Below are 141,893 nucleotides of genomic sequence, written 5' to 3' on the forward strand. Positions count from 1 at the left end.
TCCAGATGATTTCAACATTGCGAGGCTCGAGGCAAAGACAACTTTCAACAGCCCAAATCTGCAAGAGAAGTTTGTAAAAAAAAATGCGCCAGGAAAGAAGGAAATTTAAAAAAAGCAGGAATAAAGATGGGTTTTTCACTCTGCGGCTCCTGAGCTCGTAGGAGGTCACTTTTCCCGGCGATTCTCTGCGAGTGCGAGTGTCAGAAATTGGCTTTATTTAAAGAAAATGCAAGTTCAAGTAATGACAGGGCTCCAGGAGCCAAGACTCTAAGAAAAACACGGAGTATTCCGAGAGCTGGCGGCGCTGCCTGTGGAAAAGGAGTGAGTCACGGTGTCCTTTTGGACTCGAGCGCGGGGGAAGCAGCCCAGCGTGGCTCGTGTGGCTCAGAGCCCACTGGCCACCTCCCCAGCGGGGCTGGGACACATCCAGGGATGCTGGGAGCAGGGATGCAGAGCCCAGCGTGCCCTCAGCCACCTGCCTGGGGGGCTGGAGGAGAGATGAGAGAGGGGAATCCCTGCATTTAGAGGCACGGTGGAGCTGTGAGCCTCGCAGGGGAGTAAAATCCCCTTTTTTCTGGGAAAACACTCTGAAATAACGTCCTTCTCATTCCTTTTCCATTTCCTTTTTCTGCCCAGTGCCAGCAGGAAAGGGAAGAGGGAGGATCAAGCCCTCATGGCCCAGGGGGAGCAGAGACATGTTCAGCACGGCTGGAAGAATCCAATCAATATCCCAGCAGCTGCTTTGTTGTTTTGCTTGTACCTGATGTCCTTCCAGGCTGCCACCTCCTCCCTGCCAGCTTTGTCCTGCCTGTGTCCCTGGGCTCAGAGCACCTGAGTTAAATTGAGTTTTCCAAGGGAGTCCTTGAGAGTCAGAGAAACTCCTCTGGAAGTCAGAGAAATGTTGGAAGCAGCAGGAGGAAGACCATCCCTGGAGGAAGGAGCAGCACCTGTCTGATCACAATATCTGTCCCAGCTGGCATCAGGAAGCTCTGGAGGTGCTGGTTGGGTGGCAGCATTGGAGAGGGAAAAATCCTGTCCATAGATTTCCCTCTGCCCTCCTTCCCAGCACAGGGAGTTTGGGAGATGCTGCTGCCTTGATCCAACCTGTTGTGCCCAGAACGGGGCTGCTGCCAGATGAAGTTCGCATTAAATATATATTTAAAAAATTAAAATGTTGTTTTCAGGTGTGCTGCAGCTCCCAAGGAGCTGTCCCTGGCCCCATGGCAAAGGAATAATTCCCTTTTTCAGGGAACAGGAGGTCAGCTCTGCCTCACCTCTGGTTCACACTGCGCTGATCAGTGCTGCCTCGAATGCACAATTAATTAATTGCAGCAAATATTGCACTCCGTGGTGTAGACCAGGGCAGGATGAGCCTGGAGAATCCCAGCACTCTCTCTGTGCTGTTTTTGTGCTCAGCCTGGCTGTGAGGAGGTTGGGATCAGGAGGTTGGGATCAGGAGCTCAGGGCTGGGGACACGGTGACAGCAGCAGTGACAAGGCTGTGGCTCCCCTGGGACAGCAGAGAGCAGATTCCAGCAGCTCCCTGTGGATGGGGAGGATCCTCCCAGCACATCAGGGTCTGAGGAATGAGCTGTCCAGCCAGATTTTGGGTGATTTCACTCGGATCCTATGAAGGCCACCCTCAAAGTCCCATAACTCAGTCACTTTTTCACCCAGACTAAACTCATTTTCTCCCTCACTGCTCTTTAATTGGCTCCAGAGGATGAAGAACTCCTGTTCTGCCTCACAGCAATGAAGACACCAGTAATTCCACCTAATTCCAGCCATCCCAGCTATGGGAATGGCAGATCCTCTGGCATGATTTCTGTCACCTGCTTTGCTCCACACCAGGCTCCAGCCAGCTCCACTTGCTTTTTTCAGCCAAGCACATTTCATTTTTCACTCCCCACTGTCATCCCCTTCCCTCTCTCATTCAGGAACTTCACCCACTCTTTCTATCACAGCCTGTGTCTCTCTGCTGCCCTGCACCATAAATCAGCATTAATTATGCTGCTAAAACCCTCTAAAAAATCCTCCCCTGTCCTCATTATTATTATTTATCTCAGCCTGAAGGTGACACATCCAAACTCGAGCTCCTCCTCAATCCTAGAAAGGATTTTAATGGGTTTGTGGGCTTGGCAGCCCAACTGCACCACCTGAGGCAGAGTTTCCTAACGGGGCTGCAATTCCTGATTCTGCATCATGGAATCCTGGAGTGGCTGGGGCTGGAAGGGACCTGAAAGGTCACCTCAAACACACCTTCCACTACACCATTGCTCCAAGCCCTGTCCAGCCTGGCTTAGGACACTTTCAGAGATGGGACATCCCTTAGTTTGGGTTTGTTGGTCCCCTGGGGATGATTCCCAGCCTGGTCCCACTGTCCCTTCATGGCTGGGGTCAGGATGAAGGGCTTGGAGCCACATTTCCCTTGCCTTGGGATCGCTGTTCCCAAGGCTGTGTGTTGGAATCTCCTGATTAATCCTCACAGACAAATCTGCTCTGGGATTTTCAGGCTGGTTAAGGTGCCAAAGTGTTCATAATTTTTCCACTCTGGGTTATCCCATAAACTGAAGGAGTTGCAGCTCAGTAATTCTGGGCAGTGCAGCAAAACCTGTGTGTGTGAATAAAAAAACCAATCCAGCCTCTGCCTCCCTGAACAGGAAAAACAAATAGAAGAACTGAATTGAAGGTAAAAACGTTGGAAGACTGCTCTCCTTCCTGAACAAACCCAGCAGGGCAGCCAAGGTGGCAGCTCCTGCTTTGGAGAGAGTCCCCAAAGTGCCACCATGCTGCAATGCCAGCTCTCCCTTCCCTGGTGCCAGCTCTCTCCCCTCACACCTCCTGCATTTTCCAGCCCACCTCCTCCAGGCAGAAAAGGCAGAACGAGCTGATCTCCATCCCCTGGGATCAATAATGCACAGGAATATCGATCCCACACTTGTCACTCTGCACGGATGTGGCACTGCTGGATCCTGGATCCCTAACCTTGAGCTGTGCCTGGTGTCTGGGAAATCCCACCCAGTCCTGGCAACAGCCTGGAGAGAGAGAGAACAGCCTGAGAGCAGCCAGGTCCTGGAAAACACACCAGGTGCCACTGTCCCCACGGGAATGCTGAGTGCCACTGTCCCCACAGGAATGCTGCTGGTTGATGACAGTGCTCAGGCATGCCTTCCCTGCTTCCCTGTCTTTTTCCTGCTTCCTCATCTCCTTCCCTGTCTCCTTCCCTGCTTCTCTGCCTGCTTTCCTGCTTGATTCCCTGCTTCCCTGTCACTTCACTGTCTCCTTCCCTGCTTCCCTCCTTCTTCCCTGCTTCTCTGTCTCCTTCCCTGCCTCCCTGTCTCTTCCCTGTCTCCTTCCCTGCCTGTTCCCTGCTTCCCTGCCACTTCTCTGCCTCTTCCCTGCTTGATTCCCTGTTTCCCTGTCTCCTTCCTGGCCTCTTCCCTGCTTTCCTGCTTGATTCCCTGTTTCCCAGCCTCTTCCCTGCTTCCCTGTCTCCTTCCCTACTCTATTCCCTGCTTCATCTCTACTTGATTCTCTGCTTCCTTGACTACTTTGCATCTTCCCTGCTTCCCTGCCTTCTTCTGTGCCTCTTCCCTGCTTCCTTCTTCCCTGCCTGCTCCATCCCCCAAGTTGCCAGCAGCTCCTGCACTCAGCAAAAAGAGGAGGGAAAAGTAGCCACCGTCCCCTTGCTGGGTTCAAATCCCACTTTCCCTAAAAACCAAAGGCGATGGAGCTGTTCAGGGTGGGATGCATGGGAAGAGAAGGATTTTAGACTCATTTCAAAGTGTGCAGAGAGCAAGGGACTGATTGTCTCCTCTTCTGCATGGAGTATTATTTGGAAGCATTGACATTTGGATTTGAGATCAGGAATGATTTTGTTGTTTGTTTTAGGGGAAAATCAGGCAAAGGGAGATAGGTAAGAAATTCCAAGTGCTTTAGGAGGTACCCAAAAACCTCAGGACAACTCGATATAATCCTAGAACAGGAATAACTTTGGAAATCCATGGCTCCATCTCAGTCAACTCAGGCAGAAAAAGCCCCAAAAGCATTAGGAACAGGCTCAGTTTGAGGGCTGAAGGCAGCTGGATAGAGGGGGAACATGGAATTCCCAAATTCCTGGGAGCAGGAGCTCAGCCAGGCTGGAAAAGGCACAAGGGACAGAGCTCTCCCAAAGGCCCCAAATTCAGGAAATGTTTGAATCAGAGCTCACCCTTTATCTGGCACCTGCTCATCCAGCCATGGAGCCACAGGAAACCAAGCTCTGATCCTCTTTGATCAACTTTAAATAAAAAAAAATTAAAAAGCAAGGAAAAGCCTTTCATAAAGCAGAGACTTCTGGAGTTTTCCTGATGTCAAGAGGATTGGGATTGCGAGGAAATGTAAACTCTGTTGCTAAAACAGAGACACTAAAAGACAACAAAGAGGATTTCCATCCTAGAGAGGGGTGTGGGTGCCAAAATACACCTCAACAACACTGGAGAGAGAAAAATTTTGAATAACTCCACCTACTTAAAGACAGTTCAGTTTTAGTATCTATTCTTGCCCAGATTTGGGGTTATTCTGGTTTTATCCCATTCCTGTGGAAGTTCTCACAAGACCAATAGCAAGACTTTGTTACAAAACCTTGAATTCCCATCAAACCCCATTGCTCTGACTGGAGAAGATCCCCTTTGCTCCTGTGCAGCTACAAACCAGTAGCAAACAAGTTTGATTAATTGGACCTGGATTAGTGCTAAAGGAATTTTTTTTGGCCACAGTTCTGTTTTGAAGCCAAATAAGTACAACTCCAATCAGAGCAAACACATTTCTTAAGCACAAATAATTTGGCAAAGCACAGCAAGGGAGGAAACTCCAACACTTTGCTTGATTATTTTAAAGCAAAGCTTTTAATTCCAGACCCCTTCCAGCTAAAAATGTCTGTTTATTTCCAAATGACTCTCGAGCTTTCTTGAAAACAAAATGTTGTTCATTTCAAATTGAATAGAAGAGGGGTTTTGACATGACAATATTGCTGCTTGTTATCTAATATATCAAAATAAAATGTCACTGTTCATTCTCCTGCTAACTAAACTGACACCATTTCTTTCTGTGCATTAAAGAACTCAAAACCACAGGCTAAAATAAAGTATTTTTTGGGGGGGAGAAGGGCTGGATGTTCAATCTTAAATACTATTTTCCCTCTGGATTTCAGGCACGTCTGTAAATATTTTTTGACTGAGGCTTGGGGGAGGAAATTTCAATGGGTTAAATTTCCCTTTAACCATCACCAACTTGAGGAGATCCAGTCCTGAGCTATCCCCTCCTCTTTCCCAAACCCCAGCCTTCACCAGCCAGGAATTCCCTCTGATTTCCTCCTCCAACCACTTGATTCCCCCTGTTTCCTTTATTATCCCCTTTCCCCATCCCTGACATGCTCTTGGCAGCCTCCTGGCAGATAATCGGGTTGTAACGCTCCAGCCCAGCCGAGCCGCGACAAAGCAAAAAGCAGTGATAAAAACCAGTGATGGATTTGCAGATCAGAGGCAGAGCAGGCAGGGCTGGGGGACTTTTGATCAGCACAGAGCACACGTTCCTCGCTGGTGCTGTAATTCAGCAGCCACTGGATTTGTCTGGCTCGATTGTCAGCCTGGGCTTGGGGTTGGAGCCTGGAGTTCTGGCTGCAAAAATCAGCTCCTTCCCCCTGGGGATTGGACGTGGCTCCTATTTTCTGCTCTCCCAGATATTTCTCAGCACAAATCCTGCCAAAGGCTGGATGTGTCCTAAAAGGCCTCGATTCTCTGGCAGCCACCCTTTGAATCTTGGGTTAAACCTGAAAAACTTACGAGGGAACGGGAAACTTTGATGGAAGTAGGGATAAAAAAAAAAAAAAATTAAAAAGCCAGCAATAACAACAACCCACAAAAAATAAAGCCAAGCCACCCAGCTGATGGCCCTGCAAAGTTCTCCTGTCCTACATTATTGATTTGGTGACACCTCTGCTGCCTGACCCATTAAACACGGCTCACCGGCAAGGTGTCAGACATTCCAGTGGCACTTTGTGACATCCTCAGCCTCTCCTGGAGGTGTCTGGAGGTGTTGGACATCTCCTCAGCTTTTCAATTCCCTTGCTTTAGCAGCAAATTCCCATCAATCCTCAAGTGAGAGGGATTTGTTCATACCCCAGTTTGTAGGAACTCCTCCCAGTCTGTGTCATGACTCCCCTGGGGTGATACTGGTTTGGGGTCATTTACCCAAATTAGCATCCAAGGTCCCATTTGGGATATGGGAGGGGACTGACACCTCAAAAGCTCTTTCTTTCCCCCTAAAAACAGCAGCTGGTTGGGAAAATGGTCTCTTGGGCTGCTCATCACCTTCCATAGGCTTCCATGGATGGAGTCTGGACAACTGGAGAAATGGTTTGGAGATGTGAAATTATTTGAGGAGAATCCCACAGTGCTGGGCTCCAGACACACTCCCAAAATTTACTGGGACACATAACAGGGTTGTGGATCACACAGACTCACAGGAAGGTCCTTTCCAGGCAAAAGCAGGGTTGGATTTGCCCAGGTGTTTTTTCAGAGCTGTTCCCTTTCCTTACCCAGGGATGTTGGTGTTCCTTTTTGTTTTTTTCAGGATATTGGGTAAGAAGGTTGTTGGCAAAACGGGGGAGAAACAAAAGGAAGGTTCTGGGGAAAAACCCAGTGAGAGGTGAACCCACTGGGCTGGATTAGGGTAAAAACAGCAAAAATGCTGCAGATCAGCAGGGAGAGACTGAGGTGGCAGAAAAGCCTGACTGGCACAGGCCTGGCCTAAGTTAAACCCTGCCTTTGCACCTGGATTAAAACAAAACCAAATATCATTCCTGACTGGCCAATTCCAGTGTTCTGGATGCTCCAAAGGCAGGAAATCAGAGCCAATCAGTGCTGTGGGGAAAATTTCACCAGGAAAACTCCTCCACGTTGGGAAGCACTTCAGAAACAGCCACTCCAAACCCCCAGATCTTCCAGTGGGAGAAATGGTCTGAATTTCCCAATTTTCTTCCCAATCTCTCTATTTCCAATGCCTTTTCCTGGAAGAGGACTCAGGCATTGGTTTTCCACTAAGTTATAGTGGATAATATATAAATAATAAAATATAATTTTATAATTTATAAAAATATATCAATTATAGTGGATAATGTAGCCTCGTGGTTCAAGGCACAGATATTTATCTTGGTTCTGAGTTCCCATCAGCTCTGATTATCCATCATGGATGTACTGAGATTTCAGTTTAATCCCAGCTTTTACCCAGAGGAAATTGTAGCCTCTGGTGAAAATCCAGAGTGGATTTATCCTGTGGGAATGTCCTTTTAGGTGCTGAAAAACAGCAGAATTTGGCCTATTGCTTCTGGTTGAAAATACAACCAATAAAACCCAAAATTCTACTAATTTCAAAGACAAATTTCAGGACACCTTGAAAAATGAGGACACAAAGAAAAATAAGGACACCTTGAGAGCTGAAATCCTCCAGTAATCCATGAGCATCTCCCAGGCAATTCCTGCAGAGGAATAACAAGAGTGGTGGATTTGACTCCTCAGGCAGCAGAGGATAAACAGCACATTATGGAAATTTCTTATCACAGCTCCAAATCAGATCCGGCAAGAAAAGTTTTTCCAGGCAGATCTTCTATATTTCCTTGTATTTCCTAGATATTCCCTTGATATTTCCCTGATATTTCCTTGAGCTTCCATTGCAGGTCTTGCAATATTTCCTTGATATTTCCTTGATATTTCCTTGATAATTTCCTTGATATTTCCTTGATAATTTCCTCGAGCTTCCACTGCAGGTCTCACCCAAACCCACGGAGCAGCAAAAGCTTTGGATCCAAAGCTCTGCTGAGATTTTGGGTGCCATCCCCGAACCCCCTTGAAGTGGGGACACCTGCTGGAATCCCCTCTGGAAAAACACAGAGGAGGAATTCTTGGGCTGCATTTCCCTCAGCCCACAATGTATTCCATATGCTCCCACCGTGGAGGAGAAGGGAGCTGGGGACGCCAAGTTACCTCTGGAAAATCCATCATTCCCAGCTGGGGGGACAGGCAGGGCTTATCAGGGTTATCCCAGAGTTTCCAGCTGGAAGGAATTTACAGCCCCAGGCAGGCTGGTGGAGCAAAGGAGGGACAAAGGCTCCCCAGCAGTGCTGCCAAGCCCCGGTGGTTATCAGGGATCAGAAATCTTTGCAGCCCCTTTTTTGCTGCCCACCAAGGGCTCCTGGTGGATCTGCTCCCTGTGGATTCCATCCGATGGGTTTTCCTTGTTCCCTTGGAAAGCACCTGGACAAAATTTGGGTTATGTGGAGCTCTGCATCTTTCTGGAGATGCTGGCAGAGGTTTTGTCTTCTCTCTCCAAGCTCCATGCTGGGGAATCCCAAAAGCAAATCCCTCTTTCCTGCGCTCCACACCCATTTTCTGCCGGAGAACATTCTGGAGTCTCCTCCAGCTGCAGAAGGTGGGGTGGGTTGTTCCTTGCACATCCTAAAAGCTAAATGTGCCTGGAACCCAAATGCCTGCTTGATATGTGACTTTTTTGGGATCTCACCTGGAACAAGGGGAATTTTACATCCCAAATCCACCTGCTTTTGGCAAACTGGCAGCAATCAAGTACCCAGTACAATTTTAAGACTTAAAATGCTGATAAGCATTTCAAATTTTTTTTTAAGTGCAATTTTATAGGGTTTTTAATTACCTTTCAGCAGCTTTCCCTGATATCCAGGTTTCAAACCATTGCTGAGCTCTCCCAGTCCCACATCCTCCCATGGAAAGGGTGAACTTGGCAGAGGAGAGAGCTCTGCTCAGCTCAGTGAGTTGGGAAATAGGAGGACATAAAGATAATTAATTGTTATCTAAACAATCGACTTGTTTACAATCACCTTTTATAATTAGCCTAATTGTACTAATTAACATTGATTGTTTCTATTTAGGTGGTCATTATCTAAATTGTCATCTAAACTACAGGCGGATTAGGCAGTGCTTAAAATATCCTTGTCTTTGCAGCTGATTTCTGCTTTTAAATATAGGACTACTTATAAAACTTCAATAAACTGGAGGAAAAAAAATTAAATATTTCAAAAATGCTGGTTTGCCTTCAGAACAAATTTTTCTGCCTCGGATTTTTTTCCAGCTAAGTAAAAATGTCTTTTTTTGGCTTGCCTCTGGAACGACACACCCTGTATCAACCTGTGCACATGGCCTACCATTCCCAAAAAACCCCCAAAATATCCAGTTTATCATTAACCCAGGGCTTGCAAAGTGAAAGCCAAACACGAAAACAGTGTTCATCATGAAAGGCAAAAAAATCCATGAGGACACAGATGGAAAATCAGGCTTGCAATCCACTCCAGCGAATAACCAACAAAAGAATAATAACTTGAAAAACGCTGGGCTGAGCTCCACCCTGGCACAATTCCCCCCAAACCCGTGGATGTTTCCTGGATCTGAAGCCAAGCCACCCCTCTTCCCACCTCAATTCCCTGTCGCTGATCCATGGGTGTCCCAAAGATGCTGAGAGGAGGAATCTGACGCTTGCAGAGTCGGAGTTTCGCTGGGTGAAAGCAGAAAGGCTGGGAATGGCCAAGGGATTTCTTCAAGGGCTGCCAAAAAAAAAAAAAAAGGAGATAAAAGAAAAAAAAAATACAAGCTAGAGGCTGTGCTTTCTGAGGCCACTGCCAACTTTTTAAAAGGATAATCCCAGTAGATACAGCATGAGATGACAAAAGTCCCATGCTGGAAATGCTGCCAGGTTTTTAAACATCGGCATTTAATCTCTTGGCAATAACACTGATCCAACCACGGTTTTATCTCTGCTTTTTTTATAGTCACCAACAACATATTTGCATAAATTATAGCAGCAGCATATGGTCTGAAGAAGGTTCATTTGCTCTGCAGTTAATGGGGGCATGAAAATCTGCAACCAAAGGACAGAAATCCATGGATGTTAGAGCTGGAATATGGACAGGGATTGGATATTTGCCAAGCACCTGACTCTGTTTCAACCTGATTTTCTTTCCAGAGCAGCAGGTGAAGGCAGCAACAGGTTAAATCCAGCTCTGCTCGGGCAAAACTCCTCCTGGCTTTTTTACAGCTGAAATTTTCCAGGATTTACTAAGAGGTTTTGAGGAGCTGGGACCCAAAAAGGCCTTAGGGCAGGGCTTTCCCAGGGAGCAGAGCAGGAAGCCAAGATCCTCATGGCACCCAGGTATGAGAGCAAGGATGAGTGGGAAGAATGGCTGTGGAACCACTGAGCTCTGAGCAAACCCTTGGAATTACTAATTTAATGCAAAACATTCCAATTTTGGCAGTATGGAGAGAGACACAACATTATTGCAGCGCCATGACAACACAGAGGGTGACTTTGCACTGATGTAGATGTTTTTATCTGCATTTTATATCCAAAAGATATTAAACCAAGCCTAGTTTTAGCTCAGCTCAGGTGGCACTGCTGCCCCTCTGCTCCCTCCCACTCTTCCCAAGACACAAACTGCCTGTTCATCCCCGAATCCCAAAGCCCAGGCAGGCAGGAGCTGTCGGGTGACACTGCTCTCCTGTCACTTGATTTTGCTGCCTGTCCTTTCAGGAGCAGCAGGGATGAATTCCCAGAGCTGAGCCCCCTGTGGAGGGCAGGAGGGATCAAATCCTTCCCTCCATGCAGCAAAAAGCAGCAGGAGCAGGAGAACAGGAGGGCACTGAGTTTTGGAGAGGAAGAGAATGTCTGCCTCACCCAGCTGTGGCATTTCCTGTGTTTTTATCAACGTGTGCTCAAGCAGGATTATTGATCTTTCACAAATCAATCCATGGCTGGGTCATTGATCACCTTGGAAAGGTGTGGAGCTGCTCCTGGCTTGTTCCATTGCCCTGGAGATGGGGATTTTCCACCTTGGGAAAGGGAAGTGAGTTGGGTTGGATGATTTGTGTGGCTAGCACAGACCTTTCCTGTGAGAATTCTTCTCTCTCTTCTTCCTGTGTTTTATAAACAAAGATAAAGTTTGGATGTTATTAAAAACAGTTTCTGGGATGTGGACAGTTCAGGCCTGGCCAGTCAGGCCCAGGGGGAGGCTTTGAACTGACCAATCTGGGTGACCTTTGAAAAATCTATATAAGATGGAATTAAATAATAAAATCTTCTTCTTGATGCCACACTTTGAGCCTGGATCTTCTCTACTCTGCTAGTGGCTCAACAGCAACAGATTTGTACTCACAGGTGAGGCAAGTGGTGCCCAAGGATGCCCAAAATGGCAAAATCCAATAGGATTTTGAAGAAGAGGAGGAAAGGCTCCTTCAGAGCCAGGCAGACCCTGGAAAAGAACCCTGTGCCTTTCTTGAACTTTGTGACAGCGAATTTTTTTGCTTTTCCTCAAGATCCAGCTCCTGGAGTGGTGAAATTACAGCCCAGCTCAGATTTAAATAAAAAAGAAATAGAAGAAATGGGAAATGGTTCCCACAGTATTGTCTGGGGAGGCTGGAACAACATGAGGCTAAAAAACATCAGCAAAAAACCCAAATATTTCAAACACTTTTGAAATTTTTCGAAAAATTTCTGGTTTGCCTTCAGAACAAATTTTTCTGCCTTGGATTTTTTTTTTCCCAGCTGAGTAAAAATATCTTTAGTTGGCTTGCCTCTGGAATGACACACCCTGTATCAACCTGTGCACATGGCCTTCCCAAAAAATCCCCCAAAATACCCAGTTTTTCATTAACCCAGGGCTTGCAAAGTGAAATCCAAACATGAAAACAAAGTGTTCATCACAGAAGGAAAAAAAAAATCCATGAGGAAAAAATCCATGAGGAAAATTTCCATGGGTTTTGCCACTCTCGCCCTCCCAAAAATCAGTCTTGGGAAGAAAAAGTAAAAATATGGTGAAGAAGATCAGATGGAGCTCTCAGAGATGTCTTCAGGACATATTTCAATACCAAATGGAGTTGGAGATTTTGAGCAGATTTTCTGTTGTATTGCACTGACAGATGGGAAAACCAAGCAGTTGCAAGCTCTCCTTCCCTTCCAGTCAAGATCGACCCAGGAATTCATTTCCCAGCACATCCAGACTTTCCTGCATGGCCAGCAGTCATAATCCCAAAATTCTTCCAAGGAAACTCTTCCAGGCTGAGCAGAGCCTGGCAAGGCCCAGGCCATGAGTCAGCTGAAGAGTTTTCCTGAATCACCAGGATTTCCAAGTCTTCCTGAATCACCAGGATCAGAGTTTTCCTGGATCAGCAGGATTTCCAAGTTTTCCTGAATCACCAGGATTTCCAAGTCTTCCTGAATCACCAGGATCAGAGTTTTCCTGGATCAGCAGGATTTCCAAGTTTTCCTGAATCACCAGTATTTCCAAGTAAGTTTTCCTGAATCACCACGATCAGAGTTTTCCTGAATCACCAGGATCTCCAAGATGCTGCCATAAACTCCTCATACATCTTCCCCCCACTTTGAGATTTCCCTGCCACTGCTGTGGATGAAATACATGAATGGAATTAAGGAACTTTATCCATGCTGGAAATCTCAAATCTTCCAAATGGAAGGCTTTTATGATAATTGAAGGCTACTCTGATTTATGGTGTTGTTTCTAAACAGGAATTAATTCAGTGGTAGGACTCATTGTCAGAGGAGGCTGTGGAAGCCAAGAGCATAAATGGGTTTAAAAAGCAATTAAAAACATGGAAAGATCCATCCTGGGCAATTCTACAGAAGGATATGGATTAGATCCAGGAGCTGGAAGGACCACAGGAGGTATCACGAGGGAATTCCATGGTTTTGCCCTCAACCTTTGCTGCTGGCACCGCAGGAGACAGGATTTTGGGAGAGATGCGTCTTTGATCTGAGCCTTTCCAAAGGCTCCAAAACATGACCTTTAACAGAGTTCCTCCTTCCAAAAGATTGTGGTTTGGGGCTGCAAGATGCAGACCTGTCTTAAAAGCTGTGTCTTCTCCATTGGGGAGATTGAGCCACAACCTCAGGTCAGGGGGTTGGGATGTTTGCCAAGCTTCAGCCTCAAGAAGGTCCTTCAAAAGCGAGTTTTCACGAAAGGAATTTTCTATGGTAGGAAACCTTGATAAACAGATGTTGCAATGTTTGGGAGAGTTTTTTGATTGCTTAAGTTGGCCATGCTTTATAAAAAAAAATAATAAATATTCAAGGAGAATATGGACATCATCCCCTGCAGATGGATTTTCGTGCTGGCTCCTTGGAATGGCACAAACCCAGTGCTGAACGTTCACCTGGAGAGCAAAACACCTGGAATTTCCCAGAATTTCCTGGAATTTCCCAGACCTCAGCTCAGGTCCTTCTCCAGATCCTCTCTTGTGTAAATAAAGATGGGCTGAAGAGAAGCAAATTGGGTTTATTATTTATGTTTATGCATCCAGCTTTGAGGTCTTTGTCAGAATCTGTCCATCCACACAGAGGCTCCGTGGGAAAATGGGATGTGAAGCTGAGCAAATTTACAGGAATTTTTCCGAGCTGTAAATGAGGGCAAAAAATAAAAAAACACAAAGGAAAATCTGGCCCTATAATTCATGCATAGACCTTTTAGTGGGAGGGTGTTTTGCAAGGACAGAGAAATGTCATAATCAAAGCTTTCTCTTGTTTTTAAATGGAAATCAAAGGGACAATCATCTGAGAAGTCTCTCAACATATTTTAATCTCCGAAAATTTTCCACCCACTGAATTTTTGGCCAGCCCAGGCCTAGAGAGGACCTCCCTACAATGTCTGGGGCTGGCTCAAGAAAGCCTCAGCAAATAATAAATGCCAGGCTTGAGGGCACAGCGGGGTGGGATTGCACAGCACCATGAGCCCGGCAGAGTGAACAGCACAGAGGGGAGGTGACAGTCCTGGAAAAGCCACAGGAGGTGACAGGAGAGGCTGACAACAGCCAAAGTGCTGCTCCTTGCCAGTGCTCAGGTGCCTCTTTCCTGTCTGATTGCTCTCCAGCAAACAAATCCCCCTCATTTCTAAATCCAGGTGTAACCTCGATGTCCCCAGGCACCACAACAGCGACCCAGCTGCCCTGGAACCACTCGCCAAATACAGGAAATTCTTATTTCCCTTTTCCAGGGGAATTCTGAGCGTCCAGTTTTGCCAGCAGCTGCAAGGCAGAAGCACAGAGCAGAAAATAAACCTTCTGGCAAGTGACTAACGTGGCACACAGCTGGGAAAGAAGGGATTCTAGTAAAACAAGTATTTTAGGCTCCCGAGAAGGAAGGATTGCTTTCAACTTTCCAGGCAGATTATAGTGGCCAATTCATGGAGCATTTAGCACCTTGCCCAGCAATTTACAGGGTTTGCTCTTTTTGTTGCTGTTTTTAGCCCAAGAAAACCCTCTTGGCTCGGGAGAAGCCATGAGCTGGCACAGGTGGCACTGCTGAAGTCCTGAGGCAGCAGGACAACCTCAATAAAGCACATTTGCTCAGGCAGATGAGTCAGTTAAAGTTTCTCATGGAAAGGAACCTCAGTGCTCCTACAGTCCCAGCTTCACAGCAGCTCCTGGATTTAAAAAATTCCTGTTTGGAGAAGAAACAGGGGAGGGGGTTTTGTTTGTATGGTTGATTTCCTCCTCTGTTCCTGATTTAACACGGGACTGTGCTCATTCTGGAGGAGCTGACTTGTCCAACAACCCAAAGGCTTTCCCGAAGGCACAGCCTCCTCTCCAGGCAGCCAAGCTGAGGATTTGCCCTCTCCTCTCCCGAAATCCACGGGCCAGGCAGATCCCTTCAGCCAGGAATGCAGCCCTGTCAAATCTCAGGCTTCAAGCAGGAGATGCCCGATCTGCCCTGACCCTCTGCTCCCTCCCAGCCCTGCCGGGCTCTCGCTGATCCCTGACCCCGGGGGCCAGGCAGTGCCACTGCTGAGCCCCCATTCCTGCTGCATCCCATTTCCAGGAATCTCCATCCCACTCTAGAGGATGCCCAAATGCTCCTCTGGCCATATCCATCAGTTTTTCCCTGATGCTTTTCCCTCCTTGCTGCATGACCAAGGACAGGATTGTCTTCCATGTCAATGCTGGAGAAATCTGAAAACACTCCAGCTCTGAGCACTGCCATCCTGGCTTGCACAGAGTGCCCCAGAAGAATGCAGCTGTCTCAGCCCAGGATCATTTTTGTAAAGCAGGAGAGAGGACAGACTCTTTTCCTGATTTATTTATTCATTGCCTAGAACGGCTTGTCCACAAACATCCCAGCTTGGTTAAATCTCTGACATGTAAAACATTCCCAGAAATTCTTGCTGCCATCCGACATGACAAATGGGGAAGACTTGGCTTTATTTTTTTTTTAAAGACTCCTCACTTTTCTTCTGTTTTCTCCTTCCCAATGTGACTTTGTCTCTGGCTTTCCCAAAGCAAGGCACTCATTTATCAGGCTTGCAAGTTCTTAGGGATTGGCAGACTCCGCGGCTTTTCCGCTTGGCTCGGCCCTTCCAGCCGCCATATGGAACGAGTTGCACATTTTCGCTCCTTATCGGAGTTCAAGATGGAAATATTCCCTCGCTTCTTCTCGGGGCATTTCTGCCATTGCACACATGCTGGGAGTGTTTAACCCTGACACTGCTGATGAGCAGCTGTTCCTGTTGAAATGCCATCTGGGATTGAACTGGGAATGTTTCACGGGGAGCAGCGCCAGCAGTTTGATTCTGTTCCTGGTTACAAATGGTTCCTTTAATTGCTTTGGAGTTCCGTGGGTAGAACAGAGGAGAAGCTGGATATTTGTCTGTCTGCTCCTCTCTCTGCAGAGACAACTTTCTCCCTGCTCCCTGAGCCAGCTTTGCTGCAGTGCTGTTGCAGCAGTGATGCTCTAGGAAGGTAAGGAAAGCTTTTCCCTCTCCATCCTGCCTTTATTGAAGTGGATGACAGCTGAAGACAGACAATTTTTCAGGCACAGATCTTCCATGCATGAATTTCCCACCGCTGAGGGATTTTCCCTCTGTTCCCTGTAAAGTTATGCATCACACCAGGGGTTGTCCCAGTCCTTCTTTCTTCATTAGACATCCAAGCCTAGAAATTCTTGGGTATTATCAGTGGTGATGGATGTGTGCACTTCTTTGTCACAGGTTCAGCTGTACACCAATTTACACAACTAAGATGATCTGAAAATTAGGGATAAAGTCCCTAAATCGACATTCAGAGAAGGACCATAGCAGAACTCCAACATTAAATACAATGCAAGATTTTAAACCTCAGTGTCTCTTCCTCAGGGTCTCCTTCATGGAGGTGAGGAACTCCCACAGCTTCCCACAACAAAGACCTGGAGCTGGATCTGTTCAGTCCTTGTTGCGTTTGACAACTCAAACACATCCCTGGACTCTGTAAAACCAGATTTTTACACTTGTCAGTTCTGCTTTTCTCATCCTATGTGGTTCCTGGCCATGTCCAGCCTGGTTCCCTATTATCCCACAGTGCTGGAATACACAGGCCTCCATGGGAAGGGAATTGAACACCACTTTGAGGCTCAGGAATGCTGCCAGGAGGTTGTAAAGCAATATTATAAACGGAAAGCAGGCTCTGGTGGCCCTAGATCTGAGATTGGTTATTCTTGGGCAAATTTCTTCCATATCATTATTATTATTAAATTACCCAATTTGCTTGTCTGGCCTGAGAATATTTCACTGTGAGCTCCATGTTTTTCCATTGGGCTCAACATTAGTCCCATGCTGATTTCCATGTTCGATCCAGTGGTTTCACTGCAGCTGCCAGAACTTCACCTTCAGTGAACATACATCACCATCAGTCTCCAGAGTTGTTAAAAACCCCAGGTTTCCATGGAAATCGTTGCTGATACTTGTCTAGATGTCTGGTTTTCCTGTTTCTGTGCCCACAGTTAATGGAGTAGAAAAAAAAACTATGTGAATCCCTGTTTTGGTTTTTTTTTAATTTCTCTCTTTGCAGTGGAAAAACAACGATGTCTAAAGAATGGAGAAGAGAGAGAGAGTCTGATTTGCACACCCAGAGCCCACAGCAGCTGCTTTTCAGGAGCTGAAGCCCCACTGATGCTGTGAGCAGAGAGGTTCCTGCACCTCCTGCCTTGCCTTGCGTGTGATGGGACAGGAAGCACAGTTTTCCTTTATCCATCTCTATTTGCCAAAGAATTCCCTTCCTTTTGCCCCTAACTCCTGAACCTGTGCAATCCCAGATCTCCTCGGACACTTGGGCAAAATCACCAGAACAAAAGCCACCAAACGTTTGCCAGCTTTCACCTCCATCAGAGGAAAGCCAAATATTTTAAGAGCCTCACTCAACTTCCCCTGTGCTGCCTCCTCTCACACAGAGGCAGCTGACCCAGGGGAGAGTTTGGGTTGAGTTCCTTGCAGGCAAATGACATTTCCCCACCTCTGGAAGCCTGGAAAGGCACTGGCAGCCCTGTCCAAGGCAATTTTTTCCTCATGTTCAAAGGATTCCTTTTCTAAATCACTTTCCAGCCCTTTCAGCGAACAGGAGGCTCTGCAAACACACTCTGAAACCCTTCTCTTCATCTTGGTGCATCTGTTCTGTTTCTCCTCCATCTGGACAGAGCACAGGTACTCAGCCCAGAGCCTGGCCTTTGGCCGACATGGTCTTTCCAAGGAATTTTTGGACGCTCCGTGAAAAATCCATCCAAAGCTCGCTCTGCAAAGGGCTTTTATTTCCATCTGAGTCCACTTCAAGGGGCTGCAGCCGGCTTAGTGATGTTATTTTTGTTCCCCTTTCCAAAAGAATTGCTGAGCGATCCAAAGTTTGGATTTGGGGAATTATTGGGATGAAAAGGCAAATAGCAGGAGCTGCTTCTCTTCCCTCGCATCTCGGGCGCTGAGTCTTGACCGCTAATTGTGCACCGGATTAAATCCTCGCTGTCATTCCCTAATTCCGGATCAGACTCCTGGCCTGACTTCAGACAGCTGGATGAGGCAGGAAGGAGAGCTGCCAGGTGATGCAGGAAGAGCAGAGCTCTGGGATTGCCATTGGCTGGAAGCTGCTGGAAGCAAGGTGGGAATGCTGGGTGGGCAATGGCACAAGCTGGCACATCCCACATGTCACCTGCTGCCACCTCTGCGGGGAAAACACAGCAAGGGGAGAGATGCAAGGAGAGAAAGGGAAGGAGGAAAAAGGAGAATTCCTAAAGTAGCATCCCAGGTGCTTCAGGAGAGGCAGAAGGAATCCTATCTACCTGCAGCTGGAAAACAAAATAATAATTCCAGTCCAGGAAGAGCATCTCTGCCAACTTTCCTCAAGGATCTGAGTTCACAGAGCAGGTGTTTCAGCTTCCCAAAAAGCACTTTGGGAACTCAGGGAAAGAGTGGATGAAGTGCAGGAAGCTGAAGAAGCCAAGGTTTTCCAGCAGGGAAGCTCCACAATGAGGTTGGGAAGAGGAAAGAAGCCTCCAGCTTCACCCTGCTGTGTTAGGAGCTTTGTGGGACAGAGGACAGAGTGCCACTGTGCCCCAGGGCTGGGGACAGGGCCACCAGGAGGGCTGGGAGCAAAGGCAGAGAAGAGGAGGGGTCTGGAGGAGCAGAGGTAGAAGGCGAAGCACATCCATGTGAAACTCAGAGCTGGCTTTTCCAAAATAAACACTTGACCTTCCGAGGTTGACATCCTGCCTCCCAACCAGCCAGGACAGGATTCCTCCCGTGGAACCAGCCACCTTTCCATGCACAAAAATATTCCTCTTTTTTCTTCCTCTCCAGGGCCGGAGGAAAGGAAGTCTTCAGTTCTAGATTCAAAACTGCCAATGGCTTTTCCAGGCCCGGGAGATTCTCTCATCTCCCCACACTGAACACACAGCCACAACCTGGAATTAGGCAAGAATTTCCTCTTTAAAGACTCTTCCAACCACTTCCTTTTATTTTCTTTGCGTGTCTTTGATCCGGGGAGGGGTGCAAGAGGAAGAACAAGGCTCAGATTTTAGCCGAGATTTGGGAAGCTCAGCTCCAGGCTGAAGTAATTCTAATCAAACAGCAGCTGCCTCTTTGCTGCCCCATCCAACAGGGAATTTTACCTACAGAACTCCTTCCATGTCCCCCAGTTTTATGTTTTGCAGAGGGGCTGATGGTGCCTGACTGCTGGTGACATCCAGGTTGTGAACCAGCAGCTCATCCAAGCACAGCAGGATCAGAGCCAGCTCCTAGAAAGCTTTTTTGTGGTTTCTACAGCAGCCATTCCCTTTTCCCTCATGAATTGCCTTTCCTGTTCATCTCTGAACACAAGAAAAACCAAAACCATTTCAGTTTTGACACTGAAGCAATGTTTTCTTTCTCTCAACTCACTTGGGCCAGCGAGAAAGTTTCCACAGATTTTCCCAGGTCTCTTCTTCGAAAACAGAGCAAAACAATTCATGGAAAGCAGCACTCGTGGTGTCTGCTGCTGTTTGCTTTGGAGGGCAGGAGCACTCGAGGGAGCAGGGTGGAAAAAGGGGATTAGATCTCCTCCTGGAGCTACTGAGCTCCTGGATCCACCTCTGGAAAACAGCTGAGCAGGTGCAGAGCTGAATTCACTGCTGGGAAATGAAAAAGCACAGCGAGCATGAGCTACACAGGAGCAGTTCTGGGGAAGATATCTCAGAACAATGAGGTGAATTTGATGCTCAGCCTGTTCCCAGCAGCAGAGATAGTTTGAAAATTGCAGACAAACACCACAATCTCATCCTATCTCATGGCCAAGGTCTGGGTGATCCCCTGAGGTCAAAACAAATGTTTGATGTTCAGTATTATGGGGTTTTTGCTGATTTGTGGGCAAAGTTTATGGCTTCACAGAAGCCTTTTCCATCTCCTCAGTACCAGGAAAGCAGAGGGTTTGGAAAGCCACATCTGCTGGAAAAGTTCCCTGCTCCATCATCCAGCTGGCTTGCCTGTTCCTCCAGGTGCTGGTTTGGAAGGGACTGGGGAAACAAACAGCAAGGAAAAGCAACAGAGCCCAAGAGGAGCCACATGTGATGACCCAAAAGCTACCCAAAGCTCCTGCTCTCCAAACAGGATGAAGAGTTGGTCTTTATCATCACACCTGGATGATGCACAGAACTTTTTGCTACAAAAATCCAAAAAATGATTTGGGTTGGGAAGGACCTTAAGACCACTCAGTTCCACCCCCTGCCATGGGCAAGGACACTTTCCACTATCCCAGGCTGCTCCAAGCCCTGTCCAGCCCGGCCTTGGACACTTCCAGGGATCCAGGGGCAGCCACAGCTTCTCTGGGCACCCTGTGCCAGGGCCTGCCCGCCCTCACAGGGAGGATTTCCTCTGTATATAATCCATCATTTTTCTAACACTGGCAAACCTAGACCTTGCTTACCCCTAAAATGAAAGCTCTGGACCCAAAGGCTCAGTCCTGGCTGTGCCAATTGTCCCAGAGCTGTTCCCCTCCCCAGCCCACAGTGAGTTTGGTGAAAGCAGAGCTGTCCCGGTTTTGAGGAGCAGATCCACCTTCTGCCCATCACCGAACACAGAATTTGCTCCCACTTTGCTCCAAAGGGTGCTGAACCCCCCTGGCAGGCCTGAGGGAAGCCTGAGGCCACTCGGGCTCCTTTTGCAGAGCTCTATCTCCCTTTCTATTTCCAGTGCCCTCTCAAGTGCAGCAGCTCGTGTCCCCTTATCGCTGCGGCCCAGAGCAGGCAGCACAGCCATGCCAGAGCAGCATTCAGCCAGCAGGCCCAGCGGACACGCTTTTTATTGTCACTCTGGTGATTATTGCCTTGTTGTTGACTCGCTCTCCGCTTTGAAGGAATGCAACCACCCCCCAGAGCAAATATCAGAGGAGGAGCTGTGCTTGTGGCCATGCAGCCACTGTTTCCCATTGCTGTTTATCTTGCTGTCTCGGCTCAGAGCAGAGAGCTGAGGCTGTGCCAGCTGCCTGTCCTCACCCAGAGCCAGAGCATCCCTGCAGCACCACGGGCTGCCTCTGGGTTGCTGCTGACCTGTGTGCCTCCAGCAGCTAAAGGACATGTGCTTGGTAAAAATAAAAATAAAGCCCGGATGAGCGGCTTAAATTTGAGGCCTAAATTTTAAATAGCTGAAATTAGGATTCTCACAGGCCTGAGTGCAAGAATACCAGATTTCCCAGAGGCAGAGTTTTCTCCTTGCACTGGTTTTGACTGGGATAGAGTTAATTTCCAACAAATAATTTCCAATTTTCCCCATCTGTGGGGATGAGGTCACTGCAGCCATCGCATTGTGCCCATGGGGTCACACTGCAAATCATGGGACATGGAAGGGAAATCCTCCCAGGTCTATTTTGAGGGTTTAGAGTCCTTTTCTGCTGACTGTGGTACCTCCAGCAGCTAAAGAACATGTGCTTGTTAAAAATAAAAAAAGCCCGGATGAGCGGCTTAAATTTGAGGCCTAATTTTAAACAGCTGAAATTAGGATTCTCACAGGTCTGAGTGCAAGAATACCAGATTTTCCAGAGGCAGAGTTTTCTCCTTGCACTGGTTTTGACTGGGATAGAGTTAATTTCCAAGCAAAGCATCTGTTGGGATATATATCCCAAGTATTTTTTGGGAGTTTAGAGTCTTTTTCTGCTGACCTGTGTGCCTCCAGCAGCTAAAGGACATGTGCTTGTTAAAAAACAAAAAAGCCCGGATGAGCAGCTTAAATCTGAGGCCTAAATGTAAATATCTGAAACTGAGATTCACACAGACCTGAGTGCAAGAATACCAGATTTCCCAGAGTTTTCTCCCTGCATTGTTTTGACTGGGGTAGAGTTAATTTCCAACAAATAATTTCCAATTTTCCCCATCTGTGGGGATGAGGTCACTGCAGCCATCCCATTGTGCCCATGGGGTCACACTGCAAATCATGGGACATGGAAGGGAAATCCTCCCAGGTCTATTTTGAGGGTTTAGAGTCCTTTTCTGCTGACTGTGGTACCTCCAGCAGCTAAAGGACATGTGCTTGTTAAAAATAAAAAAAGCCCAGATGAGCGGCTTAAATTTGAGGCCTAATTTTACATAGCTGAAATTGGGATTCTCACAGGTCTGAGTGCAAGAATACCAGATTTCTCTGAGGCAGAGTTTTCTCCTTGCACTGCTTTTGACTGGGATAGAGTTAATTTCCAGGGAAAGCATCTGTGGGGATATATATCCCAAGTATATTTTGAGGGTTTAGAGTCTTTTTTTGCTGACTGTGGTGCCTCCAGGAGCTAAAGGACACAAGTTTATTTTTTAAAAAAGCCTGGATGAGCAGCTTAAACTTGAGGCCTAAATTTTAAATAGTTGAAATTAGGGTTCCCACAGGCCTGAGTGCAAGAACACCAGATTTCTCTAAGGCAGAGTTTTCTCCCTGCACTTCTAATTTGACTCATTAAATAGGATTAACTTCCAAGGAAAGCATCTGTGGGGATGGGGTCACACTGCAAATCCTGGGACACACAAGGGAAATCCTTCCAGGTGTATTCTGAGGGTTTAGGGTCTTTTTTTTTTTGCAGGTTAATTCTCATGGGGTTTGTAGGAAAATGCATGAGCAGGATTCAAGCACAGAATGGAGCTCCCAGGGACATTCCCCTAAAAAAGCTTATGGCCCTGTTCCTTTTGGGAATTGATTCAAGGCAGCTTCATATGATCCAAACCAGAGTGGGGATTTGCTGGAAAAGTCCCTTTCAGGATGGAATTAAGAAGGTCAGGACACAGATCACAGAGGACAGTCCTCAAAAAGAGTTGGGAGCCCCAAAACACATCCCTGTTCCCACTTATTGCATCTCATTCCCCTGTGAGATTCCCACACAAAGTTCTTTTACTATAAAAACATCTCTAACTGGGTCTAAAAAGCACATGAAGCCTTTGTGACCTTCTTGGCAACTGCCTCCATCATCTTATTGTGCTCTCAGGGAAGAGTTTTGTCTGGAATTCCCTTTTTTGCTAAGGCTGCCACTGACTTTGGACCTTCCCAATACAAGCATGGGGCATTGACCATGTAGAGTCTCTTCCTAAATTGAAAAATCTCAATTTCAGGGTTTAGGTATCCCCTCAAAGGGAAGATTTTGGAAGTGGATTTACCCCAATTGCCCCAGCTCACAGGGCAGTGATTTCCCCCTCACAACCCCAAAGCAAGGCAGGCATTTTTGGCATCCCAAGGTGATGCCATAACTGTATCTGGCCTGAATTCCCAGCTGATTCCTTGCTCCAGGGAAGCAGTGTCCCATATTCTTTTCCAGCTGTGGTTTTTAATCCCATTGTAGCTTTAGAGCTGAAGGCATCAGAAGATTTCTGGGATTTATGAGAAAGCTTCAGGCCTTCCTCTTTCTCTTTTGTCCTAACAGCCTGGCTCTTCAATACCACCTAAAAACCCTTCTGGATGGTCTTAGAAATACCCATTTTTGTGCCAAAAAGAGCTATTATTGATCAGGAATGAAAGAGATCTTGTTGTTGAGGCTCTGGAGAGCAAAGCAGGAAGAAGCAGCTCAGTGCCCTGTGTGGAGTAAGAGCAGAAGAGCTCAAAAGCTGCCTCACTCCCTTCTGGTCACATCCCTCAAACCTCCACCTCCAAAAGAGAAATTCCAAAAGATACGACCTTATCAAAGGCCAGGGAACGCAGCCCAGGCGTTCTGATTCCTGAGAGAATTTCAAATGGCATGGAAACAAGTAAAGCCAGAGATTCCATTGCAGAAAACCCCAGTGATCCATCTGAAAGGCAGTGGATACAGCGCTGCACATTCCAGACTTTCAAGCTCCAGGGATGCTCAAAATCCTTCATTTTGCCAATGTTCACAAGGCAGATCTCGAGGCCATTGATCACTCCCAAAAGCCAAAGTTATCAGCTTCCCTTATCTGCTCCCTGTCTTTATCCAGTAGGGAAAGGCTGTGTACTCATTTAACCAACTTTCAGGCATGGCCTGGTTATCCATCACATTTGAAAAAAGGGGGAATTCAGTGCTTTGGCCACAGTGCAAGCACTCAGAAGAGCAGGGATGGATCTCTGCAGCTCCAAACACCACCCTCTGATCCCAGCTCCACCACCCAACACACAGGGCAGCAAAAAAACCAACCCAAAACTCAAGTTCAAAGGGGCATCCTGGGAGTGAATCCCTAAAATAATCTCCTTTCTGCTGAAGCAGGCAGGATTCAAGCACAGAATTTCTCTCTGCTGCCAGCAAGGAGGAGCAGGAGTTGCTGTTTGAGGCAAATAATTAGATGGATATATAAATATAAATTTATATTATTTTTACACACATCTACACATTGAGCTGGACGCACAGAGAGAATTCTCCGAGCAGCTTTCTGCCCCGCAGCTTCTTCCACCTCTTCCTCTGATTTCCCCCTCTCTAAGTGAATAATCTCACTGGTGGAACCTTATCAAGTGATGTCTGACAGTCTGGGATCTCTATTGCATCCAGGAGTTTTCTGCCCTGCACCACAGCAGCAATATCTCCCCAAAACTCCTACTCAAGCCAGGCCCACTCCTCATCAATCACAGGCACACATTGGCTGTCTCTTCATCCATCTTCCCCAGGTGTTCCCTCGCTCAGCCTCACCACCAGCATCTTGAGGCTTGCCCTGGAAATTCTATTATTTTTTTTTTTTCCCCCTAAAGCAACTGCCTGGCCATGCTCAGGGCTTTGGGATTTTCTCTCTTCTCTCCCTGCTATCGATTTGTCTTTTTTTGCAGAAGTCTCAGTAGTGCACAGAAATCTTCTTTAAACATCTAAAGAGGTAGAAACTCCCCCAAAAATGTTGTGTTGGTGTCTTTGCCTCTGTTTTTGGTTGCCCACCAATCAAGCAGATTGAAAAATATTTTATAGACACCTTAAAATACTTTATATAAATATATAAGGTCAGCTCACTTCACTTCTTTTCCCTATGTCCACAACATCTCTGAGAACACCTCCCTGATACCCAGAGAATGCTTTTCTTCTTGAAACATTTTTTTTTCCCAAGGAAAAAAAGTGATTTTTCAGCAGAATGATAACATTTTAACTTAAATTACCTGGGCTATTTGAAGACAGTTGATAAATCATTGAAGAAGTAAAGCATTGCTCTGCATTGAATCATCTTGCAATGAAAAAGATTAATTTTTCCATGATTAATTTTGTTATAGCTTCAGTTTTGGACAATTTATTTTTTTGTTTTTGGCTTTTAAGTCTCTCATGAGAAACATGCTGTTTGTAAAAAAAAAAATCATTAAAAAAAAAAAAAAATCGATGAATGCATTTTTAATTTCTATTTTTGGGAAGAGCCCAGGCTGGGCAGCAGCCTGACAAAGCCATGCAAGGCTGGCTGATGTCCAGCCAGCTGAGGGTACGGACATAGAAGGTCATGGGTGCTTGGAAAACACCCCATGGACATCCCCCAAAATTCCCTGAGCTTCTCTGCCTAAATGCACAAGGTGATATTAAAAAAAAAAAAAAAAAAATTCTGAGAGAGCTTTGAGCTTCTTTCACAAAAAGAAGTCAAGATATAACCCAAGGATGCTCCTTGTCCATCCTCCCTGGCTTCTCCCTGTCTCCCCAGGCCCCTGGAGAAGCCTCAGGGTGCTGAGATGTGCTGGGACATCCCTGGGGCAACACTGAGGCCACTTCCCAGTGCCATCTGGGGATCTTGGACACAGCCAGGGATCTTCTCCAGGGCAGAGCCAGCAGCTTCCCAAACCCCTGTGCCCAGCTGGGAGCAGCCATGTTCCTCCCCAGCTGTGGAAAACACTGTGAGCTTCACAAATCGAGGGGAAAAATCCCTTTTCCATGTTGTACCTACTGAAGGCCAAATGTTTGGGTCAGAAGTTGGGAAAATGGCATTTCTCAACTCGATTATGTTGTTTTCCAGCTGATAACAAAACCCTGCTGAGCACAAATCCCATCCCACTCCCCTTCTCTCTTCTCCCCCTGCTCTGAACCATCACTGGAGCTGCCTGAAACCCCAACAATCTGAGCCTGTTGGGGATGTTTGAACAAAGAGGATTTCCTAGAGGAAAAAAAAAAAAACCCTATAAATCCTGTTTCTAAGCAGCTTTAATAGAGAGCCAAGGGAGCCCAGCTCCTCTGCAATTGTGGCTGAAGTATCAGGCACTTGAGATAGCCCAGGGAAGTCGTGGTCCCTGCCCTTTTTATATCTATTGCCTAGTTCTGGAAAGCATCCTGAGAGGAGCCACTTGGACTTTAATAGGATGAATCATTGTTAAAACCAGCATGTGCTTCGAAATGTTTACATCAGGGGGCCTGAAATGGAGATACCACGAGGAGGGAAAAAAAATAAATGAAGCTGAGAGCTGCAGCCAGAGCTGAGAGACACTTGTGGGGAAGGTTTTAGATCTGCTGGGCCCTCGTTGAAGTCAAAGTGGCACCTCGGGTAGAGAATTAAAATCTGGTTTTGGTTGCCCGTCAATCAAGCAGATTAAAGATATTTTATAGATGCCTTAAAATACTTTCTATAAATATATATAAAGTCAGCTCACTTCACTTCTTTTCCCTGTGTCCACAACATCTCTGGGAACTCTTCTCTGATACTCAGTTTAGAGAACTAAATCCAGCATTTGGGGCATCTCCAGAAATTCTTTCCTCTGCTAATCAATGATCCCAGTGCCTAATGATCCCAATTAAGGAGCAGCAGTGGCTGATGCAGGGGAAATAATTCCAAAGAATCAACACCTCCTGGCACTGGGAGCCCCAGGATTATTCACCTGTTGAGAATGGCTCATGGAAAGGTCTAAATCTGCAATGTGAAGCCCACAGAAATCACTGAAAAGCAGCAAAGAGTAAAAAATCATCCTGACAGTGCCACTCCATTGAAGAGCATCCAAAGCACACCTGTAACACAAATTTCACCCCAGGGAGTGATGTTTCCCTCTGCCACCCATCTTTAGGAGAAATTGCCATCATCCCCAGTCATTAATCTCTGTCCTTTTTGCTTTCTCTCCTATTCAAGGCATCTCCCTGGGTGTCTGAGATCAATTCCAGCCTCAGGCCACATTTTAGGGAGCATTTTGAGGCTGTTCCTTGCAACCATCCGCGTTATTTTTAACCACCACGTGCACCCATGGTGCTGCCAGCCAGGCTGGGCATGTTTGAGGGTAAAAAAAAGCTCCTGAGGGGTTGTGGGGAAGATTCCCACCAACTCCAGCAGCTTTCAGATCAAACCCTCCAGGAGATAAACCTTAGGCCCCTCGCAGGCTGCTCTGGGATCTGGGAGCTTTGCCCTTGGCTTTGAGACTTTGAACCGAGGCCAAGCGATTGCAGCTCCTGGTTTCGGGGAAAAAGGAAACAGAAAGGAACTACAGGCTTAAAGGATTAGAAGGAAGAGCTAAAAATAAAGTCCCAGCAATGCCAGACCCCCGAATTTACTGCTTTCCTGCGCAGAGGATGGGTTTTCCTGTTGTTTCAGTGAGGGGAATCAGCTTTCTGCGTGACTTGGAAGAGCAGGACACCGATGGAGAGCTGAGTGTTGTTTCTCTCCAGGAGCACAGTTGTTCCTGGTGTTCTTCCTCCTTCCTGGAACTCATCCTCTGGCTAAACATGAAGAGCAAATGGTGCTCATCGAGCATTTCTCAGCTACTTCAGCTGATCCCAGTGAGGGATTGCAGCCCCTCGGTGCCAAAAGATGACACAATTCAAGATATTGGGCATTTCTGCTTGTGCAGCCAATGATGAGAGGTCTGAAGCCAGGGGAATATCCCTGCCTTGATATTTCTTGAGCTCTACATTGTCCTTTCAGTCCAGTTGATCCTGGATGACCTTTTTTGGGTCCTTGAGGTCCTATCTCCCACTTTGCAGTGATCCCATCTCAAGGAGAACAGCAGCAGGTGCCTCAAGAAAGGGACTTGAGGCTCAAGCAGGGATTTTCCTGGGAATGAAAGGAAAAGTTGGAGCGTGGCTCTGTGCTGCTCTGAGCAGTTTGCTCCTGAGAGGAAGCCCAACACTCAGCCCTACAAAACTATACACACACAGATATGTTACATATTTATCCGAGGCAGAAATTGGCCAGGAAATGGCCATAAAACACACATTTTGAATAAAAGGAGGGAGATTTATGGCTCTTTTGTGAATCTGAGTCATATCTTTCTGCATCCCCCAGGCAGGAATACCCTAATCACTAACATACCCCAAACATGGACGCACAGTGGGCTGGGAATTGCTTCCTTCTGGCCACAGCTCCGGCTAAAGACGTGATAGGGATTGAGCTACTTTATCTGACAGTTGGTAAATGAATTGCCAATTCATTCTGAGCTCGGAGGGGGAGTTTTTTCCCCTTGAAAAAAAATAGGGCTCCTTTTATATATGTCTTTGATCAGGCAGGGAACTTGACAAATTATTTTCCAAGGAATTTCTTGAGCCCTAATGCCACGAGAAGGAGAAGGCGGGGTGGGGGGTGGAAAGAAAAAAAAAATATTTTCTCTCAAAGAGAAGCTTTTATGTCTCAAAGATTCCCAACGATGTAAGGGATTTTGTGCCATTTCCCCTCATCCCCTAGGCTTCAGGGAATGGATGCAGGTAGCCTGAGGATTTTTCCATCCCGTGGAAAGCCGGGAGGCGGATGGGGAGGAACAGTGCCAGATCTCCCAGGCTGATCCCTCCGCAGGGAGGGGGAGCTGGGTGAACTCGGGCACAGGCTGAACATAAAGGTCAGCGCCATCAGTGACACTGAGAAAGAGTCCCCTCAGCACCAGCACGAGCCAGGGGAGCAGGGGACAGCTCAGGGTCGTGGCACCAAGGAGCTGCTCCTTGCCACGAGGGGTTTCGAAAGGTTGAGATTCGAGGGAAGCATCTCCCTGCCGGGGTCACTCCGGAGTGTGAGGAGAGAGCAGAGATTGCTTGTCTTTTGCTCCACTCTGGGGGGTTCTCCTGGCTTGGCTGTTTTATTCCTTCTTTCCCTGCAGTTTAATCCCTGTCCTCCAGGCAAGGATCACGTCCTTGATGGAATTCCAAGTGCCATTTTAGTCCTTTCTTTCCTCCCATTTAATCCCTGTCCTCCAGGCAAGGATGATGTCCTTGATGGAATCCCAAATGGGGCAGGCAGTGAGTTGCACAAGCCAGGTCTGGACAATGGCTGTGCTTTCTGTTATCCTGAATGTACAAATAACTTATTCCTCTGTTATCCCACTCCTCTGTCCTGAAGGAGAACAGATCCCAACAGGATTCAATTAATATGTTTCTGCTACGCTGATTTTCATCAGGATGGATTAAGCAAGAAAATAAATTTAAGAACTCCATACAAGTCTTCTTTTCTCCAACCTAACTCTGCCTGAGCCCATCTATAAGCTGCCTAAAAGAATATTCCTACTGGAATTCTCAGTAGAAGCCCCTCCATGGACCAGACTGATGGATAAAACCTGGTTAAGGGATAGTTGGTCCAGGGAGTTAGGAGTATCTTAATTTCCTAAAGAAATGAGCTTTTGGGACCTTCATGAGCAAAATTCAACCATCTTCAACCAAAAAAAAAAAAAAAAAGAAAAAAGCCCAACAAAAAAACAAACCCACCAAAAAACAAATGAACAAAACAAAACCAAAACACCCTGGTATTGCATCAGGAGTGCCTCATTGTTTTTTCACGAGAATGTTCCCCTGGAAACCCCAGGGAAAGGAAGCAAATTCCTGATTCCAGGTCTGAGTAAAAGCTGAAGTGAAATACCGATGACTTTGGGGTCCCTGGAGTTGGTGACAAGGACATCCCAATAGCACAGAGCACCCCAGGGACACAGACACACACACTGGAAAAGGCATTCTCCATGTGCTCCCACAAAACAGAGCACCAGCAGCAGGTTATTACAACAACAACAATAATAAACTGGTTTGACCTTACACAGCAAAACCACATTTATGGATTAGGCAATCCCAGTCCCTTGCTGTTTCAGGGGTCACCATGCACTGCTGCAGGTGTTTGCCTCTTCCCCCCCCAGTTTAGGGCTTTCTGTTCATAACTCAAGCAACATCTTTTACCCTGAGGCAGATTACAGCTCACTCCTTCAGCCTCAAGTAGAACCAAACTCCTGACTTGGGGTGTGTTCTCCACCCCTGAGTGAGAGCAGTGCACAGAAATCATCCACAGTGACCCATTCCCACATTCTCATCGCATCCCATCCCATTTTTTTTTCACTTACTTGTCCCAAAATCTGCTCCCAACAGGATGCAGAGTTGATGCAGAATCTCCACAAAGTCCAAGCCTCCTCTGCCTTCAATCCCTGAGGTTGGAAGGCTCATCCAGGTGCAAATGGGAAACCTTGGGATTGTCTCCAGCCTAACTCAGAGCACCTGCAGGGCCCTAGGGAGGCTGATGGGCAGCAGTGAGCTTTCCCCAGGTGTTGCCAGGAGCCAGGGTGCTCAACCAGCCCTTCTGTTTGATTGTAGAACTTCTGTTTCTCACCTTTATTTGTCACTTTTATTTGTCTCCATGAATATTTTTAAATCCGCTTTTCCCTAGCTGAGTCCTCACAGGTGCAGGGCAGAACCTCCAAACCCCACAGTCAGAACTAGGCATTGAGTCTGAAGGATTTGTTTCAGCCAAAAAAAAGGGAATTGGGAGATATTGGAGCCACTGGGTGTGGTGGGTTCCAAGTGAAACACATCCCTCTGAAATGACTTCAGCTTGAAAAATTTCCTTTGAAAGTCAGAAGGAGTAAAATCTAAATGTGCACAAAGTATTGCCCCTCTTTGGGGGTGGGAATTTATTCAAGCCACTCTCTGAACATTTGCCATTCACTCCAAACTTTGGCATTTTTATTACTCGAAAAAAAAGGCATTGACTTTCTCTGAGAAAAATAAAAAGCTAAGCAAATAAACAAATTTAAAAAATCCCAAACAAAATATTTTTTGTCCTGTGATGAGTTCTAGTCCCACCTCCACAAGCCAGCTGGTTTTTTCTCCCTCACTTTTCTCTCCAGTAAAATTTCCAGCTTTACAGAATATTTTAAAATCAAACAAAAAAAAAAAAAAAGAAATCAAAACCAGGGCACTGGGGAAAAGACTCCGAATCCTTTGAGAGCCTCATATATTCACTGGTCTCCAGGAACTGGAAATTTTGAGAGAAAAAACTAAACCACACTTTTGCAAATCGCATGAGACCCATCATAAAATTGTCAGAGTTGGCAGCACTGTAAAATCTATGATATTGTGGGCTGGATTTATGGACAAGAATCCTGAGGCTTTGGGATATTTTTTTTTTCCCCAGCCCTCGAGGCACAACAGCAAATTTTGGGAGGTTGGCTGTGCCCTGGGAACAGCCTGAGCAGCAGAGGGGTGATTTTGCCCCTTACAGCATCTCTATCTGTAGGAAAAACTTCAGCAGTGCAGGTTTGGGGGGTGATGGTGGAGAAAAGTCACTCCCAAATTCACCCAGCATCATGGCTGGTGAGATTTGAGATGTGGAGTGAGTGACAGGGGCAGACAAAGAGCTCTCTGAGCCTCTCATGGTATCAAAAGTTATGGAAATTATGGAAAACAACCAGAGGATTTGTTTGGGATGGTCTTCCTCAAGTTTCAAGGCCTCTTATTAAAGAATCATGGAATGGTTTGGGTTGAAGGGACCTTAAATCCCATCCAGTGCCACCCCTGCCATGGGAGGGACACCTTCCACTGTCCCAGGTTGCTCCAAGTCCTGTCCAGCCTGGCCTTGGACACTTCCAGGGATCCAGGGGCAGCCACAGCTTCTCTGGGAATTCCATCCCAGCCCCTCCCCACCCTCCCAGGGAAGAACTGCCAGCTTAGCTCTGAATAGAGCGAATTTTGTAACTTCTTTTGTCCGATTCTTCCACTGACAGATGTAATTTCCCCCCTAATTTTGCTGTTTATTGTTATCGTCAGCATTATTATTCTTGGCTAAGAAATCAATCCATAAGGAAAGAAATCAAAGAAATCACATCAGGCTCTTCAAAACAGAAAATCACAATCAGAAGGAGAGGACAGCTTTCTTCCTGGCAGCTCCTGGTGTTGTTTTGGACCACCTGGGGAAAAGCAGGAGCTGTTTCTCAGGGCTCAAGGTAGAACAGGCACATTCACATCCAGGCTGGGAGTCACCTTTTCCTTTCACATCCTACCTGAATCCTCCCAGTTGCTCCCATTCAAATGGAAAACCCATATGGAAATGCCATATTGACAAACTCCTGAAAAAGGGGAGGAAAAGGCTGTATTGGATCCTCCCACCCCCTTTTCCTTTGCCTTCATGCTGGATTTTGCTGGTGTGGCAGGTCCATCCTTCTGCCCCTGACAGCCTCCCTGCTCCCCATGCTGATGTGACTCCACAAGGCTGTATCCTCAGGGATCTCCCTGGTCTTCCAGCTCCCAAACCCATCTCAGACCCCAGCAGAGAGTCTCAGCATAACCCCAAAGAGCCAGAACCCAAACCTGAGGAGCTCTGAGGAAATGAGCAGAGCTGGAAGCTTGAGGCTTTCTAAGAAGTCATTTTCCATGGGAGTTTAGCTTGCCTTAACCCTCTTCAAGATGCCTGGCACACATTTCTGGGGAGAAACGAGTCACTTGCAGAGTAACCATCTAACTCCATGGGAATCAGCAGCTGGGGATTTGGTGATTCCAGGATCAGCAGTGGGATAACCAAGTCGATAATTCCAGGATCAGCAGTGGGATAACAATACCGTAAAGCACAACGTAACTGACAGCTAAATCCAGAGTAATTGTTGTGCTCCTTAACTCAAAATGCAATTTACTCCTCAATCTTGGACCCCTGCATGTTGTGGAGGCACCCTGTGGGATTTAATGCAACCCTTGGGGGATTCCCTGGGGGTGACTCCATGCAGACAGAAAGCTTTGGAATAATTGATGTCCCAGCCATGTCCCACATGTGGTGCCTTCATCTCCTCGTGCCCACAAATGATGTTGACCCCCAGAGTGAGCCCCACAGCTTGGCTGTGTCCAACCCAACCATCAGGAGATGTTTTCCAAGCATAAAACAGGAAAATCTGTTGGGTTCTTCAATTGCAAAATCTTCATTGCTCTGGATTTTCCCACCTGGTTTGCAGTTCCCAAAGCGTCTCCCCTCCTCTGCCGAGGCTGGGACACAACCCCACCCCTCCTCTGCCGAGGCTGGGACACAACCCCACCCCTCTCCTGGGCCAAACACCTCCCACCAGCTCCATTCCATGGGAACAGCTCCTCCTCCAGCAGGGCTTCCCAATGCCACCCCAGCACCCACCAAGGGCACCTTTAAATTTGCCTTGATGGGAAAGCCAGGCAGTTCTGGAGTAGAGAAAATCACAACCTCAAGCTCAACTCCAGCCCAGCCCATCCCCATCTTTGCCTCTGCGATGTTGCATCTCCTCTGCTACACCACAAATGAATAAAAATAAAATTATAGACATCAGGTAGAAAAAAAAAAATCAAGTAAAACCATCCCCAAACAAAAAATACATTAAAAATAGGTGGGCACTCCCTTACCATTGAGAGTGCGTGGGATTTATTAGCCGTAGATTGGCACAAAAATGGGATATAGTAGCTAGGTAGGGATTATTTATTTTCCTTAGCTCCATGATTTGGATACCTGTCTGTATTCCCTCCCACATCAGCATTCCCACACATTCCCACCCCCATTCCCAGTGGCTGACACACAGGTATACCTCTTTCGTTCATTAGAATTACTTTTAATTAAAAATATATGTAAATTATATAGAGTGTGCACAGCTTGGAGAGAAAAAAAAAAAAAAAGAAGAAAAGAAAGCAAACTTCCATTTCAATAAAACTTTGAACCTCTCGGAATCAGCTGCTTGTGTGACATCCTCGGAGTTATTGGAACTCCCACGTATAAATAAATAGGACCAGGAAATTTTACACCTGAAAAGTTCTGCAGTAGACGTTTTTCCTTGCACGTATTTGTTCTTCCTTCTCTTTTTGCCTCCACCACTCCCAGCCTCTCGTGATCATTTTCTGCCCCTTTTAAACACATTTATTGAACAGCTCACTTCACATACCCAGACTGATATCCCCTTTTTTTTTTTTTTTTTTCTCTTTTTCTTTTGGAGAGGAGAAAATGAAAGTTCAGGATTGCAAACAAACCTCATCATCATTTTTATGAGCAAACTTTTTCCTCTCGGTGTCTGCATCATCTCCCCCCTCTCCAGCTGGCTCAGAGCCTGGCTTTCCACACACTGCTAAAAATCCAGCAGGAGTCAATCCATGGATATTTGCAGGTTTGGAAATAACCCCATTCTTCCATCAGAGACAGCTGAGGGACCAGGAAAGAGCAGGAGATGGGAAGGGAAGAGGAGCGAGAGCATGACAAGTGGGAAAGGAGATGAGGGAATTGGTTCCTGGAGAGAATTTTGGGGGATTTGTAAGGAAACATAGCTCCCTGTGGAAGCAATGTCACTCTTGGTACAATGCCTGGGCGAGGTAGGTACTGGATTGATTTATTTGGGGATTCTCAGTACCTCTTTCTGTTGAAAAGTAACAAAGATAATGCTAATTTTAAAAAAATTAAAAAAAAAAAAAGAAACGCCACTCCAAAATTCACCCTTGGTAAAAAGGGCTGGTGTCTTTTTCTTTTTTTTTTTCTTTCTTTCTTTCTGAGAAAATGGAAAGAAAAAAATATATATATTATTATTTATTATATAACATTGTCAACATCAACACCACAAAAAAAAAAAAAAAAAAGTAACATCCTAATTGTTCTCGTTCAAGCATTCTGACCGTGGTGAGAAAGGCAGCAGGAGTTTGGTGTCCCTTGGAGAACAAAAAGAGCAGGAGGGCAGGGGGGGAATGAGGGTGGTGGCAGCAACACAAACTGGGGAGGGACCGTGGAGGGGGAGAAATGTGCTGGGCTGTCGGCTTTTCTCTTGAAACCCAAAAAACCAAAACGGGGGTCGGGGCGAGTCCCACCGAGGCCGTGCTTTCAGTCTGTCCGTCCCTCTCGAGTGCTATGGGTGAACATTCACTTCCAAGAGTCTCGCCAAACGCTTCGCTATCACCAGGGGGGTTCTTTTCCTTTTCCTCCTCCCGTTTCGCGGGATTCTCCCGTGGCTCTGGCTCTTCCCCCCTGCCCGGTTAGCTGTTCTCGCTCCACTCTGGCACCATGCCCACGCCGTGCACCGAGTGGTACTGGTGTGGCGACAGGGTTCGGGGCACGCCGTGCGAGTACAGGAACTCCGCCGGCTGCAGGCCGCCGGGAGGGGACTGGATGCCCGTCTGAGGTCCGCACTGCCGCACGATGGGCTGGTGGGAGCTTTGGTGCTGGAACATGCCGTGGGTGTCGCCGATTTGGGGCGACGTGTGGTTGGCCACGCTGCCCAGGCGGGGCACCAGCGGGCCCGAGGTGAAGTGGGCAGAGAAATGCTGGTAGGGTAACCTGTCCATGGGCTGCATGGCAGACACTGTGCAACTGCTGTAGGAGGGCACGCTGGGCCACGTGTTACAGCTGATGTCCTCCAGGCTGGGCACGGGCTCCGTGGGCGGCGCCGAGCTGGCGTACATGCAGGCCTGGCGCTGCGCCGACTCAGTCCGGTACGCCGTGGGCAGGCCCTGCTGCTGGGGGTAGCTGGGCCGGTAGAAAGGGTCCTCATCTGCTGGAGAGGTTTCCATGTAGGGCTTCTTGTAGGGATGCTCGGTGGTGGAACATTCCTCGTCTGTTGGGAGAGAAAAGGCCTGGTAGTGTGGTGTGGGTAAGAGGTGATGCCTTAAGGATTTCTAGTTTTTATTCTTCACGTAGCTTTGGTGTAGTTTTGAGCTTCATATAAAACACTAAAGCCTCTGTTCCCAGCACCTTTAGCCAACACAATTCCTCTGAATGGAAATCCAAGGACAGACTTGTTGTCCTAGAGCCCAAAACTATGTAAACAGCAGTGAATTGGGGGGAGCAGGCCTGGGGTGGTTAACATCATCACCTAAGGGTGATTGCAGAATTAAGGACCAATATGCTAACACAACAGAATTTACAAAATGTGAGGAGCTTGTGACCTGGTGTCCCTTTTGGGTGTAGCCTCACAAGGGGCCTTTGTTTGCCCTGGATGTACCTAAAGGCCTTTAATAAATTTGTCCACTTTTTACTCTCCTAGCTATCCTGGCCTCTGTTTCAGGTAGGCTGTTTTAGGCATCAGAACAACCTCACCAAATGAGGGCCTTTTACCCTTGTAAAATCCTTGTTCACTTCTGTTACTTCAGCTAACTAGAAAAGCATTCTGGGAATGGCTCAGTGAAACTAGAGGTGAAAAACAAGTTATTTAATTAGAAAACAATCAATAGAACCAATGAGTGCTCACACTGTGGTGTTGGTGGTTGGTTACACCTAATGCATGTTCCTATCATGCTTTATGGTGTTTGGTTAGAAATGTTTGTTGTGCCTCACAAGAACGTAAATTTAGAACACACTGACTGTTTAAGAACCCTGGATTTTTGCAAAAAAGCGCTTTGGCCATACAACTGCTAAGGGGAATTCTTGTTGATCATCTGTTACCATAGTGATGCCTGATGATTTTTGTCTTTTCTTGTTTATATACTCTTTTATACACTTTTTATACCTTTCTTATATATCCTCTCTATCCTCTATACCCTTAACTTAAATACTTGTAATTTTTGTAGTCTCCTGTTCTAGCTCAGTTTTGGGGTTTCTGCAAGGCAGAAACACCAAATATTTGCAGCAGGAGGCCAGAGAGTTCTATGCTATCAAAAAACTCGAGGTTTCAACCTTGTCTCTGGAACATATTTTGTAAATTGGCTCTAGCCTCATTTGGAGGAGGTTTCTTTAGAATAAAGGGACATTACTTCATTTATTAAGTTTCTTATTGGGGGATCCTAGACAGATATGCTAATTTGCAAGGTCCATAAATATTGTTTCTGCGTTATACGGTGTGAGTGCATCTTGGCGTGTTCCACCTTGAAGAGCTGTGAACCTAAAATCCTATTAAAATACTGAGATAAATCCTTTTACCCCTCAGCTGAACCTCCCTCTCTGCACAGACACTTCTCTCGGTTATCTCGATGCAAATCCCCATAATTTCCTTGGAATTGATCTCAATTTATCCTGTGGGAAATGAGTCTTGCACTTGGCCCTTTCTGCTGGAATGGGGCAGGGATTAGCCAGGAGCTCTGGGAGGAAAATCAAGAGGCTGGAGGATCCTGAGGTTCATCCTGCTTGGTGATACCCCCCAAAAACTCTTCTGGCTTTTCCCCCATCCCCTTCCTGCTGCCACTTTTACCTGAGGAATTAAATCTACCTGTGCCCTCTGCACCTAGCAGGGTCCCCACTCCCCCACAGCAGGCTGCTGCTGTCAACTCCAATCCTTTACAAAGACACATTTCCACCATCAAAAGAGACAAAAATGGAGATCACAATAAAAAATCCTCCCAGGAGAGCACCAGCCATGGCACGGTTGGGACAGTCAGATCTGGAGTGTGACAGTGCCAGCCTTCAGCTGTGCCAGGGCAGCTGGGCACATAAATCCACCCAGGGCTGTGGGCACATAAATCCATCCAGGGCCGTGTGCTGCAGCCAAGGGGAACAAAGGAGGAAAGTAAATTTCACAGCTAGAAACAACAAGGCACATCTTGCAGAGCCCTTTGTTTCCTGCAGCATCCCAAGGCCAGCAGAGGGAAGGAGATAAACAATTTAGGTGAAATCCCCGGGGTGAAGGCAAATGAATAAATGAATGTGCACTTATTTCTTCATTTGCAGGGTCATCAAATGAAATCCAGCTCTGCTGGAATGGATGGCAAAATTCCCGGGGATGAGCACTTCACCAAGAGATTTTAAGGACAGTGTGGCAAGGGAAGGGGAGCCTGTTGTGACACGGATTAACTTTGCTGTTGCTTCAAAAACAAGATTTCTGGTGCAGACAGGAAAACATCCCACTTGGTTAAAACCCTCCTGGCTGCACCCTTTTAGCAGAGGTCAAATTTGAAAGAAATTTGAAACTAGTTACCCTTTACCATTTTTCTCAGCCAACATGTTTTGAGCTGAAGTTTTTTTCACCCCCAAAATACAAAAGAGATTTAAAAAAAAAATTCACAGAGATTTTTTCTCAATCACAGGATTGAAAGCAGCTGTCCCACCAGAGGCACAGGTGCTGCTGCCAGGCTGTCCAAGGGGAATGCTCACATCCCTCCTTCAGGAGGTGAAGGTGATCAAGGTGATCAAGGAAGGCAGGCACCTTTTGTTTCTTCTAAACTCACACATGCACCTCATTGCTCTAAACAGCCAGGAGGCTCCTCCTGGAAGCTGCACATTCTCTGCATGTAAAAATAACCCATTTTTCCCTTCCAAGTCCAGCTGGAAGTGCTGCTGTTCCTCTTGGCCCAGCAATCCCACAAGGAGCAGGTACTGAGGGACACAGCTTGGGGACATTCCCCACAGCAGCCTTTGGCTTTGGAAAAGCATCAATTCAGCTGAAAAGGCACAATCCCATTCCAGTCTTTCTTCCTGACAGCATCAAAGCCTGGCTCCTTCACCTCAGCAATGCAGAGCCCTGATAATCAACTCATCCTCCTCCTCTGCCTTCCCTCTAAACTGGGATAAACAGGATGGGATAAACAAGCAATTCCAGCCCATGTTTAAAACCAGCTGGAGCAAGAAGCAGGGAGATGCAGGAATGTGTCACCCTCCTTAACCCTGCTCAGGTCCAGCTTCTGCAGGAGCAGGGAGAGGAGGGAATCCCCTAAAAGCCAAAATCTGGGAGCACAGGTCCAACCTCTCCCCTGCTCCCAGCTCCATGACAGGAGGTACATCTGGAAGAACAGCCCGAGCTGGAGCTTTTATGGACAGTGTAAAAATTTGGGATTCCTAACCCACCGCTGAGTAATAAGAACACTGGGGTGGAAAAACAATGTCTTGTAAAATGCAGCATTGTTCTGCTAATAAAGTTTTCAGCATTAAACCGCATCACTCTGCTGGCACCAGAAATCATTGGCTTGGGGTTTGACTGTTTATTTTATTTTGATTTTTTTAAATCTGCAACACAAACCAGTCGAGCTCTGTTTTTCCGTTGTGTAAAGCTGCCTGACTTACAACCTGAGCTTGCTGATTTTTCCATTTAGCCCAGACATTTCTCTGACTGCCACAGCCTGGCTGGGCAGAGCTGTGGTGTCACAGAACTGCTTCCAGAATCCACCACAGGTCAAGAGGGAAAAACAAAGCCAAGCAGGATTTCAGTGCAAACCCCACAGGTGCTCTCTGTCCTTCTGTAAGCTCTCTCAGAGCCACAATCTTGTCCCTGAAGGTCCTGTCCCCTCCTTAACATCAATGCAAGCAGGACAGGGGAGATATTTAACTGCCTGCTCAGGGTTTGCTTCTTGAGTTTGATTCCCTGATAGCAACTCCTTGTCCTTTTCCAGGTGCCACTGAGCCCTTGGAGGAGTTGTTTGCCATCCTGGGAGATATCCTGCCTATCATCCACTAGTTTTGCTATTCTAGGAAGCCAAGGGTGATCATCCCTAGGGAGCAGCCCCTCCATCCTGCACAACCCTCCAAAAGCAGGAGGTGCTGCCAAGCAGGGGAAGCTGCCAGCGCCGGGGAGAAGCTGCTCCGAAGTGAATCCAAGGAAAACGGAGCCTGAGGAATGGGGTGGAAACTGGCTCCCCCACAAGGAATTTGATGAGCTATCTAATGAAGGAGCGAGAGCGTGAGCGCTTCCAAGATTTCCGGTATTTACTACTTCCAGCTGGGCTGTAAATGCCGCACAAATGGCTTTTTAAATGGAATTTTCCCAATTCCAAGATTAGAGCCATGGAGGATGAAATGCAAGCATGGAAAGGCTCTGGAATTCAGGGTGCACTGGGCCCTCCTCTCCCCGCAGTGTAAATCAGGAGAGCTCCTTTCCCATTCCTGACGCTCAGCTCCCTGGGATGAAAGACAATGAAGAATGGGACACGAGTGGTTTGGTTTCCAGAGCTCACCCACAATTCCAGGGCATTACAGGAGGTTCATCCCGACTTTGTGAGGGAGACACAATGGGTGATTATCACTAACTCTGTTGTTTTATCCAGTCTGGATTCCAGCATGGATCTGGCATGAGCCTAAAGAGCCAATACCAGGGTGCTAGAGTGACAAAGGTTGCCCAAGAATTAAAAAACAAGACAGATTCTATCAAAATGAACCTCTCCAAAGGGCAAATAAGTCCTAAATCCTCAGATTGAGACACACCAGTCAATCCAGCTATCACACTGTTTGTGATATGGCTGTGTTGTAGGGGAACATGACATAAAGGGCTGTGGGGCAGGGACAATCCAACCCAAAAAGCTGGAATCTTTTCCAGAGGAAGCAAGTTGCCAGCAGCACCTGCAGAGGCACAGGGACACCTCTGATGGCAGAATGGGATCATGGAATGGGTCAGACTGGAAGGGACCACAGTGGGAAATCTGGTCCAACCTCCCTGCTCCAGCAGGGTCATCCCAGAGCACCCAGCACAGCACTGTGTCCAGAACATTCTGGAATATCTCCACTGAGGAGACTCCCCAGCCTCTCTGGGCAGCCTGACCAGTGCACGGGGAAGTTCTTCCTCATGTTCAGGTGGAACTTCCTGGGAATCCATTCCTGCCCCTTCTCCCACTGCTGGGCCAAGGGAGCAGAGCCTGGCACACCCTCTGGCACCCCCCTGGCACTGACAGGCAGGGATGGGGTTCCCTCTCAGCCAGGACTGAACAGGCCCAGCTCCCTCAGCCTTTCCTCATTAGGGACACAAAGCTGCTGACACCACAGAGCCACAACACCCTGGCAAAAGCTGGGTGCCCCCAGCCCCCCCAACATCTCCTCACCACCCAGGGAGTCCCTTCCTCACCCTGAGTGTCCCACAGCCACCACTGCAAACACCCTGAACCTTGGCCAACTCACTGCATCTCCAAACATCAGCAGGATGAGCAGCATGTGCTCTGGGGAGACATCCCATGCCTGAATTTTGTCCTACAGATCCTTTGGGTGGAAAAACAAAGCTGGATGGGACGTGGGAGGAGTTGATTCAGTCAACACAGAGATGCCTGTTCTTGAGGAGAAGGTGGGAAGGCATCCCTGTACCTGCACTGACCTCGGCAGGGCAGGAAGGAGGTGGAAGATCAATCCTTCCCCGGGGTTATGGCCAGGTTAGAGGGCTGAAGGACACAGTCCTTGCTGGTTGGAGCCAGTGGATTCTGCCACGTCCCTCTTCTCCCTCGGAGTGCCAACGTGACAACTTTTATAACCTCCCCAGGGAGAGGCTGTTCCAGTTGCCTCCTGCTCAGCATCGCAAGCATCCCAGAAATCTGCCAAGTGGTTGGGATTGTGTAAGGCTGGGAGGGAGCAGAGGTTTAGCAGGATGACTCTCTAGTCCGCAGGATATCTGAGAGAGAGGATAATACAAGGGAAAACAAGCCCCAGTATCCTAACTGGGATGTGGGGCTGAATGAAAGACACAAACCCAGCTGCCTGCTGGTGAGACCTTTTGGGCTTCTCCAAGCACAACAATGGGACAGGGAGAGGTGGAGAACAACCAGAAAAAAAGACAAAGCTCTAACTGCTCTTTGTTTCAGCCTAAAAATCCCCATCAAGAACTGAGACCACTCCTTGGTAAAATACAGGATTGGAGCTAATCCATCCTCAGTAAGATACAGGATTGGAGCTAATCCATCCTCAGTAAGGTACAGGATTGGAGCTAATCCATCCTCAGTAAGATACAGGATTGGAGCTAATCCATCCTCTCAAGACCAGTGACTGTCAGATGCCATCAGCAATCCCAGTGTGGAGCTGAGATCCCAGGCAGGATGATCTTTGCCATTCCCCATGCCTGGAGCAGTGACCCCATTGCAGCACAGCGGGGTCATTCCCAATGCTGTGACCCTGCCCTCCCACCTGCACACCAGCAACGGCCAGACTGGCAGCTCTGGGATGTGTCCTTCCTTCCTTCCTCAGCCAGGAGAGCATCACCTCCCTGGAGCAGAGAAGCCTTCAGAGATAACCTCTCCTGGCAGCCCTGCTGCTCTCCCCTAATGTGATTCCATATCAGATCTCCACAGGGAATCCATCTTGCCTTGACAGCTAAGAACAACACTGGAACCACGGAGAATAATCCTTGTCCTAGGTCACCAGGAAAGCAGAAGTTGGATAAGGCTGCTCTGGGTTGTGTGAACACAGACCTGCTCCTAACTGAGCCTAAACCAAGGCTTGACCCTGATTAAAAAGGAGGCAGAGAAACATCAGGAGATGTCAAAGCTGGAAGGAGAAGCTGGAAAACTGGTGGAATTCAGGCCAGGAGATGCAGACAGCAGCTGGTCTCAAACCCAACTGACCTGCCCTCTGCCCCTGAGAGCACTTATCCCTAACCACGGCCTTGGGAAAGGAAATAACCCGCTTGGGATAAATCCTGAAGTGCCTCGGGAGGAGTCAGTGCTTGGGAAGTGGATAATCCAACACAATCAATGGGATTTCCAGTCCAGAGAATGGACAGAGGGGCAATAGGAGCAAACATGCTCTTGCTTTTGGGTTTTCTGAGGTGGTGAGACTTGATAAGTCATGTAGAAATGTAGGAAAGTGAGAGAGCTGTGAGGGAGAACTCAGTCATGAGGCTGGAACAGCAAAAAAAGAGGAATATTACACATAGGATGATTTCCCATGTCCAACAAAGATCCTTGCTGGTGCTGGAAGGAAGTGCTGTACTCAGCAACACGAAACCTTGGATTGCGCTCTGATTTATCCAAACCGAGCTGCTCATCTCTAGCGACTCTTTTTTTTCCCCCTTTTAATTAATTTCACTTCGCAAAGAGCCGCTTGGCAGCTCAGGCTGGCTCTCTGGTTCCCATTAACTTTGTGTTTCTTTCCCTCTAAGCCCTGCTGGCTGTTTCCCATTTACCCAAGGCACGGGGAGGGGAGAGAAAAAGGCGCAGGGAGCAAAGCAGAGTTTCGGGACGGCCGAACTCACGGAAGAAGTCTCCGGTATCGGGCAGGACGCTGCTCCTCTTTGATTAAAGCGTTTGGCGGCTTTGATAAAAGGCCCTTAACTGCTTGTGCCACTCAAGCCATCGCAGAGATAAGGAGGGGCCATCAGCCCTGCAGACAAAGCCTCCCTTGCCTTGTCCCCTGCGCTGTCGCAAGGGCCACGCGGGCCAAGAGGGGCCGGGGAGAGCTTTATTCCAGGGCAGATAGTCGCGTCTTTTGTGACAATAAGAGGAAGTGAGATAATTGGGGGATTGAGGGAAACCACCCAAGGAGACGGCACTTAGCGGGAATCCCAAAACTGGAAGGAAACCTCTGCTGATTCCTTATCGCGTTGCAGTTTGGAGGAGAATGATGAATTGCCCCGCGGGGCAGGGACAGGCAGCAGGCAGGGGTTGTCTGAGGGGTTGTTGCCTTTAGGGACAGCTCGGCTTGGTTGGGTTTGGCAAAGGGGGGAGAGGAGAGGTGAGAGGTCCTTTCTGAGCTCCCAGGACAGAGGAGATGGGAAAGGATTGCCAGGAGCTGCAGCTCCCGGCACGGAGGAGGTTAGGGATGCCAAGGGGGAGTGGGAGCTTCCAGCACCACCCCAGCACCCTAACCCCCAGCAGTGCCAGTAAAACAGCCCCCACACCCAGCCCTGACCTGGGTGACACTTGGGGAGGTCACTGCTCTCCTTATTCCCAGCTCAAATCCACAATCCCCATTTCCAATCCCAGCTCTGACACTTTCCATGTGAGAACAAGGAACACCTGGTCAGCTGGAGGGGGCAAAAAAAGCCCAAAAAATTGCTATGGTAAACTGCTGTCCACTGTTCACCTCAATCCCAGGAAAATATTAGGATTTGTCAGCTTTTTTTTACTTTGCACACAGACCTGTACACAGCACATGCACTCCTACAACATTCAGGGGATCCACCAAGGACATGGGAGAGATTTCCAGAGCCCTCCTGCCTCCTCTGCCAACACTTCCCAGCGTTCCCTACCTTAGACTGTGTGTCTGCACATCCCAGTGCTCCAGGGGTTATGTTGCTAAAAATAATGCCATGTCTGACTGATAGGGCCGTGCAGGGATCTGCTGTGGGGAGAAATTCCTGCTGCACTCAGTGCCATGAGCAGCTCCTGGGAGCTTTTTCATAGAGTGAATCCTGAGAGAGGGGATGCGATTGGCACAAACCAACTCCTGCCCACCCCTGGTTGCATCCAGCCCTGGAAATCCCCTTTTTTTCCCCCAAATGTTTGGTGTAAAACTGATCTAAAGCTTTTGCTATCTTAGTGGTGCTAAGCATTCCCATTGCTCTGGGAGAGGAAAGGAGAAACCACAAACCACTCACTGCTGCCCCAAAAAATTCTCCTATCGCTACTGGGGGCTCTTCATGCCAGGATGAGTGGAGCAGTTGGTGGAAAGTCGTCACAATTTGATCCCAAAACTCTGTCAAAGCAGCTCAGGGGCAGCAGAAGGGAAGGAACATGAATATAATGGGTTTCAATCCCAGGCACCCTTCGTTAGCCTGAAGAAAACTGTCTCCCAACCGTGAGACAGGCCTGAGCTGAAAACTGGGCAAAATACAAACTGTCAAGGTGTCTCCACAGGGAGATTAAGCCTGTCTGAGGGGCTGCAGATAAGTCATCTTTATCTCCAGCACCAGCTATCTGTCCAAATGTGGATTCCCCGTGGGTGAAAGGCACTGCCAGCGCTCCAAAGAGCTCCCAGCTCAGCAGAGATGGGATTTTGGAGTTGCCCACAACCTCATCCCTCACTTATTGCTTGTTGGGTGCTAATTTTGCCCAAAAATCAACTATTGGAGGAGGGAGATGAAGGAAAGTATTTTCTCACTAGATATCTAAAATATTCTCCTTCCTTCACACTGATGTTTTTCCATCCACAAAGGCAGTTATCCCTGGGGCTGCGGGCATGGGGAAATCCCAGGAAACAACGCTGCCAGGAGCAGGAAAAAAGCAGGGAACGGCGATCAGCCGAGCTCTGACCTTTTCTCTTGGTGCAGTGGTAGATCTGGCCGTGCTCCTGGGAGATGGGGTAGGGGTTGGCAGGAGGCAGCAGGTCCTGGGAGGTGCTGGACACGCCGTTTTCACACTGGTACTGCGAGCCCAGGTTGGAGGAGGCAGGCAGGACTCTGCTCTCGCCGCTGAAGGGGCTGTGGTTGGAGGACACTTTTTGTCTCACTGTGCTCCTGGGAACAACTGGGTACTCTTTGCTGCGAGCAGACAAACAAAACAAAGCCGAACAAAGAGAGCAAGTCAGCGAAGCAATCAATTAATAAATAAATCAGAGGATTAATAAGTGAAGGCAGCACATTAGCGTCGTGGAGTTTGTTTAGGCTTGCAGGGAAATGGAGACATCCCTCCCAGGAGGCTGCAGCCCAGTCACACTTCATCCATGCAGCACTAGTTATTCCCTCTCCTTTTAATTCCCTTTAAATTCGTGCCTTTCCCACCACCACTGTTTTATACCTACACATAAAATAGATAAATGCAGTTTTAGCAAAATAAACGAGATTCCTATTTGCATATTGTAAATAGTACACAGCCTTTATAAGCTGTGCACTGTTTATAATGTATTTGCAATATGCACATGCATGTAAAAAAAAACCTAATTTCTGCCAAGCTTACTTGGAAATGAATTAAATATTTAGGTTTATTTTTTTTTCCCATTATGGCAGTTGTCCCCATTCCTTTTCCCTGGAGTCTGTCAGCCTGAATGGGGGATCCCTGCACTACAGGACAAGCTCAGAAAAGAGAAATAAATAAATCACTGAGATTTGATGCACAGCAGAGCCTCAGCTGAGCCCTAAAGGAAAGCCTGGATTGTTCCCTTGCTCCCAGATCAGAAGTGAGCATGCTTTGCCAATGCTGGCTGGAAATCCCCTCTCCCCAAAGCCCCTACAGTGCTTTTGGAGGCATTTCCCCAAGAACATCAATAATTTGGAAACCCCAAAGATGATTCCTACTCTGCAGGGACAACTGGAGCTGAGTAGGAGCTCTCAGACACTTCAGGTGTGGTACAACCTCCTTCTGAACCCAAAGATTCTCTAAAATGCACAAAGATCAGGTAGTAAAGCACCTCAAATTGTCACCCAAAATGTCACCAGGCTCAGAGCTGATTCCAACACGAGGCTCCTCCTTTCAGGCAATAACCACTGGACCAAGGTGGCTTTGAGGTATCACCCTCACCTGTCCAAAATCAACGTGCTGGAGCAAGGAGAGCTCCCCAAATCCCATCCACAGCCTCACCTGGCCATTCCATGGAGAGGAGCAGCCCTGACCCTCCAATTCCACCCCTCAGAGAGGCCCTGTGGCTGCAGAGCTCAGAACTTATTTACCAGATTCAACAATAGCAATTCTATGAACCTACCCCAGCAGGGAGCTTTCGTCCAAACCACTGCCGTGGTGGCTGCCAGAAACAGCAGCAACCCAGCTGGAAGGGGAGGGAAATTCACCCAGGAGCTCAAACCCAAAGAAATGGGGCTCTGGTTGAGCCATGAAAGATTCCCAAAGCCTGGGCACTGGGGGTTTGCCAAGGAAAGTCTGTTCCAAAGCTGGGGTTTCAGCCCCTGGAAGCAGCGCTGGCTCAGAGGTGAGGTCCAGGCTGTGCATGAGGAGCACAAGAGGGATGGGCTGGGAGGAAGCAGAGGTTCATCCCTTGGATATTCAAATGGATGCCAGGATATGTGCTTGGGATTCAGAGGACACCCAACATTTAAGTCCCACCCAGGATCTCTTGCTGGAGGCCAGCTTTGGTGGCTTCTTGGGAAGGTCAAGAGCTATGACCCTCAAATCTCCTGGGATTGAAGGGATCTCCCAGCCCTGCCAGGTCATCTTGCTCAGCCCCACACAACCAACATCCCATTCCCAAAAAAATGACAGAGCCTCGTTTGGTTTCCCAGGAGGAACCTGAGAGCTACAGTGGAGGAGAAGGTGCCACATCATGTGATCCTTAAGGACATTTTTGGTGGTAGATTTGGCCATGGTGGATAAATCTTTGGACACAATGCTGGAGGTGTTTTCCAACCTCAGTGATTGTATGATGAACATGGGATGAGATCTCTTTTGGGGTTTCTGACCATAAATTCTCAGAGGGATCCCCTCACCATCATACCCTGGCTGTGCAAAGCTCCACCAAACCCTGGAGAACCATTCCCACCCCAGGTACTTCTCACCCAAACCAACATTTTCCTCTTTCAATAGAGAGCTGAGAGCAGGAAAATATTAACAACCTGATTAGGGATTTTTTTTCTTGACTAAAAACCATTTCCATGGAATCATCAAGGTCAGAAAAGACCTCCAACCTCCGATCAACACCTTGTCCACTAAACCAGAGCACTGAGTGCCACATCCAGTGCTTCCCTGGCCACCTCCAGGGATGGTCACTCCACCACCTCCATGGGCAGCACATTCCAACTCCTGCCCACCCTTCCAGTGACAAATTCCTCCTGATGTCCAAGGTGACACTCAGCTCCTTTCTTGCTATGAAGGAGCTGTTTTACCCAAACTGCCACAACACAGAGGGTGTTGAATCCCAAATTCCTTCCGCATTTCCCAGGCAATACATGGCCAGAAGAGATGGCTGTGGTGTTCTGTGGGACACAGCAGGAACTGGGAATCCCTCTGGAGAAGGAACAGGTTGGAGACACTGAATTTCCGAGCAGCAATTCCCAGGAGGTGTTGCAATAACTTCTCTCTGGACTGAAATATTTCCATTTCAGTCAAAACACGTTGGGTGCTATTTTTGCCAAAAAAGCAACTGTTGGAGGAGGGAGGTGAAGGAAAGTATTTTCTCACTAAATATCTCAAATATTCACTTTCTTTCACTTTGATATTTTTTAATTCACAAAGGCAGTTATCTCTGTAATTCTGCTTATTTTTCGTTACAGGAGCTGAGCTGAAATAAATCTTTGGTATCTTGTAAAGCAACAGTAATGACAAAATATTTGTATTTTTTCCTGAGCCCACTCAGTATGTAGAGTGCACACCTATCATTTTTAAAGACTGAAGGACAAACTAAAATGGATTCAATTTTCTTTTTCCTCCTAAAACTCACTATTCCCAAAATAGTTGATTGTAATCCCAGGCTACAATTTAATAGAATGACAGGTTTCTGTCATGTCCAGAAATTTTTCTGTCCAAAAAATAAATTTTAGCAAAATAGGAAGGGAAAAAAAATATTAAATCTTGACTTAAGCAAAGTAGGAAATTGTCCACACAGCAAGCAAGAGGTGGTTTCTCCTGGGCCAGAATGTGAGTTCATTTGAAATGAGAGTGTTCATGGGCTACTTTCTTTTTCTTCATTAAAAAATTGCAAAATTAATTTTTTTTTTTAATTCATTGGGAAAAGAATTTCCAATGTCACTGGTTTATTTAAAGTCAGTTGGAGGCTAATAATGAATATTTAGTTGCTGTATTAAGATAGCAGAGGGGGACAGGGAAGAGCAGCATGAGGTGCTGTGTAATATTTTGATTTTTGTTAAAACCTGAGGAAAGAAATCAAGGCTGAGGCCCAAGACCTTCTGAGGTCTGAATTCTGTTTTTAACTCCCACCTGGCCAGAGGTTTCCCAAACCCACAGCTCTGCAGAACTTCCCCAAAAACATCCACATTCCACTTGAAATTCAGCCTAAAACCCCAACCCTACAGATCAGGCCTCACCAGTGAATCCCTGCTGCATTTCCAGATCCCAAATCCCAGCTCTGCCAGGTGCAATTGGGGAACTCAGGCTCTTTTCCTCCCAAGAAAATTCCTCCTTTCCCTGGCCAAGTGCTGCTCTCACCATGACAGATTCGAGAGTTTTGTAAGATCACTTTTGCCCCAAACTTGGGTCCAGCTAAGAATTCAAAGCAGCAAATTCAAGAGGGTTTTGTAATCTCAGAAATTGCTGCAAACTAACAATAACTGAAAAAATCATAAGTACAGATCTTCACAGAGCAACATCCACTTTCTTGCTTATTGCTATACTGCAAGAGAATAATCATTTTTAATGTATTTTCATGCACAGACCTGAAATTTCCTACTGTACCAGCCAAGGCAGAGAAAATGCAGCTGCCAGACAAAAAAAACTGATTAAAACCTCCTCAAAAATCACAGTTTAGGACCAGGAAGTTCCTGCATTGAAGCATCCAACTCATGCTGGTTATTTTAGCAGATGTTTCTGATATTTCTGCAACAAAACCTTATGAACACCAAGGCTTCCCAAAGCTAAAAAGGCTTCAAAAAGACTTATAAAAGATCAGATCCCAAGGATCTGTTGGAGGTCAAGCATGATATGGAAAAGGATTTCCCTCTGTCAGCTGCTTCCCTGTTTTTACAGCATCCTTGGAAACCCCTGAGCTGTCTAAATCTTGGTCACAATATCAATTCTCAGCCTAAAATCTGATCCGAGGTTGCAAACAGCAATTTCCTTCCAGTCTTTCCAGATTTCCAGGAGATTTTAACTCCTCCTGAGGCATTCACAACAAAAGGACAAATGTTTGTCACCCCATTAGTCCTGTCCCCTCAGCCCAGCACAGAGTCAACCCCCAGTTCCAGATGTGCAAACACAACTCCGTGGCTTTGGGGTTTTTATTTCCCAGGCCACCAATTGTTGTCCTTCCTGCTGAGGGAAGCAGTGGAAGTTAGCCATAACTGACACAGAAAAAGGAAGAAGAGAAAAAAAACCAAAAAGTGACTGGAATAAACAGACCATCTCCCAGGAAAACAAGACAAAACCAATTGTCAGCGTGCATCCATTTCAATTTGATATTGAAATAAACTTGAACCACTCTCAAGAGGCTGTCTGGAAGTGGAGAAAGTGCAGCAGGAAAGGACGTGGTAGGAGAGGAATTACTGAGGACTTCCTGCAGTCTCAGCCTCTGGTTAGCCATGACCCTTCTCTCCACAGGGAATAATATCCCAGACTGGATGTGCAGGAACACAAATCGAAATGTCCACTGAGAAATTGGGGAGTCTGGTCACTGCCCTGCTCTCCTGCAGCACATCAGCTGTCCTGCCATTCCTGCCAGGACCTGAGGGGGTCTGATGTCCCTGCCTTGGCTGTGTGCTTGGGAATCTTGGGCAGAGGAACAGAGACAAGTGCTGGTGCTGCAGCTGGGCTGGGGAAAGCTGGGATCAATCCAGGCTGGGATGAACAGATTGGTTCAGCTCTGGGGAAAAGGACTTGGGGGTGCTGGTGGTGAGAGCTGGACCTGCCCTGGCACCCAAAACACCTCCTGGGCTGCATCCCCAGCACCATGAAAGGGGGGATTCTGCCTCTCTGCCCTGCTCAGGTGAGACCCCAATGAGATCCCAATGCCTCCAGCTCAGGGATCCCAGCACAGGAAGGACCTGGAGCTGCTAGAGAGAGCCCAGAGGAAGCACCAAGGTGATCAAAAGGATGGAGCAGCTCTGCTGGGAGGAAAGGCTGGGACAGCTGGGATTGGAATTTCTCTCTGGAAAAGAGAAGGTTTCAGGGTGACCTTCAAGAAAGTTGGAGAGAAACTATTTACAAGGGCCTGGAGGAGCACGACAAGGGAAGATGTCTTCATGCTGACAGAGAGGAAGTTTAGGTTGGATATTGGGAAGGAATTGTTCCCTGGGAGGGTGGGGAGGCCCTGGCACAGGGTGCCCAGAGAAGCTGTGCTGCCCCTGGATCCCTGGAAGTGTCCAAGGCCAGGCTGGACAGGGCTTGGAGCAGCCTGGGACAGTGGAAGGTGTCCCTGACCATGGCAGGGGTGGGACAGGATGAGCTTTAAGGTCCCTTTACCCCAAACCATTCCGTGATGATCCCATGGTTGGTTACCATCTCCAAAGCCATCCCTGCAACAACCCCAGAGCCAGCAATGAAAAGAACTAGGAAGAGAGCAAGAGCTCCCCTCATCAGGCAAATAAAAAGGGAGATTTCTGCAGAAAATTATGTTGGGCTAAGAGGAGCACAAGAGGAGATGGAGAATGGATGTGGGCAAGAGGCAGAACTTTGTGCTGATCAAACCCTGCTGGGCAGATCCCCAAAGCAGGGTCAGTGACACAAGCTGCAGCTGCCCTGTGTCCCTGGAGTGCCTTTCTCACTTCAAAAGAGCTGTGAACAAGTGAGCTCTGCACAGCTTCCTCTTGGATTTCATCTGAATTCCCTCAAATCCTACAGAATGCATTTCAAGCCTGTAATTTCCACCAGGGCTTTGACCAGGAAAATGTCCTCGGGGATGTTTGCTGGAGCAAAGCATCCTCTCCCCAGCAGATATCACAACTCCAAGGCTCACACTGAAAACCTTGCAGTTTGCAGTCACCCCAGAGGTGACTCCTGGGGAGGTTTCAGTGACAGAAACTGGAAATGGAAGTGGATTAAAGATGCAATGAGAAAACACAAGGAAAAGGAGTTTTTTTGCAGCAGACTGACTTGCAGGAGTCAGCCTGGTGCCTGCCAGTCCAGCAGGATGTTGGAATTGCAGGGAATGCAATCCTTCAGAGCCCAGAGGCTCCTCCATGTCTCCTGCTGGCACCCCAAAATGCACTGTCATCCCACGGGGCTGATTGGGTGTCCTCTGAGCCTGGCCCTGCTCCTGCTCTCCATGACACATGGGAATCTCTGGAATATTCCTTCGGAGCCAACGAGATTGCTGTGGATCCATGCCAAGGGCAGCAAAGTGTGGCTCGTGATCCTTGACGGAGAAAACCCAGCCACGACGTCAGAGTCCCCTGCCACTCCTCCCTGTCATCATCCTGGATATTTTTGTCACTTCTCAAGGGGTCAGAGAACCCACAGAGGCAGCCAAGAGCCACCATTTCATGGCATCACTGTCTCCCTCTAAAGCCTTCCCAGTAAGAAGCTTCAGACTGCATTAATTTGAGCACAAAACAACCCAAGATTTCCAGAAGCTCCTCAGCCTCCATCATCACCACCACAGACAATGGGAAGTGCAGATGAGCAGCAAGAATTGCTCACAGGTTTGAGCAGAATTGCTCCCTCAAGCTGCTCCAGCCCCAGACCCACAAACTCCTCTCCCCTGCTGGCCTTTGGCAGCCACAGATGAGGAAAAAATTAAAAATACTAAGAGCTGTGACTTGCATGCAGAGCCCACATCACCCCGTGGTTTGTTAGCACAGCTCTGACTCTCCTGGGTGGAGAATTAAGGGTTCTGCACTGCAGATTTTGTCTCTGCATGATCTCCACCCTCTGTGGGTTCCTCCTGCTCCTGCACTCCACACCAAATTCCCCTCAGCACAGGCAAAAGCTCCAAGAGGAGACAAAAAGGATTTTTACAGCACGGAGGGGCAAGAGATCCAAAAAGAACCCTTCAGCTAAAATTCCCACCATCCTGACAATGTCATTTTTACCTGATTTCTGTTCTAAACTGCAGCATGACCACAGGGTCATGTGGTAAAATTCACATCCCTCTCTGCATTTTCCTTTCTTTTTAATGATTTTGGGGTTTTTTTCCCCTAATTGAGAAAATACCAAACTCAATCCCATGCTCAAAAACTTGAAAACTTTGAAAAACTTCTCCTTCCCAGGGAGCCCATCCTGCCAAAGAGGCTGCTAGAGACATCCTGTGTGAAAATCAACTCTCAGGAAAGAAGGGCAGTGGGGGGAAAATGAATATTCACTTGGATTTGGATCTCTCTAGAGCTCGTGGCTCCTCTTTTTCGATGAAATCATCTGGGGCTGAAAGGCTTCACATCACTGCTGAATGAAGTTCTACCTGGACAGAGTTTTTAACTTTTTTCCTGGGAAATCAGAGGGAAAAAAACCAACATGGGAAGCCTTGGAAAGGAGAAAGTTGTGGAGAGCGATGGTGAATGTCAGGGCAGCAATTTCCAATACAAAAGGCTGTGCACTGTTATAAAAATGGGAATTTTTTTTTTTTTCCAGCTACTCTTTTCATAATGAACCAACAGCACTAAAAATACATCCCAGCATATTCTCCAAGGGCATAAATGGACATCATTCCCCTAAAACCAGGACAGACTGACTGGTCCATCCCTGGGAAACAACGTCATAAACATGCATTTATATGTTAAAATATATGAGATATAAATTTAATTGCATTTTAATATATATTTATATGTTAAATCTCTAGAAACCCACAAAAGGCAGGGCATAGTTCTGCAACGTTCTCCATCCTGAATGGTTCTTTATCTCATAGACACAACCTATTTTTTATAGCCACCATTTATTTATATATATAACTGATTTTATACATGGTTTTATATATTTTCATATATAATTTTGCATATATTCATATATCTACATAAAAAACCCACAACGGTGGGAGCATATTTTCAACCTTGAATGGGCCTTTCTTTCACCATAATCATCTTATCCTGCCCACCCTTAAAAAAAACACAAAAAATGCCATCTTTGTGAAAACACACAGCCATTCCTCTGCTAAGTTATTAAAATGAACATCAGAAATTACCCGGGAAAGGCAACGATTTTAACCCTTCCAGCCCTGAGGGGGTGTAGTTATATATTTCTGTTCCCTGGATCAGCAACCACAGCCCCAAAGTCAAAATGCCAAGGAATTTTTAGCCCTGGCTCGGCGTGGCTCCGTGCCATGCTCTTCCCATGGCACAGAGCCCTTCCTGAGAGTCCTGCCTGTTCCTCCTCCTCCCTCCCTCCCTCTCCAGAAATCCCCACCATCAATCCAAACCTTCAGATCTTTCCCCTGGCTGTCATGAAAGGGTGGTTTGGCAGCAAAAAAATAAAAATAAAAAAAAAATTAAAAAAAGGGGGACAACATCATTACTCAAGTTCCAGTCGAGGCTGGGAGCTTGGCATGGGCTGGGGGGAGTTATTCCAAGTGGTGGTGCAGCCATAAATAAATAAATATTGGCAGATCCTGCCAGGATCTGTTGGAAAAAGCAGAAAAGGAACACAGGGCACATTCAGGAGGCCACGGAGATGATTTAGATGGAGCAGATGAAGGGTTACATGTGCCTTTTTTACACATATAGCTTGGCTTTTCTGGGGCTGAGCCTGACTGTGTTTGTACACAGGAAAGCGTTTGCCCGATCTGAGGAAGGTTCTGGGCGTGTTTTTGGGATTGCAGGAATTATTTGGTGCCTGACAGCACCATTTTCCTGGCTAAGGGGAGCCAAACTCAGGTCAGCAAGCAGCAGTGACCACCTACAGCTGCCTCCTGGGTGGGCAGGGGGAAAATCCCTCCCATCAGAAGGTCCCAAAGCAGGAGGACAAAAACCTGGACCCAGAGGAAAACAGATCTGAGTCTCTCCTCCCCTCCTGGAAAATGCTCTGTTGAGAGTCCCCATCTGTCTGAGTTGAAATCGTGGGTATGGCACCATTCCTGCAAAACATTTGCACCAGGAAGCAGCTTGACACATGGACAAAGTTCCAAGAGAAGTGAAAGGCATGAAGTTAATTACCAGCAGGACCTGACATTTAGAAAAGGACGTTAAACAGGATTTTCAAACAAGATTCAGGCTCAGTTTAAGTGCTTAAGCCAAACCCAAGCTTCGAAAAGGTCTCCTCAGCCACCTGGCCCTGCAGATCCCAATATTTTCTAACCTTTTTTCTTTAACCTGAACCCACCACACCTCTGCTGCTGCTCTGCACATCCAGAACCCAGCAGGCAAACACTTCCCTCCTGCCAAAGCCCCTCCAAAGGCAGCAACAACACAGCACAGGACACACCACCACCACATCCAGGGGCAGCAGCAGAGAGGGTTATTTCTTTTTTGATGAAATCATCTGCTGCTGAAAGGCTTCACATCACTCCTGAGTGAAGTTCTACCCGGACAGACTTTTTAACTTTTTTTTTTTTTCTGGGAAATAAGAGGGAAAAAAACCAACATGGGATGCCTGGGAAAGGAGAAAGTTCAAAAACCTACTCCCAAAACAAGGCTGGGAGCTTGGTCTTTAAAGCCCAGTCACCTGGGAGAAAAGAACACTTGGGAATTCTTCCACAGTCACCTGAGAGTCACAGTTTCTCCCAGCTAATCCAAGTTTTTAATGAGTCTAAATCCACCTTAGCAGCCTCAGAGAGGAGGATTTAGCACAAAGCTAGAGGTTGTCCTGGATGGGGACATGTCAAAAAGAAGTGTGAGGTCCCTGTGGCCAAGACAGCACCCCACAAGTGAGGTTCTGCAATTAAGGAATTCCCCTGGGAGCAGAAAAATCCAGGGTTTTGCCCCCATGTCTTTCAACAACCTGATGTAAAACATATCAATGTCAAGGAAGGGAGTGCCACCACGCCCTGGCTCAGCCCAAGCCATGAGGGACATGCCAAGCCAAGCCCAGGTGGCTCTGGAAGGTCCCCAGGAGGGTGACAGGTGTTACCTCTGCATCCTGGACATCCTGTGCAGCTCCATGTCGTCGCTGCCGCGGAAGCCTTTGGCGAAGGGGTTGTTCTCAATCTTCAGCTGGGTGATCTGGGAGGGAGCAAACGCAACGGGGTCAGGAGGAGAGAGGGGATAACAGGGGATCTGAAACCCAAGGCAGGAGGGATGGGAGGGAAAACCCAGCTTGGAGGAGCTCCAGTCATCCCTAGAAGGCTGCATGGGAAAATATCTCCTGTCTACAACCTCTGGTTCCTCCCAGGCTTGTCCCATAACCAACACTAGCACTGCACACACACACTTGTCTCCGGAGAAAATCTGCTTTCTGAGAGTTCTTTCTTTTTGCTTCACTGCCCAGAGGACCAGGGATGGAAGCTGCATGGTCTGAGCAAATCCCAACACGTATTTTCCCATAAATACACCCTCAAGATCAAAACCCCACCTCTCAGACCCTGCATCTCTCTCCAGACCCCCAAACTTCACCCTTTGGGTACTCCAGACCAGCTAAATGGGCTCCAGGTGCTCTGCATTGCCCATCCTGCCCCTCACCTGTGAGCACTAAATTAATTACCTAAATTACTTGGAGGGCAACTTCACCTGTGACCATCAAGCCCTGGAGGATTCTTCACGTCCCCATTAATTCCAGTTTGCTCACTAAGTGAGCCACCTTGAGAATCTCAAGTTTGGTGGGATGAATCCCCTCAGACTCAACTTTGGCCCTCTTAAAACACCGAAATTTAACATTTCAAGCAGCTGCTGGACAGAACAGACCCTTCCCCAAAAGGACTGTGCTGCTCCAAGGGGTTCCATCCACTCCTGCACTGCTTCTCCTGAGGGCTTTGCTGAGCAGGGGTTGGCATTTGAGCCAATATTGTGAACCAGCAGCACCCTTAGCTGCCCTGTGGATCTTGAAAAATCGATGCCAAATTTGATGCAAATCCTTTGGTGCCTTGGCAGAACAGCACCGAGCCTGGCTCAGGTGTGATATTGCTGCAAAGCCCTCAAATTTGGACAGAAGAGGGAAAAAATCCCTTTTTTTTCTCTTTTTTCCATCCCTGTCTGGCAGCCTGAGCCCTCAGCAAGGATTCAGGAGAGACCCTTGCCCAGGATGAGACACAACCCCATGCTTGCTACTGGAGAAACTTCACGCTTTTGCCACATTTTATGGAAAACCTGTCCTTCCTTCCCGTTGAAAGCTGGCCAAGGGGAAGGAAAGAGCTGGGGATTCGTGGAGGGAGAACAGAGGGAGGTTCATGTTCACCGAGTCAGGCACAAACAACCAGACCCACCTCCCTGCCAAAATCCAGGGAGGAAAATCTGGCTTGCCCAGTGTCAATAGCAAACCTCGCCAGGTGGATGCACAACCAGATTATTTTGCTCTGTTCTTGTCTTTCTGCATGTTTTTTTTTTTTTCCATGGGCCGTTTGTTTATTTGCCATTTTTGCCTCAAATCTCTCACAGGGCCCCCCAACCACCCTTATCCCAGTTATCCCCACGGGCATTCCCATTAAATCCTGACCATGCTCAGCACATAAACCAGCCCTTTGCACCTTTTTTTTTTCGGTCCCTCATTTCAGATTTCAAAGAGAAGGGCAAACAAACAATCTTTTCGGGGTTCAATTTGCCAGTTGAGCCATTCTCTAGCAATAAAACCGAGGCTCATTCTGTAATTAAAACCCCGAATCCTCACACAACCCGCTGTGTATTTCGCAAAGCCTATCTTGTTCGAAGGTGGCGACTCTTCTAGCATGAATAATAGGCATTATTCACCATTTTCAAATGCTCCCCAAGCCCTGTAAATGTAGGAGTTGTCCTCCCTGGCCGACCCCAATGGCAATATTTGCTCGCATAAGCGAGGTCCTTCACGCAGCGCGGGTTTACAGGACTGGCAGCGGCGCTCCGCGGCACAAAGGCTCGGATTCATCCCAACCCCACCGAGGCGCCTGCTGCAGTCGAGGCACTGCCAGAGGGCACTGGGGTGGCTGGCAGTGCCCCCACGGCTCCCCAGCGCTCTCTGGGCACTGGAGGAGGAGCCAGCAGAGCTCCAGCCCCTCATTGAGGGAGAGCCTCAGCTGAATGCTCTGTTTGATTCTTCAGGCTTTTAATCACACACGAAATATCAGCCAAAATGTCCAAATGGGGCCTCAATATTGATTTAGGAGCGCAGAAGTCCCCTAAAGCCACATCAGGAACCTACAAGCAAAGCTGGTGGCCAAAAGCCCCAAGTGAATCCTGGCCAACTTCTGCCTCCTTAAAATGAGGGATCTGCTGGAGTGAAAGCAGCTAAAAACCAGCAGCTACAGAAGGTTTTGAATTAATTCTCAGATTTCTGGCGTGCTTCAGATGGATTGGAGCTTCCAGAACAAAGTTTCCCAGCGTGACAACTCATGGCATCAACCACCAGCAAGGCAGGAGAGCCCAAGCCAGGTTTAACAAACCTGTACACAACAAACTAGAAAAGAGAGGAAAAGTCGGTGGATCCCTGCTTTAGCAAACAACCCACAGGAGATATTTTGTTTGGCCGCTTTTTGCCTGACTCCCAAACTATTTCAGAGGTGGAAAAGCAAACGCAGGGGTGGAAAGAACCTTCTTCTGGATCGGCTTTGCCATAGCGAAACTGAGTTTAATTGACTATAACTCATGGGGGGGCAGGGGGGGGAGAAGAAAAGCTGTCAGAAAGTCAAATGACAATTACCTCATGAAAAATAAACCAAAATACAACGTCCTGCGAGGTCGTTAAGCCGCAGTGCCCAGGGCTGAATTAAACAGCCCAGGTTCCATAAAACTGTAGGGCTTTGTTTGGGTATTTGTTACCGAAGGAAACCCCTGGCAAAGCTGACCATTGAATCCTGAAGCTGCCAAAGAGCCTTGGAGATAAAAGCTTTGCAGGGTGAAGCCTCTCAGATTGTCACTTTTCAGGGCTTGTCTGACCTGTGGGTTCATCTCTACTTTAATGGGAAGGGACAGTTCCTGATGGAATCCCTGTGCTGCTCCCCTGCTCTCCTTCCTCTGGGCTAATTGGCCACAAAACGTTTCTGCTGAGACCTTTCCAACAGTATCTGCAGCTCCAGCATGAGAAAATTTAGTTTTTCATCTAGTTAGGTCGAGGAAAAATGCTTTACTCTTTTTTCCCTTTTCCACAGATAGGTATTTATATGGGGATTTGTGTCTGATGGCTCATGAGTATCATTACAGCCAAAATCAAAACTTACATTTAGTATTATTTTTTGTCAAGAACTTGCCATGATAAGATTTTTTCTGAATTGCTTCTCACTTTAGAAGTCGGAGCAAAGTTAAAGCTTTGTTAAAGGATGATGTGATCCCCACCAGGTGCCCTGGGCTCCATTTTATTGACTTATTTTGCCATCAACTCCTTTCACTATCAACAGGGGTTATTTGAGCACTTAAGCTAAGGGAAAACTCAATGCCCTGAAGTCTTTGGGCTCTTCTGAAGCTGTCCAAAAGGTTGGGAATTCTGGAAAAGGGACTTCATGTTCTGTGGATCCTTCATTTCCGGGTTCTCTCTCAGATCTGCACCACTTGGAGAACTTAAAAGTGGGGGAAAAAACCCACATTTCAGTGCTGAAGAGGTGCAGGTGATCACCCTTGAGCAGAGCACCCATGGAGCTCAGGAATAGGTGTCCTCCCTGCCCTGCAGGTGGCTGTGGCTCTGCTCAGGGTGGCACAGAGGGACCAGGTGGCACAGGACCACCCTGGCACCGCTGGAGCTGGCAGTGCTGCAGAGCACAGAGGCTTTTTCTTTCACACTCTCACGTACAACCCAGGTGGAAACCAAGGCAGGATGGAGGAGGAAGCCAAACCAGAGGAGTGGGAAGGGAAGAGATGAAGATGAGGTGCCAGCTGGGCCAAGAGAGGAGCTGGATGGACTTGGATCCCGAGAAAAAGCTGGGAGAAGGGAGGAGAGGAGGAGCTGCTGGCAGAGGGGAGCAATGCTGAACCCAAAGGCTGGGAGGGAAGTGGGAGGGACTGGGAGGCTGGTGAGGACTGGGGTGAGACAGAGGGGCTCATTGAGGAGGCTGCTGGCTGGACTGGGACTGAGAAGGAAGGATGGGAAGAGCCAGGCGGTGTGCAGTGTGTTGGGAAGGAGGGGAGGCTGCAGGCTGGAATGGTGCTGGATACACAGGGGGAGCAGCCCAAAAGGGTCTGGGGGCTCGGGGCTGGCTGAGAACCCCATCCCAGGGCTGCCAGGGACAACACTGGGGACAGAGAGTGGCTCAGCCACAGGCTGTGAAGGACACAGGACTCTGGGAGGAAGTGCCACCGAGGGCTGGAACAGCACGGAGGATTGGAGAGCAGAGATGTCAGGAGCCCCAGGGAGAGAGCAGCAGCTCAGGGCCATCCTCAGGTGCCCCAGGGCTGCACAGAAGCCACCAGGGGTGGTGACAAAGAGGAGCTCCGTGGTGTCACCTTGCTGAACCCCAGGGAGCCTGTCTTGGGGGAGAAGAGTCTGCCCTCAGTAAGGAGAGCCAGAGAGCTGGGAAGACTGAGGAGGGACTGGACAGAGGAACTCTGTGAGATGCCAGCCAGGCCACCACACTGGTGGCCTCTGCTGAAGTGGTGGAGTTGGCCACCTGCAGCCAAAGAAAGGGAGAATGGAGCTCTGAGGAGAAAACACCCCAAGCCAGGGAGCTGCCCAGCTCAATTCCCCCAAACACAGCGACAAGAAGAACATGTTCAGAGGGAATGTCTCCAGAATTCCCCAGGATGGAGCTCCAGATGACTCAGCCAACTCACCAGCATGAATTTAGGGATCTTTTTAGGGTTTTTCTGAGCTCCTATATTCAGAAATCCCAGCAGATATCTAGGGGTGAACCCAGCCTTCAGCTCCTCTGCTCTGCCCTGGTGCACACAGCATTTCTGGGTGCCTGGAACATCCCAGCTGGAGCTAACATTTCCTGAAAAGAATTTTGGCTCCCAAGAATGTTAAATAACTTAGGGTGGGGGAAAAAAAAAAATCAGCATAAAACCGGATATCCTGAGGGGGGGAACCAATATAAAGCCCAAGTCCAGCTAAGGGGGAAAGTAAGGTTGTAAAAATTAATGAGAATAATTGTTGGGAATTCTTGCTTTTGAAAGAACCCTCGTGAGGGCAGAACCTTAATTATTTCTGTCTATTAGGGTTCATTTCCTGGTCCTAAGCAGAGAAGCTCGTACCTAATAAATACGAGCCAGCAACACCATGATTTAAGCTGCAGCAAAACGGTGCTTAACTGCAGGGGAAGTTAATATTTGGGAATCAACCTGATTGCAAGCACCCATTGTGTACAAAAAGGGCAAGGAAATGAAGTGTGCATGTGACCTTTTTTAACACCTCGATATTTCTGGGGTATTTTTAAGGGTAGCAGAGCGGGGGGGAGGAGCTGCTGACAACCACCCTGAAAACTTCACCAAAACTCTCTGCACAGCTTAAGCCTCTTTTTGGGGAGTAAGGCTGAGGAGAGGGAGATCCCAGGGTGCTTAAATATCTTTTCAGGCTGTCTGAAATGTCAGGGGAAATAAGCACAAGGCCTGCGTTGGGATTGCAGCTGTGCTCTTGAAATGAGCTGACCTATCTGGAATCAGGCAGGTATTTCTATAAGCTCAAATGCGTTTGGGGGTAAGTCACACAATTAATTCTGTAAGAGAATTCAGCTCTAGCAGAGCTCTTGAAACCTAAAACACATGCAGGGGTGAATTTGTGGGTGGGTGGGTGTAAAAAACTAGGTGTGAAATCTAGATGGGGTGGATGGGAAAGTTTGCATGAGGGATGAGCTACAGGTGAGGGGTGGAGGTGAGAGAGAAAAATGGGGAAAAAAATAAGCAGGGCACTGACAGCAGGACCTGGGGATGCCCCACAGATCAGGGGGGCTGCCACCCTTTATGGCAGGGGGAAACACAGCCTAAAAATCTGGTTTTCCAGGCAACATCTCATCCGTGAAAGCTGAACTGGTGGCAAAGACCTCACTTGTCCCACAGCTCAGCTGGAGGATATTTCTCCCCATCACCTGCATAAACCCCAATATCATTCCCCATCTGCACCGGGGCAAGCTACAGATTGGATTCCCTTCCCCGCAGGGAGATGCCATTTAGGGAAGATCATCCCCTGCTCTATTTTCACGGCTCTCTCTCCCCCAGTCGGGTTTTTATCTTGGGGCTACAGCCACTCTTCCTTCTCTGCCACCCCGATTCCGAGCAGCACGGGCAGGAATGTGCGTGGAGAGCAGGAGAGAGGGATGTCAGGGTCTGTAAAACGTGTGTGGGGTGTGTGAAATGTGTCGTGGTGGGTGCAAGAGTGCCGGGCTGGGAGGGGATGTGTGTCTGGGGGGATTCCTGCCTCTGTCAGTGCCTCTGTTTGGCCAGCGGCAGATACCCAGATGTCATTCCTTATCACGCAGATGTTGCTGATTTACAATCAAATATCCCTGCTCCTCCTAGCATGGCAGTTTTCCCAAACTACTGTACTTTACATGTTCCTGCTTTGCTTCGGTTTTATTCGCCTGATCATTTCTGTTCCTATAAAACAGCCCGATTTTCCTTCAAAGGGGAGCAGCTCCATTCAGGGCTGTTTTCTCCTCGGGAAATGCCTTTCAAGCAGGCAGCCTGTCCTGTTTTATGAACTCCCACTTCTATTAATATTATATTCTTTCTCCAAATCCATCAAGCAGAAGTTAAACTCGATTTTATAGCATCCACTGCGGAGTTATAATTTAAGGCATAATTTGGCCAGGACTCAATTTGGATTCGGTTTGCTTGTCCCGGCCGTGCCAACAGCTCCTATTTTAAAGGGCAGGGAAGTATTTTCCTTTCTCCCTAGTTCTGCTGGAACACTCCTTCTTCTCCAGCCCAGCTCTGCTCTCTGCATCTTTCTGGTCAGCTGATGGATGGAGGAAACACAATTTTTTCACGCAAGTTTACGAAGTTGCATTTCCAGGAAATCATCCAGGATTTCTTTGGGGTGCTAAATGACTTTTCTCTGTTTGAGAAACAATTATTATATTTTACAAAGGAGCCATCCTACCTGCCGTAAGCACAAGTTTATAGTAAGAGTGATTAAGAGAGGATTAAGAGAGGAATTTGCCTTTTTGCTGAAAAAATGGAGTTTTCACAGGGCTGTGCCCTAGAGAAGGTGACAAGGGACAGTTGGTGAAAGACATCCCTAACTCCTATGTGGAGAACCACCCTGCCCTCAGCCCTCTGCCTTCCTCACTAGCTGAGGAAGCCCAAAACTGAGCAGGGAAGGAGATGGAGCAGTGGAGCAACCCCAAGAAAGCCCTTCTTCCACCCAACCCTTTTCCATTCCAGCACAAACCTCTCCCCTTCTTTTCGTGCTTCCCTTTTCTATTCCAACAGAACACAAACCCATCCCGTTCTTTCGGTGCTTTGTCCGCCTGATCCCGGGAGCAGATCCTCCCTTTCCCCGCCTGATCCCGGGAGCAGATCCCCCCTTTCCCCGCCTGATCCCGGGAGCAGATCCTCCCTTTCCCCGCCTGATCCCGGGAGCAGATCCTCCCTTTCCCCGCCTGATCCCGGGAGCAGATCCCCCCTTTCCCCGCCTGATCCCGGGAGCAGATCCCCCTTTCCCCGCCTGATCCCAGGAGCAGATCCCCCTTTTCCCCGCCGGGCCCCCCGGCTGCCCAGCCCGCAGCCCCCCGTGGGTTATCAGCGCCCGGCCGCCGAGGGGAGCTGCCCGCTCCCTCCTCCCGATTCGGAGCCTTTGACCCGTGCGGAGAGGGGAGATAAAGCCAACTTCCTCCTCGCTGGGTCGTCTCCGTGTGAGCAAAGCATCCTGGTGAGCTCATTGCCCTCCCCGGCTCGCCCCGGCCCTGGGTTTGGATGCTTTGTGCGGCCAGGAATAACAGAGGGGATGGGATGGGATGGGAGGAGAGGGAAGGGAGAAGGGAGGAAAGGAAAAGGACCGGGAGGGGGAAAGAGATGAAAGGGCAAGGGGGGGAAGGAGAAGAAAAAGAGGGGGGCGAGGACAGGAGAAAGAAGGAGAGAAAAAGAAGGGGACAAGGAGAAGAAAAAGAAGGGGACAAGGAGAAGAAAAAGAAGGGGACAAGGATAGGAAAAAGAAAGGGGAAGAGAAAGGAGAAGGAAAGAAAGAAAAAGGGGGACAGGAGAAGAAAAAGAGGGGGAAAGAAAAAGGAGGAGGTAAGAAAGGAGAAGGAGATGGGGAAAAGGAAAAGGGGGAAGAAAAAGAAGGGCTGGAGGAAGAAGGGAGGCAGGAAGGGGAGCTGAGGCCCTGAGGAAGAGCAGCAGAGGGCAGAGGGAAGCAGCGGGCTGCGGTGTGCCGGGGGATGGCCGGGCCGGGCCAGCCGCTCACCTTGTGGTTCTGGTAGGAGGTGACGGCGATGAAGGCTGTCTCGGGGAAGACGTGCGTGCAGAAGGCCGTGTTCTTGGAGCCGAAGCCGTTGTTCTCGTCCGCTTTCACGATGTGCAGCCGGGGCTGGTACTTGTGCATGGAGTTCAGGATGATCTGCGCAGGGGAGAGGGAGAGGACATGCCGTGGGAATGGAGATGGCACAGCGAGGTGCATTGCCCCTCTGCCCCGCGGGGGAGAAGGACAGTGAACAACAGGAACTCGCATCCCCTTCCCCAAAATCTTCACAGATCTCCAGAATTCCCCCACCACGGACCCCACCAGGGCCGGGAGATGAATATCTCCTTACCTGCCACCCCCAGCCCAGCCCAGCCCTTCCCGCACAAACCCCCAGCAGCACGAGCTGCTCCCCCAGCACGCGTTGGGGGAAACTTTTGGGCCCTGGCATCACCATTTCCCCCATCCCAGGGGGGTAAAGAGCGAGGGAAGAGAGCTGGAGGGCTTTAGGGCTTTAGGGCCATCCCCCGCCGAGGATGGGCAGCAGAGCAGGGTGCCGGAGGCGGCAGGGGATGCCGCGCTGCAGATAAAAAGCGCTCCCTGCTCGGTCCCGGGTTAATCTCGGGGGGAGATGGGGGGCGGCGGCGGCGGCGGGGGGCCCTCGGTGCCGATAATGACTGCCGGACCCTGGCGACAGCGAGACGCAGCGCGTCCCGCCGCCGCCTCCCCCGTCCCGGGGGTTTAAGCAAATTGCTTTGACATCCAGGAAAGTCGTAGACATCAACGGTGAACGATCTAATGGTTTTTAATTTCATTACAGCGACTCTAATTGAGAGGCTCCTGGCGCAGCTCCTCCTCTGAAGTCCCTTATTGTCCCCTCAGCGTCTTGGGTTTGTTTAGAGGGACTTTTTCCCCGGAGCCGCCTGTTCCCAGCGGGGCTGCCTGGCCTCGTCCCCCCGGACCGGATCCCCCCTTTTTCCCAAAAAGCACCCCGGGGCTGGGATGGATCTCCCTGGCCGCGCTGCTCCCTCCCTCTGCCCGCAGCGGCCGGAGCGGGGAAGTTTCCCCATCGGTTCCTGATCCCTGGAAAGCTCCTCTTTTCCCTTTGCCAGCAGCTCGAGGGAAAATTAAAATAAAAATCAGAATTATGGAAAGGAAATCAGCCCCACGAGTGGAGGTGCAAGGAGCGCTTGTAAAAGGACGCTCGGCGTTGGGGTGGGCTGGGAGCTCGGCTGGCTGCTCTCCCCTAAACCCCTCTCACTTCTTGGCGACCACGTGGGCGAGGATTTAATAGCACAAAATTTATCATTAAAAAGAGAAGAAAAAAAAAAAACCAACTTGGAAAAAAAATGAAACTGAAGTGTTGAAACCACACTGGAGAAAAATCCGCTCTTGGAAAGGGCTGGCGGGATCTGGATTCACATACTCATTCAATTATATATATTTTTTATAGATTATATATATTATTCATACATGCACATATATATTTGCTCAGAGGAACTCTCATCTTTGGAGACCTTCGAAGGAGGGCTGTTCCTGGCTGCAGAATTCACACAAATTTTCCCGGCCCCTCGAGTCTCGCAAAGATCTTTTCATACCCAAGGAATTCTAGCGGGACTTCAATTTTCCTAATTGTCTTTAATTGTTGTTCTTCTCCTTTCTTTCTTTTTTTTTTTCCCCTCCTGATCGGGGGATCCGCATGCTCTTAGGTCCTATTTCCTCCCCTAATTAGGCCTGATTGATTTTACCTGATAGGCAAATTCCCGGAGGCAGCGCGTGGGTTTTAACCAGCCGGGACTCCCCGTGCGATTAAAATCAGGGAGCCAAACACTCAATTAAACCCGGAGAGTTTCACCCACTCGCGAACTCCAGGCCGTGGGGGGTCTGTTATCAATTCTCAGCAAACCACCCGGATTTAAGGTTTATGCTCCTATTTCTGGGGAGGTCCATAAAATAACCCCGGATTTGAGGGTGGGTGACACTGCCAGGACCTTGGCGGTGGGGGACACCCCAGGTGGGTGCTGGACACGCGTGATGCCCTCGTGACTCACATGTCCGAAGGGATCCAGGTGGTTGTTGGTGAGTTTGAGCTTCTGGAAGGACACGAGCTGCCGCATCCAGTGCGCTCCGGTGGCAGGAGAATCGGGATGCACGTAGAGCCTGCCGGGCATGGCCGGCTCGGCCTTGCCTGTCACCGACCTGCGTGGGGACACGGCGCTGAGCTCCGAGCGCGGGGGGACAGCCCACGGAGTCCTGTTCCACACCCATCCATCCATCCATCCATCCATCCCCTCCTGGGGTGTCTCCCGTGGGCTCCTGCTCCCTCCATCCATCCCCTCCCGCGGGACCCAGCTCCTCATCCATCCCCTACTGCGAGCTCCTCTCCTCCTCCAAATCCTCCCGTGGGCTCCTGCTCCCCATCCATCCTTTCCTGTGGGCTCCTGCTCCCCGTCCATCCCCTCCTGGGGTGTCTCCCGTGGGCTCCTCTCCCCCTCCAAATCCTCCCGTGGGCTCCTGCTCCCCAGCCATCCTTTCCCGCGGGTTTTCCTTTCCCCGTCCATCCCTTCCTAGAGTGTCTCCCGTGGGTTCCTCTCCCTCTCCATCCCTTGCTGGAGTTCCTCCCGTGGGCTGCTCTCCCCCTCCCACTCAGGTACACCGTGCCTGGGGAGAAAAGGCATTTCCAGCCCGGCTCGCTCGGGGAATTCCTCATCCCCTTGGCACCTTTCCCGTCCCGGCTGGCTCTCGCCCGTTTAACCCCATCCTTCCCCTTTTCCCTAACGAACGGCCAGGAGCAAAGTACCAATCCTCCAAGATCTTCCTGCCCGGAGATATTCCCTTCCTTAAGAGAATTAAACCATCGGCTCCACAAGAGCAAATAATCTCATCGTCAAACCGGATTAGCTCTCGTTCGCTAATTGCGACAGAATTTATCTTTTTTTTTTTTTGGATGCATTTCTCTCCCAAGGACTGTGCTGCGCTCAGGTGAGGCTCCCGCAGCCCAACATTTTGCACGGAAAAAGGAGGACGAGCCGCCGATTGAAGGATATTTCCCTCCCCAGAGGTTCTCCTCCCTCCCCCACTCGTGCCTACCATTTATTATCCGCGAATTTGTATCTGTGGTCATCCGCGGGTACAATATCCATCAACAGGATGTACTTGGTTTTTGGGTTGAGCCCAGTGACCTTCACTTTGTAACTGGGGAACATTCGCCTGTTGGAAAATAGATAAATAAAAAAAAAGTTGAAAAGGAGAGAAAAGAAAGTTTGCCAAGGTGGTTTTGTGTGTTTGTTTGGGTTTTTGGTGTTTTTTTTTTTTTTTTGGGGGGGGTGGGGGAATCATTTAACAATGCCACATTCCCTGTTGGATCATCCCAAAAATCTCGGCTGCACCCTCCCTTCGGGATGTGGGACATATTTGGGTGCTGCTGAGTCCCAGCCGAGGCGAACCTGGTGATTTATCAAAGCAAAAGGAGAATTTCGAGGCTGGAGGCTTTATTTATTCACCTCCTCGCGCGCCTGCTCGTCTATTCGTATTTTTACTAATTATTTGTTTCACCGAGGTTTTGAATCGCCGTTCCTTGAATAAATCTGAGCGTGAGAACTTTTGGAAGCGAGTTACTTCCCTCTGTCCATAAACCGCTGGAACAGCAGAGGACATTTGCCAAAAAAAAGTTTTAAAATAGAAGTTAAAATCTAGATATTTCTATTAAAAAATACATCTACGTATATATCATTCTATAAATGTATATATTTATAGAAACACATTCAAATATATTACACATACAGAAATCTAAACAGTTTAAGATACGTTTATATGAACACCTTGATGTCTATCAACGGTTCTGGGGACAGATATGGAGGAAAAAACTCCTCTGCACACTCAGGTGGGAGAGAAAATCCGTGACCAGCCTTGCGATCACCCCGAGACAGCAGCAAACACACCTGCCAAATCCTTGGAAACCCTCCGACACACAAAAGGCAGGAGGGGCTTTTCGAAATATTTTCCATGACTGCGAGGCGAGGACTTCAAGCAACTGCTGTTATTTTAGTTCGAGCTTTCCAAATATTTAAAAATAAAGGCAGATGAAAATGGAGCCCTGGACTTAAAACACGCATAAACCAAAAAAAAAAGGGAAAAAAAAATTCCCCACACCTCTAAAAATACCGAGTTCTTCTCCGAGCCTCGGGATCTTATCGCTGCCGTGGGGCACCTGGCTGGGCTTTAGTTCGGGTGGGAAAAAGGTGAAGAGGGGAGGAAAGCGCCCAGCGAAGGCAGCGAGGGTTGAACTTTAAGGTTTTCAGGGAGAAGAAACCAAACTGCACCTGGAGCTGGATCTGTTAGCTCCGCGGGAAACACCTGAGCGGCAGGAGAGAGGATTTCTCCAGCGATCAACACGGGGAAGGAGATAAAGAAGGAAACCCATCCCGCATCTCCCCTCCAGCCCCTGCCCTGTAAATGTCCAATTTATTGCTCTCCGGATGAGATCTCTGTCCACGGCAGAGATATTTGTTTGAAATTTCTGCAAGGTGGTTTCTGTCTCCCTTCGAGAGTTGGATATATTTTTTTTTTTCCCCCCTGTGAACTGAGGTTTTTTTCGGGAGGTCCCAACACCGACTTCATCCCCCCCACGCTCCATCCCTTTGGCCACAAACCCCTTCCAAACCCTTCTTTTTTTCCAGCAGCACTGAGGTTCAAGGAGAAGGCGAGATCTATTCGCTACGACTTCATCCAACCAGCTCGATATTTATTTTTCCCCTCCCTCTTCAGGCACAATTTGGAAGACCACAACAAATACCAGCTGACAGAGCAAAATGAAAGTTTCACTCCGCGTTGTTGGTTGTGTCCCTACAATCTCAAACTACCACGCCTGGAGGGTTTTTTCCCCCCTTTTCTCCAAGGATTTTAATTTAAAATCACGCCGAAAAAAGCCTCCCTCGGGCTGCCCCGAATTTGTTGATAGGACTGGAGAGACTCTTTTACAGCGTCTCGCTGGCCGCTCTTCAATTTAACAACCCTCCACCGCATTAATATCCAGGATAATGTTCAATCCCCTCAACTACAGCCGCGTCCCCATATAAATATCTGCGGATCAGGTTTACTGAGCCGGTCATGGAATCGATTAGAACCCCAATAAAGTGGGATTTGCAAGGCTGTATATTTTTCCGCACTCCCACGCAGATAAACACGCGCGCAGAAATACAAATCCACATGATAGTGATTTGCGGACGCATCTATCTCTGCATCTAAACAGCTTTGTTATCTCTCTATAAACAGGAGCTTAAGACCGCGTAGACTTTTAAACGAGGTGAAGTGGCTGTGCTGGGAATAGTCGCCTCGCTGTGAGCAAAAAGAAATTAAAAACTCTGTAAAACGGCATAAAACCTTGGGGGGTAAAAAAGCAGAAGAGCCGAGCTGCTCTTTAAATAATAATAATAAATAATAATAAATAATAATAATAATAATGATAATAATAATAATAATAATAATAGTGGCCCACGAGCTGCACTAAACAAAGTTTGCTTTTTGGCCAAGTGGTTGCAACTCGCGTTCGCCTGGAAAGTTTCCAAAAAGGCCTGAAGTTGGAATTAATGATCCAACTGTTCTGGTTAAGAAAGGAGCCAGAAGAAACAATTTCTCCCGCGTCTCTCCGGGCAGGCCGGGCTGTGTCACACACACCGAGGGGCTCGGACATGGGAGGTGGCACTGCCCCCAGCCCGCCGTGGGTGTCCCCAGTCCCTGCACACGCGAAGGACACCGCGGACCTGCTGCTCTTACCTGCCGGCCTTTGTTATGATCATCTCCGTGCCCACCTCGTGGAACTTCAGCCACAGCTCGCGTTCGTGCAAAAACACCTTGATGCCCTCCATGCCCTGCGGAGGGGGGAGGCACAGAGCGTCAGCCCCGGCAGGAGCGGGGACAGCCTCGAGAATTGTGGGGACAGTCCCGGGAGGAGCGGGGACAGCCTTGAGCAGAGCGGGGACAGTCCCGGGAGGAGCGGGGACAGCCCCGCACGGCCCCGCCGGGCAGCTGGCAGGGAAAAGGCCGCGCTGTGCGAGGCATTCCCGGGAAAACCCTGCCTCAGAGCCGGCCGGAGGAGGATTCCCGGCCGGAGCGCGGTGATGCTGCTCAGGGTGGCCTGCAGCAGGGTCCGGCTGGCCGCGGGGCTGGCGGGGCGGGAGGCGATGGCAGGGAGCTCCCGGAGCCAGCTCCGACTGCATCCTCCCGAAGAAATCCCCCCGCGCTCCGGCCCGGCTGCTCCAGGGCCAGCCGGAGGAGATTTACACCCTCCCACGGGTGATTTACACCCCTCAGCCGAGCTCTGCGGGCTGGAGCGGCGTGGGGTGACACCCTGCGCCCCTCGCCCTCTTCTTTTCTCTTTCCCAGCCAAGCGCTGCCAGCCCCGCCGTTGGGCTCGATGCCACCGTGGGGACAACACAAGGGACACCTCAGCCAAACCGAGCACTTCTTCCCCTCTATAAAATCGCTGCCGAAGCGCTTCGGGGGTCTCTGGCCCCGAGCCCCCGGTGCCATTCCAGTGCCCATCCCGGTGCCCACCCCGGTGCCCACCCGGCCAGCCGAGCCTCCTGCCCGCACCCCACGGGCACGGGGGTTCCCTCGGGGGATACCTGCCGGGGACAAGTGGGGCTCTGCGGGGACACCCCACAACAGCAGAAGGAGAGTGGGTCACGGTGGAAAATCCCCTCTGCCCGCATTTCTCCCACTGCACTTCCAGGGCTGCCCGAGCCGCGGGAAGGAGCCGAGGGATGGCCTGGCCCTGCTCTGCTCGGAGCGCCCAGAGCCCGCCTGGGAACCCACGCGTGTCCGGCACAAGGGGGATGGAGGCCGAGGGAGGGGATGAGGGGCACTATGGGGTGCCCACGCGTGACAGCAGCCACTGGCTGCCCTCGCTGGGGGTGTGGGGTGTAGCTGTGCCCGCCTGGCTGCACAAGGGGCGCCTATAAATGTGTATATATACATAAAATATATACATTTCTATCTTACACAAATACACCCAGAAGAAATCTCCACTCTGGGTGTTCCCCCGTGAATCTGTAGGCTCAGGTGTGGACACTCGTGGGTGTCCCCGTAGGGCGGGATCCCCTCGCTGACATTTCGGGTGTTACTCCCTGCCTGTCCCTCCGCACCCCCAAAATCCCCGCGGCCGCATCCCCGCGGGCTCCAGGCTTGAGCACAACCTCAAACAACACCCCGGCAGGACGAGGCCCACGGCCAGCTGAGGCTTTGCACTCGCGTGGGGCCTCAAATAACCCAACCGCCCGGCCGGCGTGGGGGAAAACCCAGGGAAAAGGGGGAAATAACAACCAAATCCAGCAGTGGCGGCGTCGAAGGCGAGCAGCGCCGTGCTTACCTGCTGCGTGAAGGCTGCTTGGGGCGAGGTGGGTGACTTGCTGGTGGCCCCCAGCTGGCTGTCCTGCTTGGCTTCAGCCTGCAGCTCCTTGGCCTCGGAATCCGCCGGCGTGCTGGGGAGCCCGAAGCCTTCCTCGCTATCCGCCATGTTACGAGCTTCCTTCGCCGAGTCCCCCACTGCAGGCACACATCGGGAGAGAGCACAGATAAGAGACGCGCGAGTCAGTGCTGGCCTTTAATCAAACATGGCTATTTCTCGGGGGGTGCCGCTCGGAGCGGCGGGCAGAGCTGCCCAGACCCATCCCGCCACTCACTTCCAGCCGCCCGGGCAGGGAGCGAGGCCCTGCGACTTTGGGAGAGGGAGAAATAAAGACTTTTATTTATTATCGCAGCCCGCAAGGGATGATAGGATTTGGGGGGGGCTCGGGGGGGTGGGGAGGGAGGGGAAGGGGGAGGCGGTATTATTGAATGCATCTTTTGCAGGAGGTAAACAGCGGCGGTGTGGGGCTGCCTGGCAGCGCAGGGGCTGCGGAACGACCGGCTCGTGGCACAAATGGCTCTGCAGGGCTGGGGCTTCGAGCTGGGGGCTCCTGAGAGTCCCCCGAGGCTTGGCCACCCCCGATTCCTGCGGGTTCCCTGCGGCCCAGGGCGTTTAAAGTCCCCTCTTGGCTCGCTGGGAAGCTTTCGCCCCGCTCCAGCTCCGAGCAGCAAAACACCGCTGGCACACGAGGCCGCTTCCAGCACCCGAGTCCCGAGGAAAATTCAACTTCTTGCCCCTCTTATTTAAAAAAAAAAAACCAAACTAAAAGCCTTTTCTTCCCGTACCCCGGGCAGTTACAAGGAAAGCGAAGGATGGAGGAGAAAATGAAAATATAAAAGTGCAAATAAATCAATCGGACAAACCCCGTGCAAGGGAACGAGGACTGGGAGTGGTGAACGGGGAGTGCGATTGGGGCTGGAGTGAGCTAAGCCATAACATTTAGGATAAAACTGCACCGGCAGAGAAAACGAGCTGAAAAAAAAATACAAGGTTTATATGTGATGCGAGTAACCGCAGCGAGTTTTAAAAGCTGTATTTTGAGTTAGCTTTAAAGGCTCTATCAGGAATGGTAAAAGTTTCATAGCAGCACAAAAAAACCGAAAAAAAACCCCAGAAAAAAACCCAACAAAAAAAAAAAGATAAAAGTGATTGAATTATCTGTTAGCTTTTTATTGTTTTTAAGGAGTTCAGAGTTTCAGGAGCTTTAAAAACAAATACGTCTCGCGTTTTTCAAAGAAGGGGATTCCGTTTTGAAAGGCCAACCATATGGAGGCAATATTGGGTTTAAACACACGAGAATGTTTTTCAATGAGCTCTTCGCCCTGCACCGATACTCGAAAGCTGTTAAAAATCGAGCGGAGAGAGAGAAAAAAAAGGAATTCTCTCTTAAATGAGGAGGAAAATTAGGAGTGGAAGAGAAGGGGGGTAGAAAATGCTCATCCCCGCTAGCGGTGGGTAAGAGATACATGTCGGAATACAGAATTTAAAAGCGAAGGGACTGCAGGTCGGCACCTCCGGAGCTGCAGCCGCTGCCCCTGGCCGCTCCCTCCCTCCTGCCCTCCCTTCCCCAAGGCTCTGTTCCCACCGCGCACCAGCCAGCCCAGGGCCGAGCGGAGCGCTGCGAGCGCGGAAAGTGCGCGGGGCGCTGCGGGAGCACTGCCTCGGCCCGGGCCCAGCCCGCGGGGGCAGAGCCGCAGCTCAGGGACCATTTAAGGCTTTTCTCTTCCCCTCCTCCTCCTCCTCCGCTTTTTTTTTTTTTTTTTCCCCTGGACTGTTGTGGTGTCTTGTTTGTTTGGGTTTTTTTTTTTTTTTTCCTTGGGAAGCGCCGCTTCTGCATTTTTTAATCGATTTCCCTGCAGCTCGGAGCTGCCATTCCCCCGGAGCTGGTGAAGTTAGGGGGTAGGAGGAGGGAAAATAATAATAAAAAAGCCCTGAAGCGTGTTTATTAAAACAAAGAGGGACTCAGCCATGGCAGCGCAGCCCAGCCCAGCCAAACCTCCCCGATGCTCTCCGCGCCCAGACATAATTAAGCAGATATAAAAATAATAATAATTTTTAAAAAAGACAGGGCGTGACGACAAAAAATAACCCCACAACAGAGAGCAATTGGCCATCCGCGACTTCTAATTTCTTTTCTTTTTTTTTTCCCCTTAAAAGAGCTTCTGAGAAGAAATGGAGCTTGACAGAACCAGGCCGCGGTGGCTGGCTGAAAAATACATCTCGCTTTGCTAAAGTAGCGCCAAGTGGGCTTTGCGGGAGGAAAAAAACACAAGGAGGGTGGAGGGGGGAATACAAAAAAAAATAATAATAATAAAACCACCACCCTCTGCTTTTGTTCCGGCTTCGCCCCGGCGCCCCCCCAGCCCCGCGGAGCGCCGAGGGAGAATTTCCCCGCAGCTCCCGAGGCCTCGCAGCCCCTCGGCAGAGGCGATTTGCGGCTCCCGGAGCCCCCCGGCCAGGCGCTCTCCCTCGCCGCCGCTCCCACACCCAGGACAGACCCCGACGGACAGACATGGCAATGGAAGAGCTGTTACCTTGCTCGTTGAATTCCATGCAATCAATGCATCTCCACATATATAATGTGTGGGTTCTTTATTTTCCCCCGTTTGCAATGGAAATTACAATGGGATCAGGCTTCTCGTGTGCATGTTTCCTTTTTATTTATTTATTTGCCGAGCAGCATGTGAAAACCCAGCCTGGAAGGAAAAAAAATCTATCCAATGCAAGGCTGCTTCTCTCTCTCTGCCTCTCTCTCTCTCTCTCCTGCTCTCTCCAAACACTTCCAGGTTGTCAGACGCGCTAGAAAGGATCCTGAGACCAAGATAAAGCCCCCGCCCCCACCCTTCTCTCAGCCTCCAGCTCTCCCCAGCCCGCTCCTGCCGCTGCCCACCTAAAAATAATTTCAAAAATTAAAAATAGTCATTTAAAAAAAAAATTTAAAAAATAAAAGAGGGGGTGAGGGCGAAGGAGCGGAAAAAGAAAACAGCACCCTCTTGGGAAAGAAAAGAAAAAAAAAAAAAAAAAAAAGAAGAAGAAGGAGGAATGAATAAAAAGTTTCTGCCGGCTGGTGAGCCCAGCTCCTCCGGCAGGTTCGCGGCGCTGCTGCCGTGGCTGCGCGGGGCTGGGCGCGGGGCGCGGAGGAGCAGAGCGCAGCGCGGAGGTGACGTGGGCTCGTCCAGCTCCGTTCGCCAAGTGCCGGACCCACTGCCCAACCAGCTGGGATCTGCTCCGGAGAGACTCCCTCTCCTCTCCTCTCTCTCTCTCTCTCTCTCCCACAGCCCTCCCTCCCGCCCCCTCCCCCCCGAACCTCCTTTTCCAGCCTATTTTTCTGGCCGGCAAACAAGAACAAGGCACAAAGACAATCATCAAACTCCCCAGCAACCCTCCCCCCCTCTCCTTTACCTCCTTCCCCGCTCCCTCCCTCCTTCCCTCCCTCCCTCCCTCCCTCCCTCCTCCATCCATCTCTCCCAACCAAAGAGAAAATTCAGCGGCTGGGAATATCCTGCCCCCCCCACAACCCCAAAAATAAATCGCTGGCTCCTCTAACCTCTCGCCACCCCCAGTTCAGTTCCCCCTCCCGCCCTCGCAGTGTGGATTTAAACCCAGCTCCAAATTCGCTGGTGCTCCCAGCGGCCTGCTATTGGGGGGTGGGGGGTGTTCCCCCAAAATACACTTTCCTAATGGGTATAAACCTCCATAAACCCCCCAAAACAGCTGCCGAGCGGGACAGAAACCCAGCGGAGGTGGCTCTGGGCAGTGTGCGCGGGGCTGTCCCCTCGTCCCCGCTTGTGGCTTCATCCAGCTCCTTCCCCTGCCCTCTGCCATCCTCTTCCTCACCCCTGGCCGCTCTGCCCCGGCCGAGGCCCGCAGCGCCCCGGAGCTCAAATAATCAAGCCGTCAGCGAGGAGAGGGGCTCGGGGGGGTTTATCTGCATCTTCCTTCGCTCCCTTCTTTTTATCTCTTTTTTTTTTTTTTTTTTTTTTTTTTTAATGTATTATTGGGAGGGTAAAGTTGAATAGGTCAGCGCAGGGTAAACAGCCTCCCTGTCGCATTCTGCAGGCTGAAGAGAACCAGATTGGCGCGGCGGATTTTTGATAAGACTCGGAATAAATGGCATGGTTCAGATCTGCTCTGCCCACCCTCCTCCTCCTCCTCCTCCTTCTCCTCCTGCTGCCCCCACCCTCTGCTCTGTCCCCCCCACCCATCCAAAAAAAAAAAAAAAAAACCAAAAAAACTTCACTATTTTCTCCCTCTGAGTCAATTTTTTTTTTTTTTGGCGTTTCGAGGAAGTTTTCAACAAATCCACCCTCTCTCCCAGCTCTCGCAGGGCGCGATACCACCGGAGCCCTCCGAAAAATTCGAGGTGAGGAAGGGAAAAGTCTGGGGGCTCTCGGGGAGGGGGGATGAGCGTGTGGCTGCAGTTTGGCATCTCCCAAACCCTCCCCATGTGCGCGCCAGTCCCACCAGCTACTGGAGGAGAAACAGCCACCAGCAAACGCTTGCAAATCCGAATAACAAAATAACTGCACTTGTAGCCGCCGAGAATAAGCCAGAGAACGCTACTTAAACAAACAGAGCCGAGCTTGTCCCATATTTCATTATTTTTCGCGGGGAAAGGAGCCCGTGGAGCGTTTCCAAACACAAATAAACGAGCGGGCTCTCGTTCCCCCGCGGGAAAGGAGAGGGATCAGCCCCGGCCTGGGGCGAGAGGGCAGCGGGGACTCCGCAGAGCTCTTCCCCCGGCCCGGGCTGAGCTCCGAGAGGTGCAAATCCGAGGGGGAAAAGTGGGAAAAAGGGAATAGAGCAGCCGCGGAAGCAGGCGGAGAGCGCGGCCGGCCCCACGTGTGCCGAGAGCATCCCCGGAAAGAAAAGAGGTTGTTTATTTATTTATTTTTTTGTTTTCTCCTTCAAAAGAAGCAAAAGCGACGAGGAGAAAGATTTCTCTCGAGCTTCCCTCCCCCTCGGCGGAAAGAAAGGGAAAAGTTAAAAATCGCTGAAGTTGGGAAGAGCGAACCCGAGGCGCGGCCGCTGCCTAGAAAAGGACTCACCTCTCCAGTGCCAAACTAGCTCTCAAACACCTTGAAGACAAGTTGAAAACGATGCAAATAAATCGAATTTATTTCCGTCTGCAGGTTGGAGGAGGGGGGAGGAGTGGATAAGGAGGGAAAGCACAAAAAAACCCAAAAAAAAAAAAAAAGGACGGCAAATCCAGGCTGCCCAGGACTGGAATGGCAAGGAGAGGAACCTTGCAGCCAGGAGCCGGTTTGTGGTCTCGGACAAATTAAATATTACTGTTTATTAGCAGCCATAGTCGGATAAAATAAAGAGAGTTCAAGGCGATAGCTGCTATCTCACGAGCTTTGCTCCTATAGGACACGGAGACGTCACCAGCCACGCAACTGGCCTATTCTGTCATGGTTGACTGCGGCAGTAATGGAAGGTTAATTTGTATTATTCTCCTCTTTTTAAAGCTCTAGCAGGGAGATTCCTGCTTTTTTTTTTTTTTTTTTTTTTCCCATAAAGAAATCCATTCAGAGAAATGCAAAATGCAGCGTGACCTCTACGTGATGAATGTATATTCATATAAATATATAGAGATATATCTCCACAAGGCAGACTGATATATGCTGGTGTGAGAGAGTTTTTATCATAGATGAGTGTTTATCACCCAACAGGCGTGGAGCCGCTGGAAACCTCAGGAAAACCCACTTATGCTGGGAATAGAAAAGGGGGAAAAAGCAGGAGCAGAGCTGCTTCACCAGAAGTGAAATGAATCCAACGGGATTGGCATTATTCATCTTAATTTATTTTTATAAACAAATAATGCTGGTGGGGCGAGCAGGAAACTTGTCCAATGACTGCTCAGGCGCCTCTGGAAGCAAATCCGCTGGGCTATATATAGCAAATGATAACCTGGTTATTTGCCCGGATTCAAGTGGGCTTCGGCAACCAATTATTTGGGCTGATTAAATAAAGAAAAATAAGAGAGAGAAAAAAAGTTAAAAAAAAAAAAAAGGAGTAAATCCAGGCGATTATTTGCCAAATGAGATTGACAAGGGAAAAAAAAAAATCAAAAATCCTCCAGATCCCTGCAAGTGCAGCCAGTGGCTGCAGAGATGCCGCTGGTGCTGCCCTGTGCTCCATCTCTGCCTCAGTCTGGAGGAATTTTGGGATGCTCTCGTTGTCGCAGCAGGGAGATTTCACCCCAAAATAAAATTTTTTAAAAATTAAAAAAAAAAAAAAAAGAAAAATAAAAAGAAAAGGAAAAAAAATATACAGAGAGAAAGAAAAAAAAAAAAGCTAAAGCTTGTTTTCCTCCAACAGAAAAAGAGAGGAGGAGAAGCAGGGAGCGAGAAAAGAAAGAGCAACAGCTGAGGAAGAGCGAGGAGCTGGTGCTGGAGCTGGAGGTGCCAAGGTGAGTGTTCCCAGCGGGCAGCCCAGCCTGCTCGGGCAGCATCCCCCACACCCTGAGCTCCCCAGGCTGAGCTCCCCAGGCTCCCGGCAAAGCCAGGCCTGTAGGAAAAGCACCAGCAAGGATGGCGGAAAAAATAAAAAAGGAGAGGGGTCAGGGAGGAAAAGCCCCCCGTGCCCTGATGCGCTCGGTCTGGCCGAGCTCCGCAGCTCGGAGTTCTCCCAAATATCCGGGATGGAGGGAGAAAGCCACCGAGAGGAGGAATAAACCCGCCGAGAGGAGGAATAAACCCGCCGAGAGGAGGAATAAACCCGCCGAGAGGAGGAATAAACCCGCCGAGGGTGATTCCCCGGCTGGCACCGACTGCCCCAAGGAGCTGCCGCTGCCACGGCAGGACAGGACCTCACCCAAAATGCGGACTAAAATCCTCTCCCCCACACCGGCGTCACCTCCTGCTGTCCCCTGAGGTCCCCGCCGAGCCCCTGAGGTTGCCGAGGGATGGGAACAACTTCCCTCTGCCCGCCCGGGCTCTCGGCCTGCCAGCCTGGGACAGCCGTGACCTCCCTGCTGCGGGCAGTGCGGGATCCACCCGGGAGCGGGGCGGTGAGAGAGGCAAGGACGCAGATAAATACGTACAGAAATATATATATATTGAAGTACAGATGTGCCTGTGTGAGTGTGCAAAGCCCCTTTGCAAACACGCTCCCCGCACACGGTGCCTCCTCGCTCGAGCCTTTCGGCAGATTTTATATCCCACGTATTATAGATATTATTTATTTTATATATTTAGAGCGAACGCGCTGAGATTTAAGAGATACAGGTGAATAAACGCGGCTGTTTGTACACCTAAATATCCACCGAAATCGCGTGGCTGTGCAGGTGAGGAGATCTTCACACACACTCGCACAGCATTGCCAGCCCGAGCCATCCCTGCCCCGTCCGCAGGAGGGTTTCTATGGATAGTTTCGGGTTTAAAGAAGGGTTTTTGGGCTCTCACCAGCCCCGTTCTGCCCCCACCCTCGGCGCAGCTCGGTGGGAGTGAGCGCAAAGCTGCGCACCCGCAGAAGGAGGGCGAGAGGATCGCCGTGGATGCACCGCCTGTGCACCGCACTCCCTGTATACATCTATTTATATATCTATTTATATATCACATATCGATAGAAATCCCCCCACACGCCTTCTCCAGCAGCCTCCCTTACCTCCGTGGGGGTGGCTGCTGCTCGCCTCGGGGGTTTTTCCAGCCCTGGCAGGCTCGAGCGCGGATTTTCAGCTCCTCCCCGCAGCCTGCGGGAGCTCAGCGTTCAACCCGAGCAGCCCGGCAGCACCGCCCGGCCCCGGGGCCTCCCCGTTCTCGGGCCCCGCATGGCCCTGCCGGCCGCTCCTCGCAGGGTGTCCCTCGCCCTGCAGGCTTCTCCTTGCGGGATTTCCCCCGGAGAGGCGCGGGGAGGGAGGGATGGAGGGAGGGATGCAGGAGGGAGGGGGTGGCCGGCCGGGGGGTGCTGGCTGGCAGTGGGGTCGAGGTGTCAGCAAAAGAAATAGTGCCGAGCGTCAACTCGCTCCCCCCCACCCCGCCCGCCCTCCACACCCCTTGAAAATCACTTTTTTAACCAAATCGAAGAGGTTTTTTGGGTTTTTTTTTGATTCCTCTCGCCGCTCCTCGGCAGCCAGCCTGCCCAGGATGGGGCAGCGCGGCAGCCCGGCTTGTAAAACAGATACATCAGCACTTTTGGCTTCCCAGCTCTCTTTTTTCCCCTCCTTCCCGTATTTTCAGAGAGAATCAACTCCCTCCTAGCAGGCATTATTATTTTTCCTTTCCAATTTTAGATCATTTACTTCCCCTCTCCAACCAGTTCTCTCTTTGCCTTTATTTCCCTTTTGTTGGCCGCTTTTCGCTTGGGCGAAATACACACCTGGGAGCAAACAAGTGTTTAAAGTAATCCTCCTCTCCGAAAGCGTTTTTGTCCATTCACTTGTTGGGGGTTTTTTGGTGTGTGTGTTGGGTTTTTACCCCATAATTGTTTTCTATTTTTTTTCTCCTCTCAATCACGAGAACAGAGACTGACTGCATTGATCTGAGAGGTGATATCAAGAAAATACTTGTATAAAAGTCCCGCCGACGCAGTTCTCTCGTGTCATTGTTTCCATTACAAAACCCTGCGTTTAGTGCTCCAGAATTGCTTTAGAGAAACCTTCGGGGGTAGATACCTGCCTTTTTTATTTTCTTTTTATTTTTTTTTTTAATTACAGGTGAATAGCGTTTTTCTTTCAAAGTTTGTGGTTTCGGGTATTTTGGTTTGGGTTCTTTTTTTTTTTTTCTTTTTTCCCCTCTCCCTTCTGGCTACTTTAAGAAAAAAAAAAAAAAAACCAAAAAAATTGCAATTAAAACCCGTTCCTCCTCCCCGCAGCCCATTCATTTCCCAGGCGAACTGCAGGCTTTTAAAAATAGTGACGAAAATGAAAAATAAGGAGCCGGGCAGAGGCAGGGCTTGGGCACAGCGCTGCCCTTCCGCACCTCCCACGCGTGGGGTGAAGATCCCTTTTCCTCCTGGCTGCCAAAAACACGCTGAGAGGATCCCAAAATCCAGCCAGGAGCATCCCTGGAGCAAAAGGGATTCTCCTTTCCCTGTCTCCCTCCAAAAATGCATCTCTCCCGGGAGCAGAGCCCAGCAAGAGACGCTCCCATCCCTCCCCAAATTTTTCCCGTGGGCTCAATTCTGCCAAAAAAAGAAGGAATTAGGCTCCATCTCTCTCTCCCCCCATCACCAGCGGGTGATTTTTTGGCACAGGACGCCCGCGGGATCTCTGTCCCCATCCCGAGGGAGAGAAGCTCGTTATCCATGCCGCCTAATCTGCCCTTCCCGAGCAGGGTGTCAGTCAGAGCTCCGAGGAGAAAATAAAAGCAGATAAAACCTTCGCTCTCGCCCTGGGAACAAACAAACGGGGGAAAGAGAGGAGGAAAGTCCTGGGCGCGCTTGCCTCTCCCGGGGAGCGATCTTGCCGTGACCTTGAGGGGAGGCCGGGGTGGCAGAAGGAGCCAAATCCCCAAGTTTGGGTCAGGAACCGAGAAAAGGCCTCACGAGCAACACCTGAGAAGGTTCTGCCTTCCCTCGCCCTCCTCCCGAGCCCCAGCTCTGCCCTGGCCAGGGGGACAGCTCGGTTCCCTCATCGCGGCCAATTTGCTTCCTTCCTTTCTCTCCAGCTCGTTTTTCCTTCTCTCTTTCCTCCTTCCCAAGCCGGCTCGCCTCCTTTTTCCCCCTTTTTTCCCGTTTCTTCCCCCTTTTCTCGCCCTCAGTCGCTTCCCTTATTCTCCCCTAAATAACGCCGAGCGGCAGAGCAACCCGGCCGCTCTGTTATATCCATATTATCCTTTATATTCCCTGCTTCCCAGAATTCTGGGAGCTGGAGGGATGGCTGAGATCCCCCAGCACGGGAACTGCGTTAACCCGGCTGTCACGGGCATCCTAAAACCCGTTTTTATCCCTACAGGAAAAATACAGATTACATCAATAACCCAAATGATTCTTGAGACTTTTTTTTGGGGGGAGATGTGATTTCAGAAAGAGTTAAGCGCCAAAAAGTGTTCAGAGAGGAAATAGAAAAGAAAAAAAGAAAAAAAAAAAAAAAAAAAAGAGTATTTCCCCTCTTGCTTGCTGGATGAGGTCCCAAACTGTGACTTCAGGGCCCTGAGCTAGTCGGGTGCAGAAGAGAAATAGGTTTTGGAAGGGCAGAGCCCCGCGGGTGTGTGGGGAAGCAGCAGCGATATTTGGGAGCAGTGGGATGGCTTCTCCTGCTTCCCAAAAAGCCAGCGGTCTCATTCTGAGGGAAGCAGGTAGCTTCCCTGGAGAGTTTTTCCCCCACAAACTGGGATGAAGATTGGGGTTGAATATTTGGCTGCTGTTGGCCCTCGCTGTGGTAAACCTGATTTTATAAAAAACCCACCAGCTATAGGATCCTATAGATTTCTCCCTGTTCCGTGGAAATCAACAGCTCACGTTGGATATACGTGTTTCTCCCTCCTGTGGTTGTGGGTACAAAAATATCCTGCTTTCCCCCATTGGGGGAAATTTTAGGAGCTCGTTTGGTGCCTGCCTGGGATTTTTGGGGAGCAACAAGGCGTGTTCGCCTGGCCTGTGTGTGTCTGCCGGGCTGCCAGCACGGGGGCTGTGGGTTCAGCTCATTTTGGGTGGAAAATCGTTCATTTCCAACGAAAAATTCTTTAGAGGGGAAAGGATCGCTCGAATCTCTGTGCTAAAAGGTCCCTGGGAGGCTGAGCACCCCCCAGGCTGCAGGATTCCCCAAATTCCCCACTCTGGGGTCCCCAGCAGCAGCCGTTCAAGCCAATGTCTATTTTCTGTCATTAATAACTCGTTTCTTCCTTTAAAGGGGGGAAAAAAAAAAATCTCGTTTGGATCCAAGATTGTTTTTATGATTCAGTCGGACAAGACGGAACACATGTTAGTTTAAGCAGGTTCATGAAATAGCTGTAAATCAAATAAAGTTTACGAGTTTAGCAGGAAATACTGAAAAGATGAGGGGGAAAAAAAAAAAAAACTCCGCCGAGGCAGAGAGCAGCAGGCTGGAATAGTCGGTGGAGTTCTGTCCTGCTCTGTGTTTCTCTCTGTTCTCTTGTGCATCTTGCCGATTAAAGGCCTCGAGACCCCGTGTTGGCGCCAAGTGGCATGTTATTAATCAGTTATCCCGAGCTTCAGTCCGCAGAAGAGAGAAATTTAATCACCAGAAACCAGACCCGACATAAAAGAGAAATCTAAAATCAATTCCCGCCCGCCGGCCCGGCTTCCCCCTCCCCTTCCCCACCTCCGAAGCGAGCTGAGCGAGCAGAAGCAATCAAGATCGCGCTCCTTCTCCCTCCTAATTGCGGCGGGAGAACCGCAAATTTCGCCGAGCTTTGTGCCCGAAAAACATTTGGAAAGAAAAAAAAAAGAAAAAAAAAAAAGAAGAAGAAAATAATAATTAAAAAAAAAAACTACAGAAAAAAAAAATATATCCCGAGGACCAGCAACAAGTTTGTCCTTGATCTCGCTATAAAAACGTGATGGAGGAGAAATATCCCAAACGGAGCCTTTTATAATGGAAACGGGGGGTGGCGGTGAAAATCCCATTTATCGCTGGGAAAATGATCTTTGAAGGCTGTCGGGAAGGTGTCCCCTCACCCCAAGTGCCCCCCAGGCTCTGCCTCCTTCCCCAGCCCGGGTTTCACTCCAGGATGGGAATTCGGAAGGGTTTTCTCCCAAAAGCCTGGGACACACCAATGTTCTCCCCACAAACACCTTCCTGCCCAGGGATTTCGGGTGGGAATCCCCAAATTTGGGTTCGGCTAGAACAAGAAATCCTTGGCCCTCATTGCTGCCCCGAGCACAGGGAAGATCCCACAGCAGAAGGGAGTGAAAAACTCGTTCTCTCCCAAAAAACGAACCCAGCTTGGAGTCCAGGGCATACCGAGCGGGATGGGGATCAGCCCCGCAGCTCCCACGCGTGTTTCCCTGGGAGTCACCCCGCCCTGGGCTCCCTCCCTGCTGCCGGGGTCTCTGCTGTCCCCCCGGGCTGCTGAAGGGCACAGGAGGAGCGGCCAGCCGGGGCTATATTTGGAAAAGAATTTGGAAGCCCTTCCAGCAAATCTGGGCCAAAGGTAGCTCGCCCCTTCCCCGAGCCCCCCACCGAGGGTCACCCCACGGCCCGGGGGCAGCGTCCCGCTCCTCTCCATCCTCGGGTTTGTTCCTCGAAAGAGAAACGGCTCCGGAAAATCTCCAGCGCCAAGTTCTGCCTGCCCAAGTCCCCAGAGAGGCGACTTCACTTGGCCGAGGCTCCGGCGCTTTGTGCCAGCCAGATTTGCTCGTTCTGCCCTAAAAAAAATAACAACGCGAGAGGCTCCTGTGGGCCTGGGGGGGACGAAGAGAGAAGGAGGAACAGCTGCCTCTCTGCCCTCTTTCCAACCCACCAAAACTGCTCGGCGTATTTTTTTAAACGAAAACCATCTTTTCCCCTCATTTTTTCTCTCCCCCAACAGCCTCTCAAAAACCTAGACAGCAGCGCTGCGAGCTGGCTTTGCCTGATGGGTTTCTCTTCCCCCCTCCGCGCTCTATCTGCTCGTTTTCCTACAGCCCAAACAGCCTGGAAACCACAGAAAAAATAATCAAAGTGCAGCATGTTTTCCCACAGTAGGAATTCATGTTAGCACTCTCTCCCCGTCCTGATCCTCTGTTTGCTGGGGGGATGCGGGCGGGGATGCCTTCAGATGCACTCGTAGGGTGCAGAAAGGGATTTGGGGTGTCCAGAAAACCCTGGCTGGTGAACCCACGGCCTCGGGGGGAGGATGGATCCCCGAGGATGGGAGATTTCCATAGAAATATGGGAATATCAGTGCTCAAGTGGGAGTAGAACCAATTCCTGCCCACCCCGCAGCCTGTGGGTTCCTCCGTGCCCCAATAACTCCTCGGTTTCTCTGCCCCAATAACTCCTCCGTTTCTCTGCCACCCTGCCCAGCACCCCCGCTGGAAAAAAAGCTGGAAAATAAGAGAAAAATGGGAAATTTGGATTCCCCACGCAGGCAGACCGCTGCCAGGAGAGCTGGTGGGCTCCGTGGGGAAGAGAGGAGAGGGGACACAGCTCGTTGTGCTTTTCCAAGTGGTTTTCCAAACCCCCCTGCCTGTCAAGCCCATCCCAAACTCCTCCTCTGTCTGCGCAGCGGCTCCGCTCCCCCTCCGGCCGCCGCAGCTGGGCGGCGTAGGTAGCTCCAGATAAGTGAAAGTGGTATTTTTATAGGCTGATAAAAGGGACTTATCTCGGCTTCCCCGAATCTGACAAAGATTCCCTAATTGGTCATTTGCCCGCAGCAGCTTTCCCCGGCCCAGGGCTCTGCTCTCGCTATTTTCAGCCTCCAAAGGGGGTGTCGCGCCCCCCCCGGACCCCCCGGGCTGCTGCTGCCAGGCCTTTTCCCTTCCCAAACCCGCAGCGATGGGTTCTCCTCGCTCCCGCTCGCTCGCAGGAGTGGGGTTTTTGGGAGGGTTGGCATCCCAAAAAGGAGCAGAGCTCCATCACACAGCGTCATTCCCGCGGGATTGTCCAGCCAGGGTGGTTTGTCCCACTGACCACCCTCTGTGTCTTGGCTGAGCGAGCCAATAATCTGATTATTCAGTCTTTTTGCGACAACAAGTACATTTTATCAGCTGGGAATGAAAACCAAAACCAGCCAAACCCAAACCGCCAAATACAAATGGACATTCAAGCAGAAAAAGGCTCTGTATGGACAGAAAACGGGGAGTGATGCTCAGTTATGAATCAAACCTCCAGCGGCCGAGATTGAGGTTTTTCTAATTAAATTCCCAAGATTAGATGGGAATTTAATCCCTGGGATTAAATGCAAACAGCAAAGCAGATTTATATATGATATATATAATATTGCATATTAAAATATTATATATAAAATAATATGTGTAATAACATAAAGTGTATTTATATATATATGTATTATTTAATAGATATTTATACGCATTTTTAATATAATTTCTATATTATATATAGAAATAAAATCCTCCTATTAAAAAAAAAAATAGGTGCCAACATTCTCTCCCCCTTCCACCACAGCTCCCCAGGCAGCCCAGATCCCCCTGAAAACACAACATCACCACCTCACCACCAGACTCTGCTCCATACATCAGCTGAGATTTTTTTTTCCCCCTTCCAATGCATTTCAGTCACCAGGCTACTAAAAAAAAAAACCCACCAAAAAATCCCGATAAAATCCCCCCAAAAAACCAAAACGAGGAGGAGGAAATGCATTTCTGAAGCCGCAGAGCTCGCAGCCAGCTGCCATCACAAACCTTGCAGCCAGCCGGGAAGTCTCCCACTAAACTTATTTCTCATTTTCCCTATTTTTTTCCCCCCTGTGGAAGGGGGAAGGGACTGTGGGATTAACGGCCCATCTGACCCAGCAGCGGTGTAGGGAAATGAATCAAACACAATCAAAGGCCTCGGTGTCAGCGTCAGCCTGACCCCTACAACTGGCTCGGGCTCTGTGCTCGGCCAGGCTGGTTCTGGCCAGAGCCTTGCCAGGGTTTTGTAGTGATTTTTAATTTTTTTTTCTCCCAGTTTAGCTTTGTTTCTTTGCTTTTCTTCGCATTTCTTTTTGCCTTCCGTGGGTTTTTTTGGTCTGATTTCCCTCGGGTGGGTTTGGAAGGAGCAGCTTGGCTAGGCTCAGCGCCATGGGAAAAGGGCAAATCCCAGTCCCAGCGTGGGGATTTGGGATTCACATCCCAGCAAATGTCTCCAGACCTGGCTTGGAGGCTCAGCAGGTGCTGAGACTGGGAGGAACTGAGCTTTATTAAAATCCAAACAGCCCACATCCTCTGCAGACACAGGATGGCACCTGAGCACACCCTTTAACACTCTTTTCCCCTCCCAGAAAGCAGCAAAGAGGAGCACATCGATTATTCCTAAATAAAATCTCCAGCAGGAGAGTCGTTTGTGTGAAAGAACTGATTTTCACAGAGATATTTCAGGAAAAAAACCCAACAAATGGTTATTTTTCTTTTCACTGAACCTTCCCCACACTCAAAAGGAGCACAAAAATCAGGCAAAGATCATCAGCAGGGAAAGCTGTGCTGCCCTGGCTCTGCAGGGTGGGATGGATATGATCCTGTCAAAGCTTCAAGCTCACCTTCCATTTTAATGTCATTTGGAATGGAAATAATGTCACCTCCTCTTCTCTCCACCCAGCCCAACACAAGAAATGAAAACAACCTCTGTGCACCTTTTAACTGAATGCTGATGAATGATATTAATGATTTTAACCTGCTCTTTCCAGATATACATCTAAATAAAACCCTCCTATTTAAAAACCAACCTCCCCATGGCAAAGGCCCCAGCTTCAGGGCTAAGGGCTCACCCCGAGGAAGTCTCCAACCCCAAATTTCTCCCCCAATTTCACCCACAGACCTGGAAATATCAGTTCCTTTCATGTGACATGGGCAAACAGCAAGGGGATTCGATGTTTTCCCGATTTCAGTGGGATGCAAATACCCTCAATTCTGACAGCTTTAGGGAGCCCTGGGAGCAAGAGCTGCTGCTCATCCCTGGCAGAAGATTCCCAAATGGATCAGTGGTGTCTGTGCAGTCCCTAGTGCAGAATTGTCCTTATTGCACGTGTGCTCTCAGGGCCAGCAGCACATCCCACACTTCAGAGTTCTCCAGTGTCCAGCCATGTGAGCCCTGACTCCCTCTCCTAATAAAGGCAAAATTTCAGGCTCTCAGACAGAAAATTCCAAGACCTCTGTGCGATTTTGACCCGTTTTTGAACATTTTTTGAACTGTGAACCTATCTGTAGAACAGCAGAGCAGTTTGATGTCTTTTGTGTCACCATTTGTGTAGGACAAGTGCTTCGAGATTTCATGGTGTGCTCATCCTCCATGAAAATAAGATATTTCAGCATCAAGCAGCTCTGCAAAAGGATGGGGAGGGAGCAAAACAATTCCCTCCCAGCCCTTCTTAATTCTATCCAGAGCACAGAACTGGCTGCATCAGCAAGGCTGGAAGCTCTAATTTGGGTAAATCTTCCTGGCAAATGCTCTAAAATCCATCTGCTTCCACAGACTCGGTCCAACTGCAGCCTGAGAGAGCTCTGACTGCTGCCTGAACTGAGCACAGAGAGCGGAATGAGAGGCGACAGAGATGGAAAAGAGAGAAACGGGGTCGGGACTGCAGGAAACAGAAGCAAATTTGCCTTAAGAACGAGTCCTTCAGCCTCGTTAGTCAGGTTTAAGTGGTACTCAGGGCTTTTACAAGCCCCGTGCATCAGAGAGAATTCATCTCAGGCGCAGAGTGGCTGCTTTGTGCTCCACCAGCCACCGGGGATGTCCCAACCCTGAGCAGGGATGCTCAGGCCAGGATTTGGGGGAAATCCTCCCCAAAATTTTGTCTTGCTTTCAGAATACTGAAATTGCTTCTAAGCCATCCATCCAATGCTCACTCCTGCAAGGAAAATAAAAAAAAAAGCAGCTCCAGTGGGATAATTTCTAATTTCCCAGGAAATCTGGGGTGTCACAGGGGGTCTGCCCTGGGTTTTTGTGGGATGGAGGTGCCTCACTCATCCCAGCATCTCCACAAAGCTCCTCAGCCTTCCCGTTCCTCCTCCCGCGGCAAGTCCGCGGCGTTTGGTGCGGTTTACGGGATGATGATGACAACGTGTTTCTCCTAAATAAAATCCATTTTTAAAAGAGTACATATGCAATTACTTTGGGTTTTGGCCTGTGTTCAGGAAAAGAATTTCCCCTCGGGTCAGATTTGGCAGGGACTGGTGGGGTTTTCTTGCTTTTCCTCGGTAGGGTGGGCCATGGTCCACTTCCTAAGACCGTCTGGACATTTTCACCTCACAATTTCCCTGCTACTGCTGGGACCCAGGACACTGGCAATGCCCTTGATCTCTCCTGCGTGCTCGAGGTTTTGTGGCTTTTGCTCTTTTGTACTGAGGGGTTTTAAATTTGTTATAGGGTGTTGGGAAGTGTTTTACAGCCTGCAGCCTGCGGTGGATGTGCTGGGGACCCCTCTGGATTGAGCAGCCTTTCCGTGGTCACCTGTAATTGGGAGAGCCTGTGCTCCATCAGGCAGGTGGGCTCTTCCAGGAGATCCTCCGGGAGAATGCAGGAATTCCACCCAGGAATGACACACTGCCAGGAGTTACACCTGGTGGGACATCTCCCCTTGCTCTCGTTCCAAGTGTGATGCTCATAAATCAAGGTGAGAGGAGATTTTGGGATCATAAACAAGGTGGAGGTGCTGGGAATGGGAAATTATGGAATGTGGGCTCTGCTCCTGTCTTGCAGGACTCTTCCCTGCTCCTCCGTCAGACCACACTGGTTAGCCCAGGCTCACCTGAAGTCCGCAGAAAGGTGGTTTATCTCCTCCTGTGACAGAGAATCCTGCACAGCTCAGCCCTAAATCGCTAAATTTCAGCCCAGACAAAACCAGCACCTGTGGATCAGGGATGGTTTATAGATTCCTGCCTGATCTGAGCTCTTCTGGTGATCATATCTCATCTAGCTCTCACCAACAGCAGCGATTTTGTTTAAATCTCCTTCACACCCCTACAGCTCCCCACCTGAAGAAGGTACAGCTCCAAGATCATCTCCAGAAACACAAAATTCCCGGTGGATTTTGGACAGGATTGCTGGTGGCTCTGCTGGGGATCACAGGGTGTGTGCTCAGGTCTGTGTCCTGAGCTCCACTGCTCAAACAGGCTCTGCACAGGCAGGAAATCTGCTCCAAAACTGGCACCACAGCCCTGATTCCCCCTCCTAGTAAAATTCCAGGGTCTCAGACAGAAAATTCCAATTCTTCTGTGTGATTTTGACCCATTTTGAACGATTACCTCTCTGTAAAATGACAGAGCAGTCTGCTGTCCCCTCCTGCTCCCACATCCAACGTGCAGCACAGATCCATTTCCCCCTAATCCTCCGAAGAGCAAAACAAACAAGCACACGAACGCCAAACTCCCCAAATTACTCAGACTTCTGCTAATTAGCAGAAATTTACAGCAGCTGCACTCCTGGAAGTGAGCTCAGCTTTTAGCCCTGGAAATTACTGCGGAGGATAATTTTCTGCAGTTTTTCTGGGCCTTACAGAGATCTCCAGGAATGTTCCAGCAGACTGACTAACTTCAGCAGCCTTTCTAAGCCTCCTTTATTCTGCTCCTGCTGGGGTAACCGTGAAGCTCCCAGGCATGAAATCCACAACTGCATTCCCTCTCAAAGGCTCCTGCACACGGCAAGTCCTGGGATTTGTGTCCTGGGAGCCACAGAGAGGGTGTGGAGCTCCCTTGGGGTTTTCCACCTCGTTCATCAGCTCCTCCTGATCGGCACAGATCGATGCTCAGAGCCTGCGAGGAATTCCTCACGTTTGGATTCCGTTTCCCAGTTTCCTGGTGGAATTAGGGAGCAGTGATTTTTCTGTGTGTGTGGTGAAGGGCTGGGGCTCTGCAGAATATGATGCAATGTGGGTTTGTTTGGGGTTTTTGGGGTTTTTTGAGCTCTAGATCTGCGTGTCGCTGCCCTTTGGAAAGCTGGAAAGGTGCTCTGGATAATCCAAGCCTGGATAATTCATATAATTCAAGAATTCACCAGGCTGAGTGTGCAGCTTCCATTAGGGTTTGCTGTCACCCACCTGCCTGATGAGTCTCAGCAAGACCACAGGCCTTCTGTAAATAAAATATAAATAAAATATAACCATCCTTCCAACGTGCCATTGGCCAGCAGATCGTTTTGCCACATGGACTCACCAACTATTGCATTCTCCCAGGCTTTCCTCCCTGAGTAATCCTCACCCATTCACACCCCACTTTTTCTCCCAGAATGGGAGAAAAGCTCATAAATAACTGCAGTGTGCCCAAAGCCTGGATGCTGCGGGACCAGCAGGTAGGCAGCCAGGTAGACAGCCAGCCAGACACGATGATAAGCCATACATCTGGCATGTGAGGATCATGGCAGTGGAATTACCATTCCCCAGCCAAGTTTCACGCTTTGGGGAGTTGTTTTGACGTGCTGTCAATGCCGCACCAGAATAACCTGATTTATTTCCCCCGTTCCCTTTGAAAAGGTCTATTTGGTGCCGTTTATTTTGTGCTCACTTACTCGCCATCCTATCAGGAGGCGGGAGGTCAGCAGGGTCACTCCTGAGAGAGTATCACGTTCTGTACAGGATAGAGAAAATGCTCCAGGTTAGTGGGAAGGGAAGAATTCATGCTGGGGCCTCCTTTCAGCCTCTGCTCTCCCACAGTGGGCTCGTAGACCTCTTCCCTTCCCACATCCTTGCTCTTCCTTTCAGATGGAAAAGCCAGTTCCACTGTCACTGATATCCCACCAGGACCAATCCCTCCCCGGCTTCAGTTTTGCTTCATTTTCACCTCTGCTGATCCTTGGCTGGGAATTCTCAATCCGTCCTTCGTGTGTCACGCAATAAAACCCTTCAGAGTCTGTCCTGTCTTCGGATCTGAAATAGATGTCGAGTCCCAGGGGGCTGCAGGAGGAACTGGAGGCACAGCAGCAGACAGCAGAGAGATGCATTGCTCATTTCCACAGAGATCAGGATCGTTTCGACAGGCTGAGGCATTTTTAGGGATGAAATATGTGGTGAATACCCATTTTGGTGAACACACGCTGTAAACAGAGTGCTCACGCTGGTGCCCAGTTTGTGTCACTGGCTTGGCTCTGGGATGGTGAATCTCACACCCCTCCAGCTCCTCCTCAACCAGGCAGGAGCTCCCCAGGTGGAAACCAGGGAAGCAAAAAACTGTGGCAACACGTGGGGCTGAGACACCCTGAGCCCACAAACCACCCCAGCAAAGGTGAACTCCATAATTGCAATGCAGCAATTTCAAAGGCAGGTGACAGAAGAGAGAAACCACCAGGGAGTTAGGGGACATTTCCCTTCTCCTGGGCATGGATGGGCCAGCAGTGGGAACAGCCTGCTGGATCCACGTGCAGCAGGAGCAGCCCAGGGAAGCAGAGAGCACAGGCAGCAGTCCAAGGCACTCGACTGGAGCAGCAGCAGCTCGGAGCTGCTCGGTAGCAAGGCAGGATCTCCCTCCCTCCGGATAAATCCTGTTTTATCACCGCACACCCCCTGCCTCTTGCACTCTTCCCATCAGTCAGGAATATCCCCTACACGAGTGGTTAAGGCTCTAAGAGGGCAATTTGAACCGGAGGCTTCAGCTGGCACCTTGGCTTTGTTTAGCTCGTTAGCCGGGGGACATGCAGAGGAGCACGAGGGGCTGGCTGGGCATTAGCTCATGGAACAACACGAGCTCCACGCACAGCTGAGAGCCAACACTTGACACTTGTCTTCTTCCATCCTCGCAGCCCTGCTCCAGCCTGGAGGCCTCCATCCCGTTAATCACCCTCACACTTGATAGCTACTGCCTGCCCAGCTGTCCCGCTGTTCCCAAACACATGGACCTGGTCCTCCCCGCCGAGGGATGAGTGGCTCGGAAATCAGTGGAGCACTGGGAGAGTTATGTATGGCTGAGATAAGCGCCGAGGCAAAAGAGAGGCGTTGATGCAAAGGTCTCCTTCCCCTCAGAAAAAGAGAAAAGGTGACCTCATTGGCTCAAAAAAAAAAAAAAAAAAGCCAAACCACCAAACCCTCACTAAACATAAGAAGCCAACAGTCAAAAATAGAAAGAAAATACTACTAGGAATAGAATTTTCTTTCTATTTTTAGAAAGAATAGCACCCCAGAAGGAGCAGCCCAAGAACCCAGGACCATGATCCAAGGTGACATAAAAATAGCCACCGAGTCCAAGGGAAAAGAGGGAGATATTTCCAGCCTGCACACTGCAGAATTCCCTCTGGAAATGCAGACGGGTTTGCTTCATTTCCTCTTCAGCTTTTGCTGAAATATCGAGCAGCACGAAAGCCCCCTCTCTGCGCTGAGAACACAACTGTTGAGTGCATCAGCTCTCCCCACATCACATCAGGCACGTTCCCATTCGCCTCTTTGGACTCCCATCCCTATTTCCGAGAGGAGGCAAAGCTGAGCTGAGGAGCTGATTTTGACAGTCCTTTATTTGCAAATCTCCTGGTCTTTCAAAAGCATTTCAGCTACAAAACTTCCCTGAGTCAGAGGAGAAACCTCTCACCAATTCCTGCATCTGTCCAGAGCAAGGACTTCCCTGGAGGAGGAGTGGAGCTCATGGAGGAGGTTTCTCCTCCCGTTCCCTGCTGACTTGGCCTCTTTTCCCGTTCCCACTATTCAGGCTGAGCTCTTCCACATCCTTATGCAAAATCCAGCTGCTCTTCCAGTCTCTCCTACCCAGACCTGTCTCAGCTTCCACTCACTGCTTCCAAAGCTGCCTAAGAACCGTTTCCCACTCCATGTGTTCCTCTTAAATTAACGTAGTGGCTAGAAACAAATAAAAAAATTGTAGAAGGGAGAGAGGAAAAACGACAGCTGAGCTTATAGATGAGTTTGCAGGACCATTTCCTAGTCCGTGTGTTTCTCTTAAATGAATGTTGTGGCTAGAAACAAACAAATAAAGAAATAACTTAAAAGGGAGGGAGGAAAAAATGACAGCTGAGCTCACAGATGAGTTTGCAGGACATAAATCGAGAGCCAGGACTGATAACCAGCACGGTTAAACCAAGAAAGGCTTGGGCTGACAGGGGAGGAGGTGTGGGCAGCCTTCCTCCCCATTTCGCCGCCCGAGAAGCAGCAGGGGATGAGGTCACGTTGTGGTAAAACAACCACGCTGGTTGAGATCCTCAAACCAACCTCTCGAAGACAAGAGCTGAACGAATCCTTCAGCACCCTCCCTAATTACTCCTTTTATTATGGTGTTTTATTTGCCTCGAGCGGAGGGGATTAGTACCTAACGCTTTCCTTTGTTAACCTCTGTCTGCTTCGGGCTGCTCTGACACCCTCCAAAACACGCAGAAAACACAAACAGAATGAAGAAAGGCTTCACCAGCTCCGAGAGGTGTGGGAACGAGAGCGGTGAGAGGATCCCCAGGATTCCCGTCACGGGATCTCTTCCCAGCAGGTCCCATAGGGAGAGGAGTAGGAAGCGCTGGACATTCGTCCTTTCCCCGGCAGGGTGACAAGAGCTCCTGAGAGATGCGGGATGTGTCTCTGCCCTGCCGAGGAGAAGACATCAGTGCTCCCCCTGACCTCGGGGAAAGCTGGAAAGGCTCCTGCCGTGATCCCTGACCTTCCTGGTGGGATCTCAGCCTGCTTTATGCACTTCCATCTCCCTGCTGCAGGCTGGGAGCCAGGGCAGCGCCAAGACCACCTCACCCAGAGCTTTTTTCTCCCCTCCCCACTCTGTACACACATCCCAGCCCTGTTTCTTGCCACTTTGCTCTTCCCCGTAGCGAGGGAAAGGAGGAAAAGCGAGTTTCGGTGCCCAAACCTCAAGGTCCTTCTGAGAGCTCTCTCCTGCCGCAGAAAGTCCCTTCATCATCCCTGAGATTCACATAAAAGCAGTTGAGGTTAATATCGGAGAAGCCAAACTATAAACTGAGAATTACGCTGCAGCCGAAATAAATCATCGCCTCCGAGGAAGGGGCTGTGGCCGGGTGGGGAGAGAAGGGGGGAAACCCCTCGGGCTGCCCGGGGACTGGGAGAGAAGGGAAGCGATATTTAGGGGCTGAACACTCATCCCGTTGGCTGGGATCAACCTCCTCGGGGAATCTCCGGGGGCTCCAGGAGGGAGAGGCTCCAGCCGGCACCCCGGGGCTGCTTCCTCCCTCCCTGCGGGAAATGTCCCTTAATGATTCCCCTGCCTCGCAGCTCTGCACTTTGTCAGGCTGCCCGACTTGGAGCCATCCTGCATCTGTTTCGCCTGGAGAGCCACGCTCGCCTACGTTTTAATAAACCCTATAATTTACACATTTCCCTCATACCCCGTAATTTCACCACCCCGAGACGCGGCGAAGGGAGAAAGCGCAGAGCCGCGAGCAGCTCGCCGAGAGAGCTGCCAGGGAATCAAGAAATAAGTCGAAGGGCTTAAATCTGCAGCAGTAAAATAATCCAGGGGAGGGAGCCAACAATGACTGCAAAATAAACATCTCCCCCTGCGAAAACCCGCAGCCAGCCCCGCTCCTCGCAGCCTGGCGCTGCCAAGAGATCGGGAAACGCTGCGAAACGCGCCGGAGGACTCCAGGAGGAAAAAAAAAAAATAAAAAATGGATGTGGGTTATATGGACCCCTTTTATAAGGCAACTGTTAGCTGTAACTGAGTTTAAATTTATATGTTCAATAAAGTCTCTTTCCCCCCCCACACCACCACCACCACCACCCCTCTCCAAGTGCCAGAACCACTCAAGGAAGCCGACACACGCTTCCCATTTGAAAATGTGTTATTTGAGCGTTTTTATTCCCCGCTTTTGTTCTCGGGGCTGCAGCCCCTGCGAAGGCGAGGGGAGGGGGGGACGTTTCTGCGCCGAGATCAAAGCGGCTCCGTGTATACACACACTCGTGCAAATTATGTATTTGTGATCAAGTAACGCAGCATCGCGAATAGCCAGGCGGGCATGTGGGAGAGTGAGATATTTACACAGGCCTGGCCAGAGGCAGAGGCATTATTTTAAGTGTTTTTCGCCGCTGCCAAGTCATCTGTTCGCATATCCGCGTGTGCACGTAAAGATGATGGAGAGAGAGGCTCGCCAGAGCCAGGAAATGCAGAATTGACCCTCCCGGGTCCCAAATGTGTCTTGCCGGGGCTCCTGGCACCCTCCAAAGCTGTGTGTCCCGGGTCAGAGCCTCTGTCCCCGCGAGTCACCAGCGCGGAGGATTCAGAATGGCAGCAGGTCTTTCTCCCTTCCCCAGCGCAGCTTTATAGCTCACATAAATGGATATATATATTTCCCCTATAAAGGCACAGCTTAACCAAAGGATCTCGGGTTCTTCGGCATCAGGGAGAATAAAAATTATAAAAAAAAAAAGGAAAATTTAAAAAAGGGAAAATAAAAATATAAATCTGAGCCGTGCGGCGCTCCCCAAACGGGAAATGAAACTCTGTCCCTCGAGCCTCGGGGCTGGAAGGGTAAAAAGCAGGAGGTGAGAAGGGAGGACTGCGGGATCTCGAGGGCCGTGGCTCTCCCTGCCTGCCAGGGATTGTTCCCTCCTCTCTTTTCCCGATGGACGATGAGAAAATCTCCCCCAGCGCTCGCCGGGAGCTCCCGGGCAGTGTCCGTGCAGCGCCCTGGGGTGCAGCGAGCGAAACCCATCCCGGGGCACCCAGCAACACGGGATCGGAAAGAGGAGCGAGGGAGCAGCCAAATCTGGCAGCGTGTTTACGATGTAAAATTCCGATAAAACTCGCACTGAAATGATTTCGAACTCCAGCCGGGGCGGGAGGGGCTCGAATCGATCGGGAATGTCCTTTCCAGATGGGTGGCTGCCGGACGAGCCGGCGGGAGGCTGGGTGGGGAAAGGTCCTCCTGGGATTGTGAAGTTAAAAATCCCAACTCCGAGCCAGCTCGAAGCCTGGGAGGCGCAGAGACAGCGGAGCAGCTCCAAAAACGAGGAGAAACCCGTGGAGAAACGGGGAATCAGACGCTGGGGTGGGGAAAGGGACTCTGGGGACACTGTACCCACCCTGTCCTGCCTGGGACAGGGACAGCCAGCCCCTCGGAGCATCCCCGGCCAGGCTTCTCCCCCCTTCTCCCTCCACTCGCCGCGCATTATTATTATTAGCGGTATTTTATCCTAGGAAAAACAAACGTCTCCCTCCCTTCCCAGCCCGCCCCGGGGGGGTAGAGGGGTGGCAGGGCCAGATAACAAAGCAGCTGGTGTGGAACGAGGTTGTAAGGAAATAATTGATATGTAATAAGGCTGAGTGAATCTATCCCAAAGAAAATATTGCGTAAGCGGTTATGATTAAACATGCCCGGGCGAAAGGCGCTCTCATAAAGGAGTAATGGAGCTAAGGAAACAAATGATCATTGGGAATGTTAAACACAGAGGGGCATTTCATCACACAAACATAAATTCAGCTTGAAAGAGACTTAAGGGGGGAAAAAAAAAAAAAAAAAAAGAAGAAGAAGAAGAAGAAAGGCACCCTCCCCCCGCCCCGTTACCCTCAGGTTGCGCTGTTTGAAGATGCTGGACGCGCGGGGGGAGGAAGGGCAGGCTGGAGATCCCGCTGGAGAAGGAGGACCCGATCCTGCCTCGTGGCTTTGGAGCCGGAGCAGACCCAGATCTCCATCCGTGCTGCCCCTCTGTCCCCGAACTGCGACCACCGCCTCCTTCCCTTGGCTCACCCCCACCCCCGGAGCAGGGCTGGATCCTTCCTCCATCCCCCAGTCGCCCCATTTCCCCTCTTCACCACGGGATATCCCTGACCAGGCAGCGCATCCCCTACCAAATTTCGGGTCTTTCCCCGTTTTTATTAAAAAGCGAGAAAGGGAAGTTAAAAAAAGAATTAAAAATTCTATGTTACACCCGAGAAACGAAAAAAAAAATTATAAAAAAAACAAAGAAAAGCCAAAAACCCCAAATTGCCAGAGTCTCACTTCCTTTTCCCAGCGCCCTCCCGGCCGGATAAATCCCTTTTCCAAAGCCAAGGAGCGCGGCCGCACGGTGGGAAAGTCGCACAGCTCACTGCAGGGCCAAACCTCCGCCTTTGGAGCTGGCGGCTGTACAGGAGGCAGCGTGCGCTTGGCTGCAGCCCTGAGCGGCAGGCACAGCGATTCGGCCTCGGCGATTCGTTAGGAGACAAATCATTTGCTGTCCCCACTGCTTTTGGGGCGATTTTGGCTCGGGGGGAAAGCGAGCACAGCTCCTCTCCCACCTGGCTGCATCGCCAGGCGCTGTGCCGGCTTCTTAGGGAGAGTTTGAACCAATTTAAATCGTTATTCTCATTTTTTTTTCTCTCTCTCTCTAAGCCCAGCTGAGGTGGGTGTTCTCCGCAGCTCCGGCCCTGCTGTTTCCCCACTTCCGAGCTGGTTTTGGGGCTCCGTAAACTTGTTTTCGTTCGAATTAAACCCGGGGAAGGAGCTGGGGCGAAAAAAAAAAAGAGAGAGGCGCGAGATATTTGCGTAACAACTTGAAATCATTTACCCGAGAAAAAAAAAAAAAGGAAATCTGGGCAAGAGTTTATCAGGCAGTTCCCTTTGCCAGCATGTTTAAAATGTATAAGTAATTTTAAAGTGTGTCTTCACTTAATATATTTTCCCCTTTCTCCTTCAGATGACAAGGAAGACCAGTGATTGCAAGATGTCTACAGATAGCGCCCTTTAAGAGTTTCCACATTGTATGGTTGGGGGGAAAAAAAAAAAATGTGTTTGCGGTTCCTACGTCCCTGCCGACAACTTTCTTCGAGTCTGGGTTTACGGCTGCTATTGTTCGGGCTGAAGGGCGGATTTAAATTACTCTGTTCCCCCCCAGCTAGAAGCGCGAAGAGGGGGAGAAATTCGGGAGTGTTCTGGCGGGAGGGAAAAAGATTTGCTCTAAAAAAGATGGGGGGAAAAAAGGAATAAATTGACCCAAATGGCGCCCGAAGTGGCTCCCCGTAAATCCAGGTTTGGGCTGGGTTTGATGAGATTTTTTGGGGGGATTTTGGAGAGAATCGCGGAAGGTTTGGGGTTTTTTTTTGGGGGGAGGAATAAAGAGGTTTGGAGGGAATGGGAGAGAGGCATCCCTGGTTCTGGCAGACTCGGGGAGAGGAGATGGAGCTGCCTGGCCTGAGGTAAATCCCGTTAGGCTGGGGATGAAAAACCAGCCATCGCCACCAAATCAGAGCCGCTCGGCAGAGAAATTACAAGAGAAGTAAAAAAAAAAACCTCACAACTTTTTCCTATTTCCTCCCCTTCGCCAAAGCAGGCGATTTCCCTGTTTCCCGCACAGCAAACATTTCTCTTTTCCTCTCTGCCTAATTGAAATCGCCAATAATCTCTCTCTCAATGCACTTGTTGGGACAAACCCTGCCCTTCCTCTGGCCAGGGAGATCCTGCCGGGCAGGGATTGAGTGTCTGCAGAGTTTTCGCAGGACTTTCTCCATCCCGGAGAGAAGAGGGGTGATTTCTGATTTCCTTCCTGGAATTTTTAAAAAAGAGGGTGCGAGGAGCTCCTTCCAAGCTCAAATCCGAGCTTTAAAACAACCTTTTCAAGCCGAAGGAGGAACGGGCCAGCTCGTTCTTTCGGCTTCGTGGAGAATTATTGAGATTATCTGGGGAAATCAGCCGAGGTTTCTGCAGGACGGAGCAGCCTCGCAAGGGGAAGGATGGAGGAAATTGCCCTGGGCTCCAGGAAAAAATCGATTTTCTTGGAGCAGCCGGCAGCGGCAGGCAGGAATTTGCTTGGGCACAAGCATCTACAGCGGGATCAGGCAGGAAAAATCGAATTTCGGCGAGGTGTGTTTACCCACGGGTTTTCCACAGCAGCAGAAAACGAGAGCAAAACGTGGCTCTTGAACCGCCAAATATTTGGTTGATTTGGTTGAGTTTCGGCGCCAACATCATTTAGGACCCTGAATTCATTTTATCCTCACACTAACGAATGTAAGCCTGAGGTTACTCAGGTTTTAGGCTTATTTAAAACTCGCGCCGCTCGTTAGCCTCACTTTACAAACTCCCTGTTAATTCTCCAGCCACCGTTGGACTCCAAATCACCCTGGGACGAAACTGTGATTTCCCCAGTGTAACCATTGCCCTCATCCTTAGCACCGCTTTGAATTCTGGTGAATTTAGGGAGACGGCCGGGGAGGAACCTTGGAGCTCTCGGGCAACGGGGGAATCCTCAAAACGCGTTTTCCCTGATGGATGATATTTAATAAAATGGGGGGAAAAATAAAGAAAGAAAGAAAATAGCACCACAAACATTTCGTTCATCCCCGAGCTGTTCCCGGGGCTGTGGGATTCTGGGATCTCAGCCACCCTGCCAGCTCCAGGCACGCTTTGTGTCACTCGATGGGCTCATGGAGCGCCCGGGCTGTGCTTTACTCCGTTCTGGGCTTTTTATTATTTACGGCGAGGAAAAGAGGCAGAAATCGGAAAGAAATATTTCTATATTCCTATATTTATATGGAGCTGCTTGTTGGCCACGAGCCGCGGTGGAGATGCGGGGCAGATCCCTGGGAGGGCCTGGGGCGGCTCGGGAGCTTCTCCAAACCCTCGTGTGTTCCCAGCCCGCTTCCCTGCGGGAATTGCGCGGGAGTTGCGCGGGAAAGGTGCGGGAATTGCGCGGGAATTGCGCGGGAATGGCGCGGGAATGGAGAGGGAAAGCCTTCCCTCCACACCCAGGCTGGATCTCCCTGCTCGCTCCATCCCTCGCAGCTCACGGCAGGGAAGAGCCAGCCTTTCCCATCCCGTGCCAAATTCCTGACGCGTAGTACAAAACCAAACCGACCAAAAAAAACCCCAAATAATGACTGAAAAGGAAAAATCAAACGGCAAAGCTCTGTGCCATCTCCACTCAGGGGGTGCTGGATCCCACCGATGGCTCGGGGAAGGGGAGGCGGGGAAAGGGGATGGCTTTTTCTTTGATGAATTCCTAAACAATCCCTATTATTAATTTCTTCACCAACCAAGGGTGAATAGAGGCTCCAAAAGGCAAGATTTGCTTTTCAAAGAGGAAGGTGAAATCAAAACACCTGTTCTGCATTAGCCCTCTCTCACTTCCACCTCTCCTGTAAATGAAATTATTTAAATAACGGGGGGGGAAAAATATATATGAGAGAGAGTAGGAGTATTGTTTTTCTCTCCTGACATATGGGATCGGAGCTGGCAAACCGGGCACCACATCAGGTGGATAAATTCATCATAAAAGATTTGGGAAGTGACATGGCAAGTGATATAAGACCATCTTTAGGGCACATTGTCCCCCAAAACCTGACACCCGAACCTACCCCAAAACCTCCATCCTGGCGGGGATGGACACCTGCGAGTCCAGAAGCGGTGCTCAGACACTCCCAGCCCGTGCACCCCAAAACCTCCCCAGCACCCCTGCTGTAGGATTGGCTTCCCCATTCCCCCATCGCCCTGTCCCCACTGCTGTCCCCCCGGGCTGCCAGCCCAGCCCAGCCCAGCCCGGCCCAGCCCGGCCCGGCCGTGCGGCTCTCCCGGCGGCAGAGGGGGCGCAGGGGAGCCCCTTTACCTTGGCGGGGGCTCTGCCGAGGTCTCCTGGCTGCCGGGCTGCCCTGGCAGAGGGCTGGGCTGGCTCCCGGCCCTATTTCCGCTTGTAACTACGAGGGGACACAGCCCTGCCCCGATAAGGTATCGCCGAGTGGCGGGCAGCACCTCACCGCGAGCTGCCCGGCCGGCCCGGCGGGGAGATGTCGAGGCATTTCTGGCAATAATCACATCACACAAGTGCTTACATTCCGCCTTGCTTGCTCTTTATCCCTACCACCGAGCTCGGAGTCACACCTTCTACCGGATTGTTGGAGGGCTCGGGCTCGGAGAAGGGGGTGGGTGGCACTCGCTGGTTGTTAATCTCGAGGGTTCCTCCAGGCCAATAAAAGGAACGTGGTCAGAAATGTCTTTTTTTCCCCCCCGCAGAAACCTCTCCTTCTCCTCCCCTCCAGCCTCAACCCCTAACCCTTGCTGTTTGTTTTTTTGCCTGGACTTTGGGAGAGTCCTGAGAGCTGCTCGAGGTGAGCTGCAGAATAACAAAAAGGCTTTGTTTGCCCCATCCCGGCACCGAGGGGTCCTGCTTTGGGAACAGGCGTGGTGGGAAACCCACCTGGAGAGGAGAATATAGGAAAAGATCTTCTCCACGTGCTCCGGGAGAGGTTTCCCAAAATGCAGCTGAAGGGCTGAAACCTGCGGCGTCCGGGAGGTTTGGTAAATGTGCTGATGGGGAAATAATCAGCAGTGAATATTTGTGGGTGTGAGAGCAAAAATCCCTTTTTAACCATCTATGTACACTTTGCATAGCCAGGCGTTGATCTTAATTAACTCGAGATCTCGAAACCCTGACTGGCAGGATTTGGATTGGGAGATGGGTATTTCTGTGCTGTGAATAGCTCTGGAAATTCACATTTTATCGCAGAAAAGCACCCACCAGAACCTCTTCCAGCAGGCGTTTTGCTCTATTCCCTCTCTGTGCAGGTTGCTGTGCTTTGTGCTCTCACCTGCTGAGCTCTGAGCTCACCTCATCGTTCCCTTCACTGCGAGCTGCTTGGAAATCTTAAAAATCACCCTGATCTCCTCTCTGCTTATATTTCCCACCAAGCACTCAGTGAGCAGCAAAAGACACAGAATGATTTCTATATTTTCTTTTTTTCCCCGTACTTAAGATGCTGGTTTTTTACCATTTTTACTTTCCAAAAATGGCATTTTTACTTCCCAAAAATGGTATTTTCGGGGCTGGTAACGAAGCATCCAGTGCTGACACATTTCAAAAAGGTAAAAATCTTTCTTTCAAGGAGACAAGTGATTTCTGCCTGAGGGCAAACCTTTGGCAGTGCCCTTGATCCCTCTGTCACCCTTCCCATCCTTCATTTCGGTCACTCCTAAATGTCCTAAATCCCCGAGTGACTCTGCTGTTTTCTAATAAATAACCACAACATGTGTGCACCATGCCTATGGCCACAAAAACCCGGCGTTTGGCTGGGATTTCTGGTCATCACCTCGTGCCAATAATAATAACAATAATAATAACAATCATAAGAACGTTGCTTTGTGGATTTGGACCTGCCAGCAAGGCAAGAAGCAAAGTGTTGCACTTGTGGGAGGTATCTTGCAGTCCAAGGATCTTTTGTTGGGTCTGGCTTTATTTAATATTTTCATTAATGACCCTGTAAATGGATTACACAGCCCATTAATAAAACTGGCAGATGCTACCCGGTTTAAGGAGCTCGTGAAAAGCAAGAGAAGATTTAAAAAAGGGAGGAAAAAATGACAGAAAAAAGCAGGAAGAAAGGACAGAGAAAGAGCCCAAAACTGTTTGTGGTGATGATGAAATTCAGAGAAAGGTGGTTGAAGGATCAGTCGAAATCCAGATTCTTTAATTGTGGTTTTATCCACGATGCAGTAAAAATAAATTATTAGTCCCAGAGAGACATGGGGCAGGAGGTGAGCCTGGAGTTAGCAGGGAGAGGAAGGGACCACAGCAGGAGAGAGGGGATCTGGGGACAGACACCCTCCTGCAGGGCCAAAAAACCCTACAGAAAGGTCAGACAACACCAAACAGAACTGCTTGTGCTGAAAAGAGCAGGAGAAACTCTGAATTTTTGAGTGCAGAGAAGCCTCCATGTCCTTTAGGGTTCCCTGTGCTTCTATCAGGATCCTCAAATCCACCTGGAACGCTCAGAGTTTGGGGTGGTGATGCAGGAAATACCAGACAGAAGTAAATATGATAAATTTGATAATTCTGGAGCTTGAATTGTCTGACTTTGACAATTTTTGACTGCCCACCCTTCCCACTCAGCTCTGCTAGGGGCATCTTGTGGAGCTCTAAAGAGAACATCACCCACAAGGGCTCTGTGAGGCAGAGAAAAGCACCTCAATAAATTTTGGGAAGTCCTCCCTTGGATCAGTATCCAGAGCAGTGACAGCTGGTGAGCACCCACCTCTCCCTGCTGGATCTACAGGAATCTGTGCCAGGAAAGAGGAGAAGAAACAATGGAATGTGGGCAAATTTAATAATAAGCAGGAAAATCCTCCTCACAAAGCCTGCTGGCCTGAGAAGAGTGCAAGGTTCCCCCGATTCCCCCAATCAGAGACTTTAAATGATGGGAAAAAAACCCTAACTGATCAAGTATAAAGCGGAAATAGGGCAAAAAGAGGATGAAGAATAGACCTGAGAGGTGTTTTTCCCTCCCTCCCACCCAGCAGGAATGCCAGGATGCACGGTGTGGGATTTCCCAGGGGTGGCACAGAACAGCTCAGACACTGAACAAACACAGAGATTTGGGAGTCTTTCTGCCAGAGCAGGGCTGTGGATTTCAGCTGAGCCAGGGACAAGACCACAAAGCACCAGATGTTCCCCTGCTGGGAATCAGAGTGGATCCCATGGCACCAGGAGAATTCTTACAGCTCAGCCTGGGCTGAGGGTTTGGTGTGTTCAATGCTCCAAGGCTGTGGGTTGATGTCTGTGCCCTTCTCAGCAGATTTACACACACAAAACCCTCCTATCTTGACATTTTGGAGGTTTTTGGGCACAACTTTTGAGGATTTGTTATGCCAAGGATTGTAGCTTGATCGGAATTGTCAGCCTTTCCCCTAAATTATGACACCACTGCTCCCAAAGGGAAAAAAGGGAACAAAACCCAACCCTGGGCTCAGTTAGCCATTGCTTTACACCTGTTTGGCATCACAAACCTACCTGCTTCAAAGAATCCAACCTCTATTCTACTCCTGACAGCTTCATTTAGACACAAATCCCTAAAACCCCGAGTATTTCTGTGCTTTCTCTTTTCTTTCAGCACTTGCTGCTCACCTACATTTGCTTTTTTCTCTTTTCACTGGGTCACCACTACAAAAATCTTGGCCAAACTACGTGAAGCCATGAATATGATTATGGCCTGCTAATGTAAACAGGCAGGAAGGGGTAAAATAGGTTGGTTTTGTGTGTGTGAGAGGGAGAGAAGGATCCAGATCCAGTTTATAAACATCCATCTCCAGTAATGAGTCCTCTAGGAAGAAATGAAAAATAGCCCAGGCCTGGTAAAGTCAATTAAGTTGCTTTTAAATAAGAGGTTACCCAGAGAGGCCAAGAGTTAACATGTAAAGGCTTATTGCCAGTGCTGTAAAAAATAAAAGGGAGGCTCGAATATTTGAAGACATTTGGTTGCTATTATAAACAAGTGGATCTAATAGTGTGGGTACATTCATAGACTAACTGTAGAACTTGGGCATCTTATAAGGACACATTGAAAGGCAAAAAAAAAAAAAAAAAAAACCTCCAAGTTTCCCTGGCTAAATAATTCCAAATGGGTCATTATAAAACCACTGATACAACACGTGTGGTTGGGACTCGGGGCATTTATAAGGAGAGCTTTTCAAACCCCCCAGTAATGAGCAGCTAACAACGAGAGCACAGCCAAAGGTGTGTGGAATCTGCAGGGAACACATGGCAAAGCTTTACGGTGCAAATTCTTGTAATGACCTGGAGAGCAGATGGCCCTGACACTGCTTCCAGCCCTTTGGAAAAATCTCCCGAGGTTTGTCAGAGTGGGGATTGGGAATTGGGGAAGGGAGAGTAGTGACAGCACCTTCCAGGGAGGGAAGGGCTGTTGGTAAAGGGATGAGAAAAGGAATTAAAGACTAAAGGAGAGCAAAGATGTTCCTCTTTTCTGCTGTAAAGTCCTGATTGTTCTCCTTGGGGCAAAATCTCATTTTTGGGGTGTTTCGAGGGCTGCTAGAGCAATCCAGGGGCAGAGCTGTGATTCCTGCAGCCAAATAACCTGGAGGTGACACCCAGGCACCAAAGTCACCTTGTGGCACTGTCCAGGGCTCACCCACCCAGAGGAACTCCCCCAGACATCCCCAGGCTGCCAATTCCTGCCTTTGGAAGCTCTGGAAATGCTGCTCTGTGCCCCAAATCTGTAAGGAACAATCCATTCCCACAGCACCCCGTGGTGTGCAACACATCCATCCACTCCTGTAGAGCTGAGTCCACAAATCCTGCTGCTTTTCCCAGGGAAAACATCACCATTTGAGTGACAGACCCGACAAAGCCACAGAATCCCTTCTAAAGGCTGGCTCAGGACACGGATCAGAAATTTTGGCCACCACAGTCCCTTCCTGTCCCAGCTCAGGGATGACCATGGACCCGAACCTTTCATCTCCTCATATTTAAATATCTGAGCCTCTGCTCACAGTCAGCTTCAGATTGCACAGTTAGAGACAGAAAATGGAAAAGTGAGGGCCAAAGAAACATAAGGGACCAGGTTTTATGGTCCTAAAGAGGCAGAACGACCCTCAGTGATGAAGTTTTTGGAAACATGATTTTAAATTTGAGTTAAGACCCTCAGTGAGGAAGTTTTTGGAAGCATCAATATAAATTTGAGTTAAATATTAAGATTCTCCTCGCTGTCTAACAGCTCTGCCCATGCCAGACCCAGAGGTGAGGCTCAAATGTGAATTCCCAGGAGACACAGCATCCCCACGCAGGATCAAATGTGAATTCCCTGCACACACAGCATCCCCACGCAGGATCAAATGTGAATTCCCTGCACACACAGCATCCCCACGCAGGATCAAATGTGAATTCCCTGGACACACAGCATCCCCACGCAGGATCCACCCAGCAGAGGGGAATCTGCCATCAGAATTCCTCATTTTAAAATCCAGTTTTGAGCAACGCATCCCTCAGCACTGCTCCACGAGTTGCTGCTCCAGCTCTGGAGAGCAGCACTGATTTTCTGAAGGCTCAGCAAGCAGCAGGACGGTGGGATCAGTGCTCTGCCTGCCTCCCTGTCAGCTGCGAGGGAGCAGCAGGGCAGCATACAGAGGGTCAGGAGAATTAGCGTCACCGCGGAGGAAGTGGGGTCAGAGCTAAGCGGAGTTTCCCTGCCTCCACCGCGGGCTCGGAGAGTGGATGGGGACAATTAACTCAGCAGCTTGATGAGGAGATTCATCAGCGCTCTTTCCCTTCGGAGCAAAGGGGATTCCAGCAGGAATTATTGCTCCAGCACAGCACCCAACCAGGGAAATCCAGGGAAATCCAACCTGGGAATCCCAGAGCTGAGGCTGCTCCTGTCCTGGCTCCTCTCTGGAGTGTGGGATGGCAGAGGAGGAGGAGGAGGAGGAAGGAGTGCAAATCTGCCTCTGTTTGTTTAAGCCGCCAGAAAATTAATGCTGCAAATCTGCCAGGCTGACCCTGTGGTTTCGGGGAGATTTTTCTGGTCTGGGGTATTATACACACAGGTTTCCTTCGTAGCCCTTGAAAACATTTCTGACCAGCTGCTCAGGGGGAACAGGGTGGGGAGAACATTCCCAAATCCCGGTGTGAAAACCCCGAAGCCTCTCCTCTCTTATAAACGCTGCTCTTGTCACAAGAGTGCCACAGCTGGCTCCCAGGGTGGGGACAACACCTCCCGGTGTGCTGGGTGTGTCACCTGCCAGTCAGCATCAGGGAGGGTCAGGCTGGGTGTCAGCAGGTCTGTACCACACCCGGGAATCCCTGGAATTATTTATTAGCTCGCTCCCAAAGGGGAGAGCAGCGAGAGCCTGGAGAGAGTGGGGAGAAAAAAAGGAGAGCCTGGAGACACTGGGGTGAAGAAGAGGCCAGTCTGGGAGATGCCAAGGAAGAATGTCCAGAAGATCCCTAAAATCTGGATCCAGAAATTGCCCAGAGCCCCAGTGCCACCCTCCAGAGACCCCAGCAGCACCTCCAGCCAGCAGGAAAAGCACGGAGCATGGATTGGGCACTGCTCCACATCCAAAGCTGTGCTGAAGAACTCCACCCTGGAGCACAGTTTTGGAATATGGAACTAAATAAACCCTTTTCAAATCTATTTTGTAGGTGGAAATCACTCTCTTTTAGGGATGTGCTCAGTGTAATGGCGTCCAGGTCATAAACTTTGGGGTCATTCCCAAAGATGCCAGGGAAGAACAAGTGCTCAGCCCTTTTCCCTAAGGGAAGGGCATGAGTTCTCCATGCCTGTGCCTGCTTCCAGGAACTGATTCCTTTCCTTGCCTCCATTCCCAGTTATGGGGAGTTTGGTCCCATTTCCATCACATTTAGCAGCCTGCTGTCCCTTCTGGAAACAAAATTGCTGTGCCACGTTGACTAGGAAAAAGTCAATGCCCTCACTGAGACAGCCACGGGCTCCAGAGGATCCAAAACTGAGAGCATCGTTAGAAAAACTACACACACAGCAAGAGATCTCTGCATTAGCCTGGAGAAAATCCCTCTCGAAGTTTGGCAGCCGAATTTCTTGTTTCCCCATTCATTTGTCCTTTCCAAGCATCCTTTCAAGGTCACTCAGGAGAGGTGGCTCTGGGGAAGGGCTGAGAGCAGCCAGGGAGGGAACCCAGCACAAGGGGTTCTCCAGGAACATGGAATAATAACCTCTCCCAGCATGATCGGGGAGCTCAGCAGAGCCACTGGGAGCTGAGATTTCACCAGGAAATGCTCTTGGATTGACAGCAAAGTGTGGGAAGGAGGTGCAGAAACACCAAAGCACTGCAGAGGGCTGGCACAGCCCAGCAGCCACACAGCCCAGGAGCTGTGCCTCCATGCCAGCAGGTAGATTCCTTACCAGCTCCTTCTTTTTCCCTTCCCCATGGCATCCCCAGCCCAGCCTCTCCGGGTGGGTGGGAATTCTTTTGTCCTGTGGCACTGAAAAAGCTCCGTGTGGCTGTGCTGCTCGCAGGTGATATCTGTCACCCTTGTCACCTGCACCTCATCCCTTCTTCCCACACACACAGCATCTCTCCTGAACCTCCCTGGAAAATCCTGGAGCAGGAGAGAGGGGAGGGAGAGCTGTGACCGAGCTCCAGTTTGGCTGCTGGGTCACACTGAGTCAGCTGGGAGGAACTGGATGCTCCAGAAATCCTTGGATTTTGGAGGACAGCGACTCTGTGCTTGATTTCACTCAAATCTCATGGCTGGGATGCTCTGCCTGTGCAGGAGGAAGGAGCAGGAATTGATCTGTGATGTGAGCATCACCCCTGTGCTGAGCCTTGGTTTTGTGCTCAGGGGGTGCACAGGGACAGGGACAGGGACAGCTCAGCCTCGGGGACAAACTGCCTCTCAAAACCCCTTTTCTGAGCCTCGTTATTCACCTCCGAAAAAGAAACACCACAACTCTTCACAGAGTGGAAAAAAAACCCCTCTTGTATCAGTCAGGAGACAAAATCCACTTAGTATGGCATCAAGGAAAAAAAAAGGAAAAGTGCCCCTAGAGGGAGATCAGTCAGCAAGGGGTTGTCCCTGTGCTCCAGCTTCGATTAGACTCTCCAGCAAGGAATAAACAACTTTCACCTTGCCGTGACCCCAGGGAGTCCTCCCGCCCGCCTAGGCAGTGCTGCAGCATCCCACTCACGGGATAATGGGGAATCCTGGCCATTCCCAGCCCAGCAGGGACCTGTTTGGCCCCCAGCAGACACCTCAAGCCTCAGAGCAGCTGAAATAAAGCACTTGGGGAAAGGCAGGATTTTACTGCGTTTTGCATGGAGATAAATAAAATAATTTGGGGTCTTTGGGATGAAATATGTATTGAATATATGGCATTGTGGATGAGATACTGGGATTCAATCTGCCCATATTTTATTTCCATGCTACTTGTCAGGCATCCTCCCCCAAGCTGAGAGGGAAGGATCCATCCCAGCCTCCAATTAAAGCCCAGCTCTCGTTAAAAACACCATTGTAGGCAAAGGAGGGGCGAAAAAAAAGGAAAAAAAAAGAAGAAAAAGATAATTCTGTCAGCACAGACATCTCCTACGCTGAGGGGTTTGCAAAGAAGTAAAACCTGAGCCTCTATTAGGCCGTTTGCAAAGTTCCAGCCTGTAAATAAACCGAGCAGAGCAGCTCCCCAGCCAGGAGATAGCACAAGGCAGTGGGCAGCCCTGACAAGGCTGAGTCTGCTGGAACTGCCTTATCTTCCTAATCCTCGGGATTATTAATAGTAGTAGGGATGTGATAGAGTCCAGAGGCCACCCCGTGACAGACACCAGCATGTGAAGCATCCCCCAGACAGGAGAGGCTGGCCCTGTCCCTCGGAGCTCCTGCTGCAGGAGGGTGGGATGAGGCAGCCAGAAGGGGAGGTGAGGTGCCTGAGACCACAGGGCACAGCAGGAGCTCGGGAGGAAACAAATCTGCCTCCTCCTGAGCTGTTTCACCGAGTTCAGAGCAGGGGTCTTGCTGATATTGCTTCCCATTTTCCCCTCCACAGCCCTTGGGCAACAAAGAAAGGCTTGGAAGGCACATCCCTTATCTTGATCATACCCAAGGCAGAGAAGGGATCAGAACCAGGTGGGATTCACCCATGAGGTGATCAACTCAGCACTGATCTGACACAAATCCCAGGTCTTTTGCTGTATTTTTAATGGGGTTAATCCACCATCAGCTCAGACCTGCTCACCCCACAGCCAGAGCCTGCCAGGGATAGCTGAGGAATGGGCAGCTGTGGAGATGGGGTGAGGAGAGGCAGGGATCAGCCCAGCCTCTCCAGAGGGACTGCAGCCCAGCTAGGACATCTCCTGCCCACCTTCTAGTCCCACTCCCTGGTTTAGAGGGAACAATTCCTCTCCAAGCTCTGCCCAGACCTCTGTAACAACAGGATAACTCTTCCCATGGACAGATCCCACAGAGTGCCCCCAGAGTGTCACACTGATTGCTGTGTGACACACTCTGGGCACTCTGCTCCCATCGAGGCCATGGCTAAAATCCCACATTTCTCTCTACCCAAAGCCAAGCCCCATTCCCAATCCTCTGTCCCCGAGATCGTTTCCCTTTTCCTCCTGCCCATTCTGCTTGGCTCCTGCCTGGATGCCCACAAAGCCTCGACTTTCCTGCTGCCTCAGGGCTGCTCCAGCACTTTCCTCCAGAGGCAAATGGGTGCATTCAACAGAGCAATAAAATCCCAGCAACTTTCTGGGCACGGGGCCTAATCCAACTCCCAGGGAAAAGCAGCAGGAGGAGAATTATTCTCTTCCAGCCAAGGGGGGCTGAGAGAAAACCCAGGAGGAGGGTCTGGGACAGTGACACTGCCATCCTGGTGGAGCTCTTCCGAGGTCAGCAAGTGGTAAAAGCCTTTTCCGCTGCATGGTTGCCCCCTTGTTCCCATTCATGTTTTCTCAGTGCTACCTTGTGCTTCCTAAGCAAGCCATAAATTCAGTCATATGGGTTTTCTCTGTCCTCCTTTTTTTTTCCCTCCCTGACATCCATTTAATGACTTTTCTCTTTAATATATGGCAGGCATTTTCCTTCGAAAATACCTGAGGTTTAGGACAGGTAGTAAATGGAGACCTCTCACAGAACCACTGGCCCAGAACCCAGGCTTATTGGCACTTAGAAAAGGAGATCCATTTTTCCCTCTCTGCTCTTCAATTAGCTGCAATGTTTGCCTTTAAAACATAAAATTAGAAGCCTTTTTTTGGAGGCACAAAGCAATATTATACTGCAAAACACATTTTTATTCTCCCCTCCCTGCTACCAGTGCAGATATATGAGACAGCTGGTTTCTAGGCACTGCTCTCCCTCTGAAGATTTAGGGTCCGACTTGCAGTTCCTGTGAAAATAATGACCTCCCTTGCTCTTTGTAGGCCTGTGCTTGATCCTGCTCATATTAGCAGGACCTTTCAGGTCGAATCCTGCAGGATTTAGTGCTGGAAAGCAGAGGTACCGAGCAGGCAAACAGCTCGGGGTGCATCCAGCTGAGCTGTTCAGTGAATGCGTAGGTCAGGATTTCTCACCGAGAGCTGCTTTCTTAAGGAAAAGCTTCCCACAGCCAGGTGTCTTCTCACCGAGGAATCAACAAGCAGGGCTGGGGATGGCTCTGGGAGTGAGTGGCACAGGGATTGAGGGCTCAGGGATCCAGGCTGTCCTGGGCACAACCTGGGGCTGATGCCAAGCCCTGACTCGTGCCCAGAACAAACCAGGCAGCCTCAGCCTCACCATGACAGACTCTGCATCAGGAGTCACATCCAGAGCACTGCACAGAGCCCAAAAATCCCGGGGTGCTTAAAAACCCACACCCCAAACCCATCCCCACTCTGATCCCTTTTCCCCCACCCCAGAGAGCTTTGAACATCCCTGCTGCAGGTAGGGATCTAACTCGAACCCAATTCCAGCAGCTGATGCTTTTGGCTCTGCGGGTCTGTGCTTTGATAGCTGCGAGGCTGCACAGCCCAGCCGCGGCCACCCAGACTCTGTGCTGCTCCAAAGGTGAAGCCAAGGCAGCTCCGGGGAGCAGCCCGCCTGGCTGTGCTCAGGATATCCAGCTGGTCCATGCCATTCTCCTCCTGGCATCGGCCTGGCTGTCACAAACGCATAAATAAACGCGATCTGAGACAAAAAGCAGCTAACGGGAGTATTTTCTTAAAGTGGTTCAAATCAGCCACAGCATAGGAGAGTGAAAAATATCCCGATTGATCTCAAGAGGCAGCGAACTGTGCTCCATGTTGGATCAAAGGGGAGCACGGAGCAGAGAAGAGCCACTTTCTCCGCCACACATCCGTGGTTTTCCAGATGTCTTTTGTGGGAAATAATGGCACTCAGCACCGCTAACAAAAAGCAGCCAAATCACAGGAAAGGGAGGCTCGACTCTTTTATCTCACTGGTGTTACTCATCCATCTCTAGAGCGAGCTGATAGCAGAATGACTGATTCCGAAATTACAGGAAAAAGGAAAAAAAAAAGTCAATGAAAGCGCCGAGACAGAGCGGCAGATGTACCTGCCCCAATAATTCTGGCCGTGCCCTCAGTTCCCATTCTCCTCCCTTTTCTGCTGGACGCTGGGCAGAGAGCAGGATGGACAGGTCAGCAGGGCTGCAGGACCTCAGTGCTCCTGGAGAGTCCCCGTGAGAAAACACGACATCGCCTTGATACTCGAGTAGCCAAAATAATCCCTCTTTCCCTTCCCAAAGGAATTTCCCAGGGGACGCAAAAAAAGATGATTTGCCTTAGTTTTTCTCCGTTTTTACTACATTTCGAGTGCTGTCGCCTCTCTAGCCTGAAGTGGCAGGAGAGGGGACACTTCTGCCAGACAAAACAGCCAACCGAAACCCAGGGAAAGCTGTGGGTGTTCGAAACGGCTGAGCCTGAGATTTGCAACTGCAGGAGCATTTCAAATCCCCTGCCAAGACCCCCCTGGGCTCCTCCACCGCTCGGCCTCTCCCACCAGCACCTGAATATTTGCTCCCAGGTAGCGGGAGGTGTTCTGCCGTGTGGAGCCCGGGAATTGGGGATGGATTTCCCGGGAATCGAGATGGATTTCCCGGGAATCGGGGATGGATTTCCCGGGAATCGGGGATGGATTTCCCGGGAATGCTGGGCTGAGGTGGCTCCTCTCGGCCCTTCTTCCACCTCTAACATAAAGCAGGTGTGCCGCTCTGCCCCTCCCAAACCTTTTGAAGTCCACCAAGTGCTTCAAGCCCCCGATTTTGCTGCGTGCGGAGGAGCTTTTCCTCGATTCTCCAGCTTTTCTCGGGGAGGAAATCATAAAGTCAGCCCGAGTGGCTGAAGTCACACGAAGGGGACTTCAAAAGGGACTCGATTTTAGGGGCGATGAACCAGAGTTGTCATTCTTGTCTTCAGATTTTTGAGGGTCCAGCAGTTCCACGGGTTCTGCTGAGAACTGGAGAGACATAAATTTAGGTTTGTCCCTCCAAAGGCTGAGTGAGGAGCTTGACTTCAAGAGCTCCTTGAGAAAACACGGGATTTTTGTGTGTGAACACTGCTCACTGACACGGCTGAGAGCTCCAAGGTTTCCATTCCCTCCGAGTTGGTTCCAAACTATGCTTTTTTCCCCCCAAAAAACCATTCAACCCAAACCAAACCAAAACAAGCGGGCTGCTTCCTGTCAAAGTTTCAAAAACGCTGCAAGACACGTCTGAAGAATCCCTCAATTAATGAAAACGTGGAATCCAAAGGAAAAAGAAAAATCTTCGGGAAAACCGAAGAGAAGTTAAAAACGACTCCTTCAGGAAAGAGAATTTTAATTAAAAATAATATCCCGGTGGATAATTTATGTTTCTACCTAAAGATTTAAATTGCAGAAGCAGCAAAGTGGATTTTTTTTTTTTAAACACCATCAGCGTCCGAGAGTGGAAAACACCAGATTTCAAATTCATGTATTCTATATTTGAACATCTTGTTTCTATTTAATAGAATAGGCCTTTTTTTTTCCCTCCGGATTTTTCTCCTTTTTTTTTTTTCCTCTTTTTCCCCCCTTCCTTTATTTTTTTTTTTTCAAAACCCCAACATATAATTCATCCTAATATATTACAAATGGCACACTAAAAGAGCATGCCCGGAAAATATTAATAATTGAATTCAAATGAGTTTTCCCTAAGAGTCTACAATCGAGGGGAGAAATTCTTAAATGCATTTTTGAAGGGAAAACGGGGAGGGGAAGAAAAAAAAAAAAAAAAAAGAAATATCGAGACAGAGAGATTTTTCCAGGCGCTCTGAGAAACGACCTGGGCTGTGTGGAGTCTCTCGGAGCATGACAGAAAAGGGATTAAAGCAGGTGACACTTTGAACTTAGCTTAGATAAGTGACCCTCAAAATCAACAGTCCAAAAGTTTAGTACACAGATTCCCTGCACACGTCTAGTCGCCTCTGCGTCAAACCCTTCCCCGAGTGCAGAAAGTCAAATTAAAATACAGAAGACAGCTTGCTCTCGGGTTATCTCCTCGTATTGTTTTAGCCGCTTATTAGCGCTAATGGACAATTAGTGGCCGGCGAGGATATTTTCTACAATACGAGGTAAAAGGGGGATAATTCTTTGTTTTCTTCTGTGTGCGGGAGAGCCTCATCTGCGGCCGAATGTATAAAAATAGCAGCCAGCGAGGGAGTGTGAGACACAGCGGTTAAACGGCGCGATTTCCAATTTCCAAAGGAGAATAAAGTTGGAAACAGATCCATCTAAGCAGTTTGGAGAAATCCTCCCGATGCGCTTGGAGCGTGAGGAAGTCTGCACTTTATAAACAACCAAATATATGCTCGGGATAAAAGGCGAGGCTTTTTGAACTCCTAGCTGGCGTGTTAGGAAGACCTTTAATGACATTAGCAGTTCTTCAAACCCAGAAAGGCCACATTATTCCTGCTCCTATATGGTCACCACATGGAGCTTTCTAAAGAGGGGGGAGAGAGGGAGAAAAAAAAAAAAAAAATCCTCCTCTCTTCATGCCAATAAATAACTTGCCAGAAGAGAAAATATTTACCGCTGCTTTTCAAAATTCTTGACGCGTGCGGTAAAATCCTCCTCTGAGAGAATGAGCCCGTAAAGCAACCCAAACCCCATCCGCAGCCCGCTCCGCAGCCCTTTTAGTCCCCCCCTCGTTAACACCTCGGCCTTGGGGCTCTTCCCAGCTCCGGGGAGGGATCCGGGATGCGCCGAGAGGAGCAGACGCGGCGGATGCAATAAAAATCGGAATAATAATAAGGATTTAAAAAAAAAAAAAAAAAAAGCGATAAGGGTAATACCTGGCGCTGAGCTGCGCGCTTTGCCTCCGCCGCCCGGCGCGCAGGCAGAGCCTTTCTGGCGCTCCGCGGAGGCGCTGCTGCCCGCGAGCGGGAGATATTAATGAAGTTATAATTGAGGGATAACAGAGCCGGCAGCACCTTCCGTGCTCTGCCCGCCAGCTCGCTTCCTCCGCGGCGAAATTAAACCACAACTTCAAGCCAGAGAGGAGAGTTCCTCCCCCGCCGAGCCAAGGAAAAAGGGCGGAAAAAATGATATTTTTTGATGATTTCGTCCCACCGAGCAGCGGGACGGAACAGCCGAGCTCATCCCTGCGCGGAAATCCCTGCGCAGCGTCCGCGGAGCTCTTCTCCTGGCTGCTCTGCGCCTTGCAGGGAGATCAGTGGTTTGTTTGTGTTTTGGGGGAACGCTTTCAAACAAACGCACAATAAATCAACCCTCCCAGCCCCGGCCCGGCTGCTCCCGGCCCGCCGAACCGCGCAGTTCTGCTCCCTCTGCATCGCCATGGCTCTGCCAGGGGATTTGCGGAGCCTCCAGCAGCTCCAGGCGCTGGGGTTTGATACCTTCCCCAAAGCTCTCGCCGCTCTGCTTTCCCCGTTTGCTCCAAAAATCGCCTTTTCTAATCACGCTGCAGATTTCTGCATTTTTCTCCCCTCCTAAACCGGTCAGATACTGCGTGGTTTTTGGGGTTTTGTTTATTTTTTGTTTGGGTTTTTTTTATTATTTGTTTGTGTGTGAATGTGGTTAGGGTTTTTTAATCATTATTATAAAGAACAACAAAACACCAAAAACTCGAAGGACCCCCAGCCTAAACCCAGCCGTATTTTATATATTCCCATCTTTCCCGACCGGTAAAGTCTGCAGGATTTTCACTGTTTGCCGCCGCACCGGCAGCTCGAGAAATTGGTTTCTGCGACAGAAAAAAACCCAAAAAACCCCAACAAACAAACCCCTGATCCGGCAGAAAACTTTATCCTGGCACCCAGGCTGTTTTCCGTCTAGTAATTCACCAGGTCGCCTTAGTACAAACGAGGGGGAAAAAATAAAAGTAAATACACATAACGAATTAAACAACAAAAAAAAAATTAGGTAACCTGTGGAATTTTTGACGGTGCAAATAAACCTGGAAGGCAGGAGAGGGCAACGGTGTAGCAGAGGGACCTGTTATCCCTACGAGCTCACAAACTTTTGCAGTTTTCCCCTTTTTTCCCTCCCTATCCAGCCCTGAAAACTGCTCCAGGGAGGGATTTAGGGAGCACAGCACCCAGGCGGACACCTCCACGAATAACTTCTTTATTTTCTACTCGTTTGCCAGTTTTATTTTATTTTATTTTATTCCCTCTGAACTCCAACCTCTCGTTTGGAGCCGCTCTGCACACGGTTGGCTGGACACGGGTTTGCTTTTTTCCTCTGTGCTTTTGGCTCCACCGTTCCTATAAAATACTTACATTCCCATAAAATAATAATTATTATTATTATTATTATTATTATCCTTTCCTTGGCAGAGGCACGGCACAGTCCGTGTGTCCATCCTGCCGAGGCAGGAGCTCTCTGCTCCATCCCTGGCAGCTTCCCATGGCAGAATCCTCTTTTCCTAAGGAATTTACAAACTCAAGGTATCCCGTGCCAGACTTTTTAATTTAATCTCGCTCAAGCTTAAAGAAAAGGATTCCCCAAAACTTTGCACTTCACCGCTGCAAGCGTTAAGACTCTAAAGTTCTTTGCAGAAGCATTAATTACACAAATAATAAATATTCCCTTTATCCTCACGGTCTCCTTTTCTACATTTAATTTTGTTTGGGGGTTTTTCCAGTTCAATTTTCGCCTGGATAAAAGAGATCCAACCCCATCCCGGAGAGCTGAGGTGAGCCACCCGAGGGCTGGCAAGAGCCCTGCTCCTTCCCAAATCCCATTCCAGCCCAGCGAACCCTCCGGCAGCTCCTCTCCAGCACCAGGAAAAAGGCAGAAAAAGCTCTTTGCCAAACTATTCGCTCGCGCGCTTCAAAATAAATGAGTTGCCTACTAAAACTTAATGTTATACAAGATGTCTATTTGTCTACATTAGATTTTGAGCAGCTGTTCGCATGCTCAGATCCACTGCCCCTCCCGCGAATTTCAGCCGAGCGGAGAGATAAAGCAGAGCGTTGTTTATTTGCCCGGCTGCTCGGGGCTCTCCTCTCTCCGCCGCGGCGGAGGCTCCGCGCTCGGGCTGCGCGGATCGGCGCGGCTGCTTTCCCCTGAGCCGCCTTTAAATCGGCTCTTTGTTCACTGAAGAGGGAAAAAAAAAGAAAAAAAAAGAAAGGAAAAGCAGCCGAGAGATGGGGAAAAGCAGACAAAAGGGTCTGCAGCCCCCCCGGGCCGGCAGCCTCTGTCTGGCCTTATCGAAGGGCAGCCTAAAGGAGATAATTTGGGCAGGGAGAGTGGGGTGGGTTGGGGTCGGGTTGTTGTTTGTCCCGTTCCAGCACGGCCGGTGGCTGCAGGGACCCCCCGCCCCACAGCCGGGCTGCCCGCACTGCTCTCCCCAGCTCAGCCCGGCGCTAAAAAAGGGGAAAAAAATCCGAATTTTCATCTGCCAGAAACGAGTTTTGCTGTTCGAAACGGCGGCGTTCGCCGGGGAAAGGCAGATGGTGGAAAGCGACTCTCCCCTCCAAAACCCAACCCCAAATCTCGCCCCATTCCTCATCGCCACACTCCTTTCTCAGGGTTTTTCCTCACTCCCTGTCCGTGTCTGTGGGACTAACCCGCTGGGAATCCCAAGCTCAGCATCTCTCCCGGGATCAGCACGAGCTCTGCATTCCCTCTCCATCCCCACCCTACACACACACATTTCCTGCCCAGTCCAGCTATCCCGCTACCATTTACTCCCCTCTTTCCCCATCCCTCATTAATCTCGCTTGCCAATTTCAACCGTTTCCCTTCTGCTGCGCGGAATTTATTTTTTTTTAATATTTTTTTTTCTTTTCATTTCAAAGGAAAAGAGGTATTTTCCAAGCTGCCTGCAGACAGCACCCCATCTCGCCCTTCCCATCCTCTCCAGTTTTTCGCTTGGCACGATGGGATCCCTAAAATTCTTGCCCTTCATTGTTCGATAATTAGAGAGCCGAGGTCTGCAGGGAGTGGGAATTGGGGATTTTTTATTAAACCGGCTGACATGTGGACGGGGGACAGGGGGAGAAGATAAACTTGCCAACACACAATCCCTTCTTCGAGGTTTTAACTACGTTTACTCCAAGCCAAAATCCGTTGCTTTTTACTTGGGGAAAAAAAAAAAAAGAGAGAGAAAAAACCCCAACAAACCAAACTATAAGCGGGAGGTTAATAACTTAAATGAGAGACTCGGGCGAGGAATGCAGGATCGACTCACTCCCCCCATTAATAGCCTTAAACGACTTTACATTTTTATACCCAGAGCGGAGTGCTCAAGAACTCTGAGAGTGTTTGTAAGACTAGAAAGATCTATTGAGAGACTTTTTTTTTTTTCCCCCTTATTTTTTTTTTTAAATAGCGCATTAATGTTCCCCAAGACTTCGTATTAACTCGAGAATCACCCAAGGTCGATTTGTAAGTGTCTGGACACTATAAAAGTGTTTGTAAAGCAAAGTCAGTTGCGTGCATTAAAATCAGGAGGTTCCTTTGTGAGATTTCATGCCAGGCCAGGAGCTCTTTTAAACGCTATTCAACGGCCTCATTAGAAGGAGCTAACAGGAGTCAGGCCTCCTCTTTAACCCCCCTCCTCCCCTCCAATCGGCCCTTTTAATACATAGGCTGGCAGATTAGGGGCTTTTAAAAGCTGGCTCTGTCCCGGAGAGCAGCTTTCCTATCCCGCTATTGTGACAGCTCTTCCCTGCTATCAATTACATCCCACCCCGAGCTGATCAGCCCTCCCGCCCTCCTCGCAGCCCCTCCGGCTGCTCCCGAGCCCGAGCTGCCCCGCAGCTCCCCGGGCACCGAGGAGAGCATCCCATCCCTTCCTTTTCCCCTCCGAGTCCCGCCGAAAAAAAAAAAAAAAAATTAAAAATAGTATGGCTGGCCCCGAGAATCCGTTTCCGAATAGATTAACAACCCCTCCTGTGTTAACACCAGCTCTGTTCTTTTTCTGATTAGATGGAGGAGATGAAGGAGGCGGTGGGGGGGAAGGTTGGTCACCATTATCTGCTCTCCACATGTTCTCTGTGGGTATATATAAAATATAGGAATGGAGTCCCCTTTAAGTAGTCCTTTTATGACTTGTTTTAACAGAAAACACAGAAGAAGCCGATGTTTGATATTACAATATAAAACACATTTGTGGTATGCTAGGGGCTGGCTTGTTCCTCCCTCCTTCCCCCAGCTCTGCTCCTCACCCAAATCTGCTCCATTCCCCACCCCTCTTCATCAAGTGGCACAAACCTTCCACCTGAAATTGGGTCCTGCCTGCTCCACAGCCAAGCAGAGGTTCAGGCTCTTGAAAGAGAATTTGGGCTTGCCTCTCACCAAAATATGAACCTCCAGCCCTTTATTATTATTATTGCTACTAGGCATGATGTTGGAATCCTAATTCTCCATTCCTGTGAGGCCCTGCATTCAAAAAAACCTATTGGAGCCTCATAGAACAGAACTTCTTATACATCTGAAACCAAAGCCCAATGTGCCCTAATAAAAACCAACCCAATGCAAAAACCTGGTGGAGAAACAGCAAATCCATTCTAACTCCAAACCCCCAGTCCATCGTGACATAATAATTAAGAAGAACCCCAGGCTGGCCACAAATCCATCCCAAAATTGTCATTTGCTGGATTGGATGTTGGGCAGAAGTGTCAAGAGAGAAAAGCACAGATGAGAACTCGCTTGGGGCAGTGGGTTTGGCCAAGGCTCCCAGGCTGGGGCTCAAGAGTGACATTTCACAGAGGATGAGGGTTCAGCTCTGCTCTAAAACTAAACTCAGCCTCCCTAGGAAAGTCTGAAAGCTTCTATTTCTAATCCAGAATCCCGAGGTTCTCCTCCCCTTACACTGGGATAATCTCGAGGATGAATTAGATGCAATTTCAAGCCAAGCCTTGTCATGGAAATGAAATTCCTGGTGACACCAGGGGTTGGAGCAAAGTCCCTTTTCACCCAGGGGAGGAGAATCCCTGAAGATGAGTCCATGAGGAAGCCCTGGGATGTTCAGACACCGCTGAGGACATTGGGGTAAAACAGAGCAGAATTGCACAGATTGACCCTCAGAACTGGGCTGTTCCTGCAGTGGGGAGGGATCCTGGTGCAGTGAAGTGTTACAGGGCATGGCAAACAACCATCACTGGGGGTTTATTCTGGCCCTAAAGAAGAGCAGCTCTTCCTTACAGCCCTTCCAGTCCCCTGGCCTCCCAGGAAAACACAATTCCTGCTTCTTGGGGCCAAATATTCCTTTGTATTGCCATGAGCCTGGCACCCGAGTCCTGCTGACAGTCATGTCTTAGCCTGGAAGGCCCCAAATCAGCAATGCACCCCATCAGCAAACCACTTCAGCACCTGCTTCACTTTGGGGCCGGAATAAAACAGCCTCCAGAACATGCTTTCAATTTATTAATAGTTTAAAGCAGCAGGAACACATTGCAGGGGGTGGAATTTAAAAACCAGGCTGCACCGGGATCAGTGTGGGGGGAAACAACACAATAATCCAAAAGATAATTATTTAGTTGGTTAAAAAAAAAAAAATAGGTGGAAAAGTAAAAACTATGAAAGTCTCCTGAAATAGATATATTTTAAAAGAAATGCCTCTGCCTGCCCCTTCCCCCACCAGCATATTTCAAGCACTTTGGATGTTTGTGTCTGTCTTCCTTTCAAGGAACCCTGAGCACATGAATGGGCAGAGCAGCAGAATGAATGGGACACTTCAAAGAAAATGAAAACCATTACTGGGAAATCTGTTTATAGAGAGAATGAATGATTATGAGAGAAGATGCCAGCAGAGAGAGAACACAAGTGAGGGTGCTCTGTGCACAGTGCATGACAGAGCTCAGGGGGGTGCAGACAGCTCACCCTGGGATACATTTTAGGTTAAAAGCCTTCCAGCCTTCCCAGCAAGCCCAGAGCTCCCTCCAGCACCACCAGGGATGGCAGCATTCCCAAGCCCCCCATGCACCTGCTCCTGAGCCCCCCGTGGGGTGATCCCCCTCCCTCCCTCCCAGTGTCAAGATAGGATATGAAAAGAAATCATTTCCATTGCCTGGTGTAGATGAGAAATGGATAAACAGCACGTCACTCACGTCCCAAGTGGGTAAACTCCATTTACCCTCAACACCACTGCGCTGAGACCCTGCCCTGGGAACTGCAGATTTTATCTGAACCTCACAGCATTCTCCCAGAGTCTCATCCATCTCCACTATTGCCTCCTGCTCGCTGTGCAGAGCTCTCTCTGTTGCCTGTGCACTGCCTGCACTGCAAGGTTTGGCACTGGTTTGCACTGGTTTGGCACTGGTTTCACATTACCCAGACACAACCTCTTCCAAATCCACCCAACCCAAGTGATAGCAGCCAGATCAGCACCTGGGCAGCTTTTTTTTTAGGGAAAAATGATGATGAAAATGTCTGGTTTTTCCCATCTTGGCATTGGTGGCACAACCTTCCCCACATTTCCACGACTCCATTCAGCATCCCGAGGCAGAACAAACAGCATTGCCCCATTTAGAACCAGAGCCTCCAAAAACCAGGAGAAAACAACCCTCAGCCACCCCTGTTGTTTTTGGCATGAAGAGGCAGAAAATATTTGTTTTTCTTCGAATGCTGAGGATATTTGTGCCTTGAGCAGTGTGGTTTTCCCAGCGCTGATGGGAGATGAATTCCAGCATCATCTGGGGTTGGGGAGAGACATGGGAGGTGCAAACATCAGATCTCTGAGAGCTCCAGGAGTGATGCTAACACAGCATCATCTCAGAGCAAAGCTTTGCTCCAGGTTTGGAGTTTGAACCTTTGGTTTGGATCAAAAGTGATGATGGGTTTGGGGTCTGGAGAACAGAAAAACCCTCCATTTGTGAGGTTTGAGGTGAAGTTTGGTGCTGTTTGGCTGTAGGAATTGCAGATTCTCAGGTTTTCATGCTTGGTCCCAAAACTGTGTTGCTCTAATCCCTGTTTTCCTCATGCCAGAGCTCCCTGCCTGGCCAGAGGTGCTGTAAGACAGGATGGAACCTCCAGTTTTTCCCAGTTTTTCTGACTTCTTGGGAGAAAAATCCTTCCTAGACATACCCAGGATAAGAGAAGGAATAACAGAAGGATAAACCAAGGGTGCTTGGTGCGTTCACACTGGAACAGTTCATGATCCTTAGGGTCAGTTGAGCACGGCAAGGGCAGAGCTGGGAGTCCAAGACCTCCAAACAGCCAAAAAATCCCAAAACCTGGTGTGTCCCAGGCAAACACAGCTGGGAAGCTGCTTGGATCCTTCCCTCAGAGCCTCTCCTGCCTGGCATCCTCCCTTCTCCATGGGATCTCCCCTTTGGCAGCAGATCAGAGCCCTTTGGGAGGAGCCCTTCCTGCAGGTGGGCACCATCACCTCCCTGGGCACCATCACCTCCCTGCCACTCCAGTCATCTCCCATCACAGCTTGGGCTGGAATAATGCAAAGTGAAGCCTGCAAAGGGCTGAGCTCCAGCAGGCTGGGAAGGCAGCAGCAGTGCCAGGCAGCTTGCAGTGCCTCAGTGCAGCTGCTCCTCTCTAGGGAAGGACAGGGAGAACAAGGCACTGATGGATTCCCCCAGGGGTGGATTCCCCCTTGCAGGGCTCATTTCTCACATTTAATCCCCCTGCCTCTTGCCAAAGCAGGAATAATTTGAATTATTCTATGTATGTGGTATATACATACAATATACTGTGTAGGGATACAGCTACAGAGATGCTCTCACCAATTCATATCCATTTAAATATTTGATTGAAGCTGCCCATTTTTATAGATCAAATTTTAAAGTGTCCCACTTTTATAGATCAAAATTAAAAGTGTCCCTGTTTTATAGATCAATATTAAAAGTGTCCTTTCCATCTCTGTGTCTGAATAAGGTATCAAAAAAATCCCCAGAACAGCACAGTTGTCCCACTTCCTCTTCTGAACGTGGGTGCCAACAGCCAAAATCCTCAATTCCTGTCCCAAAAAAAGATCTCCAGCTTCCTATAAAGAGAGGAACAGGAAGGTGTTGCAACATTTCAGCTGCAGATTCCCAGGTTTTCATGCTTGATCCCAAAACTGGTCTAATCCCTGCTTTCCTCTTGCCAGAGGTTCTCTAGGATGTGATGGAGTTGCCAGTTTTTCCCAATTTTTCTGACTTCTTGGTTGAAAAGCCTGACCATCAGCTGGGACCATCACACCAGTGCCAGTCTAACGGGAAAAAGGGAAAGGAATCACGAGAACTTCCCATCCCTTACCCAGGACAAGCTCTCCAGTGACCACACAAGTGTAGGAAAAGCTGCCAGGCGAAGCCCCACAATCCCTGAGCCCTCAGCCTTCACTCCCATGGTTTACCATGATGTCACCAAAGCCCCCAGCCGTGTGTTTATCTAAGGGGAATAAAGGATTGGGAACCGCAAACTGCGCGATTATAAATATGTCTGCCGAGGTGACATCCTAACAAATGAGATGAGAGCAGAGCTCTGGTGACTTCTGGCGTCATCACCATCCCTGGATGGATGCAAAGCCTCAAATATAATTCCACAGCTTTTTTTTGGGGGGTGACTGTGTGGCTTTTTTAAAATTTGAAATAAAGAATAAAAGGCATTAGGGTCTGATTTCTCTCCATCACACTTGTTCCTGAATTGCTCAGCTCTCATATTTATTCTCTGTGTTTCAGAGGTATCAAGTCTTACCCTGAAGATTATATTCTCAAAAAAAAAAAAATAGAATAACAATTGAAGGTAATTAAGTAAACTTTTCCTGCATGAAAGCCATAAAAGGACATGAGGATGTGAGCAAATTATTTGCTTTGGACCTAAGGGCATCAAAGGGCATCAAAGAATGAGGGAAAGGGAAAGAAATCAGATTTTATGTTAACACAGTGTTTTGGTTTGAATCTGACTTGAAGGGATGCTGACCATCTCCAGGTTTCATTAATTTTTTTGGAAATACTGGGCAGTTCAGGATTGCAGACCACCCTTTAAAAAGTGAGGAGCAAAGGAAAAATTGCCCAAAAGCCCAAATTTGTGGCACAGATGCCAAAGCACAACTAGAGGCAAAAGCAATCAGTGAAATGCAGGGTTAGGAGTCACTTTAACCCCTGCAAATCTTAATTTCCATCCAAAGTCGCTGAGGCACGTGGCTAACACTCAGCTCTTGGGTGCTGCTGCCAGAAAGGCTCAGAAGAGCACAAAAATCCGCATTGCAGCAAAGTTCAGCAGGACTTGGGATGTTCATATTCTCTGAAATCCCAGTTTGAAGCTGGGGAAGCAGCACTGGAAGGCAGAGCTTCTCCTGCCACCAACAGCAACATCCCCAAGGGAAAATAAACTTCATCCTCTCCCTCCAGGCTGGAGAGAGAGGAGTGGGAGGCAGGAATTGGCCCAATGGGTAAAGCTTGGGATAAAAAACTTTTACCCTGAGTCACAGGAGCACAGCTGGCTCCACACCCATGCAGGAAAGTGAATTTACTGACAACAGCTTTCCTTTGCTTGGGAGGTTTTGGGGTTTTTTTTTCCCCAGTCCACAGAGCCAGTTCTGCAAGCCATATGCTGGCCTGAGTCTTGGGAGGCCAAAGCAGCATTTCCTTCCCCTTTGCAGACTTCCTAGAGGAGATGGGAATGTCCTACAGCACCTCTGGCCAGGTAGGGAGCTCTGGAATGAGGAAAAACCAACACAGTTTTGAGACCTGGCATAAAAACCTGGGAATCTGCAATCCCTACAGCCAAACAGCACCAAACTTCACCTCAAACCTCACAAATGGAGGTTTTTTTTGCTGTTCTCCAGACCCCCAATCCCATCACTGCTTTTGATCCAAGCCAAAGGTTCAAACCCCTCCAAACCTGGAGCAAAGCTCTGCTCCGAGATGCTAGCTCTGAGGCTGAGCTTTTCATGGTGTATTTACTGATGAGGTGAAATATGAATCTGGTTTTGACTTTAAAAAGCCAATTGTATTTTGGGGGCGGAGGGAGGGGGGGAAGGGGTGCTCTGACCTGACCCGCTAATCTCTTTTTCTTCCTTTAAAGTTGTCTTCTAAATCTGAACATTAAAGGTGATTAGATACCTAAGGGACTTCCCATGTCATTAGTTAATACTTTAGAGCTTGTTTCGGTTCCAGCTCGCAGCAACGCAGAGCCCTTTGGCTAATACATCACCCTGCCCAAATATGCCTGCACAGTCTCCAGATGAAATACCCCACCCGTGTCTGCCTCTGCACAGCTCGCAGAGCCGAGGGGTCGGAGACGAGTTTAATTTAAAGATGAGCCGCCCCTGGGCTGCCAAAGGAAATGGCGTGTCAGCTCCGTCCAAAATAGATACTGTTGTGCAGATATATGGGGGGAGAGATGGACGCTGCCAGTGCTATCAATTACCTGGATTGCCTTTAAATGTCAAAGCAAATCCTTACCCAGTCCTTCTCCAAAACCTAAATCACCCGGAGAGACAGGGTCGACCCGAGCGGGCTGGAATGCTGGGAGAGGGAAACACGGCCGTGTGTGAGGGATAATTTGTGTGCACCCAGAGCATGCTGGCTCGGGGGGTTCACATGGAATTTCAGGTGGCACCAGAAACAGCAGTCCCCTAAAGAAAGATCCTTTCCCAGGCAGCACCAGTGGCCTCCCGGACTAAATGCGTTACAAATTCTCCTGCTGCTCCTATTTTTGCTTTTTTTTTTCCCCCTTGTGGGGTTTTAGGTGCCTTTGACAGATTCGAAAGCAACCCCACAAATCTGGAGGGATTTTTGGGGAAGGCCAGAGCTGGCTCTGTGTGTGGATCCTTTTTCCCTCTTGCTGCTGACCAAACAATTCACCAGAACACATGTGCACCTAAATATCTGCATCCTTCTGGGGCAGAGCTCTGGGGGAACAGCCTGAAAGCATCCCTTGGGAAGGGCCCCAGCCCTTTTGGGAACAGGATATGGGGAAACCGAGGAGTGAGGGGGGAAAAGGGGAAATCATCAAATCCTACAGGTGGGTAAATAAAAGGAGACAGGGTTTATTACAATAGCCAGGCAAAACATAAGGCTGGAGCTCTTAAGAAACGAGGTTTGTGCAGTCAGGCTGCACGTGGGATACATATATAAAATATAAATAAAACAAACATACTCATCTCCCCCGTCTCCAATAACTCCCAGATTTGTTGGCCAATTCCAACCCAGCTTGCTGGAGGGGGCAGAGGTCTCGCAGTTCCTACAAGTTTTATGAAAATAGGGCCCTCTGCCGTGCCCTGAGACCTATTAATGCCCCACACTGAAAGAAATTGTTGAGCTCACGTTGCAGCTTATTAGGAATATTATTGGACACTGGAGAATCCACAGGGGAGGGAGGAATATTAAGAAGGCCCCAACGGCAGGAAAAGCTTCAGTTGGAGTTTGCACCTCCTCAGACACCAGAGGATCCAACCACAAGACACCAACTGCTCGAAACCCCCGTTCCCCTGCATCCCCTGCTAAGAACCACTTCTTTCACATAAAGATATTTTGTGTATTCCCAGCCTGGCCTCCCCAGTCCTTGCCAGCCAATTAAGCTGAGCTGTAATTTACAGCTCCCAGCTTCCCTCTCCTTCTTCCTAGGAGGGATTTGTGAGCTCTGCCGGGATGCAGAGAGCAGGAATGTGCTCACAGGGTGCATTTATCACCTGCATTTTCACCGGCTCTCCTTCCTTCAACAGGATCATCTCCTCTAGATAACTCCCAAAAACCAGCCCAGACGGACATCAAGCACTGATTCCAATATCCCAGGGCTCAGTCGCTTCCCAGGCGTGGGATGGAGGGTAAAAATGTAAAGAATTCCAGATAAACCCTTTTGGAAAGCCACTTAGAGCTACTGGACAGATGGAGGCGAGGAAGGCAGGGGATAGTTCTGTGGGCAACAGACAAAGAGGGACATCATTCATCTCTCACAGAGTGAACTGCTCTCTGCTTCCAGAGAGTTTTGGAGACCCTCAAGCACCAGAGAGCAGGGAAAGGAGCCCTGAAGGAGCAGGGAAGGCACAGGGTAGGTGGAGGGCATGGAGCAGATAGACATTAAGGCTTGCCTGACAGCTGTCACTTGTTTAGTTTCACTGGTTTGGCAAATTTTGGGGAAAGCTCTGCACGAGAGGGAATAAGGCTCCCATGGCAGGGACAGTGGACTCGTAGTGCCACTCGACCAAGCATGTCCCAAGACAAAGACAATCCACCTGGAAGGTTTCCCTCCCTTCCCAAAGGGAGATAAAACAGCTGATAACAGCTAAAATCCAGCCCTGACCCACTGCCAATCCTACAAACCATCTCCAGCACCACTGGGCATCTGCTCTGAGCATTCCTGATTGTCTCCTTCCCTACCCGTTCCCACAGCTCCATGGATACACCTCCCTCCCTCCTTCGGGGACTCTTTGTCCCCTTCCATCAAGCTGGACTCCACTGGGTGCTTCCAGGGGAAAATGAGATGATTTGGGGTGTCACAGCAGCTCTGCCTGCAGTCAGAGTGGCTGTAGGGACAGGTCGAGGGGTCAGCAAAGAGTCAAGAGAGGGCAGGAGCTGCCCAAGGTGGCTTTGAGAAAAATCTCCCCTTTCTGGGAGGAGCAAAAGAGGATTTGGGGAAGGAGCAGCTCATTCCTGCACCAAAGCACCAGGCTGGGTGATCTCATGGGAACTGAGATGCCACTGATTTCTGCAGGGCTGGGATCCCATCTTTCCTTTTCTCCCCAAATTCCTCCTGAGATCCCATCCTTCCTTTTATTCCCAAATCCTTCCCAGGATCCCATCTTTCCTTTTATTCCCAAATTCCTCCTGGGATTCCACCCTTCCTTTTATCCCCAAATTCCTCCTGAGATCTCACCCTTCCTTTTATTCCCAAATTCCTCCTGGGATTCCACCCTTCCTGCTCTCCCCAAATTCCTCTGGAGATCCCATCCTTCTTTTTCTCCCCAAATCCCTGCTGGGATCCCATCATTCCTTTTATTCCCAAATTCCTCCTGGGATCCCATCCTTCCTTTTCTCCCCAAGTTCTTTGTTTTTTTTTTTTTGGTTTTTTTTTTTTGGGTTTTTTTTTTCCTCCTGGGATGCCATCCTTCCTTCTCTCCCCAAATTCCTCTCACAAGCCTGGAGGTCACCTCAGCCCACCAGCTCTGCAAAGTGCAGCAAATTCCCTTCGGAGCCACCTGCCCTGAGCACCTTGGGCTCCATTCCAGCCTCCAGCAACCCTTTTTGGGGTCAATGGGAAGTTCAGCTCAGCCCTCGGGAGAGGGGAACTTACCCATCCAATTAACACCCCAAACACTGCAGCTTCTCAGGCCTGCAGCAGCCCTGCTGGGGTCTCTGTGGATAACTGATGGCCAGCTGGGGCTGTGGTTATCAGCATGACTGGAATATTGTGCTGCAAAGCCCAATCCTCCAGGAACAGAGAATTCCTCCTTCCCTCCTCGCACAGGAGCTGCTGTCACATTCCTGTAACTCTCTCCATTCCTGGGCACAAACCCCCAGGATGGTCTACAAGCTTTTCATGGGCTCAATCCTGCACTGGAGGAGTTGCAATTTCCCCAAGAATGCCTGGAATTTCCCCCTTTATGCAGCACACGTTTGCAGGTTCCCGCTTTGATGAGGGAATATCTTCATTTTCCAGGGGAGTATTCCCACACACATGCTGTCTCTTTGAACAGCCCAAGCCACCACCTGAAACCCAAGGCAGATGAATTGCCCTTCCTCCTTCTCAGGGCCTCTAAAACCCTGAGATTTTTTTTCTTTTTTTAAAGTGTGCATGTTTTGATTTAAACCTCACAGCTCAGAGCTGGCTCTGTCTTTTCTTCAGTTGCTTATTTGCCACTTTGCAGAAAGTGCTGGGTTTTGCCAACTGAAAAAAAAAAACAAAACCCAAAACTTATTTTTTTAGTATTACTGTTAAATTATCCAAGCTTCATCTTATTTTGCAAGCAAAACTCGCATTTCTTGGTTTATTACCAAAGATGGGGGTTGATTTAAGGTTACATTGTTTGATAAATGACAATATAAGGAGGAAGACATTTCAGACTTAGAATTGAAGATTCATGCTCTGGAAAAAAAAAGATCTCTCCAGAGGTTATTTGGGCTTTCAGTTTTAAACAAACTGAGCATCTCAAGGAAAATTCCCCAACCTGAGTGCTGAATTTTGTTGGAATAAACTCAGTGCATTTAAAGATTAATAAAGGCATGGTAAATAAAGTGATTTCTCTCAGGAAGAGCAGGGATTGCCTTCCCTGGAGCACCTCCTGCTTGCTGACCTCCAGCAGTTCCTCCTGGAAATTTCAAGGGAAAACTCCAGGCCAGATTGCAGACTCTGTGCCAGCCTGGGACAAACCCTCAGTTCGGGTGGAAAAATGAGGAAGGGGAGAACTTCAGAGCACAGTCAGCTCCCAAAGCTCACCCTGCCAGCACACTGCCCATCCCAGCATCAAGTTTTACGGAAAACCAGATTTTAAAACAACCACGCAGCTCATTCCTCCCCTTTCCAAGGTTTCCCCTGGGCCATGTCTGAGCCCCGAGCACACCCAGGTCCCTGAGCACAGCGGGGTTAGGAGTCAGAGCAGTGCCATCAGCAGGGGAACGAGCAGAACTGCCGGGAGCAGGCAGCGATTGAGGCTCTGACCCCCCAGCTCTGGGGTTTGCTGCTCAGCACCATCTAAACTGCTGTTTCCCTGAAATTTTCTCTGGACAGCTCTCGATATTCTTCATATTTAGAGGTCAAAAATATTGTCTCTCCCTACCTGCAAATTCTCCTCAACGTCCCTGCTCCATCCCGGCCTCAGGGGCTCTTATTCCAAGACCAAAACAATCCTGCCAGATAAAATATTTCTTGAGATTTCCCATCTGCAGATCTCAAAGTGTGGTGGATCAGAGTTTGCCTTGGCCTCAGCATGAAATGTCAGGCAGAGGATAAAGAGAAAACCTTCCCAGGAACACATCCCAGCCCAGCCATCATCCCAGTTCAACACCCCAGCAAGTGTCAGGAAAGGATCAGAAAACAGCATTTCTCTCTCCAAAAAGAGATGCCACGGTGTTGATTTCATTTCCTCCTGATTTCAGGTTGAAAGGGGATAAAAAAAAAAAAAGTCAAGATCTTGAGATGTTTTGTGGAATGGAAATTCTGAGATGTTGCAAGATGGAGTTATTTACTTCAATGTGCAGCCCAAAAATGGGAACCAAATTGAGTCAGAATAAGTACAAGGTCAAGAAAGGCAAAATAAGCGTTTTCGTTTCAAACTGTTTCTGAATTTCCTCTGTCACCCAGTTCAAGGGGGATATGTTCCTGCAGCACCTTCCTCCACAAGCAATACAATAACTAATTCTTAGGGAAACCTCTCCCTGTCACCATTTAGGACAAGGAAACCAAGCTTTCCCTGCTCGAAATAAATTCAGAGAAACGAGACAGAAATTGTAACCTCTCAACCAAACACACAAAATACAAACTTGAAATTATCTTTTCTCTTAGTTCAGGGCCTATCTCAGGAATTCAGGACACAGAAACCAGGTTGTTCCCTGGAAGATTTGGGACTCTTAAGAGGACTAAAGGAAGACGAGCAAAATCTAACAGATCTTAGGGAGAAGATCTGCAGGGAGAAAATCTCCTAGCAGGAAAGAAAATCAGCACAAAACGGCGATGCTGGGGCCTTATTCCAAACCCCAGCGCGCTGATTTATGACTAAAATGGAGGGGCAGAGGAGAAAAAGCTCTTTTTTTCCGGTAACCGCAGCTCTGGGATGGTTAAGGAGCTTCGCCCCAAATCCGCATCCTTCCAGCGCCCTCTCGTGGCCGCGGCTGCCGCTGCAGGCCGGGGTGCTCATCCCAGAGGGACACCGGGAATGGTCCAGGGATGCTGGCAGGAGATGCGGCACGGAATGCAGAAATTCACACATTTCTCCTCTCTGAGAGGGATCGTCTCCTTTCGGAGCGGCTCGCCGCCTCACCTCCCGCAGCAGTGACTTTTGGCACCTCGTTAAATCTCGCTTTAAGAAGTCCCTTTTCCACCTGCTTTCTGACTGAGCCAAACCTCGGGGTATTAATCCCTTCCTGAGCAGCAATTATTTCATTCTGTGCCTCACACCAGGCACGAAGCAGGATCCTCACGGCAGGAAAAATGAGCAAATCCCTTCAAAACCATCAGCCCAGGCTGTGTCCTTCTCCAAACCATCAGCATTCACAGCCTTTCTAATGCAGGATTTTGCCTCTTCTTTCAGCCTGTTTTGATGAGTTGCTCTATTTCCACAGCAGGCAGGCCTGAAAAAATACCCTGCCTCTGAATTTCTATTAAATTCTGATATCATCTGCATTATGCAATCCCCAGTGAACTCTAAACAATCCCTTTGTTCTTCCAGATCCATGGCAGAGTAATTCCAGACTAAATGCCAAGAGAACAAATGAAACCCAAACTTAATCCCATATTTTTTGGAAGTGCTTGAATCAAGATTTATCCCCAGAAGGAGCAGAACTCTGTCCTAATCTAGCTGAAAATCATCCCATGCTATCTCTCCTGGACATGGCTTTTCCACACACATACAGATAAAAAATTCTCTCTGCAGTTCAAGTGTTATATTCCCAAATATTGCGGGAATATTGTCATTTTGTATTCACGACAACTGTAATTTACTCTTCAAAATAATCCACATTAATGCCAAGCGACTAGAAACGGGGGGGAAGAGAGTGGGAGCCACTCCAAACAAAACTGCTTTCCTCCACAACTCTCCAAAGATCCCAAAGAAACTCAGGAGAGTCAAAAAACTTGTGTTTCTTTTGGTTTCCCCCATTCTTGGCTCCTTTAGAAAGGCTCAGGGTGAATTTGATTCTATTGCAGCACTTCCCTGCCATCCTTCCTCCCCTACACTCAGAATCATTCTGCAGTGTGGAACAGCTTTGCTCTGGGTCCTGCTGAATGGCAAAATTCTGCACGAGGGAAAGGATGAGGGTTTGGGTTTGTGCCTGTCACCTCATGCTCTGGTGCTGTAAGACAGGGGAAGGAGTGAATCTCTGAGATTTGACTCCTTTAAGGACTGTTTTCATCTTCCCTCTCCTGTACCCCTGACTCTAAGCAAGAAACACGGAAAGGATCACATATTTGCCTTTCTTCTGCCAGCTGGCAACACCTTGGCATCCCAAAATCCCCCACATTTACCCTGAAATCCATTATTCCCTGGCAGAAGGGGTGGGATGATGACCTCGTTCATCTGACCTGAATGCAGAACAGGACTCAGAGCCAGTGTGGGAGTGGAAAATCCAGGATTTTCCCCCCTCAGCTACCTCTGGACATCAAGATCCAAGCCCAGGTTTGCCTGAGTGATGAGAGGAAAACCCTCCCTGCCATGATCCCGTTTGCAGAAAATCCAGCCAGGAGCAGCAGGAGTGAGAACAGGAGCTCTGCAGAGCCAGACCTGCAATGCCAGTTGTGCAGCACCTCAGCACCGAGCTGAGCCTCAGGCTACACTCTCCCTGCTCCCCAAATCTCCCACTTTTATGCATTTCTTCCAAACTTTGATGAACGCTCTATCCCTCAGATCCAAATCCCTGCCTGAGGCACAGCAGGACCTAGTGAAAGTTGCTTTCTGCGGCTGGATTTCTCCATCTCCAGCCTGTTTGTGCTGTCCCACCCACCTGGCAGCCCTTGCCAGGAACATGGGTTTCTGCAAGCTCCTTCTTGTGTGAGGAGGAGCTCTGCAAACGCTCTTTGTTCCCCAGTTCTGCCTCGGTGAGGGTTAGAGGTGGAGCGAGAGGATGTGCCCAGGGAAACCTGGCTTCAAACAGCCACTGCCACATTCCCTGGGACTTTTCCAGCCATGCAAACCAGCCAGGGAGGAGAGGAGATGCTCCCAGGCACTGCTGGAAGCTGTTGACCTGCCAGGGAAATGCCAGAGAAAAGCCAGGAGGAGTGAGATGCTTTATTTTCAACCTCATCTCCCAGCTCCTGGCAGCTCCTGGGTCTCCACACAGCTTCCCCTCCTGTGCCACAAACACACAGTGCTTTCCCTGCTCATACAGATCAGAATTCCTCTCTGCAGTTCAAGTGTTCTATTCCCAAATATTGTGGGGAATATTATTATTCTGCATTCACGACAACTGCAATTTACTCTTCAAAATAATACCTGTGAATGCCAAGGGACTAGGAATAAGGGGGAAAGAGTGGGAGCCATGCCAGGCAAAACTATGTGACCTCAACAGAGTCCCTGCACTGCCACCAGACTCTCCAGAGGGGGAGAACAGACCCTCAAACAAACCCAAATCCTTCAGGACAGCAACTGCCTCACACCAAAGTTCCACCCAAATTCCAAACCAGCCCCACCAACCCAGGATGATTTGGAGGTAAATCCATGCTGTTTGCCCAGCCAGCTGGGGAAGCCCTTTGGGAAGGAGGAGGAGCACCTTTGAGCTGCCTGCTGAGCCTGGAGGGATGGGCAGCAAGGGGCAGGTGAGCTCAGTGGCACAGGGCTGCTCCCCTGGCACAGCTCTGGCAGCTCCCAGCAGTTTGCCAGACCTGCAGCTGGCACAGAGAGGCCAAGGTGTTCTCCTCCCTCTTCTCCTCCCTCCTCACACAGCTGAGGGGAGCAGACACTCCTTGCAGGCAGCACAAAGCCCTGCAGGTGTGCTGAGCTCCAGCTCACCCACAGCCCTTCCCTCTGCCTCGCCAGCACAGAATTCCCAGGTGAGATGAAAACCAAATGCCATAAACTTGGAATGGGAGTCCTGTGAAAGCAGAGCTCCTGAAAGGGAATTCCTGTTGAAAGAGAGGGGTTTTAGTCCCCTTTTTGGGATCAGACCTGTTTCCAGGGACACCAGCACTCACTTGGCTCCTCTCCATCACCACTGTGCCATTCCTGCAGACTGAATTCATGATGATGACAAAAAGACAATCTAGGGATAAACTGCATCCATGGAAGAGGGAATCAGAGTGGCCACAGCTACAGCATGAGGAGTATAAACACCAGGACAGTGCCATTGGATTCTCATACTGGGCTGGCTGAGGCTCCTCTGAACATCTCTGCTTTTTAATTACATGTTTGTCAATACTCCTCTATTCCCAGCCTGCTCTGTGACTCATGGCTTGGGCTGCAGAGCAGAGCAGGGATTCCCAGGATTTGTGGGGATGGAGGTAACACCACCTGGGTCAGACTCCAGGTGTACTCCACACAAAGTAAGGACAAATTATTTGTCCACAGTAAAGGTGAAATCACAGGGAGATGTTTCATTTAAAGAGGTGGCTTGGGTACAATTAGCATTAAAATTCATCTCAAGGCTCTGCTGTTAAACCACGTGAGAAAATTCCACCCTCAAAAGTCTAAAAGTTTCTTATTCCAGCTCAGAGCTGGCTGAACACCCCACCTGGGCAGGGTGTTCCCAAAATGATACTCAAAAAGAGAATTCCCCAGCTGCTCTTGCAGCACATTCCCATCTCCTGCAGCTCTCCAGAGAGATCCAGAACCCCCTGATTAAACTTTGGGCACCTTCCCCTAACCACACTGCTTCCAAACAAGCTAAGAGGCAGAAATCAAAGCTATTTTCATTTCTAGCTTCAAAGAGGACACTCCAAACAAAAGGAAACACTTGAGTAAAGCATGTATAAACAGGGAGCATCTGGTCTTTCCCCAGCAGCACTGAGCCTTGAGACAGAAATGCAAGAAAAAAAGCTGTCAATGAAGTCAGGTAACAAATAAAATGTCTTGTGTGGGTACAGCTCAGCCTTAGAGCTCCTGGAGTGTTTCTCTGCTTCTTCCACACAGGCAAAGCCCCCTGGAGAGCAACACCCCCCTGGCTCAGCCCTTTGCGTTTGTCTCTTTGTTCCCTGCAGGAGGAACCAGCTGCTTCTGCGGGGATCCAGCTCCTGCAACTTAATGGAAATGCTCCTCTGGGTCAGGCAGCAGAGCCAACTGCTCTCTTAATGCAGCATCCTCGTTTGGGGGAGGGAGGGAGGGAGAAGCAATTAGCAGCCCCGAGCAGGGCAGGCTCCTGGGGAGCTCTCACCCTGCTCAGCTCAGCCCAGCTTTTAGTGCCTCCAGCCTGCCACAGCTCTGCCGCAACCTCTGCCTCCACCTGCAGCTCCCAGGGAGCTTCAGGGGGATGGTTTAGCCCCACAAAAGGGTTTGCCAAGCCAGCAGTGATGCCTGAAGGATTTTTAGGTTCTATTTTTCGTGTATCTGTAGTTTTGGTGTGCAGCTCTAGGCTGAATATAAAGTGCTAAAAACCTCTGTTCCCAGCATTTCAGACAAAGCAATTCTTCTCAGTTGGAAAATCCAAGGACACTTCACTGCCTCAGAGCCCCAAAATATGTAAACAACAGTGAACTGGAGCAAGCTTGGGGTGGTTGGCATCATCACCTGAAGGTGTAATTGGAGATTAATTTGTAATTAAGGCCGGTATGATAATAGACAGAACTTATACAATGTGAAGAACTCATGACTCAGTGTCCATTTTGGGTGCAGCCTCCTCAGTAGTCTCTGTCTGCCCTAAATCCACCTGAAGGCCTTCAATAAATTTATCTGCTTTTTATTCTCCCAACTTTATCTAGCCTCTGTTTCAGGTAAGCCTGTTTTAGGCATCAGCAGGGAATGATAAATCCACTGACAGGGACAAACCACGTCTGTTGGTAAGACTCAACAAACACAAGCAACAGAGCACAGCCACAAGAAAGAAGCTTCTCTCTGGACAGAGACATTCTCCCCATCCATGATATCCTGGGTGAGTTTTGGGATTTTTTTTTTTTTTTTGTGTAAAATACTGACATCACAGAAGCTTCCCAGCTTCATTTCTCCACCTCCCTCACAATTTTCACAGCTCAGTTACTCTAAATTAGTGAAGAGATCCCCTCTGCCTCTGGGAACTTGGAGATCTCCGAGACAAAGCTGGACTGCAACCCAACTCTTTCACCTCTACAGGGGCAGGTTGGAAGTACCCCTAAAAATAACTAGCTCTGATCTTCTTCAAACAACCTAGAAATTCATTTGGTGCCTAATTAACCTTGTCACAAAACTACAGCAACCAGTCCTCAGAGCACCAGGAGTGTTGCTGCTCTGCTCCATCTAAACCAGCAGCCTGGATGTGCATCTGAAAACTAACCACTAATTAGCTCAGATTCAAATTATCTGTGCCACACAGCCCAGCTCCTGAAGCCAACTTTATTTTGAAAATGCTTTCACAGCCCAGGTGATTTCCAAACAGAGCAGTAAATCACCTGATCTCACCGAGCAGAACTCATTTCGCAAGGAATTCTCTCTTTCTGTGGGACAAAGGACTCCTTGCTCCAAGTCAGGAGATCACAACTTGGCCTGCAGGGCTGAGAGCTTGGGTAACACCCCAAAAATGCCACTGCAGCCCTGCCATGAGCCTCATAAATAGTAATGAACAGGCTGGAGGTGAGGAGATCCTCACAGCCATGCAGGCTCAGGTGTGTTAAGCCCAGCAAAGCTGTGAAAGGCATTAAGGGAGCTCAAGGTGTGCAGGGATTGCTGAAATGCAATTATCCAGCCAGAGCACATGGCAGCACCTGCTGAGCAGTAGTAGATATCAGGTTTTTAGGATAGAGAATAATCCTAAAAGGTTTGGCATGGTTTGGCTTGGAAGGAGCCTTAAAGCCTCTCCAGCTCAAACCCCCTGCCATGGGAAGAAACACCTTCAGCAAAGGTTTCATCCAATTCTTTATCCTTGAAGGTTTAATTCCATCGAAACCAAGAAGTTATTTAATAAACCAACAGCAGGTTATCAGCCCAAGGTATGAAAACTGCTCCAGCCTCTTCAGAGCAAATGTCCCAGGGAAGACAGAACCAGAAATGTCCCAGATGTCCCAGAGAAGACAGAACCAGAACCAGAGAGGTTAAAGGCAACAAATGCCAGTGAAGAAACTAAAACCTCAATTCTTGTAGAGGTGTGAAGCTCTCCCACCTTTTCATCCAAGGAGGACCAGCTCAGAAATTCTGTCAATGTTTCACAGCATTTCAAACTGAGTGAAATCCATTTCTAAGCTCACACAAGTGCTGTGGGATCATTCACACCCATTTATAGCCCAGTGCTTGTTCAGAAATGCCCCTGAATTTGCTGTGTTCTAAACGTGTTGCAAAAACTGACACCCACGGTGTCCAAGCCACATTCAGCAACAGAGATGTCATTTCTGCTGTAAAAAGGTGGGATTATATTATTTTGGTTTGGGGTTTTTCCCCTCTTCAGGGGGAGGAGAGATGGGGAGAGCAGTAGAAGACCAGAAAAGGAGAAAATCCTGCTGTCTTAAAAATTAACAGTCGAAGGATTGCAAATTCTACCCAGTCTGAGCCTTTGAAGGAACTTCTGCCAGGGAGTTGTGAGAGGTCAGTTCAAGAGACAAAACCGGAGCCTAAAACCACACAATCCAAGATTTAATTTTTTATTTTTTTTTTAACCAAGACAAGCAATGCCATCCCAGTGTTTTATGGGAAGAGATGCTGGGGTAGAGCCTGGACAGTCAAACCCAAAGCTGTGATCCAAAAGAACTCCTGAGCTGACACAGGAGCTCATTGCTGCACTCCCTAATGCAGCTGGAAACATTTCCAGGGGTGTTTTCAGAAGCAGAACAGCTTTTGTATGAGCAGCCTGGAGCAGTACAGAAAAATACAGATGTGCTCTGAGCTCCTGGCCTGAAATCCCAGTTTATACTGGTGAGCCAGGCCTTCCACTCACTGAGCCTTCTGGAATCGTTGTTGTGTCCTAGCTAGTGACTAAATATTCACCCAGTGCTTGGAGGACCCAAATCTCCTCCCTGTCTGAGGGAAATTGTGAAATGCTGGTGTGGAGCTGCAGCCTCCCTGAGCTCCACAGGCCTTGGGGGGATTTGTTCCTCTCTGTCCTTCATTCCCACTGAAATCCCTGAGCTTCCAGGGAAGTTAAAGGCAACAAATTCTAAGGCAACACCATTTTAACAGCAAATCCTGACTGATAAAATAATAATAATAATAATAATAATAATAATAATAATAATAATAATAATAATACCTCAGTCTGCTCTGTTTAAACCTTTCAGCTTTCCCTGCACATCACAAATGGACTCGAGCTGTCTCTCCAGGCTCTGGTGTTTCTAACAGTGCCATCCAGCTCTGGGTGAAAGATTCCCCAAGTCCATTTAACCATAATCCCTCAGTAATTCCCAGTGCCATTCCACACCCAGCACAATCCATCAGATTGGTGTTTGCAGAGGGAAGGAGGCTTGAATTCCCTGGAGCAGCTGCAGCTGCCTCAGCCTCTTGGAGGATGTTTTCACTAATTGTAATTAAGACAATCATCAGACTGTGGGTTTGATTAGAAATGCTGCTGAGCCTCACTTTTTGTTTTCCTTCTCAATTCCCTCCCTCCCTGCATACAGAAGAGGAGAAAGTGCCTCAGTCCAACTTCTATTTTTGTTAAAAATGGACATTAGTCTTGTTTTCACTAAAATTTGGAAACCCAGACGGGAGTTTCAGCATTAAGCAGAATGTAAAGAAATCCATCTCTTGCCAGGACTTTGTGCTTCTCTAATAACTTCAAAAAAAGCAAAAAATAAAACCAACCTTGAATGCAGAGCCAAAACACACCACTGGGTCTCACATGGGATCTGATCAAACATCCAAAGGCATTTGGAATTTCAGGAAGGCAGAGCTTCCTCATTCTTAAGGAATACACCAAAATGTACAGAAGGAATGAATTTATTTCATTCCACATTCCTCATGATTCACTCCCAAAAGTGCCTCAATATTCCAGGCATTTACCTGCAGTCTGTGGGAGATCCAGGACACTATTCAATTAAAAGAGAATAAAAAAATATGCTCAGCATTTATTTCTTCAAAATTCCAAAAGGGTTTCAGATCTGTCTCCTTAGCCCATCTCCTCTAAAAGCCATAAATCTCCTCCAGCTAAACCAAACCATATTCCTGCATTTAAATCACAGGAGTGAGCTCAAAGACCAGAGGAATTTGCAAGCACCAGCCCTTTTCTTCCTTCCCAACATCCCCTGTGGCCTTTGACAAATCCCAAAACTCCACCTTTCAGGAGCAGAGGAGCTTCTTGTAAATCATTTAAGAAATGATTTTTTGAAAGGCATTTTGCTCCTGGCCTGCTGGTATTTGCACAAGAGTATGCTAGGGCTGAAAAGGATCTGATTTGATCCCAAAAATGCTGTTTAAAGGCAGGGATATTCCCTGCTCACCTGGCTGATAGCCAACACTCATCTGAAAGTCACCCTGAACACACAACTGGATGGAGGAAATGAGTCACTGCTAGAAAACCAGCTGATATCTAAAGCATACAGCTGAGGATTGGATCATGGCAAGAAGCACTGAGCACAGGAATAGTGAAAAAGATGGAATTCTGGGTGCTTCAGGCACAAGAAACAAGCTGGATTTCCCCCAAGGATCCTGACAGATCTCCCTTCCTGGAAAAGCATCTTCCCAGTGCCAAAGGGGATCCTGCAATATGTGTCCCATCTCAGGGGAAAGGTCTCCAAGGAGATAAGGCCTATCAGCTGGAAAAGGCACCATGGAACATCAAGTTGTTCAAATCCAGGAAGCTCAGTTAGGAATGAATCCATAATTCCTCCTTCCGCAAGAGCCTGGGATGTGCCTCATCTCATCCCAGCAGTGGGGGCATCAGGAATCCTGTTTTCCCCTGAGGAGCTGAATCCAAGGGCTCATCCTGGTGGGCAGGAATTGGCTGTGAGATGTTGGGATATCCCTGAGCAACCCTTCAGCTTTAAAAGGAAGACAGAAATAACCTTTGGTGTTCACTTTAATCCCTTGGAAGATGCAGCTTCCTCCTGGAGAGCAGGAGGTGCCACCTCAAATGAGAAGGATGCTGGGGAAGGAAGCCACTGGGATTTGTGCCAGGGAAGGTCTAAAGCCTCTCTCCACCACTTTTCAGCACAGGAGAAGGGAAAGCCAAGAGCAGAAAGCTGGGAACAAGGCAAGGAGAGCTCTGTGAATTGAAACCTCTTTCGCAATCCTCAAATACTTTGGCTTCCCTGCGGATCCATCATCCCTCTCCCCAACGAGCAGCAGTGAGGTGGTCTCCCCCTTCAGAAAGCTCTGGATGCTAACCAGCAGGAACATTCTGTCTGAGCTTCAAGGACTGAGTGTTCCCACAGGATCCAGGGATGGCAGTCCTGAGCCAGAAGGATGCATTTAGCAGTTGCTCAAGTTCTGGCACCTGCACCGATTTCCTTCTGATAAAGTCCAACACAGGCAGCCTTCAGATGTTGTGTAAATATTGTCAGCGCTCTGGCAGAGCTCCCCTTTCTTATGGTTTGTTTTACACAATCCCCAAGTGTTTCATAAACACTAATTAGATCTCCTGATCCCTCTAAACGAGCTGTGAGTGCTCCATGCAGGAGGAAGCAAAGGCAGAGTGGGGATGTTCTTCCCACCAGCAAGGGGAGCAGGCTGGGGGAGCTTTGCCTCTCCCATAAATGAGGCCACCACCTGACAGGACATGGCATTTGCTGCGATTTAGCACTGCTGCCACCTCAAAGATGAGCTGATGTTCCAGAGCAACCCTGATTTCAGCGTTAGGAGCTTCTCAGTGACAACTTCATTCCCCTCCAAACACAGAGGGAACTTTGCTTCCAGCATCTTGTCCTGAACTCTCTCCACTCAGCTCCTCAAGCCATGGAGTTCCCAGACCATGGATCCTCTCCCAGATCTTGCAGATATCCCCAAAGCACAGTACAACCAGTTCTGTCCCAGCACAGATTTCTCCTTTGCATTTTGCCCCAGTCCATAACTCCACAAGGCTGAAGACATCACCTGGGTCTGTATTTCCTTCAAGACTCTTGTGTCAATTCCTGTGAGATTGCCAGGCCTCTGGTGGTGCCAGCAGATATCAAAAGAACCAAGAGCACTGCTAATGAGGTTGGAGCTCAGCAGAGCACTCCCAGAATTTCCATGGGAGTGCTGGGTCTGTGCAAAGCTATTATTTTATGATTAATGACTAATTTGCAGCAATAAACCTCAGCTTCTGGAAGTCACTTCGGTGCAGAGCACTCCTGTTTTCCATCAGCTGCTCCTGAGTCCAGAACTGGGTGTTGTTTTTCAGGGTGATGGGTGTTGTGAAGATGAATGGAGAGATTAAACACCAAAAACATTTTAAGGGAGATAAACGGACACGATATCCTTGGCAAAGAACAAGGCCTTTGCCTTAGCAATATGTTTCTTCATCACCTGGAAAAGGATGTTTCAACAGCTGGGGATAAGTGGAACATGACCAGCTAAGCTCCTTTCCTTCCCCTGGAGCCCAGGGGAGCAGCAGGGAGCACTGCAAAGCCACAGCAGCTCACACCAGACACGCTGCCCACCATGAGAGCATCTCAGAGCCAGTGGAGCATGCTGAGCAGTGCTGGGGATTCTGCATTTGGACACAAAACCAGCCTTACAGAGAGGTTCAGAGGTGGCTCTTTCCTGCTGAAAGGAAAACTATTGATTTTTGCTAAGCCCTGACAATTCCACAGCAGTTCCCCATCCCTGTTACAGACAATAAACCAGTAACCAGCTGCCCCTGACACTGGGCTATATGACAGATATAATCCTCTGGTGCTTTAGACTATTTTTAAGTCACTCTCAGCTGAATTAAGTGTATTTTATCTCTCCATTTTGGGGTGAGTTTCCCAAGAGAGCTCACCACAGCTCCCAGGTGAGCTCCAGGGCCAACACTGCTGGGATATTTGAACTCCCAGAAGGAGCTCCTTGCCAACTCCAGCACAATCCAAGGCTACACGAGCCTGAAGGAAGGCTGGGATGCCACCCTGGGTTTGTAAAAAGCCTTCAAAACACACCTTAAAGAGAACTAAAGCTCACCCAGGGCTCCATATTTGAGCTAATTGCTTTAGCTCTAAGGAAAACTCAACAAGACACTCAATTTGCTGCTGACTCCCTCAATCCTTTGCACTCCTGATCCCATTTTGCCTCTGACCCCAAAGTTTTGGAAGCAGCCCTAAAACATCCCAGCAGCCCGTGTGGCTGTGCCACTGAGGACTCAAAACCAGCCATGGACTCAAAACCAGGAATTTGGCAGGAATCATCCCAGCATTCCCATCTTCTCCCAGATTTACCAGGCACTTTTCCACTCAGCCACAGGCAGAAATTCATGGCTTCTCCACCACCTGCAGCCACATTTCCCACCAGCTCCTGCATCCCAGCCCTTCCTCCTCTTCCCACACGATGGGAAAGCCCAGGGGTGAAGAGGAGGGTTTATCATTTATGGCCCTGCAATGCCTCTTAGGGACAAGAGTTTGTCACGACAGGCAAGTTCTGCACCATTAGCCAGGGCTGGGAGCTCTCTAGGGAAACTTGCCCCAAAATGTAGAGGTAAAATATGCCTAATTCAGCTACAAGTGACTTAAAAATACTCTAAAGCACCAGAGAGTGTCATATCTGTAATACAGAGGTGAAATTCCACATACTACATGCTTTCATCTCTCAAAAAATGTTTTCTAGTGGGAGAAATTCCTTTTTTACAGGAACAGGTTACACCTAAACAAGCTTGAGTATGAGGAAAAAGGGATAAACTCCTTCATCCTCACTGCAAAGCACAGCTGACAGGAGGTTTAAACTCTGCAAACATTTACTGTGCTCTGACATGAAAGCACCACAATTTGGGGCAGAGGTTGTATTTTTATTATATCTGGCACAAAAAAAAAAAACCCTCCACTGTTCAATAGCATGAGAAAGATGTTTAACAAGAGCAAGAAGCCAGGAGAGACTTCTCACATCAGATCCATCTCAGGGCCACACTGAACCCCTGCAGATAAAATTTGCATCCTGGGTTTCTTAATATTCACTTTCTGGTCAAATTGAATAAACCCCAGAGATTTTTTGCTGCTGAAGCCAGTGGTCTGGAGTAAAAGGCTGTGCCAACTCGGCAGGCAGCCTTCAGCTGGTTCAGGATGCAGCATGTGCACACCAGTTTGCTCTGGAATTGGGGTGGTTTATGGCATTGCACCTGACACGAGGGTTAGACTCCCAAATTCCACTCCTAGGCTTTGTTGGCAAGCCCTGCCTCACTTGTGGCAACATCTCCCTCCGAGCCTGTGCTCAGCACAGAGAGGAATTTGGAAAAAGCACCAAGAAGAAAGCAAACCCGAGGAGGTCCAGCTACTGTGGGAAAAGTGAGTTTTAGACTCTTCC

The 141,893-nt window shown here is 49.1% G+C and overlaps 1 protein-coding gene and 1 long non-coding RNA gene across 5 annotated transcripts; one reads left to right on the forward strand and one right to left on the reverse strand.

Annotated features, from left to right (window-relative positions):
* Window positions 1-34,415: 34,415 nt before the first annotated feature.
* On the reverse strand, window positions 34,416-78,567 carry TBX5 (T-box transcription factor 5). 3 transcript variants are annotated; one of them, XM_085076150.1, is made up of 9 exons: window positions 78,327-78,567; window positions 70,677-70,852; window positions 69,083-69,177; window positions 66,398-66,517; window positions 65,359-65,506; window positions 63,314-63,466; window positions 54,992-55,083; window positions 44,699-44,925; window positions 34,416-35,448 (listed from the first exon to the last, which is right to left on the reverse strand). In XM_085076150.1, the coding sequence occupies exons 2-9, from the start codon at window positions 70,821-70,823 to the stop codon at window positions 34,871-34,873; spliced, it is 1,560 nt and encodes a 519-aa protein (XP_084932276.1). In that variant the 5' UTR covers window positions 70,824-70,852; window positions 78,327-78,567; the 3' UTR covers window positions 34,416-34,870. The 3 variants fall into 3 exon arrangements, with proteins under 3 accessions (XP_084932276.1, XP_084932275.1, XP_084932277.1); XM_085076149.1 differs by lacking the exon at window positions 78,327-78,567 and adding an exon at window positions 73,250-73,943; XM_085076151.1 differs by lacking the exons at window positions 69,083-69,177; window positions 70,677-70,852; window positions 78,327-78,567 and adding an exon at window positions 67,249-67,572.
* Window positions 74,903-77,430, forward strand: LOC146430435 (uncharacterized). Of its 2 annotated transcripts, XR_014855367.1 has the most exons (3): window positions 74,903-75,078; window positions 75,630-76,155; window positions 77,040-77,430. It is a non-coding gene; the product is annotated as an uncharacterized LOC146430435 (long non-coding RNA). The 2 variants fall into 2 exon arrangements; XR_014855366.1 differs by lacking the exon at window positions 75,630-76,155.
* Window positions 78,568-141,893: the final 63,326 nt, after the last annotated feature.

The sequence above is a fragment of the Lichenostomus cassidix genome, chromosome 15, assembly GCF_008360975.1.
Source record: "Lichenostomus cassidix isolate B80296 chromosome 15, HeHo_3.0, whole genome shotgun sequence".
NCBI lineage: Eukaryota > Metazoa > Chordata > Aves > Passeriformes > Meliphagidae > Lichenostomus > Lichenostomus cassidix.

What these genes read in the sequence shown, in the direction of transcription:
- TBX5 (XM_085076149.1), bottom strand. Translation starts at nt 73,289, where the DNA reads ATGTGGAGATGCATTGATTGCATGGAATTCAACGAGCAAG. An exon ending in AAGCAGCCTTCACGCAGCAG is followed by an intron (nt 69,178 to 70,676) that starts GTAAGCACGGCG and finishes CCCCCTCCGCAG; the next exon opens with GGCATGGAGGGCATCAAGGT. An exon ending in AAATTCGCGGATAATAAATG is followed by an intron (nt 65,507 to 66,397) that starts GTAGGCACGAGT and finishes GTCCCCACGCAG; the next exon opens with GTCGGTGACAGGCAAGGCCG.